Consider the following 141,042-nt stretch of genomic DNA (forward strand, 5'->3'; position numbering starts at 1 on the left):
AAAAGGCTGAGCAGCAATGAGGCACCAACTAGACTGGTTCTCCAGGAAGACTGATATGCAATCTCTGGAGGCTCATTGCTGGGCTCGTTTTCACTTCTGTTGTCTCCTAGTTTCAGGTGACTCCCAAACCCATGCTGTACTTTTTTTGAGATGTATAAGTTTTTAATCCCACAACACTGGAGAATATTTTGGACTTAAAACTAGAATCCAGAGCACAATAACCATCAGTGCTGGTGGGATGTAGCCCGTATCTCCTTAAGCTCATATCCTTTTATTACAAGTGAGTCAGTTTGGTCTAATTTTGTTCTTACTTTTATAAAGCAGAGCTCTGGGTGACTACCTACCCCAACTACTTAACAAGGGCGCCCTCTAGTGGGCCGTGGAAAGCAGGTAATCACCTATGGGTGCCTTCAGAGTCCTTTCCTCAGTTACCGCCCAGCCTGAATGAATAAAGGGCCTAAGCTGGCAGCCTGGAATATGCCAGGCCAAGAGGATAGCGAGCTTGGGTGGGGCACAGGCTCCACTCTTACGCATTCCTTTCTCCCAGCAGGTATACAGCCTAGAAATGTTCTCAAGAATGATGGGAAAGCCAGCCTCCTCCACTTACAACAGAGAATACTGCTATCTGCAAATTCCTCAACATAGGTGCCACGTGGGATAAAACAAAAGTGAAATAAGCTATTGGCTAGTGTTATAAAGAAACATGCTATTTCATTTTTTTTAAAAAAGCCAAGTTGTATTTAAAAATAAACTATCAACTGCAGTGATCAAAGTGTAGGAGTGGCAGCCCTACAATCCTAGCACTCAGGAGGCTGAGGCAGAGAATCGCTGTGCCTTCAAGGCCAGCCTGAACTGCACAGTGAGCCCTGTGACCCAAGTAGAGTAGCAGATCCCCAGCTAGGAGGAAGTTGTGTCTGAGTCCTCCTTCGACTGTATCCAGCTATTACCCAGAGGACAAGAACAGAAACCAACATTAATACATTGGAAATATTAAGAAAAAGGTTCACCAGACACGCAAAATAAGAAACACTTGCATGTATAGTGCCTTTAAAAACATCTTTCCTGGAACCTAAGTGAGGGCACCATTCCTAAACAGTCGGCAGGAATACAAGGTACAGGAATGCCAGCACTCCTCAGTGAACACCTCAGTATCTTGTATTCACCTGTAACCCCATGTGTCACTGCTTTAATTAGGAAAGAAAAACAGCTGTTTCCCATTTTTCTCACTTTGCTTTTGTCGAATTTATCAGAGCACCCAAAAGTACAATGGGCCCTATTACCAGAGCAGCTCAGCTTCTCACAAACTGCCCTGGAAGCCAGGGCAGGGGCAGGCAGTCCAGGGTGGGACTCTGGCATCTGTCACTCCAAGGACCGCGCTCGTACGGGGAATGAGACTCAGCCAGGCAGAGGCTGCGGGTAGCTTTATTCTCCCACGTGACTGCTGGGGTAGCTTCACCAACTGTTTCCTCTGTGTCACATCTGCGCCTTGGAGGAGGAGGTGTGGAGACCATCTCGAGGTCAGGGATGCCACATTCTCCACCAGGGGGGCCTCACAGGGATTACATGCCTGTAATCCCAGCACTCGGGAGGCTGAGGCAGGAGGATCTTGGCAAGTTTGAGACCAGCAGGGGCTGCAAAGTGAGCTCAAGGTCAGCCTGAACCACATATGAGACCCTGTCTCAAAAAGACCAAAAAAAAAAAAAAAAAAAAAATCCCTAAATCTGTCTTTAGCCTGGCATGGTGGCTCAGACCTGTAATCCCAGTGCTCAGGAGGCTGAGGCAGCGGGATTGCTATGAGTTTGAGGCCAGCCTGGGCTACAAAGTGAGCTCAAGGCCAGCCTGGACTACATAGTGAGACTCTTGTCTCAAAAAGACAAAAAAAAAAAAAAAAAGTTAGGAGTGGAGGGAAGACAACGATGCTCTGCATTGTTCCAGGAGAGGAAGCCATTGGCTGGGACACCTTGCATGCATCATGAGACCTGAGATCACCTTTTTCTGCTAGGGCCTGCCAGGCCTCAGGGGCCAGAGCACTGCTCACCCCAGGGTCCAGCAATGGGAGAAAGCAGGCCCAGCTGGAGCTGGGGGCTGGGGCCAGTCGCTCCACCTCAAACAGCGAGTCACGAGTCCGTCGGATCCTGCCTGGGCTGCAGGGGACCCTCCACTTCCCAGACCCACTCCAGTGAGGCACACAGTCCCCTCGAAGAGGCCTCTCCTCATCCCTCCTGCTCTAAAAGCCTCTGGCGAGTTTCCAGCACAATCTCCTCCATGACTTCTGGCTTTAGGATATCTTTGATCTGAAAAAGAAGGGAGATAAGGTTTGTGTTCATCAAGAAACCAGCCAGAAAGGAGCAGCAGAGCTAACATGAAGCCATGCGTGGTTAGTGGACACCTTCGATGCTGTTCTCTTAGAGGAGTGGAACTGGCAGGGTGCAGTCTACCAGAACCACCGGAGGCATCGGCAGGGCTCCCCAGGATGCAGCCCACAAGAACAAGGGTGTTATTCTGATATTCATGGAAAGATGGCTGGAATTTGGGACAGGGAAGACGAGGTCAAGAAGGCTGCTGTCACAAAAGAGTCTCCCTGGTACCCCAGCCATATCCGGCATCCTTAGCCTGACACTAGACAGTGAGACCACAAGTTCCTGGGAACAGACCTGCCAGACACTGAGACCCAGTAACAGTGTTTGGGACACATGACTGGGGACCTAAAGAAAGCCACGGCTCAGCAAGAGGAAGGGAGGTGGCACCTGGTGTGGAAGGGATGCCTCATAGCAGTACAGAATGCTGGTGTCGTACAGCATCATCCTCTGAGTGACCAAGGAGACGACACAGTTCCGGAGTCGAGAAATCACCTCTCGATCGGCCAATGACACAGGCTGTAGGGACAGGAAGGAAGGGACAGCACCAAAGTAAGAAGTGCCCCCGGTTACCACAAGAAAGACCTCTTGTAGCATGGACATCATCGCTCAGATGCCACGCAAGCAGACAGCCACCATGGGCAGACAGCACAGCATAGCTTCCTCGGGGACTGTCCAGCTATCGCCCTGCATGGCATCCCAAACAACGACCTCTGCCAGCAAAGGATCAGCCCATGCCCGTCTCTTCCTGAGAAGGCAGTCCAGCTACCATAACCCTGCCTGACGGAAACCTAAGCTCACCTGGGCTATAGCAGTGACACATAGTCACACGCTGCACAGCGACACTCACACAGACAATGCTGCAATTAAGCCACCTGGCCATGCTGTAGCTTAATTCGTAAGTACTCTCTCTAAGGAATGACAAAATTACTTAACACTGACATCTCCGCACATGGCCCTAACGTTAAATGACACAATGCTGCATTTAAAAAGCGGCAGATTCCAAGCGGCATGTGGTGGTACCTGCCTGTCACCCCAGCTACTCAGGAGCTGAGGAAGAGGGTCATAAGTTAAAGGCCAGCTGGGGCAATTCAGATAGACCCCTTCTCAAAATTCAATTGGGAGGCCGGGCGTGGTGGCTCATGCCTGTAATCCCAACACTGAGGAGGCTGAGGCAGGAGGATTGTTTCGAGTTCGAGACCAGCCTAGGCTACAAAGTGAGCTCAAGGCCAGCCTGAACTACACGTCGAGACCTTGTCTCAAAAAGACAAAAAAAAAAAAAAAATGCAATTGGGAGGCAGGTATAGTGGTGCACACCTATAATCCCAGCACTTGGGAGGCTGAGGCAGGAGGATCGTTACAAGCTTGAGATCAGCCTGGGCTACAAAGTGAGTTCAACCCCAGCCCAAATGGCATAGCCAGACCCTGTCTCAAAAAAGACAAAAAAAAAAAAAAAAAAAAAATTTAAATTGGCCGGGCACCAGCTCAGTGCAAAGATGGGTTCTATTCCTAGTACCAGAAAGAAAGGAAGAAAGCCGGTCCCACCTGCCCCCAACGCTCGGCGGCGGCACCTCCTCACCTCCAGATCCGCGATGAAGCCCCCCGCATCCTCATCTTTGTGCTCTGGGGTCGGGTAGATCCAGATGAAGCCATTGTTACCCAGGATCACGGAGGCACCACAGGGCAGGTCGTGGAAGTGGGTCTTCTGCCGCTTCACCAGGGAGGGGGAGACCTGCACCAACACACCCTGGCCGAGCTGCAGAGGGCATCACTGTGAGTGCGCCTTGAGGGTGACAGCAGCTTCCAGACCACACAGCCCACACCCAGGCTGCAACCAGGTCAGCGCGCTTCCTGTTTATCAGCACCATCCCCTCACGTGCACCTGAGCTCCTGTGTGTTTATGCAGAAAACACTTCCGCATCCCCAGGCTGTTGGCACATCTCAAAGGTGACTGTGGTGCCCTGGTCACTGCCCTTTGTAGGCACCAGTGTGGGCTAACCTAGAGAGCGGTCAGGGAAGCTCCAGACTCGGGGTCCTGCCCTGTAAGCTGAGCTTGTCCCTCACCCCAAACACCCATATGGGCAAGAGTGGGGTGAGCCAGGTCCACGTCCTGCTGGGGAGGGGACTGCCAGCCCCAGGTCAGCAGGCTCAGTATGGTACATCTACTCCCAGTGCGACACCGTGGGTGGCAGCTGATCCTCCCCAAGGGCAGGGGTTTCTTACAGAGCCAGGAAACTAGAAACCCGCACCACCGAGCTGCCTCCATCTGCCTCCATCTGGTACCTCACACAGAGCAGAACTGCGCTCAGAGGCTCAGGCAACAACCTTGCCTGTGCTGACAACGAGACTCAATTTACTGAGCTGAACACTGACTGGGGACAAAGGGTTGAGACTCCTGCCCTGTCTCAACCTCCCTGCCTGGCCCCTGCATGCCCTACACGGAACGGGAGGACACAGAACTCATGGCCCCAGCTGAGGGGCATTTCTGCCACCCCAGAAGGGATAAAGATGTCAGCACTTGGGTGTCAGGGGTCTTCGGGCTGGCATGGCAGGGGCTACAGGAAGGCGGAAGTGGACTGGAAGCCTTGGTCAGCAAACAGCAACAGCAAGAGCACGACTTACTTTTCCGTATCTCAGGCTCCTCGTGTGCAGAGAGACAGCTCCGTCGGAGAACACTGCCTGGACCTCCGCCTGGCCGGGCGGTAAAGGAGCAAACGGCAGGCGGGGCACCCATTTACCTGTCTCTGTTCCCTGTCCTCCCGCCCCAGCCGTCACCAGCCGTCCACCCTACCTCTTACATGGCCTAAGAGGACATCAACGTGACCCCGCCTCTCCCCCTGGGCGATATGGACACCTTGATATAAGCAATACCTTTTCTGTTTCCTGGGATAAAGTTTAACACTGAGAACACATCAGTCTGGATTACCACACGGGCTCCCGGAAGCTGTGACCCAGGGAAGGAAATGTCTACAGCAGTGCCCGGGTCACAGGACCAGGACTCAGGTCTTCTGTCGCAGACACGTGTAGGCCCCGGGAAAGTACGTGACTCGGACCAGCAAGAGGATACGCTGATGAGGTCCCCTTCTTGCAGGAAGCCACGCATGGCCAGCTCGTCCTCTGCGGATCTTCTCCTCTGAGACAGAAACCATGTGCTCAGGCCGAGGCCCCAGGCTTCCCCACTCCCTCTCCTCCACTTCTTCAGATCCGTGAGCCAACCATGACATGCAGACCCTGAGCACTGTGCTGAGAGGAGGTGACCCGAGGTCCCGGAGGGAAAAGGCAGGCACCACGTCTGCCACCTGGAAGAGCCCTCTCCCTGCTTCCTCTCCAATTCCCTCCATCCCTCAGCCACCTCTTGTCCCTTTTCAAGGGACACCCACTGTGCAGAGCTGACACACCCAGAAAAGGAGACTCAGCAGCAGTAACATCTGAGTAGGCCTCTCCCCAGCTGTGCCGAGACTCCGTTCACGGCTGCTCCCAATCTTAGCACACACCAGGGGCTGCGTTGAGACCCGGGCCAGTGGAACATGCAGGCAGCAGCCTCCACCACCAAGTTAGGCATAGGCTCACCAGCGGGCAGAGTTCTCCGGTGCCGCAAGGGCGCCAACTGTTCTTGCAGGCCAGTAGGACCCTTACCAGCTCTCCTCCTGGGAGGTTCATGGATGAGAGGAGCAAGACTGAATCCAGCCTGGAGTTGGTATCCACCTTCCACCGCTTCTGCTGAACCTGCAAACGAAAAGCTGCACCCTAGAAGCGCTCATGTCACAAGACACCAACAACCAGTTGTGGTGGCACACGCGCATTATCCCAGCACTGGGGGAGGCTGAGGCAGGAGGATCACCATGAGTTTGAGACCAGTCTAGGATACATGAGACCCAGTCTTCAGGGGAAAAAAAAAAAGAGGGGGATGATCAGTAACCCCAAATATAACGAGCTGGCACTCATACCACAGCTCCATGTCATGAATGCCTTTTTACAATAACTACATGCAGACCACCCGCCCCAGGCCCCAAGTCACCAGGCAGCCTTTACTTTACACAAACTGATCTGACACCAACTTTACCTCTGTGATTCTCCCCACTACAATGTCTCCTACTTCACCATTGTACCTGGAAGAGAAAACGGAAGGTCAGCCTCAGTGGACAGGCCTTTCACAGACAGAGCGCCCTTGGAGATTTCGGTTAAACAGGATGAGAGATCGAGTAAGCTCCATGCCTAGCAAACTCACAACTATGTTGCTTGGACTTGGCGTGGCCCGCACAGTCTCCCTTAACTAGCCTACACCAATCAATGTGGCAAGTAGTTGCCCTGGTCAAAGGAGCTTATTCCGTGGAATTCATGGCAGGAGAAAGCCTGGGCGTTTCCTTGCTGGGATGGATGCACAGCTGGCGGTCACCTCGGAGCCCACAGCTGAGCTGAGTCCGTGTGGTGCTGGGTGTGGAAGGCCCACCTAAGGATCGTTTCCAACAGCCTAAAAGGAGACCTGGAGAGGCGAGTGGTGCTGCTGATTCTCCTGGAGAAGCTCCTCGGGCTGGCATCCTGATATGAACTCAGCTGTTCTCATCATTGGAGGAGCTCTGGTCTGTACTTTGAGCATCACCTTCCTGGCTCCAGTGCAGACCCCTCAGCTGCTGGCACAGCTCCTTCACCCCGCTGGTGCAGACTTTTAAGCTTCTGCCACTGGCCTTTGGGCCTTCCCAGGGCAGATCCTTGATACAGACTTGCCTGACACATTGTTGTGGGCTCTAGGCCTCCAGCTGGACTTGTGGAGGACATTGCCATGGGCTCTAGGTCTTCAGCCAGACTTGTGCAGGACATTGCCCTGGGACCCAAGCCCTCAGCTGGATTCTCTGGGTCTCTGGTATGTGGACAGACCTCCTGCACTCTTTTGCATGTGATTCTCTGGGTGAATATTACAGTGTTATAAAGGATGTGTCCTGTATCAAATCCTTTTCCTGTAAACTCTGACAGCACTTGTGGAATATGGATGGGTTCCGCGCTAGCCAGGCCAGAAGAGAGGTTGAACAGGACACTAAGCCACTCTGCAAAGGGACCCGCTGCTCACTGCCTGGCTCCCGATTTCTTATTCTTTCTTTTTGGCTCTTGTGCACCCTGTAATAGTTCCCAATTCAGCCACTTAGATGCCTTGGGGGCTTTTTCAAATGCAAGCCCAAAACAAAGCTTTCCGTATGGGCAACTCTTTTCAAGCTAGCAAAAGGCATAATGGTAATCATTTTTGATCAACTGGTATTCTATTTTTGCATCATATACTATGTCCATCCTTCTGTTCTGATTCTGTTTTGTTTTGTCACATTTGGTTTTATTATCTTCAAAAAAAAGTAGTAAGAACTATGGGAGTAATAAAACCCAAGAAGTGTAATTGTTATTGTAAAAAAGAGAGGACAAGAAAGTGGCCTAAAGGATATAACTGCATGTATATTTAATTGTGTAGGATAGAAAACCATATTACTGAGTTTTTGTTGGATCATTGAACAGAACTGTCTGCAATCTCACTGTATGAATGTCCACTTTGTATGCTTTAATTTTGTAATTTGGACAACTGTTTCTAAGATGACAATATGTAATCTATTAACTAGTGATTTCTTACTGTTTATTGCTTTTCTTGAACTTCTGTACTACTTGTACCCTTTTACTGCTTTTTTTTTCTCTTAAAAAAAAAAAAAAAAAAAAAAAAAACCGCTTTCCAGCAGCCCCTATGTCATCCCCAGCTCAGGAAGTGATGACTCTTTCCCCCAGGGTACTCAGATCAACAACCTTGGGGAGTCACCCTTGATTCCTGTCTCAGGCTCTGGGCCATGTCTAGCAGCAAATCCTGTGGGCTCTCCCCTGAAAACATACACAGGAAACAAAAGGCATCCAAAACAGAAAGGAAGAAGTAAAACCATCTCTTCTCATGGAGGAGAGGACACACGGTCCTGTTTATAGAAAATCTCAGATGGGCATGGTGGTGCATGCGTATGATCCCAGCCATTCAGGAGACTGAGGCAGGAGGATCACCAAGAGTTTGAGGCCAGCCTCAGCTACATATGAGTTCAAGGCCAGCCTGAACAATACAGCAAAACCCTACCTCAAAAAATACACAAAAATCCAAAGGATACAAAATCCAATACCCTTTCATGATTAAAAACAAAAAGACTTATTCAAGGTGCCATTACTCCAGATGGTGAATATGGCTGCCTGTTCCTTCCTACTCCCCACAGCAGCCAGAATGAATTAAAACCTGAGTCAAGCTAGGCACATGTGCTTACAGTTCCAGCTACTCGGGAGGCTGAGGCAGGAGGAATCACTTGGACCCATGAGTTCCAGATCAGCCTAGGCAACATAACAAGCCCCTGTCTCAAAAACAAAAAAACTCAAGTCAGATCATGGCCCTTCTGTGCTCCATTCCTTCCAGTGACCCCAGATCACTCAAAGAGGAGCTGCTCATGCTCACCATGGGCAGACTACCAGGCTACCTTGGCTACCAGGCAGGCGACCGTCATCCCCGCGCTTCCCTCAGCCACTCTGTCCCAAGCATGCGTTCCATTCCGGGAACTATGTAACTTCCGTATCCTTGGTTAAATACCTCACAAGTACCACCTGGCTGAATTCTAACAGATACCCTGCAAGGCAGGTCGTGCTGTTATCCTCACACTGTGGAGGTGGCAACCAAGTCTCAGAGCACGCAAACGACACAAGGAAACTCTGAAGCTGGCACTGATTTCTCCCACCCTTCCCAGGATCAAGTTCCCAACCCCAGATCTAGAGCAGGTCAGGGCAAGTGGGCAGGGTGTATAGGGTAAGGAGAGGCAGAAAAAAAACCTAGCTAGACCCAGAGAATACACGCCTTCCGCTCTCACCTGGTTTTCAAGGCTTTCACACAGATCAGCTTGTTTACTCTCTCCACTGAGCCAGCCACAGATGCAATGAGCTTCTCTTCCCCCATGTACGTCCCATGGCCCCTGCAGCAAGACAAGGATGTAGCCCTTTTTATTTTCAGATCGAGTCTTGCTAAGTCGGTTGCTAAGTTGCCCTGGCTGAGCCTGAACTTGGGATCCTCTTGCCTCAGCCTCCTAGAGAGCTCAGATTTTAAGTGTGCACTACTATGCTCAGCTGACAAATGAATCCTAAGATTTCTTAGCATCCAACAACCTTAAGCTTCACTGGCAATGCTATAAATGCTGTACTCTTCTTTTTATGTTTATGGGAAGGCGATGAACCACTGCCAGAAAAGTTCACACGGTGACATACTCATGGGTTTTGCTTTTCTAACGTTTTTCTTTTTAACCCTCTCTACCCTACCAGATAGTTACTGTTATTACCAGTCTTACCGGTGGGGAACTGAGCATGGAGGGGTAGAATCTAGAAATATGGCAAAGCAACAGGCCCATACTCAGCTGCCTGGCCCCAAAGACTGCCCTCTTAACTAATGCACCCTTCCTCCCTTCCAGCCTGAGACACAAAATTGGGTACAGTGGGGGTGCCTGTAGCACCGTGTGTGTTTGCTCTAAGGCCAAACAATTACTGCTCCTAAAACTGAGCCTCAGGCTCCGACAATGAGGGAGGTTCTTGCTAAGACCAAAACAAGGACGCCTCTGTCCCATCGGACGGCCGAAAACCGTGAGGGCCCCTCCCCCGTGCTAGCCCTGCGAGCAAAGCTCAAAGAGCTGGACTTCAGAACCAGGAGTGGTGGCCCCAGTTCGAGTCCAGCCTGGTCTATATAAGAGTTCAAGGCCAACCGGGACGACCTAGTGAGCCCCTGTACTCCGCCCCCAAATTTAGTCTTACGGCACAGTATACAAAATAAAGCCGGCAAAAATTAGGAGGGTTCGGGGCCAAGACGAATCCGCAAGACACAGGGCCCACCAGGCACCCGGCGAGTGGGATGCTCAGGAGATGCGCCAGGTCCCGCGGGGACTCAACGCGCAAGGGGACCAGAGGCCGGGGTTTCCCCACATGCAGAGCCCCCAGTCGCTCCTTGAGGCCTCGGGCCCCCCAAATTCCCACGTACCGCATGAAGCCCGTGTCTGTAGTGATCGTGTCCCCCGGCACCACCAGGTGTTTCTTAGTATCGCGGCCCAGGGCTTCACTGAGCGGTTTACGAGCCACAGGAAGTCTCATCTCCATCGCCATCTTGGCGCCAATAGCTCGCGCAGGCGCAGCTCGCCCGCCCCGCCCACGGACGCTAAAAGGAGGCAGGACTTCGGAGCAGCCACCAATGGGAACTCACAGAATGGCGACCACGTTGACTATTGGCAACCACGACGTTTACCTAGAGGGAAAGGAGCTGAATTGCCATATTTATTATGGGCAAGGAGCACTTGTGGAATACACAGCATCATTATTGTGGCATAAGAGAATCTCAAGTTGCAACGTATTTGGCTTTTTACCCAAACTGCCTCGTACTGGAAGCTCTGAATTTCCGTACAACTCTAAGTCTCTGTGATCTGATTATTTTGTGTAAAAGCGCTCAGGAGGATGGAAGTGGGGGATCTCCAGATAACACTGAATGATCCCAAAGAAGAGTCCTCTGCGTACCGTTCCTAGTGGTGGCCCCAGGAGTCTGCATTTAGCCATCAAGCTCCACTTTCCACATAGTGCTCCCGATGTCTTTCTCTTTCCTGCGTGGTTTACAACAACAAATTTCAACCCCGGAGAATTGGAGAACCTATTTCTCTGGTCCCAGGGACTCTATAAAGAGGAGTAAGTAAACTAACGTGCATTGGCCACACCTGCTACGGCTGTGTCATCAGGTACATCAAGTCCGGAGCCTCCTGAAGACCATCAGGCCATCGTTTTACAGATCTCCAGAATGACAGCCTTTCCTTCACCTAAGCAAGTCTCGCGTCTGCACTGCCAAGAAAGCCAGCCCTGCCAGGCAGTTGGTGACAGAAACGCTAGTGTCCAAGGAAAGGGTCCCGGAGTAAGAGAGCGCCCGACCTCGCCTCCTCCCTACCTGGAGCCCAGAGAGTGAGGGAATCGCCCGTCTGCTGAGTCGGGCTGTGGTCACAAGAGGGCGACCGTGTCCTTTGAGCTAGCATGGTGTAGGCAGGCAGCTAAGAAGCCAGGCCTCAGGAGTGTCCTTGACCCACGTGAGGGTCTTAATAATGCTGAGGTGTTTATACAGGAGGAAATCGAGGTGCCCAAAGGACCAGCATTCACATAAGCACATGGAGGCTGCTTCCGCCTGCATCAGCTTTGCCCCGGAGCCTGTGCTGCTCACCAAACACTGCCGCGTACTTTACTGGTCCTTGCTAGGTGCTTTACAAGCATCTTGTTATTTATTCAGCACAGTGGGCCCATTCAGGACGTGGGGCTGGGGGCTCCTGATGGTGAGCACTAAGGGCCACAGAGCCCTCAAAACAGACCCACGCTGGGGCTGGGACCCAAGACCCAGCCCATGGACAGGAGTGGGCACAGGAAGCAGCTGTCTGTTCCAGGGGACTGGCACGCATGGATTTCTGAACCCAGGAGCAGGCTTTGCTGCAGAGGTTGAATCTTGGAGCTGCGATTCGTGGCCTAACTCACTGTGTGATAGCAATGCCTGGCCAGTTCTTTCCACCAGCCACCACTTCAGCCCGATCAATGTTATTTATCACTGGGGCAACTATAATAACGTCTGGCACGTCGCCCCAGCCCGTTACACATCCCATCCAAATTCCATAGAGCAGAGAGGCCAGAGGAGCTCTCTGAAACAGATCAAATGAAATCAGATCTGTGCCTAAAACGCTTCTGGCACCTCTCCTTACGCTAAGAATAAATCCACACTCCTCATCACGGCCCCTGCCTGTCTCAGCCTCACCTGCTGTTATAACTCAGCGGCAGCAGCCAAACCCCCCCCCCCCCCCCCCGCCGCCCTTTGGTGTTTCCCGCACCGCACTCCCCTCGGCCTTGCTTTGGGCTCTTCCTGTCTGCAGTCTCCTCTCCAGGACTTTGTGTGGCCAGTGCCTTCTCCTGCTCACATCTTGTTCAAATAGCCTCTTCCCAGAGCGGCCCCCTGGACCTCATCTAGAATAACTGTCCCATCCTTTTCCTGCCACTTAATCCTGTTTTATTACTTTTTTTCCTTGTGTTTCTTAAATTTTACTGATACTTTTTTTTTGAGTCAGGGTCTCACTGTGCAGTTCAGGCTGGTCTTATCTCTTGATCTAAGTTTGTAGCCCAGGCTGGTGCTCTCCAACTTGGAACAATCCTCCTGCCTCAGCCTCCTGAATGCTGGGATTACAGATGTGAACCACCATGCCCGGCTTATTGGTACATTTTAATATACGCATTAATCACATTTATCATAAGGAATTTATTCCTGTACATGACATATCTTCCTTCTTTTTTTCCCATTCTGCCCCCTCCCTTCAGCCCCTCTTCCCCTCCTTTTTAACAAAAGCTTTGTTTCTATTTTGTTCTTTCTTTTCTCTTTTTTTGGGGGTAGGGGTAAGAAGAGCCAATATAATGAAAATGGCCATATGCCCAAAACTGTTATGCAGATTTAGTGCAATCCTAAAATTTTTGCTAAACCCTTCTTTCCTTCCCTTCTCCTTCGCCTTCTCATGCTATTTCCCGATGTCTGTTCCACCTTTTGGTCTTTATTTTTTTTTTAAATTTTATTTAAGGAGAAAAAAGAAAAAAAAAACAGAAAAAGGGTACAAGTTATACAGACTTTCAGAAAAAATAAACAGTAGGAAATCACTAGTTAATTACATATTGTCATCTTAGAAATAATTGTTGAAGTTACAAAATTAAAGCATATAGAGGGGACTTTCAAACAGTGAGACTGCAAACAGTTTTGTTCACTGATCCAACAAAACTCAGTAATATGGTTATCCATCTTATACACTTAAATATATATGCAGTTATATCTTTTAGAGAACTTTCTTTTCCTTTCTTTTGTACAATGACAATTACACATTTTGGGTTTTATTACTCCCACAGTTCTTATTACTTTTTTTTTTTTGAAGAAAGTAAAAATGTGACATACCAGGACAGAGTCAGTCAAATCAAAAGGATGGACATAATACATAATGTAAAAACAAAATACAAGGTAATCAACAATGGTTACCATACTGCCTCTTGCTATCTTAAAAAGAATTACCTAAATCATCAGTTATAATAAAATTGAACAAAACAGTAAAGAATAAGACCAATAAAACCAAAACATTGGAGACATCAGAGGACTTCAAAAGAAGATAATAGTCAACCAGAATGGGCAACACAATGAATCTTATTGTCTTCATAGTGTTGCCTATACTTTCAAACTTGGTACTATCAAGCATAACAGAATACAGGAAAATCAGTCAAAACAAGATGGTGAGAGCAATACAGAGTTTCAAATCAAGTTAATAGGAAATCAAAGTGGGTTACTATAATATATCCTGCTATTTTTTATTTATTTTTCCCTTAATTAAAAGGATAAAAATGAAAAAGTAGATAATAAAAAGGAGATTGAGATAAAAAAAAAAGGGGGGGGCATAACAACAAAACAGCGCAGGTCAAAAATAGCCATTTAAGCAAAATAGTGTTTCACCACAAGTTAATCTTGACATAATAGTAGTTACCATTGTGTCTCTTCCCTTAAAATCTTTGGGTGTAACTTCATATACTGTAGCATCAAACGTATCAAGACAATGTAAAATCGTTCAAGAGAATGACAGTATTACAGGGTATTTAGAATCAACTAACACAAAATGAACAATGGTTTCTGTATAATCTCCTTGTCTATAAAAGTTTTTGTTTATATTATCACATATAATAAAATTCAATAAGATACAACACGTTAAAACCGATGGAGACAGAAGAACAAAAGCTTGATGGGACTTCAAAACAAGAGGATATTAAATCAGCACTACCTATTATGATGTCTTGTTCTTTTGGTCTTTATTTATACTTCCGGTTTCTCACACCAGAGAAACAGCATGATCTGTTTAGTTAGAAACTTTTCAAATTTATCTTTCTTTATGGAAAAGCAGTACTCCATTGTATTAAAAAAAATGTCTTCTTTATCCATTCGCCAGTTGGGCTTTGGGGCTGTTTGCAAGGTTTAGCTACTACAGACTGTGCTGCTATAAACATGGGTGTGCATTCATTGCTGAGGTATGATGCTTTCCTTTGGGGAAGATACCAAGAAGAGGACTCTCCGGGTCAAATGGAAACGCTAGCTTGAGTTTTTTGAGAAATCGCCACACTGATTTCCACAGTGGTTTCCAGCGTCCACACTCCCACCGAGTGGAGAAGAAGGGGTCCTTTTCCCCCACAGCCCCACCAGCATTTGTAATCGATTGATTTCTTGACAATTGCCCTTCCTCTGGAGGGAGACGGACTCCTGGTGTTGTTTTAATTTGCATCTCTCAAATGACCAGGGATGTCAGACATTTTTCATATGTTTATTTGCCATTTCTAAGTCTTTATCGGAGAAGTGTCTATTCATTTCAGATGCCCATTTTTGGACTGAGTCTTTAAATTTTGAGGGATGTGATAATTTTTTAGTCATTCACATATTCTAGATTTTTTTCCTGAGGAACAGCTAAAAAAAAATTTTCCTACTCCATGAGTTGTCTCTTTACCTGTGATGGTTTCTTTTGCTGTGCAAAAGCTTTTTAATAAGATGAGATCCAGTTATTGATTCTTCGTGATATTTCCTGTGCAATCAAGGTTTTGTTCATAAATACTTTGACTATACCAATATCTTCAAGAGTTCTACCTATTCTCTCTCCCAGCAGATTTAGTGTTTCTATACAAACATTTAGACCTTTGATGTGTTTAGATTTTAGTATATAGTACATGTGACAGACCAGGGTTTAGTTTTAACTGTCAGCACGTGGAGAGCCAGTTTTCCCAGCACCATTTATTAACAAAGTTGTCTGCCTTCCGTTGGAGGTTTTGGCTCATTTGTTAAAGATAAGGTGGCTGAACGTGTCTGGAGCTGTATCCATACCTTCTAATCTGTTCTGTGGACCCTCAGGTCTGCTTTTTGGCCAGTAGTATCATCTCAAGTCTAGGATTGTGATGCTTGTTCCTTACTTTTGTTGCCCAGAATTACTTTGCTATTCTATCTAGGTTTCCTCCAGTTCCAAATGAATTTTAGGATTGTTTTAACTAATTCTGTGAGCTTTGCTATTGGTATTTTGATCAAGGTTGCACTAAATCTGTATAACAACTTTGGACATATGGCCATTTCGACTGTATTGGTTCTTCCTACCCAAGAATAAGGTATATCTTTCCACGTTCTGATATCTGCTTCAGTTTCCTTTTTTAGAGTACCGAAGTTTTTAGTGTAAAGGTCTTTTACTTCCTTAATTAGATTGGATGCTATTGTGAAGGGTGTGGTTTCCCTAATTTTTCTCTCAGTGAGTTTGTTGTTTGTGTACAGGAAGGCTATTGACTTTAGAGTAGTGATTTTGTATCCAGCTATGCTCCTGAAATTTGTTATTAAATCTAAAAGTCTTTTGGTGGAGTTTTTGGGGTCGTCTATGTACAATATCATGACATCCACAAATAATGATAATTTAACTTCTCCCTTTCCTGTCCTTATTTCTTTTATTTCATTCTCTTGTCTAATTGCTTTGGCTAACAGTTTTAGAACTATACTGAATAAGAAAAGGTTTAAATCCCAGCAGTCCCTTACAGTGGACATTCTTTGTAATTTTGGTGTGAAATTGTTCAGTTTTTGTCCATTCAGTGTGCTATTGGCTGTTAGTTGGTCATAGATGGCCTTTTTCAGATTGAGGTAAAGACCATCTATGCCAGTTTTCTTTTGGGTTTATCACGAATGTCTGTTGGACTTAATCAAATGTTTTTCCTGCTTCTATTGAGACAATTATATATGGTTTTTGTCCTTGGCTCTATTAACATGACGTATTACATTTATTGATTTGCCTATGTTGAACCGTCCCTGAATCCCTGGGATGATCCTACCTGGTCATGTGTACAATCTTCTTGATGATCTGCTGCATTCTGCGTGTCAGTATCTTACTGAGGGTTTTTTTTTTTTTTTTCCTATGTTAACAAGGGAGACTGGGCCGTAATTCTCTTTTTCTGGTTGGATTCTTCTCTGCTTTTGGTAGCACGGTAATGCTTGCTTCCAGGAATGAATCTGGGAATACTGCTTGCTTTCAATTTCATAAAAGAGTTTGAGAAGTAGTAGATTAGATTGTCCCTAAACTTCTTGTAGAATTCAGCAATGTGTGCTAGGCCTAGTGGCTCATGCCTGTAATCCCAGCACTCGGGAGGCTGAGGCAGGAGGATCACTGTGAGTTCGAGACCAGCCTGGGTACAAAGTGAGGTCAAGGCCAGCCTGAATTGCAGAGAGATCCTGTCTCAAAAAGAAAAAAAAATCAGCAGTGAATTCTGGGCTTTTCTTTATTGGTAGATTTTAAACTATACCTTCAATTTTATTGGCCAACATTGGTTTGTTAGGATTTTTATGTCTCCTTGATTGAGCTTTGGTAATTCACATGTATCCAGGAATCTGCTCATTTCTTCTGTGTTTTCCATCTTACAAGACACAAATTCTCCAAGCAAGTATTGATGGTCTTTTGCATTTCTGCAGGATCCACTGTGATTTCAATGCTTTCATTACTAATTGCATGGATTTGAGTCTTTTCTTTCCTTCTTTTGATAAAATTGGCTAAGAGTTTGTCAATTTTATTCAATCTTGAAGAACCAACTCTGATTCCTTGATTCCTTACACTATTCTCTTACTCTCCATTGCATTAATTTCCGCTCTGATCTTTATAATTTCTCCCCTGTATGAGCTTTGGGCTTGATTTAATCTTTTTCTAGAAGCTTCAGGTTCAACATTAGGTTGCTTATTTGATTGTTTTTTTGGACGTGGAAATTCACCACTATAAATTTCCCTCACCGGACTGCTTTCATTGCATCCTGTAAGTTCTGGAATGTTGTATCAGTGTTATCATTTAATTGTTGAAACTGTCTAATTTCTTAATTTCATCTACGAGCCACTGGTTGTTATTGATTTCCATGCGTTTATGAAGTTCTCGCAGTTTCTTTGGCCATTGGTTTCCAATTTCATTGCCCTGTGGTCTGACAGTACACACGGTCATTTCCACTCTCTCACACTTACTTAAGCTTGTTCTATGAGATAGAATGTGGTCTTTTTTGGAGACTGTTTCACTTACAATTACTAAAAATGTGCATTCTGATGTTGTGGGATGGAACACTCAGTAAACATTACTGAGCTCATTGGTTCAAAATTTGGTTCGGTTATGATATCTCCTTGTTGATTTTTGTGTGTGGTTGATATATTTTTGGCAGTGGGGTTTTGAGGTCCCTGATTACAATTGTATTAGTGCTAATTTGATTTTTCATGTCCATTAATATTGTGTTATATAGTTAGGTGGGCAGTACTTGGTGCATATATGTTTGTGACTGTTATTTCTTCTTCTTGGAATGTTCCCTTTCCAAGTATCTAGTGACCTTCTTTGTCTCTTTTAATCAGTCTTGGCTTGAAGCCCACTTTAGTCTGCAAATAGCATAGCTACCCTTGCTGTTTTCTGGGTTTCTATTGCACGTAGTATTGTTTTTCATCCACTGATGTTCAGTCTTTGAACTTTCATTTGAGTTAAATGTGTTTCTTGATGCAACACATTGTTAGATCTTGCATCATTTTAAAAAAAAATATTTTAGGGACTGGGGATTTAGCTCAGCGGCATAAGCGCCTGCCTGGCAAAGTGAGTTCGATCCCTGGTACCAAAAAAAACAAAACAAACAAACAAAAAAAAAAAAACCAAACAACCTTATTTTAAGGATAATAAAGCAAAACAAAATAATGAAATGAAACAAAACAATAAGAATGATCTTGGATGTCAAAAACAAGACATTAGGAAATCAGCAATGTACTATTTTGTATATTGTTACCCTCAGACTGCCGGATACAGGTGTGCAAAGTTAATCAAACAGCACAAGCCCTAAGTTGTTTCTCTTCTCTTGTTGCCGTCTTTTCTGAAATCTCAGGTTGTGGTTTCCACTTTCTTTTGTGTCTGTGTTCCTGGACTTGCTCTGGGTGGGTGGGGGCCGTGACTGCACCTGGCTCTTTGTCTTGACACTTTCCTGTACCCCCCAAATCAGCCGGCTGCTGAGTTCTGGGTGCCTGCCCACCCCTGGCTGCCCACCCTACGGGGCAGAGGATTGGGCCGGGCACCTGGGTTCCTCTGATCTGAGGCTCCCTGGGTGGCATCGAGGCATGGGGTAGTGGCCCATCACTCCCAGGTGATGTGACCGTCTCTCCTTCGGGCCCACTGCAGTGGACTCACTGGGGAGTGTGGCTTCTCCCTGTGGCAACTGGCTCACTGAGAATTGTGGCTTCTCCTCTAGGCCTTCGGCAGGTGGCTCACTGGGAAATGTGACCTTGTCTCTTTTGGGCCCACAGCAGGAGACTCAATGCAAGGCATGGCTTGTCTTCTGGGCCTGGAGCATCAGACTCACTGGGGGATGTGGCCTCCGCTCCTCCAGGCCCACTGTAGGGGGCTCACCAATGGGCACAGCTTCCTGCCCTCAGCCCACAGCGGCAGGCCCGTTTTTTGGATTTTTTTTTTTTTTGTATCAGTCATCAAACTCATGGCTCATACTTGCCAGGCAGGCACTTACACTGCTGAGCTAAGTCCCCAGTCCCTTGTCCGAAGTGACGCTGTGTGACTTCCAGGGCTGAGTGAGCACAGACCACGAGACTACCAGCTGCTTCCCTGGGGACGCCTGCCCCTGGGCTGTCATTAAGAAGCTGGCTTCCCCAGCTGTCCTAGAGCCTGCAAGGGTCGGGCACTGAGGCTCCCCAGCCATGCCTAAGATGCTTCACCCACCCAAGGATGCACATCCCAGCAGCCAGCTCGGAGGGAGGAAGATAAGCAAGGACTACGGGCGAGTGGAGGGTGCAGCAGCCCCTCAGACACTCCTGTAAGTGACCCGGAGGTGAGGCTGGCAGCAGGAGCCACATCCCTCCTCACCAGTCACAGGCAAGCTTGTCTTAGCAAAGCTGCCCTTTATTGAGCACTTACTAAGTACTTTACCTGTTTAACAATCCCATTTGGTCTTCATGAGCAGCTTCTGGCGTCAGACACCAGGGCTGGAACCCTGTTCTGCCACACACGGGGCAAGTGACTCATTCCTGCTCTACGCCTCAGGGTCCTCGTAATTCAGAAGGAGCATCAGGAAAAGGGGAGACACAGCATCAGCTATGCAAGCATGGCGCATTCCCGGAATTTGTGTGTTTAAATCCCCAAGGGCAGGGCTGGCACACAGCAATCACTGCAAAGCATGGCACACCGTTGTGTCCTCGAGAAAGCAGTCCAGGGCTCCCGCCACAGATGGCCGGAAGTAAGAGGGTAGGAAGAGGGGAGTCATCTGGCTCACGGTGTAGGAGGACTCAGTCCCTGGTCAGCTGGCTGCAGGGCAGAAATATCATGGGAGGCCTGGCAGAGGTCAATGCACAGCAGCGGAGAAGCTGCAGAGCAGGGATCAGCGCCAGAGGGACGGGGCGAAGGATCAGACATACCCAGACCACACCGCGTGTTCTCTGGGCGCCTTGTCAGGGCCTGACACTGGAGACTGCGCACTTCCTCCAGCCTGCAAGGTGTAAGCGGCACAATTGCAACCTCCGGCTGCAATTACCACGCACCGCCACCAGGCGGGTTCTGGAGCCCGGCTGGAGCCCTGCGATCTGTTAGCTGGGACTTCACAGAACTGAATCACCAAGGCAGCGTCCCAGGGCCAACGGGGCATGGAAGGGGAGCGAGGCTGGGGAGAGAGGGAGAGTCCCAAGGAGCGAACGCTGGATGGGACCTGCAAGTGAATGCACCCTGGTGGGCTTTCCTGCCTCGGGCCGAGCGCCAGGCGCGGATGATCTTCAGAGAGAGCCGTGGGTCCGTGCACCAGGGCGCGCTCCCGAGGTTTGCGGGTGTGCGCAAGTGCGCGGCCCGATGAGGACTCAGAGATGCCCGGGAGCGAGTCCCTCGAGGGGCGGGGGATGGCATAGTCCAGGCTGGAAAATGCCCAGCACTGGTGTGACTCTCGCTCTGCGACTCGTATGAGGCCTCCTGGCCGGGAGGTCTGGAAGAGGGGAGAGCTGGGCCGCCAATGCCTGTATGCTCCTTCGTCCTCTTCAGCAGCATCTGGGACTGATCCTCAGGCATGGGGGGGGGGGCTGGGGGTCACCTTGGCCCAGCCCAGTGTTTCTTTGAGCCCTTTAAAATGGCGTGAAAACGAAAAATTAGGTAAATGGCCAGATGTGTGTGGCTGTGCAAGTTTATAATCCCAGCACTTGCTCGGGAGGCTGAGGCAGGAGGGGCGCCACAAGCTTGAGGCCCGCCTGGGCTAGGACTGTGGCCTCCTCTTTGAGCTCTGGCCCGAACTGTGACAAGTCGTTCCCCTGCACAAGGCACCGCGGTGAATTTCAGCACCAGCAAGTGGGACAATCGTCCTCATCCCTTTCCAGCCTCAGAGATTTCCTAATTTCCTTCTCCCGCCCCCACGCGGCCGCGTGCTCACACGCCAAGGGAGAAATGTTCCAAGTTATTTTTATTTTAGAATACAAGAGGTACAAATGTATTTACAGGTGTACATATACAATCAATATATATCACAGTTTTGTAAATATTTAGATAATTATGTACAAAGGTAAAGTGACCATTTTCTGGAAGTAGAACACAGTTTCTGGAAAACTCTATACACTTTATACTTTTAATTAATATTATAGTTTCTTTTTACAAAACGCGCGATGGGAATTGGGCTTAGTGGCTGGGGGCCGGAGGACGACGCCAGAGGGCGCCCGCGGCCGGAGCTGGGGACACACGGGTAGGGGCGAGGGCACGTGGGCGCGGGGACCGGAGACCCGTCGCGCTCTGACAGGTTCCAGGCCCCTGCTGGCTGCTCCTGGATCCCCACGGATCCCGGCGCTCAAGGCTCTCCTTGGGCCTCGTCTCTCCTGGCAGGCACCCCCAAAACGCAGAGACGCCCCCCCCCCCCCCCCCGCCGCCAGTCCCTGGGCGAACGGGCACCAGGAGGGAGGTCGCTCTGCCTCGGTTCCCAAACACGGAGTTCTCTAAGGGCGAAGGCGGGGATGCCCCTTAACCCGCCGAGGGCCCTTGGAGACCTTGGGTCCCTTCCCCTGGCACCCTCGAGTGGGACGACCCCCAGGAAGAGGGAGATCGGGGGTGCAGCCGGTGGTGGGGGCCCCTGTCCCCCCAAAAGAGGAGACAGCTGAACAACCACAGCAGCTGGTAGGCGGAGGCGCGCCCCAGCGTGGGGCTCCTCCCGGGCGCCCCGCGGGCCCCGCGCGCCGCTCACAGCACCATGGCCGGCAGGTGGTGCGCGGCGGCGGCGGCGGCGGCGGCGGCGGCGGCGAGCGCGGGCGCGTGCGCGTGCGGCGCGGGGAGCGCGGGCGAGTGCGGCTGCAGCGCGGCGCTGGGCGGCCGGTGGCGCGCGCTCTTCTGGTGGGCGCGCAGGCCGGCCAGCTGCGAGTAGGCGCTCTGGCACACCTGGCACTTGTAGGGGCGCTCGCCCGTGTGCAGGCGCACGTGGTTGCGCAGCGTGGACGACTGGCTGAAGCGGCGGTTGCAGAAGCGGCACACGAAGGGCTTGTCCAGCGTGTGGATGCGCATGTGCGAGCGCAGGTTGCTGCGCGAGTTGAAGCCGCGATGGCAGATGACGCAGCGCATGCGGCCCGCCGTGCCCGCAGCCGCATCCCCGGGGTGGAAGTCCTCTGGGGGTGGAGGGGAGAACAGGTTAGAGCGACAGGACACGCGCGCCACGCACGCCACTCCGCGCCCCGCGCCACCTGCGCCCCAGCCTGGCTGGGGAGCTGAACCTTGCAGACCTTCGGGCTGGGGTCAGTTAGGAATTGGGTTCCCCATCCCGCTGGGAGCCCAGGCAGTCTTAGGGACTCGGCCTCCCTAGCCTCAGCTTGCTGTTGGTCATGTGAGAATCTGGAGTTGGGAATGGTGGCGCATGCCTGTGTTCTCAGCATCGCGGGAGGCTGAGGCAGGAGGATTGCAAGGCGGAGCCCAGTCTGGCTTATTTGGCGATTTAGTAACACTCTGTCAAAAATAAAGTACAAAAAGGCGGGGGATGTATGAAAGCCCAGAATTCAGCTGCCGGTATGGGGAAAAAGAAAAAAAGAACAAAAAAGGAACCTAGTCAATACCACCACTGTGTGATTCATCTCCCAAATATCCATCAGCCTTCCGCTCTGCAGAGACCGCGAGTCGGGTTCTCATGCCTGGAAGGCACTGACTCCGCAAGTAAAGATCAGAAGTTAATGGCCTCAGGTTTGTCCTCTAAAAATAAGGATAATCATTTTTTTTTTTTTTGGTACCAAGAATCGAACTTAATAAATTAAGAGTTTTGAGTAAGGTTTTCAATATTCATCAAAGAGTTTCTTCCATTTCTTACCCAGGAAACAAAGGATAGCCCACACTTGGCAAACTGTAAGTATTTTGTTCCGTTGGTTTGGGTTTGGTTTTTGCTGCTTTCCCGGGCACTGAGAAGTAAACCGGAGGTGTTTGTAGTGAAGCCCTTTTTAAATTAATTAATTTATTTATTTGTACCGGGAATCGAACTCAGGACTTTCCACTTGCCAGGCAGACATTCTGCTGCTGAGCTAAGTCCCCAGTCCTCTTTTATTTTTTGCTAAATTTTCTTGCTAAATTTTCCGGGCAGTGTTCAAACTTGAGATCCTCCTGCCTCAGCCTGCTGGGGTCACAGGCATCACTGCCATGCCAGGCCTATGGCATAGGTAGTCTCTATGTCGGGGAGCAGTGTCCCTGGATACACACAGGCTCATGGTGCCCTACTTTATACTTAATACCTAAATAGACTTAAACACTTCTTCCAAGGATGGAGACAGGGACAGGGCAGGGACAGGATGTGTATGGGCTGGAAGGAGCATGAAGGAAACTGAGGCTCAGAGTGGCCCCCAAGACTGCACAGTAAGTCAGCACCCGATGCCGACCCCTGCTGTTTTGCTATCTTTCCTCCTGCCACCCCCCCCCACTAGACCCAGGGTCCCCGGAAGCCAGGATGTCCCTCCCCGTCCCTTCAGGACCCCGTCCCTACCGTGTTTGTTCTTCTTCTGCTCGTCCTCCAGCCCCGGCACCCCAGGGATGCCCAGGAAGGTGTTGTGGGAGTTCCCGTACCACACCAGCAGCTCCTGGTCGGGGGGGATCATCTGCAGGGACAGAGGCCAGATGAGGTCAGGGAGGCCACCAGGCCACGGGGACATCACACCCCTCTGCCCCCGCTCCCTGGGGCTTCTTGTCATCTCTGTCCAAGCCCAGGTCACAGGACAGGAGGCTGGCAGGGCGGGGCCAGACGTTCCCACGGAGCGAGGGAGGTAGGCTCCTGGGCACTTGGCTGCACCCTGCCTGAGAATGTTCTGGAAACAGCTTTGTCCAGACACACAGCAGCAGTGAGTCCACGGGGCTTTCTGCCCCCTACAGCTCTGAGCACCCCCATGTCAGGAGCTGCCCGGGTGTGCAGCCATACAGAGATGGTGACAAGAGCCTACAACCAACCGATGCTGGGGTCCGGCTGTACCGCTATCACGGTGGTCCAGAGGGGATACAAGGGACCCCTGGCCTTGATAAAAGTCAGTCACTTCTCCCAGGTGGGAACACAGAGGCCTGCTGGGTAGGGCAGATGAGAAAAGGGACAGCTGTCATCATCGGGAGGCCTGGTGCCCAGAGGGCTACCCATGACACCTGCCGTGGGTCACAGAGGGAAGGCCCCTCTGCCTAAGTGTGGCCTGCCACACCCAGAATCCTCAGTCACCACATCCTCCGGGGTGTCGGAGCCCGGAACACCCCCGGTCCCCGGCATCGACCCTAGGGCGGGTGTCACGGCCAGCTCTCTGGGGACCACAGTCATGGTGGCTGTCCAGGAGGCCAGTGGGAAGGGGCAGAGGAGAGGAGGGAGGCTTTGTGAGCCACTGGGAGAGGCAGGTGGAAGGCAATCAGAGTGAGGGAGGCGGGAAGGGAGGAGGAGGAAAAGGAAGGAGACCAAGAAAGGAAAAAGGAAGGGAGACGGGGGAGACTGTTTCACCCCAAGTGGACGCTGGGCCTCAGATATCTTCAAATGAATTGATTGCAGAGGAAGCTGCTCTACGAGATGGCACAGATGGGCCCCATGTCACCGGGTCCCTCCTGACCTTACACAAGTCACTTCGCCCCTTTCCATTCACATTCTCACACGAGGGTGTCGGGAGACACGATCCCCGAGGTCCCACCCTGCAACCCAAAGTGAGTGACCTCCAGCCCTGTCCCTAGCCCAGCTTTGGGTCTCAAGTAGCCACTGCACCTGTCCCCTCGGAGGCCCCACTGCACGGGGCTCCGGCCGGCAGCCCCCTCCTGCTGTAGAGCAGGGACCGTCGCATCGCCCTGGCTTGCTGCTCTCAGACGCATCGTCTGCTCTGGAAGCCACTCTGCCTGGTGTGCTTCGCTGCTCAGACCTTTACTCAGCAATTTCCCAAGCGTCCCCGAGCGCCCAGCCTGGCTGGGAGACTCTAGAGAGCAGGTAGCCTTAAAAGCTGCTGCACCAGGAAGGAGGCTTGGACCAAGAAGACTCGGAACTGGGGGGCTGTCCTCCTCGGCCACCACCTCTCTTCACGGGCTGGCAGGGGCCTGGGGACATTGAGCCCTCTAAGCCCTGCAAGTGGCAGAGAGCCCTGGCACAGTGAAGCCCAGCATGGTGGAGCTTTGCCTTTGAGGCCAGGCGGAGCACAGGCTGGGGCAGGGCACACGTTGGACACCAGCCCACGCCCGTGCCACCTTCTCCAGTGCTGCGTGTTCCCCAAGAGAAGCCATCACTCTGTGAAGCTGCAGACAGAGGCCCAGGAAGCTTCAGGGGTGGTGCAGGGACTGCAGTGCTCAGAAGGGCCAGCAGTGCCCGAGTCTGGGAACAGGACCAAGGTGACGCTGGCATTCCACTCCGAGTGAAAATGACAGCTGTCATTCAATGCGAGGTAAACACAATAATCGGGGTGTGGTGGCCCACAGCTGTTGTCCCAGCACATAGGAGGCTGAGGCAGGTAGAGTACCACAAGCCGGAGGCCAGCCTGGGCTGCATAGCGAGACCCGGTCTCACAAAACAAAACAAATAAATACGATAATGAGGCTGATGGGTGGGAACCCAGTCCCCCGCATCGGGGATTGTGTGGACCAGGAATGTGTTTTCTGAATCAGGAATATGATTATTTGGGGCTGGGTGCTGCTCCATCGTAGCGCACTCAGTGAGCATCCCCAGCACTGAGGAAAGAGAGAAAAGAAGAAAAGGGAGGAGAAAATGATCATTTGGGACACTGGTCTTGTTTTGTTTGTTTGTTTGTTCGCAGCACTGGGGGTGGAACCCAGGTCTTCACAAAAAGCCACATCCTCAACCTTTTTTAAAATTTATTTTTTATTTTGAGACAGGGCCTCCCTGAGTCACTTAAGCCGAGTGCTCTGGGCTTGAGCTTTCGATGCTCCTGCCTCAGCCTCCCAGAGTGCTGGGACCACAGGTGTGCACCACCACATCCGGCTCCTGGGATGCTGTTCTTAAAATAACCACATCAGGGTGCCTGGCATAGTGTAAGGGTGAATCATTGATGTACTAGCATATTTTTTTAAAGTACTAAAATTAATTTTACTCAGTTTAAAAATCGAAACACACAGGCATAAGTGGATACAAGTGTGGAGGAGTAAACCGTGAAACCTTTTGCTCTGGGGGCCCAGCGGCTGCTCCCTCTCTCTGAACGTCTTTCCCCGAAAAAGCTCGGCGCTCTGAGCCATTCAGAAAAGTGCTGATTAAAGGTCTGGGCAGAGAAGCACGCTATGCAGAGTGGCTTCCAGGTTAGGTGATGCCTCTGGCTTTTTAGAAAACAATGAAAGAAAGGAAAAGAAAAAAAAAAAAAAGGAGCGTGCTGGGCACGGTGGTGCACACCTGTGATGCCAGCATTCTCGGAGGCTGAGGCAGGAGCATCAGGAGTGCAAGCCCAGTCCAGGCAGTGGATCAAGACTGTTGCCAAAAATAAAAATAGCGATGGCTAGGGATGTAGCTCGATGCAGAAGAGGTCCTGTACCAAAGCAACACCCAAAATAAACAACCTCCCCCCAAATTACATCTACACACGCGCGCACACACACACACATACACACCATTAAAATTATTTTCAGAGTTTAGGACTTTTAATTTGTCCTAAGAAATCACTGAAGCAAGAATCATGGTAAAGCATTCTACTTTTCCTGACAAGCCTTACACACACACTCACGTACACATGCACATGCCTGTGTTTGTAGGGAAAAAATGGTACTATACATGGAAAAATATATTTTTTAAAAAAGCAAGCAAATCTAAAGCCCGGTGTGATTGCACATACTTATAATTCCAGCACTCGGGAGGCTGAGGCAGGAGAATGGATGTGAGTCTGAGACCAGCCTGGGCTATACAGTGAGTACAAGGGCCGCCTGAACTCCTTACATAGCACGATCCTATCTAAAAAAAAAACACCACCAGTAACAGAAAGTCTACTGAGAAGACCTGAGGAAAGGAGGGAACTGGACACGGTCAGCTCACGGGCACAGAGCAGGGGAGTAGGACCTTGGTCCTGCCCCTGCCAGTTGTAGCCAGGAGGTGTCCCAGAGCCCCTCTGACCCTGAAGCTGCTGTTGCCCCCTGAGATCTTCCCAGGGTCCCTCTCTACTTCCTAGGGCCGAGCACAGCCACAGCCAGGGACCCTGCCAGTGTGGCTACCACAGTCACTCACCGGCCAGCAGCCGGGCCAGGCTCTCTGCTGGCACAGGGATCCAACTGCCTGAGTCTGCGTCAGTGGCTCCCAGCTCAAGGGAGCAGAGCTCCCCCGCACCATCAAATCCACACCGCCAAACCTGGGGCAAGAGCCAGCCCAGTCTCCCAGCTCAGCCTCCTCCACACGCCCGCCGTGAAGTCCTCTCCTGTTTCTCTTCTCGATGTTTATTCCACATTGGAAATCACGCGCTTCAGGGTTTGTTTCCCAAAGCGAATTCACCCCACACCACGGAGCAGGCTCCCCGGAGGCCGCCCCATACGGGACCCGCGTGGGAAGGATCGAGGTGTCATCCGAGCGAGCATCAATTCCCATCATGCACAGACGTCCTGACACGCCAATTAATAGAGCCCTGCAAACAGCCACCGACCGACTGGGGAGACCACACACAGGGTGGTCAGGCGCGGGCACTGCAGCAGCCTGACAGCTCAGTGACCTCCCAAGGTCTCCAGAGCCTTCATTTTATCATTAAAATTGGGAGGGGGGCTGGAGTGTAAATCCTGGGGTCCCCCCAACACCACAGATACACAGGCAAATACATAAATAAATAGGCCAGGAACAGCCGTAGAGGGCGTCTCACAGGGCTGAACAAATTCTAGGCTTGGCTTGTGGTTTTCTGAGACAGGGTCTTACTCTGTAGTACAGCCTGGACTGGAATTCGCTATGTAGCCCAGGCTGGCTTCAGAGTCATGGTGATCATCCCGCCTCAGCTTCCTAAGTGCTGAGATGACAGGTGTGTGCCACCGTGCCCAGCCGAATTCTATTTTTAGTAAGTGTGGCTGGAGCCAGGTGTGAACTATAGAGCAAGACCCTGTCTTAAAAAAGGAAAGAAAGAAAAAGAAAACGAAGAAAGTGTGCGGCTGGGAAAGTAGCTTGGTGATAGAGTACCTGCCTGGGTAGCAAGCATGGGGTCCTAGCTTCACTCCCCAGTATCCAAAAAAGGAAGTTGTAAGACCTTGTGAAAAGCGTGTCAGCGCAGTACCGCGTGGTAAATGCCGTGCAGTGGCAACACTGATGCCCATTTTTAACAGAGCAACTTAAATGTGCCCACCCGTGAGCAAGGTCACAAGAGCAAGCCTGCTTGTCCTCGTAGTGAAGAGAAGAGTCAGGCACCAGGGTGTAATCCCAGCCACTCAGGAGGCTGAGGCAGGAAGGTTCCGTGTCTGAGGCCAAGCTGCGACCCTGTGTCAGCAAGGGTCAGCAAGACCCTGTATCAAAATACACATTTGCAAAAGAGCTGGCTGCAGCTCAGTGCCAGAGCCTGCCTCGCCTGTATGTACCAGGCTCCGGGTTCAATCTCTAGGACCGACAACAAACAAACAAAAACAAGAAACTAAGTGAGGAAGGAGATGGGGATGTAGGAGGAAAGAAAGTATCAGTTACCTGAAATAAGCAGGAAAAGGGCAGGAGAGAAAAACTGTATTTTAGGAACCAAACAGTTGCCAAAAACTGGGAAGGAAGAGGCTGAGCGTTTTCCGCCCAGGACCAAAACCCAAACGGTCATAACTTATTCCTCCTCACTGCTCTCCTCCGTATGCCGGCTTTTAAAATAAGGCAGAAGTCTCGCGGCCTGGGGCAGCCTGTTTCATCTGTGGAAGGTCGGGTCCCCATGGCCACCGCCTGCCCCCTGGCCCTGGCCTACAGGATGACTGCTTGCTTGAGCCATGACCTGACCCACCCGGGAGTGCCAGGCACTGTCTGGAAATGGGCCCTGAGGTCCCAGGGTTGCAGTGAGTGTCCACAGCCCAAGGGGGATCCCCGGGAGGAGACTTGGCATGCACCAGCCTCGCCTTAGCTCCTCCGTGGCCGCCTGCGCTCGGACGCCCACGGCCTTCATCTGTGTTGGGGAAGCCACGCAGCAGCTGCGGTCGGTGCTGCCCATTGAATAAAGACGTCCTGCCCGTTTCTAGCAAATAACGGGTTCTTCTTACAAAATATGGGGGTGGCGGAGCGATTAAGAAAACAGATCACCGCCCAGGCCCCTCTCCCTGGCCACTGTGACCCAGAGAACAACAGTGGATTCATACTGGTGACACCAGGCACAAGAGAGCGGTGCGGGCCTGGTGGTGCTCAGGGACAGCCGGCCACACCAGTCACCCAGCCAGCAGTGCGGCCAGACCGTAGGGCTGGGGAGAAACCAGCCCAACGTCTGTATGAAAAGGATCTGGGGGTGCGTGATGTCCCCGGCCCTTGCACAGGCAGAGCCTTTGCAGGGGACTCTCCTGACTCAGAAGGCGTGGTGGGCCAGGCCGGAGGTTCCTCTGAGCCACCTACGTCCTGTGTTCAGCAGCGCAGTTTACACACCGCAACAGTGTTGCCTTTGATTTTATAAACTTAAATTCCCAATCAAATGCAGGTGAAATTTTTTCTCTAATTCTATAAATTTGAGTCCCTCCCTGGAACTATTTCTTAGTCACTTTTCCCTCTGATCCTGCAATTTTTTTTCTTTTCTCTTTTTTGCTTTGATTTGGTTGTTTCTTTTCTTGTCTAGTTTTGTTTTGTTTTTTTTGAAACTGGGTCTTGCTAGGTAGTCCAGGCTGGGCTGGAACCCCCGGCGACCCTCCTGTCTCAGTCCCTGAGTGCTGGGATGACAGGCGTGGGCTACCATGCCTAGTGGATTCTGCATTTCTGCATAAACGTCTGCGCACATGTCCTGACCCTGTAGGGCTTTCTTTTTTTTAATTTTTTTTTTTTGTCTTTTTTGTTTTTATTGGTACCAGGGATCAAACTCACGACTGCCTGCTTTCAATGCAGGTGCTTATGCCGCTGAGCTAAATCCCCAGCCCCCGACCCTGTAGGGCTTTCTACAGGTGGTATGTATAGGGAGGCACAAGGCTGCATGTACGCAGGTGTCTGGCCTGTCTCCTGTGTGCATGTGTGCATGTACACGCACACATCTGTGTGGAGGGGGGATGAACATCATGGCAGGAGGGAGTGCTCAAATGTGACCCTGTGCGCGTGTGCCTGCGTGTGCCTGTGTGTGCCTGTGTGTGCCTGAGTGTGCATGTGTGTATGCATGCGTGTGCAGGTGGACCCAAGAGGTACATCCTGCTAAATGTGGTTTCAGTTGCACTGGAGGCCACTTCTAGGAGGTGGTGGCTCAGCCCAAGGGTCATAGGAGCCCCTCTGTCCTACCTGGCCATTCTTGGGCTCCAGGGAGAGACAACTAACTGCTTGCTCCTCCTCCACCAACCTCCTTGTCCCCCAGGGCTGCTTCTCAGCTGGGACACAGTCCCTTGCCATAGGTCAGGCCAAGGCCCTCCTCCCTGGTGGGGCCCTGAGGCCTGGCTAGTTAAGGACAATAAGACCCCAGTGCCCAAAACTGCTAGGCCTGGCCCTGGAGCCACTTCTTCCCGTGTGGGAGCAGGCACTGAGGTCCAAATAGCTGCAGTGGGACAGCTGTCACGCTCCTCGACACTCACACCCCCAGGCCAGCAAGAACCAAAGCTCCTAGCAAGGGACCCTGTCCAGGTGCGGTCCCCATGATGTGGGCACCTCGGCTACCACGGCTCTTCTTGCTGTGCAATATCACCCACCCAGCCCCTCCGCCTCAGCTTCCCTGCCTCTACCCAGGGACCCCCGCTACCAGGAGCACCTCCCTTCTGAGCCCTGGCTCAGCCCGAGCACCCTCAAATACCACTGGGAGGGGCATCTACCCTCTGCCACTGCACCCTGCCTCTGCCTCGCATCTCTGAGAAGCCTCACAGCACAGATACCCACACTAACACCCCCATCGGCCTGGTAGAAGCCCTGCACTCTGCCTGCTACTGAGGGAGACCCCGTTTCTGCAGCCGTGAATTGCAATCCTCCCAGGATCCTCCTTGTGGTATCTCTTGGGGTGCATACCAGGCATCCGCAGGAAGCCTGGCACCCATCACTGAGACCAGTCCTCTCTCCCACCCAGACACATCCCTGGCCTGCCTTCTGCTCCTCATCATGCTCTCTGAGACATCTCTGACCTCCGAATCACAGCACACCGTCTGCCAATCCCCAGGAAGTCACTACAGCGGTTCTTAAGATTCTCACACGGCATCAAATGAAAAGCACCGATCTTTCCCATCAAGCTCCGGAGACCACAAAGCAGGAGCCCCAGCCCTGCAGTCCAGGCAGGGACAGCTGAGCCGGCGTCAGTGTCCCTGCACTCTCTGTGGTCCCCCACTGGACCCTACACAGCAGCACACACACACACACATGCACGCACACAGGCACACATGCACGGACGGACCTCGATGGCCTTGTAGAAGATGCTGGTGCCGATCTGGACCACCTCCAGGTTCTGCTCCTGCTCATTCCGGGCACACTTGATGTAGGTCATCCAGCTGCGGTGGTCCTCCTGGCTGGCATCGATGAAGTACCGCACCGTACCGTCTTCATTGAACACCTGGGCATAGGTGGGAGGAGCCCAGGTGAGGCAGGGCTGTGCCACGTGTGTGGGTGGGGGCCAGGTCAGACTTCACGCCAGCCACATCCGTACATGCTGTCCATGCCCGAGCAGCCCGGGGAGTGGGTAAGCTACCGCCAGGGGTGTCTGCCCCAGTAGTTTCTTGCCTGAGGCTTATAGTGAGAAGGCACCAAAGGGGCATTAGTGTCCAGGGCTCCTCCTGCTAGGGTCTCCTGACTCCCAGAAGAAAGTGAGCTTGGAGGGATCCCTGCCCACACAAAGCAGCCCCAGCAGGCTCTCCTGGAGGTGCAGAAGCACCCCCAGAATTGGCCAGGACCTCAGAGGGAAACACAAGGCTGGAGAGGGACGGCCGTTCACTGTGGCACCCTGGCCTGGCCTGAGCTGCTTTGCGGGAACTGCCAAGGGCAGGCAGAGGTCCAGTGACACCTTCATTTATAACCTGGCGACAACTAGAAAAGAGCTCAGGTGAGGCCTCAGGTGGGTCCCTGGACCCTGTTCCCTGGCTTCTGCTCCTATGACCAGCTGCAGGATTGTTACTCTGGGCTCCCAGGGTCTGCCAGGTTGGGGGGGCAGAGGGAAGGAATGACATTAGGAAGGATGCCATCTGGCCCCAGTGGGCTTCTGTTCTGCAGGGCAAGTGAACCAGGAGGAGGAATGGCTGCTGGAGTGGCTTTGCCCTCAGGGTGGCCTTGCTGGCATCTGGCACTGTGGGGCAGGGGAGGGTCAGCAGGCCAGGGGGGAGGATGCTGAAGTTTTCTTCTGTAACATGGGGTTGCTGGGGTAACCCCGGGGCTCCAGCTGGGGACCCGGCTGACTTAACACTGAGACACAGAGACCAGACTGACAACCACTTCACAGGCCAAGTCCCCAGAAACACCCGGTGGGCGGTGGCCGGCAGTCTCCACTGCAGCCACACCTCACCCCCAAGTGGGGTTGGCCTTGGGGGAGGGTCCCTGGTTGCTTCTGTGGCCAGGAGTAAAGTGCAGGTGTTTGGAGGTCGCCCGCAGCTAGGGTTCCCAGCACACCCTGAGCCTCTCGCTCTGTGCAGTGCAGACGGTGACACTGCTGGAGGATTGGCCTGAGTGGGCAGGAGAGCCAGGCTTTTTCCTGTGAGGGACCCAGCAGTCTGGAGGACTCTCCAGGGAACAAAGCTCCATGCCTGGGCTATGCTGGTCGTCTTAAGGTCCCGATCCACCCGCATTCAGGTGGAGAGCATCCACAGCTGCCCCAGGCCACCAGCAGCCTCGAGCCTCACGCCCCTCATGGTGGTGGCCCAGCGTCCCTACCTCCCACATCAAGTTGTTGTTCTTGCAGATGTCCACGTGTTCAGGGGCAATGACGCGGCCGGTGAAGGGGCCCATCTCGGTGCCCGCCTTGATCCACGTTTTGGAGAAGATGCCGAGGCCCTCGCCAGGGATCGAGCTCTGGGCGATGATCACCTCCACCGGCAGCACCAAGCTGGACAGCTTCTGCACCTCTGCAGTGGGGCCGGAGCCGGGTCAGCACCCGAATCAGTCCGCAGAGAGGCGCTGCCCTTCCCTCCCCCGTGCAGGACCTCACCCATTCTCCCCAACCTGGTCAGCCCAAGCCGTCCCGACCTGACCCGGAGAAGACTCCCCGATGACCAGGAAGTGGCCCTGTGCACAGCTTGGTCACTGGAGTCCCCTCTGCTGAAGCCCGGGACCCTCCCAGCTCTCGACAGCCAGCAGCGCTCTGGGGTCTGGGGCTCATTTCTAAGGCGGCATTTTTTAGTGCCTCCCCAGATCCTCAAAGCTCCACCAACCCCCTCTGCCTTCCATCCGGGAAAAGTGTGAGAACCCACTGCCTGCCGGATGTTTACAGACAGGGAAACTGAGGCCAACCCAGGACTCTGGCCCAGTTCTGTTGGGATCCTTTTGTCAGCCGGCCGGTCACTTGGCAACCCCCGTGCACCGTGGCAGGTGTGGGCATGGCACTGTCGGAGAAGCCCCGCCGCTGCCCGCTGCCTGCCTCGGAGGTCAACACTGGGGACTGATCTAGGGATGGAGGGCAGCAAGGGCTGGGCTGCGCAAAGTGACTCCAGGGAACCCCGGGACCCTCTGTGCTCCAGGCAAGCTCGGAAGCTTGAAAGTCTCCTCTCCGACTGGTGAAAGCCAGTGGCCCCCAGCTCCCCCTCCTAGTTCCCTTGCCGGCCCCGAGGCCAGGGTGGGAGCAGCCGGGCGCACAGGGGCGGCCCCCTTGTCTTACAAGGTTCCCCTCTAAGCTACCTGGGAAAATACCCGGCGAGTGGGCCGGTTGAAAGGGGGCGTTAAACGGTGTCCATTGCAGCGCGGCCCGGCAATTTGTCACACTGTTAAAGTGAACGCATTCACCGGGCTCCATTGGAAAGAAATTGCTAATTCTAAATTCATTAGCCCTGGAAGGATGCTGTCCTGGTAAATTGCAGCTCAATGCGGAGGGAACTTGTTTAAAGGGGGCCGAGGAATTCCCCTTACAAAAAGCAGGGATTAGATGGTTGACATAGCGTGAATGCAAGTGGAATTAGTCTTCACGGTAAATTAAGAGAGGAACAGAAATCGTAAAGGGGGAAGAGAGGGCGCCGCACAGAGATGCCAGCGCCGGGGAAAGATATTGTTTGCGGGTTGATGAATGAGGAATAAGAACTTGAGACGTCTTAAAGAAAAGAAACTTTTCTTTCGCCCCCCACCCCACCCCAGCCCAACCCCGGCTTTTTCTCCTGGCCCCCGCAACCCTCCGCCCTTCCCCGGCCCCTGCCGCCTTTTTAAAGTTCTTGGTTTAAGTGGGAACTTTCGAGGGTCAAGCCCAAGTTAACCAAATGAATTTAAAAGCCCTTCTTTTTGAGTCAACTGCTATTACACGCCTAGTAAGGCGTTCAAAGCCGGGAACCTGCCGGCCTGGCGAGGGTGGGGTGGGAAGCGGTTGGGAGGGGGGCGCCCGCCTGGAGCTGCGGGCTCCGTTGTCGCTGCCACTGTCAGGGTCGCTGGGATGTGATCAGCGCTGCCCACCTCCGGGTTCCGCCCCATGTGGATAATCAGAGCCTCCCACCCCACCCCGGCCCGTGGGACCCACAGGGGATCCTGAAGCGCCACAGGCCATACAAGGGCAGAGTGGGCTCCGGCAGCCGCCAAGCCTTGCGCACCACAGAGGCCCTCGAGGGTCGGGGTGGCCAGGAGTGGGGATGGGATGAGCCTCGATGGCGAGGTGAGAGGAGGCGAGGTGAGGGGACACTCACCACCCGAGAAAGACTGTGCCAGGACCTCGGCGGTGAAGGCCGTCTTGGGGCTGGCGTGGTGGCTCTTGTCTTCCAGGAGCTGCTCGCCCAGCACGTTGCGCCATCGGCCGTAGAGGAAGCTATGTAGGATATCGGAGGTGATGACCTCTGCCAGCGCCAGCCCTGGAGCCTTCAGCCCTGTCTTGAGGACCAGGGCCTCAGCCGGGAGCACGGAGCCCATCATGGGCGGCCCAGGGCTCGCCGGCGGGCGGCGCTGGGAGAGATGGCTGGGCTGGACCAAGAGGGGAGCGAGGAGGACGGGAGAGGGCTGCGCTGGAGGAAGAGAAGGAAGAGGTGCAGGGGAGGAGGAGGAGGAGGACGGCGAGGAGGAGGAGGAGGAGGAGGGGGAGGAGGGGGAGGCAGCGGCAGCCGCGGGTGGCTGGGAGGGAGGAAAGTGAACCAGGGGGGACGGCGGAGAGGAAGGGAGATGCGATCTGCAGAGATGGCAGCAGACGAGGCGCAGAGGCGCGGGTGGAGACGGAGGCGGGAACGGGGGTGCGGGTGGGGGGAGGCGGCGGCTGCCTGAGACTCTGCGAGGCGCTCTCTCCCGGACAAGCGCCTGCCTGTCGAAACCCAGCCGGACCGTCTTCCCCTTGGCAAAATCTCAGCGCCTTTATAGGAGCCGCAGTGACCCTCCTAATTGGTTATTAATGACCCCCTGACGTCGGAGGACAGACTCGCTGGGCCCGGCCAGGCTCAGAGGAGCCTTGGATGAGAGCGTGGGGGGCGGGGGGCGGGGGCGCGGTCGGCTGACACTGCCCGCTCGCACCTCCCTCCCTCCCCACTCCCGGCCCTTCCTCCCCCTCCTCTTCCTCCTCCTCGCCCGTGGGAAGCGCTAGGCAGGGAGGGGATGTCGCCAGGCTCGCTCTCGCCTGGACCCCAGGGACAGGTCCAGGCAGCCTCGGGCCCCCAAAGACACCACCCATCCCAGGTGAAGTGCACACTTGGCACCTGCCTGGCCTGACCGGGCCTTCACCTGCACCTCCTGACGCTCTGGCTCCCTGGCCCTGTGCTCTCCTGGTCCTCGATCCACGAGGCCAGCGTCGCCCAGAGCCCAAAGCTCCAGCCCTGCCGGGCTGAACTGTCCAAGCCGCCTTTCCCTTCAAACAGGCCTTGCTCTTGGCTGGGCGCGCTGGGTGTACCAGGGTCCCCAGGACTCAGAGCTGCAGGGCGGGGCCAGGGCCGCCATCCAGGCTTGACCCGGTCCTGGGAGGCTTCGTGGGTGACCACATCCCGGTCCTGGGCTGCTAGGTTGAGAGTCCAGAAATGCGGACTGAAACTCAAACTGCGTGGCCAGCTCCTCAGAAAAGGCTCTCTTGTAGGATCCGGAAACCACGGAGGGCTCCCTGGACGAGCCTGGGTGGAGGCCACTGTGCCCCAGGGCGAGCGCACCCAAAACCTTGGGCAGCAGCGCCTGGCCTCCGAGGCACTCGGCCCGGGAGCTGTGCTCCCAGGAACCCCTGCCCGCCGTCTTCCCCCATGCCCGCAGCCTTTCCTTGCTTCTCTCCTCGTCGCTCCTCTCCTTTCTGCCTTCTCCCACCTCGATCCCTCAGGCGTCTTTCCGCGCTACCACCTCAGGTCCAAAGCCCCTGCTAATGCACCAGCGCCACTGTCCCTCTACGGAACCCAGGCGGGAAGGCTGTCGCTCTGCTCAGGCTCGGCCGCCTCCCAGGTCAGCCTCGTGCCCCTTGATCCCATCCAGCTCTGCACGGGGGAGGCAGGGACCGGGGTACCTCCCCAAGCAGCCAGCGTCCTTACCGGCCCCAGTGTCAGATGCCACCTGGAAGGTGCTCTGCACGCCCTCCCTCAGGGTGGCTCTGGCTCACAGGGCTCCCCTGCACAGTGGACTCCATGAGCTTCTCTGCCGGTAGGGGTCACGCGGAGGGACGGGGACTTGGCTTCCACGGGTGACACCTTATCCTAACGACCCTTGGAACAGAACCTCTTCCAGTGCCAGTCAGGGGCGTTGGCAGGTGGACACAACCCCAAGCTCTGAGCCCTCAGTTTTGTCCCGGGGTCGCTGGTGTCCCCTGTCCAGCGTGGGAACGTGGAGGGAGGAAGAGATGAGCGCAGTGGGCTTCGGGCTGGGGCTGGCCCGTCCAGCGGAGCGCGGCACCAGCAGAGGGAGCGCTGCGGAGGAGCCAGCGCGGCGCAGGTCGAGGCCCCAGCACCCTCACTCCCTTCCAGAGGCTCGGAGCCGGAGCGCACGCACTGACCGACCGAGGTGGCTGTTGGCCGGGGAATCAGGGCGGCATCTGAGCCTTGGCTTCTGCCGACACTGAGGGTTGGGAGGTGAGGCCAGGCAGAGGAGACTCCGTTGGGGAGCAGCCCCAGAACCGTACACTCTGCTCCTAAGTCTGAAAACCGTGCCTGGGGAGGCCAGAGGGGAGAGGGGCCACTGTGTGTCCTTGGGTGCCCACCCTTCCCTTCTTGCCTCAGTGTCCCTGTCCATGCAGTGACTTGGGTGGCACTTTGTGAACTGAGTTTCCTCCCACCAAGTCTGTCTTTGGCACAGGTCAGCCCCAACCTCAAGGCCCCTGGGATTTTGCCAGTTCCGGACGCTGAGAAAAGCCTGCCGATGCACGTATCCTCCGGCCTGGGGCGCAGCCTTTTGGGTTCCCCAGGTTCTTGAGGTCGGAAGGCTCTGGTCTCGGCAGGGGAACCATATTGGTTTCCTCGGGATCCCCAAAACCTGGGGGAGCCCGGCAGGGCGCAGGGCACAGTATAGAAGCATCGCCCGGAAGAGACTGGCAGCCAGTGGGTGCTGGCTGGGGATCTCTGGCCTGGCAGGACAGGTACCTAGACGTGCCCGGGGGACAGAGGAGGCTAAAGGGGAGCACCGGGCCCCGGACCCTTGGAATTGGGGAGCAAGGCCCGGGCCCGCCCAGCCCGGGGTGGAGATTTCAAGGGGGAAGCGCGGCTGGCTCCGGAGCTCTAGCCTTCTAAGGTGGCCCGGCCGGGCGCCGCGTGTGCCCAAGCAGAGCGAGCGCCCTCCCCTTGCCGCTGGCCGAGCCCGCAGGCAGGCACCGGCCCCTCCCCGCGCCCTGGGCCACAGTTCCTGGATCTCTTTAATATTCATGGGCGTTAATAGAGAGGCCCCCAGTATATCGCCCCATTGTGGGCGGCTGGTAGGGCTTGAATAGGCCTCGGCCCCCTTTCTTCAGCGCGGCTTCCCGAGGGGCCGGGCCAGGAGTGAATGGCCCCGCTTCCCGCGCGGCGCCCCTCCCCCGGCGGCCGGGACATCTTTATCCCCGAGCCGCCCGGGCCCCTATTCAAGCGGCCCGGCTCCGGCGGAACGAATCAATCGGCTGTGGCTCTTCGGAGGTCACCCTGCCGCCCGAGGAGTGGGAGAAGGAGGCCATGGCGGGCCGACGGACCCACGGGTGGGGACCCCAGGGTGCAACATGACGGAGGGGCACCCGGGCCTGGGCGCGAGGAACCTCCCTGTCCACGCTGCGTGTGGGGTGCGCGGGGCACTGGGGCTGAGACGGGGCCACGTCCTGTCCCCCTAGAAGGCCGCAGCATGCATCCCTCCTGGCCACAGCCCACGCCTGCCGGCCGGCCGCACAACGTGGGGAGCAGCCCAGGACCCCAGGTTTCGCCCCCCGAGCTGCACGGTGCTCTCGTTCACGCCCCAGTCCGCGCCTCGTTTCCCTTTGTGCGTGTCGACGGGGACGAAGCACAGGGTCCACCCCTCCCGCCCGCCTCCACCCTCCGAGGCACAGACAGGAGCCCATTGTCCTTCAGAAGTACAGTTTTGGGGGCCTAGAGAAAGCCTGTCTTTCTTTTGAACTTTAGAAGGAAGTCCCGGCTCTCGCCCTCCTCGGAGGCACAGATTTGTCTCCCTCCTCTCTCGGGGCCTCGCGCTCCGTCTCCTCCCGAAACATCTGCCGGGGGACAAATCCACCCTGGAGGGCAGATCGCGCCGGCGCTAAGCCCCGAGAACTCATTAAAAAGATATTAGCGGCGGGGGCGCCTGCACAGGTATCGATCGCCCGGGATGAGCCCGAGGAAGAAAGGCCAGGAATGTGGCTGTGCCCGGGGCCCACCGCCCCCCAAGCCCGCGCCCAGCCCGGAGCCTCCCCATCCCACAGTCCCACATCCATCCGTCCTTCCGTCCCCCTGTCCATCCCCCTTCTCCGTTCGCGGTTCCTGTTCCCCCCTCTCGCACTCTCCGCAGCTGTAGCTCCTGCGCGCTCCCGTGTGCTCCTGGTTCGGTCTTTCTGGTCTTCATCCCCAAGTGGTCTAGGAAATTCTCAGCTTGAAGGGGTCATTTGTCTCCCCATTCCTGCCGCGATTCCGCCACCAGGCTCGGGGTACTGGGGCACCTCCACTCAAAAGGGCAGAGGCCACTCTGGTGCAGAGCAAGGTGGGGGCACGGCCTACACGGGAGTGGGGGCAGCTGGTCCCCGCCCCGCCCCTCACCCTAATTAGCCTTGGAGCCCCTAAGAAACAAAGGCACACCCCGGGACGCCCACATCCAGCTTCCAGCAGATAGCCCTGAGTCAGTGCCTGGGCCAGCAGGTGACAGCACCTCAGGCACCCAGGGCCTCTCTGCCCACCCACCCCCTCACTTCCTCAGCACCAGGCCCACCAACCCTGCCCTGCAACAGCAGCACCACAGCTCCCTGGGATTCGTGGGGGGATATCAGAAGGGGGGGTCAGAGGGCACCCAGAGGCTGGGGGTTCTGGAGGAGGTGGAGGCAGTGGGAAACCGAGATAGAGAGAGGTTGGAGGAGATCAAGTCAAAATTTGCTAAGTGGAAACACCAAGAAACGGAGGCAGAGAAAGACCCCAGAGCTTGAGAGGCCCTTGAGAGGTCAGAGAGAAGTGGACAGGACAGAGGCAGACATGGAGGCTGGGGCGTGGGTGGGGAGGGCTCCTGGGAAAAGCAGGGACCTCCGGCCTCACCCTGGGCTTTCCACTTGGTCTTCTGTCCCTAAGTACTTACCAAGCACCCACTGTGCGCTTAGCTCTTCCTGACCCTGGGGCGCCCTGGTGGCCAGGGTGTCCCCACCCTGATTTCATAGCCTGGCTTCCCCTCTGGTGGTTCGAGGGGAGACAACCTATCCTAGGCCACCGTGTTCCTCTCCCCAGAGCCAGTCCCAAGCCCTGGTTCCCAGCGAGGGGTCCACCAGTGACCACTGGTGGCCTAGGCTCTGTGGCCTGAGCATGAGGGCTTCCTGGGCCCCTCCCGTGTGCAAAGGAGAATCCAGCCTGCCAGCAGCCACCGCAGGGTAGGCACCTCTGCCCCTCTCTAAGCCTCAGTTTCTGCAAAACGGGGCTTTTCTGGGAGGGGGAGGATTTGAACCCAAAGCCCTAGAACTGAGCTGCACCCACCCTTTCAAAAACAACAACAACAACAACAACGAAAGATTTTTTTGTGAGACAAGATCTTGCCAAGTCACTAAGTTGTCCAGACTCAGCCTCCAAGAGTGCTGTGACTGCAGGTGAGTGTCACCCCCTGCCCATGGAAGAGCCTCTCTGAATGATGGAAGACAGCACATGAAAGGCTCACAGGAGGGGATGCACTTGAAAATACTGGCAATTGGGTGACACTTAAGGAGGGCTGGGGCTATAGCACAGTGGCACAGCGCCTGCCTGGCAAATGCAAGGTCCTCAATTCAACTCCCGGTACAAAACAAAACAACACACTGAGCTGTGGGGTGGCACTCCACTTCCACCACAGCAGGCTGGGAGTCTGAGGCAGGAGGACTGCAAATTGGAGCCCAGCCTGGGTACTGAGTGATTCAGCAAGAACTTGTCTCAAAATAACAAATAACAACGTTTGGGGATGGAGCTCAGCCCTGGGTTCAATCCCTAGTACCAAAAAAAAAAAAAAAAGTGACGGTTGGAATTTTGGGGAATATGGAAGTAGAAAAGTGGATACCACATACCGAGCTGGTTCCAACAAGAACACTTCTAACTCTGAGCAGAGCAATGGTGACCCTGACCTCCGGCTGATGTGAGAAACAGGTTTATCTTCCTGCGTCACAGAATGTGGAGAAAGGTGGGGCTCTGTAGGATGCCTCTGTCCTCATGGTCACAGGATGGCTGCTGCAGTCCTGCTGTCATACTGAAGCAGGAGGGAGAAAGCAGGCAGAGTGTTCCTGGCATGCACAGGTCAGACACAGTGAGCAGGGAGCAGCATGGAGACTGGAATCCTGTCAGCCTAGAGGCCAGAGCTGCTCAAGCCAGAGGACCTGTGACTCAGGGCAGTGAGACTGGAAAGGAGCTGCTAACCCCAGGCGGCTGCTCTGGGCATGAGGGATGCAGAGGAGCTCGCCACTGAGGGCACCTCGAGGCTGGCACTGAGCCTGGCACAGGGCTGAGTGCTTGGGCAGTGAATGGGTAGCTGGGCAGGTGGAGGCAAGAGCGGGCTCTGGAGTGGGAGGGAGGCTCTGGCTGCAGCCTCCTCCCCTGTTCCCTGCACGGGCATACACTGCTGGTGGATCAGGCAGCCCAGATACTCAGAATCAGGCCCAGCAGGGCATTGGGTGCTGAGCTCAGTCCTTCCTGCTGCTGACTGAGCTGCCCCAGTGGGGGGGGGGGCACTCTTAAGGCCCTGCTTTCCCTCCCTGTCCTCAGTCAGGGCCTTGGATGTCCCCAGGCCTCTGCCTATCTACACTGCACTGTGGATGCCCCTTCTAGGAGACCCTGACCAACAGAGCTCACTGTCCTGGGAGGACTGCACAGCACCCAGAAGAACTGTACACAGCACCTAGCAGCACTGCATGCAGCACCCAGCAGAACTGGGTGGGACACTAAGCACCCAGTGCGACACTGAGCACCAGGGCACTACTGTGTACATAAGGCTCTGCACAGCAATCCAAGGCTGGCACCCACTGTAGAGGGGAAACTGAGGTACATCCAGGGTAGTGTATGCACCCCGTCCTGCACTGCCCTTGGTCCTCACTCACTCTGCTCTGGTGACAAATTTATGTCACTGTGCATCATGCAAGTGCAGCACCCTTGGCTACTGAGGTGCCATAAAGCGTGTGTCAGTCAGGAGAGGTGGCGTGCAGCTGCCATCCCAGCACTCAGGAGGCTGAGCCAGGAGGATTTCCGTGAATTGGAGGCTGCCCTGAGCCAGAGTGGGACAGTTTCTCAGACAACAACAACAACACAAACCAACCCACAAGAAAAGAAAAAAGACCTGTGTCAGCGGCTTGAAGTGCAGCAGGACCACCTGGAGCTGGGTGGAGAGGACACGCCCTAGTGCTCTGAGAGGCTGTTCACCCTAGTGTCAGCTGGAGGAGTTTAGGAATTTAACTGAGTGGCTCAGCAGGGAGCCAGGGTCCTCCCTTTGTAAACACCCAGAACTGTGAGCAGGCAGGGAGCTGGTGTGAGCTACACAGCCCGAGGGCGAGGGCGAGGGCGTGGCCTGCTTACAGCAAAACAGGAGCAGAGGCGCCATCTCTCCTTTTTTTTGCTTTTGTTGCTTTGCTGTCTTCCACCACCATGAACTACTGCCCCTCTGCCCCTCCACCCTGCCTTGGAAACCTCCACAAACTATGAGCTAAATAAACCTTTTTTTTTTTTTTTCTTTTTCGTTTTTATCGGTACCAGGGATCGAACTCATGACCGCCTGCTTGCAAGGCAGGCAGGCGCTTATGCCACTGAGCTAAATCCCCAGCGCCCTGCCCCCCCTTTTTTTTTTACTGCAACAAAACACTGGATTTTTTATTTTTATTTATTTATTTTGTCTTTTTGAGACAAGGTCTCGCTATGCAGTTCAGGCTGGCCTTGAGCTCACTTTGTAGCCCAGGCTGGTCTTGAACTTGAAACGATCCTCTTGCCTCAGCCTCCCGAGTGCTGGGATTACAGGCATGAGCCACCATGCCCAGCAATAAACCCTTTTTTTCCTTAACTTTGGGAGCCAGGTATTTTGTCCCAGCAATAAGAGAAAAGTAGCTAAGACAAGCCTTGCATGGTGTGCGCTCTGTACCCAGATGGCACCTCTAGCCACAGCCCTCCCCTTTTGTCTGACCCAGCCCTGGGTACTCAGGGAGGAGGGCTGTCCAGCAATCCTGTCTGTTCCTTACGCTCTGGACTCCAGACTCTTAGTCCACCACTTGTTCTTTGGAAGCCCCCAAACAGTTCACGCATGCCCGCAATGTGCCAGGCTGGCCTGGAACGTGGGGAGTTGTGGAAAGGACAAGGTGGTCCTGGCCACACTGACCCAGCTGGGGCAGCTTTGGCCCCTGGAGATTTTCATGAGAGACGAATCAGCTCAGCCAGCGCTTCTGTGCAGGCCCTGTCACTGCAGGAGAGGCCAGAGAAGACCTGGCTGGCCGCTCTGGAAGGTGCTGATGTCCCATGAGCAAGTGGACCTGCTCAGGGACGTTATCTGGGGTGCAGTTACTGCAGGATTCACTCGATTGGCCTCGGGCCCGCCTGGGCGGTTGGGGGAACATGCTTCTGGGTGTGTGGGTGGCTGGCTCATGGAGGCTTGGCCTCACGTACTCTTCCAGTCCTCATCCTTTCTCTCTGGCATTGTTTTGCTTCTCTGCTTTCTGACCAGAACGAGCCAGCAGCTTCACTCTGCCACACTTTTGTGCCGAGCTGACCCCTGCATGGACCGAGTCCCCTCCCCTTTAAATCGTGGGTGTACCGCTACACAGAGCTCTGAGAGTTTCCCAGAGAAAGGAGCCACTGACTCCCCCTGGTGCTCCCCCTGGAAGGGCCCTTCTTGTCCCTCTGCACCCGCCGTATCCCACCGTGGAGTGGGGACCTACACCGGGCACAGCAGGGGCTGAGGGGCGCAGTGTGACCCTGGGAAGTCTTGGAAAGGAAATGGCCTGGGAAAAGGACTAAATTTCCCATGTCAGCTGCAACCTGGGAGGAACGGGAGGTTGTCCCTGTTACTACAAGGGAAAGCTGATCAGCTCTGGGGACTGAGAACCAGCCGCCGAGTTTGCAGAGGCAGTTGAGACCTCCGGAGACAGGCGGAGGGGGAAACAGGTGAAGTGGAGAACGGAGAATCACAGGACCCTGGAGTGGGACTGAGCAGAGCTGCAGGCTGGTGGGGACGCTCGAAGGGCGATTTTCACAAAGCGTGGAGGTTGACAGTGGGCTGGTGTCAGAGGGAGACAGCACCGGGGACCAGAGCCACCTCGGGGACCCGCCAGGTCCAGGCTTCGAGGCCCCTGCAGCTGCAGGATGAGGGAAATGACTCAGGCGTTGGAGGCTGAGGCAGGGGACATAGGGGCCTGGCCATGAAAGCAGAAAGCAGAGCGGGCAGCCTGCCCAGTGGCCCAACCGGAGTGGCGGGGGCAAAATGTGAGGCGCTGGAGGCGGAAAGCTCCGTGGTAGTGGAGTGGAGTGGCCCTGGTGAGCAGCGGGGAGAGGGGATCTGCAGGCTGGGCTCCCAAAGCTCATAGGAGCTTCCCAAACTGGGACAGGACAGGATGTCTGAGGAGAATGGGGTGACTTCAGAAGGGGCGGAGTCTGCAGGGTTGGGGTAGCCAAAAGGGGCAAAAGAGAGACAGAGCCAAAGTGGGTAAAAAGCGCCAGCTGCTTGTGGTAACACATACTTGCAATCCCAGCACTCAGGAGGCTGAGGCAGGAGGATCACTGGTTCAGGGCCAGCCTGGACTTTGTAGTGTGACCCTCACCCCCAAAAGCTGGTGCTCGCTCTCCCCCTCCCTCCCTGTCTCTCACAGTCACACACCCTATCACCAAGCTTTACATTTAAGTAGCAATTGATTTACAAGTTGAATTACAGATTCAGACCCAGCCCATCAGGATGCAGAAGCCTGGTGTGGTCCGATGCCGGTAAGGGAAGCAGAGGTCAGGAGCCCGCCAGGCCACACAGCCAGTTCACTGTGCTACCGGGAATGAAAGCCAGGTCCCTGGGCTCCCCTCCACTAAATCAATCAATCATCAATCCATCAATCACTGAACCCTTCCTTCTTTTTGGCATTACTTGAGGTTGAACCTGCTAACCTCCATCTCTGCCCCCCAGTCTACGTTTCTGAGTCAGGGTCTTGCTAAGCTGCTAAATTGCCTGTGCTGGGTCTCAACTTTTGATCCTCCTGCCTCAGCCTCCCCGAGTGTTGGGGTCATGGGCCTGTGCCACCACCACACTTGGCTTGCGTCTTTCAGCTGTACTGCTGCGCAATGCAGGAGGCCTGCAGGCTGGAGGATTTCTGGGGCTTGCTGTGACCTTGGTGGCAGAGCTGTTGGTGACATCTGCACCCTGTTTCTCAGGGAAATCAAGGCTGGAGGATCTGACGTAGGCGGGAGCGACCTCGGGAGCTTATCGTGTGTCTTCGAAGCGTAGGACGCAGGGTTTCCTGTGGGCCAGGGCTGAGAAGCCTTCACCACTCAGCCCCTTGCCACATGGGTGTCACCCACGGCTGTCACATGGGGTAGGTGGGGTGGTTGCGACTCCTGTCAGGTGCCGCAGTGGCCACTGGGAGATTGTGCTTTCCCAGGAGCTCAGCTGCCGTGGCTGAGGGGTCACTGCGCAGTGTCAGGGGCTGCGATGTCCTCTTTGCCCAGCACAATTCCGCTGCCAGGCCGGTTGCCCCTGTGGGGTGCTCAGAGTGGGGCAGAAAAAGCCAGCACAGCAGCCTGAGGTCTTGACTCATTCAGTGCTGTGTAGCTGTCATCTTTTCTTTTTTCCATTTTTTTTTTGAGACAGGAAGTCACTGTGTTGACCTGAGGGGTTTTGAACTTGTAGCGATCCTCCTGCCTCAGCCTCCTGAGGGCTGGAATGATGAGTGTGTGCCACAAGGCCCCACGCTGGGTGCTGTCCCTGGAGCCCAGGCACCAGCTGCTTCCCATGTGAGCCCCTGACATGGTCTTCAGCTCCAGGAGCAGAGGCTGTTGTCCCTTCCATGGCCCCTGAAGAAACTGACCCTGGGAGCCACAGAGTCATAAATCACTGGCTGTGGGTCACACAGAGGCCGATGGGGGTCTCCCTGCCATACTGTGTCACATGCATCACCCTACGCTCTGCCACCCCAGGGGGCTGAGTGCCCAAGGGGACCACAGCAGCTGTCCCTCTCACACGCGCCTTTTCTGTCCATGCCTGCACCCCGGCTCGAAGCACTTGCCCTGGCAGGACTGGCCGGGACCCAGGCAGTGGCTTCTCCATCTCCACCGGGCTTCTGGCAAAGCAAGGTCAGACATGGTAGATTTTTCTCCTCGTCTATGTCTTCGCCAGTGAGGTTGGATAGTCTCCCCGGTGGCACACACTGGGGACCTCTGCTGCTAGACTGGTGTCCTCATGGGTTTGTGTGGCTGCGAGGAGGCCTGGGAGAGAGAGTGCACAGGGTACTGTGGTGCGGGCCTGTCCTTCCAGCATGCTGGAGGCTGAGGCAAGAGGATTGCAAATTGGAGTCCTGCATGAGCCATCAGGGATGCAGCAAAGATCTGGCCTCAAAATAAAAACATAAAACGAGGTCACGGAAAAGGCCCCAGGTTCAATCTCCAGCACAAGGAGAGGGAAGGAAGGAACACTGGCTCTGGACAGCATTCATCCCTCTCCAAGACCTGTCAGCTCCTAACAATCCTATTTCCACATGAGCCGGTGGGCCACAGCAGGCAGGGATGTGGCCACACGCACTCCTTAAAGACCGCTGGCTTACTGCAAAGATGTGTGTGCCTGCGCTCCTCTCTAGCTGGAGTCTGTTCATTTACATTAAGCTCATGGCCGCCCGGCCTCCCTGGAAGGCAGGCAGTCTTCTTGCGCCTTCGGGGGTTGGGCGGCAGCGTCACTGGTACCAGGCGGCCCTGGTGGGTGTTGAGAGCACAGGAGCTGCAGTGGGACGGCAGGGGTCCCCGCGCTGCCCCCCAGCTCAGCAGGAACTTGATTCTGGTCACAAAAGGCATGGCAGTGTCTGAGCAGAGGCCTTGAGGTGGTATACACATTTTAGGTGGATTTGCAAACAAGGTCTGGGGGGTGCTTGTCACTGGCTTCCCCCCCGGGGTGTAGCCTGCTGACTTGAGGGGCTGCTTCTCCACCCCAGCACCCCCTCTCTCGGGGACACCAAGAAGCCCAGATGAAAGGCTGTGCACAGAAGGGCCCCAAGCCTCTGGACCCCGGAGAGCCCTCACCTGAGGAAGGGGACAACAGCCCTCTCTTCTCCAGTGCAGTTCTAGAACTTTCCTGGTAGATTAAGCTAGAAAAGGCTCTTAGGACAAAGCACAGCAAAGTGACTGCTGTGTCCAGCCCGAGGTGGACCGGATTCCGCTTGCCCCCTTCCATAGTGCACCATACGGGGACCCGGGCGGGGGCCAGCAGCCCCCTGAGGAATCGTCAGGCCACTCTCTGGCCATTAATTTCTAAGAGTCCATGAGGACCATTTGCATTATCTATCTTCAAAACTCCAGCTGGGCCCCTAAGGGCCAGAAGCGGGGCTGGGAAAGCCAGGTGCTGTAGCCAGCTGGAAGTGAAGCCCCAGGGTGCCTGGTGCCCTCTCCAATGGGACACTTCAAGATGCCACCTGTGCCCCCAACACCTTATGGATGGTTGCCACTGCGGGGGGCACTGGAAAGACATGAGGCCAGGCTGGGAGTACAGGAGCTGGGGAACCCTGAGGACTTCTGGGTGGCTTTAGGCCCAGCCGGGTGGTGGTGGTGGGGGGGGCCCTTGAGGAGCCTTGCAGACAGGCCGGCCCCGCCCCGGCTCCCCAAGCCCAGGCCACCCTCATGATGACCACGCAGCTTTCTTAATGGAACACGATCGCCGGACTCGCGCGCTGGAAGCACTTTAGCCTCCAGGGCAGCAGACTGCTGACGGCTGATGGAACCCGGGTCCGTGGGCGGGTGGCAGGCGCCACGTCAACGCCAGGCCAAACTTCCTAGGCTTGCAAAAGGCCCCCCACCGCCTCCCGATGGCCGGCGTCCCCCTCCCCCATCAAAGATTGCATCAGAGAGAAAGGGAGAGAGATTTCCATAATTTATAGCATGGGCATTTCACTGGGGACAGGCCCTAATCTGTACTTACAGATACATTTAAGAAAATGCATCCTCCCACAAGCCTGCGTCATTTACGACTCCTGGCACAACCGCAATGCTCAGTCTTCAATTAAGGGACACCTTAGGGTTCATTATCACACAGGCGCTCCCTGTGAACAGTGCCAAATGCTGTTTTGGCACGGAGCTCGGAAGATGAATTAGAAGCAGCTCCGGTAATGCCCTCTCCCAGTCCCATTACCGCCGCACGGCCCCTCCCGCCCGCGAAGGCAGCTTTTACCATTCAATTCCTCAGCGTCAAGCTGGATTCTCCAGGGGTGCAGTGCGAGGTGCGTCTTGTCTCCCCCATCTTCCGGCTCTGGCGGGAGCTCCCCACCCCCTTTTGGGCTGCAGGAGCCACCACAGATGTCTCTGCCTGCAGCGGGGCCAGGCTGGGCAGGGTCCGCCCACGTGCACACACAGGAGCCAGAGGGGGCTCCGACTGGGACCCTGAGGACCCGTGTCTGACTGAGGTCCAGCGGCTGCATGGACACCTGAACGCGAAGCCGGTGTCGGGCTGGCAGGAGGATGGGACGAGGGCAGAGGCTGAGGTCCTACGGCCCAGGTCCAGCTAAGAGGACGTGTCCTCCTCTCCCTCCATGAAAACAGCAGAAAACACGTGCACCTGTGGCTCCCAGCAGCTCCCGGGGGTGGGATGGGGTGGCTTGACACAGGGGTGCACAGGCCGCAGGGCTCAGGTGAGCAGGACAGGGCAGGGGCACAGGTCAGCCGCCCAGCTTTCACTGCAGGCCTTAGGGTTGCAGGCAAGGTGTCCCGGCCAGGAGCTCCCAAATTCCCCATGTCACTAGCTCCAATGTGACAGGGACAAGGCAGGGTGAAGCTGGTGCAGCCACAGCTCTCAGGCCAAAGCCTCCCGCTGCTGCGCCCAATGGGAGGTGCATGGGACAAGGTGGCGGTGATGGAAGGAACACACGGACAGACAGACAGACACTGCATCCACAAGCCCGCGGCTGTGGGATTTTATTATACAGAGTGTAAAATGAATTGTCAGTCAGATAAAAAGAACACCTTTTAAAATAACATGCATAACATTCTCCAATTCCTTTTTAATAGTTAGACATTTCAAGCATTGTAAGGAAAATAACAAGGAAAAATCAGACACTAACTTCAGTACATTTAAACGGAATGTCCCTCAGGTCAATTAAAAACGCGAGAAAAATAGCTTCGATTCCGTTTTTCTCCTTTAAAAATACATGTTATCTGTACAAGATACACTACGGTAAACACTGGAAATCATATCCCTTTATTAAATCACAATTATTTAATTCATACTGTGGTTAATACTAGGTTTATTAATTCATCTAGTTAATCTGACAAATATTAAGAAAATATTTAAAAGAAATAAGCAAAAAACACCTTGGAATTAAAAAATAGTTACTACATTTTTATATGGTTTAATGTTCCACAGTGTTTGTTAAAAGTTATATTGAATTTCTTTTTAATATTAAAAATAACAGTATATTTATTTCTGAGAATAAAGGATTTTTGTTTTGTTCTTAAAACCAGCTTGGAGGTCTTAGATACACAATTGCAGCCAGTAATGAGACATGAAGAGAAGGCTACTACATACCCACACACCTTTATATTACCCCTACAACTCTAGAAATCACAGAAACTCTACACAATGTCCCCCAGCTCTGGTGGACAGCAATATAATTACCTGTCTCAATTCAGAATTCATATAATTAATTACAATACATAATAGTTCAGGTTTTTAAAAAATGCAATAAAATCAGACAGCCAAGATACAAGAAATTAGAAATAAAACACAATGAATTTACACATTTAAGAATATTTAAATACTGTTTAAAAATTTTCAAAAAGAATTTGTTACATACTACCTAAGACTTCCAAGCCACTTTCTGTTGTGACAAAAAAAAAAAAAAAAAAAAAAAATCAAAATAAAAAATCCTGTAAATAAAAAGACAAAAACGAAACAAACCCAAACCGCCATGCTGAAATGTCACTACTCTGGGGCACACCCTGGCACTTGGGCTTGCAGGGACTGCTCTGGAAAGACCCCAGAGCGTACAGGTTTGAAATCACAAACAAAAATAACAAAACAAAATTATCAGCAATTTTAGTAACTAATTTTCCCAGATTTTAGAAACAGTCTGTTAATGTAAATAGTGTTTCACAGAACAAAACAAAGGTTCTTCATCAAAAGGTCCGCGAATCTGAAACCTCTGTCACCAACAGGGTTCTTCACACTGATCGGAGGGGATCGGGGCGCGGCGACTACTGCTCCTGCGGGGAGGGGAGGCACAGCGGTCAGGCAGGGGCCTCCGGGAGAGGGAGAGGCAGCCTGGGGCTCTCTGCTGTAGGGTCCCGGCACTAAGGTGCAGGGGACCAGCGCAGGCCCAGGGTGCTGTCCCCGGAAACGTCCCTGCAGGCCCTGACCTCGCCCTGCTGTAGGGAAACCCAGCTCCGGCTCTGCCGGGCCCGCGTGTGGCTGCTGTCCCCAGTCTCTGAGGGCAGCTGGCACCCACAGAGGCAGGGTGAGGAGGACCCATGCATGGGCCTTGAACAGCCTGAGGCTCCCGGCCCCTCCGGTGACCCCCACGACACAGTGGGCTGCAGTGGGGCTCTCAGGGGTACCCAGGCCCACTCTGGCAAAGGGTGTGCCTGGGCTGGCTACAGACCTGGCTGTGCTGTGCCTGCCCCAGCGTCTGCCCATAGAAGGCGACCTGCTGCCGGTAGTACTCTGCCCAGGCCATCGTGTAGTCTGGTGGCGAGCTGGCCTGAGGAGTGGCGCTGGGCGCGTGACCCGGGTGACCTGGGTGGTGGGGGAGGAAGAGCTGTCATGGGGGAATGGACACAGGGGCCCTGCTGCAAAGCTGCCTTACCCCCCACCCACCTGAACCTCTGGGAGGAAGTACACGGGGTGCTCAGCAGTGGGGGGGTCACTCAGCAGGCCCAAAGCCCACCAGGAGCTGGCGAATCTGGGGAACAGGAACAAGCATGGAACTCCCACCAGGTGCCTTGCCAAGGAGCACTCTAACACCTGCTGGCTGCAGGAAGGCCTAGGCACCAGTGTGAGGACAGTAACCCAGGGTGCGCACGGGCCGGGAGTGGGACATGTGGGGTGCAGCAAGCCTGTCCAGCATGGCCAAGCCCTCAGATACCCAGTTCCCAGCCGTTGCCTGCCTGTGGGGTGCCTTTGCCACGCTCTGCCCAAAGTGGCCCGACACAGACAGGCGAGGCATCAACACAGGTCGCCTGCACCAGGCCTGGCAGTGCCCGTGGACATGGCGACAGGCAAGGCCCAGCAGACGCAGCCCCGGGCACTCACTCTGTTTCTTGTAGTAGTCCTCCCAGGCCTTGCCATAGTCGGGCTGGCTGCTCTGCGGCTGGCTCTGCGGGCCTGTGCAGAGAGAAGCTTGTCACTGCCCCGCTCCTTGCGGGGCAGAAGCCGCACGGGTCCCATGCCCATGAAGCTGTTGGGTGGTGGGGAGAGGGGACAGGGCATGTGGTGTCACTTTCCTCCCTGCTGTGTGGCGCTGATGACTGAAAGGACCTCAACCTTGGTGCTGGACCGCATGGGAGGGGTCGCAACCAAGGGCAGGGCAGGGCGGGGCTGGCTCGAGCACCCGCCCACTGAGGCCTCCTCTGAGAGGGGCCTCGTCCACTGCCTGCCAGTGCCAGCGTGGCAGCCTGCGGCAGGAAGCCCACGGAGTGAGACGACAGACGCCTCCCTCCTTTCTAAGGAGAAGGCGTTGGAGAGAGGCAGGCAGACACGGAGTGTGGCCAGAGACTCCGCCCAGTCCTGCTGCTTCCACATCTGAGGCAGCTACTCACACGGCAGCCACCTGCAGCCTCGGAGGTCACTTCCAGAGGATGCTCAGTGCTCCCCTGGGTGCCCCAAACCTAGGGCTTCTCACAGGTCCTACAAGCAACAGCTATGGAGCCAGTGTAGCAGGAGGCTGAGATGAGCGAGTGGAGGGCAGCGGGCCTGGGTGCTGCAAGCCTGGGCATGGTTGGCTGGGTCTCGGGGCTCAGGCGCTCCCAGCACAGCTCAGGCCAGACCCAGTGTTGCCCGGAGAGGAAAGGCTGCAGCCAGAGCTCCAGGACTCACACCCCTGACCTCAAGAGACACATGGAGCTGGCGGGGCCCTCTGGTTTTGCTACGGCCAGGGGTACAGGGATGCGTCAGCCACACCCAGCAAGGTTTTGCAGATGGGCTCCTGGTATCCAGGACGGGATGGGACGGAGCACGGGGCCGAGCGACTCTACCCCCCCAGCACCCTCTTCCAGCTGACTCTGGGAGATGCGGAGACCTGGTAAGGCAGCACCAGAGCAGCAGTGTGAGCCAGGTCGCTGGCTGCTGAGTGGCTGCTAACAGCTGGCTTGAGACCCCAGCCCCCGTGTCCAGGCTAACCGTGCTGTTGGCTCTTCATGCTGAGTGGGCCCTGGGTGCAGGTCGGGCACTTGACTCTGACAGGTTCGAGGCTGCTATACTAGAGGGATGGCAGCATAGGCCACTTCGAGGGGCGGAAGGACAGCGGCAGGTGCCCTACAGGGCTGAGGACCTAGGACAGGAGAGGCCCGGGCTGGCCCAGGCCTGGGGAGCAGAAACAACAAACCCATCTCCCCGCCCCCGCCCTGCGCATGCCTGCCCCACTCCAGCCACTTACTTGGGACCTGCTGCGTGGGCTGCTGCCATGCTTGGTACGTGCTGCCCCAGCCCTGGGTCAGGAAGGCGGGAGGGCCGCTGTGGATGACAGGAGGGTCACTTACAACTGCGTGTGTCACGCCCACCGGCCCTCTTCAGGCTCACCTCCCTTGCCCGCTACCTACCTCACGGGGGTGCTGTGGGGGTTTCCATTCACCTTGGCGGCGAGGCTGGGGAAGCATCCTGAGCCCCTCGGGGGAAAGGTGCTGCGAGTGGGGACAGCAGGAGAGCCCCGCTGAGCGCCAGGTACAGAGGGCCTCCTCCTGCCCGCCCGCCCGCCCCCAGGGAGGGCTCCCCAGGAGCAGTGGACGCAGGGACCCTGCCCCATCACCACTGAGCATATAGCTGTCCATCGAGAGACACTGCCAATATGGGGACACTGGGCTGCTCATGCCCAGAATGGGGTGGGGTTGAGGGAGAGGCGGCAGGGCCAGCGTCCGGGCAGCGGGTCCAGAGACTCACTTCTGGTGTGGGGTGGCCGGCGGCTGGCTGAAGGGGCTCTGTCCGAAGGCTCCGGTGGCCCCAAGGCTGGGTCCCTGTGGGGCACAGAGCATGCTCACCTGGGGCAGTGCCTCGCCCTCCACCCAGGCCCCGGCGAGGGCGCCGACAGGGAGACGCCCCTGCACTCACACTAGCCTTCCTTCCACAGCGGTGCTGCCCGCAGTGACCAGCACCACACACAGCCAATCCTGGCGCCACCGCGAGTGCCCTGGCGTGTGACCCTGGGGGAGGACCAACCTGCTTGACTCTCCCGTCAACTTAGGCTGGCCCAGGGCTCTTTCTGCCATCTACGTGCCCATTGAGGTGAGCAGTGGCCCATCTGTCCTCCATCAACTCTCCCTTTCTTTATCTGCTTTGAGGCGCCTGAAACTAAAGCCAGAGTCAATGACAGCTGTGGCCCTAGGGCCAGGGCAGGCGCTCGGCTGCCGCTCACCTAAGCCTGCGCAGACTCACCCCACGGCCCTGCAGGGAGCTGGCCTTCCCTGGGCTCTGACCTGCCCTTGCAAGTGGTGGGGCACCCGAGACGCCTCCGAGACTCAGGGAGACGCAAGACGGAAGGCGCAGGAGATGCGCAGTTCCAAGGACGGACTGCGGCGACCCTGCTGGAGCGCCGGCGGGGAGGGCGGGTACGTACGCCAACTTTCTCATCAATGAGGTGTCGGGCCACCTCAATCTGCTGCGGGACGCCCCTGATGGTGAACAGGCGCAGGCCGGGGTCGGTGCTGGGCGGCGGGTTCCGCTGCAGCTCTACGTGCGCACCCGATTGCTGGTTGATGCTCTTGATGTTCTCGCCCCCTGCAGGTGGAAGCAGGTGGTGAGGAGGGCGCCTGGCCTCACAGAGGGGCACTGGCTGCTGCGGAAGGCCAGCTCAGCCTAGCACAGCGATGCCCAGCCTGGCCTGGAGGCAGCCACTGAGCTCCCACCACAGGCAAGGCGCAGGGAGGCACCAGGGACCCACAGCCCCGTGCACAAAGGGCCTGCAGCCCACTGGGGCCTCGGACGCCCACCCTGTACCTCTGCAGGTCCCTGGCGCTGCTGTGGGGGTGGGACAGCCAGGACTCAGCCCCAGGCTAATGAAAATATAGTCGGACTCTCAAAAACCTGGAGAGTCCCAGTCTCTTCCTGCAATCTGCGTAACAAAAGCCCAGCAGGGTAACAATGGTCCCCTTCTCCTGAGACCTCAGAACTCAGACTGGCTCCTGGAGTGAGGGGCTGGGAGCAGCTCCAACACACAGTGAAGTCAGAGCTCGGTTTCTGCAAAGCTGGCGAGGGATACAACATTCACAGCCCGGTAGAGGGAAGCAAGGGCGACAGACAGCAGAGCAAGCCCGCCTGAGGTAACACGGATGGCTCCTCTAAGGCTTGCGGGCTGAGAGCACCCCAGCCTTCCCTCTGGCTGCAGGGCAAGCCAGGGGGAAAGAGAGGAGGGGGCACACTGTGTCATCCTGAGGGGAGACGGGACTCCACTGGGGCCAAGGACAGTCAATGGCGGCTCATGTGAGTCATGTGCATTAGTTCAGGGCCATTCTAAACTTAAAGGCAAACAAACACACAACTTCCCCCACCCCCGAAGTCCCGGGCTCATAAAAGAACTGCTGGGATTTTTTGTCCCCTGGCTTGGGGCCTTCTGGGGCCCTGTCAGCCAACAGCTCCTCCAGGCAGTGTGAGCCCTGAGCCCTGGGCCCTGTCACAGGTTTTATCTCCTCCACTCCAGGAAAAGTGAGCACCTCTGCCCCAAGGCAAACATTTCGAGGGCACTATGAAGAACAAAGAGGTGGAAGCCATTTCCGAAGCCCCCAGTCTGGATTTGCAGGCCTGCCTAGTGCCGGGCAGTGCACAGAGGCAGCGCAGGGCCTGGGGCCCCGCAGCCTCAGCCTTGGCCGCCTTAGGAGCGCCTCGAGGCTGCGCGGGGCGGGAAGGAGTTAATTTAACTTCATCTTCCTTCAACATGAGGTCACCAGCTTGGCACACGGTGGCTATCTATTGACTCATTCAGCAGCTTGCTCCATTCTTCCACCTGATGGGGGACAGAAGCGACCCACCAGCGGCCCCCGGCTGGACGTGAAATCGTAAAGCAATTAATCAACACAGCTAAAAGGCCTGGCTGACAGGAGCAGGGCTGGCCACGCTATCTGTCAATGTTGCCGTGTTTATCATGGAAATCCGGCAGGGCCGGGGAGGCGTGCGTCTGTCCAAAGGCTGGAGCACAGGATGGCGCCCGCTGCTGCAGCTCCTGCTCCCGCACCGGCGCTTAGCACCTCAGTGTGGCTGGCATGGTGCCTGCCGGACTTCCTGTGACTGCTGCCACCGAAGGGCACAGAGACTGGGCAGCCAGTACAGCTCTGCTTGGCGTCTCCATTCTCGGTGTCTGCTGGGGTGGTTTTGTAGCTGGCGACATCCAAGCACACACGGGCTACCCTGTGGCCCTGATGGCTCCCTGCTGCAGGCAGCGGGGCCAGCTCCGGTTGTCGACCCACAGGTACCCAGAGACTCCAACTGCCTGGCAGTGACCAGGGTCTGGGTGGCACATGTACACATGCAGCACAGCAGTGCAGCACCAGCAGCGATGACTGGCACGTGTCAGCGGCAGCACCAGAAGTCACCACCTGCACCGTCCCCATGGCAGAGTGGCCTAGTCTCAAAGATGAGGTCCATGATGGAGATGAGGCCAAGGGAGCAGGAACACGCACACACACACGGTACCCGGCAGACTGAGCAGACCTTGGCCAAGGGGTGCAGAGCGCCCCACCCATGCCGAGTTCCACTGCTGTCACATTCCCTGCAACAGGAGCACCCTGAAACAGCTGAAAGGGATTTGGAGATGGAAGAATCTGAGCAACCCTGGGGAGAAGGCAGCATTTACCGCCTCCATGTGCGAAGGCGATGGGGAGTCCAGCCTCAGATGTGCACTCCACCGTGGCAGCGAGGCCCGCTTCACCCACATTTCCCAAGAGGCCTACAGGGGCAGGGGTCCCCAGAGGTGCAGCCCTTTCCGGGGCGCTGCCACCCTCCTAAGCAGCTCTCACCCAGGCTCCCTGTTAGCAGGGATGAGGTGTGGACATGGCCCATCTGCCTGTACACCCCTCCACGGAGGCCTGTTCCTCCAAGCATGGCGTCTGGAGCACAAAGCCCATCTGCTCATTTTTCTTTTTGTTTTTTTTTTTTTTTTGGTCTTTGTCCTTTTTATCGGTACCAGGGATCGAACTGCCTGCTTCCAAGGCAGGCGCTTATGCCGCTGAGCTAAATCCCCAGCCCCTATCTGCTCATTTTTCAACAGTAAAGATGAAAGAAAGCTCGAATCCTGTGAGTGACACCTGTGCCTGAAACCTCCCCCACACAAGTGCAACCATGCTGTGACAGCCCAGCCAAGTTCCCCACCGTAGGCCCGCAGGTCTGCTCACACTCGAAGCCCTGCCCATCGTGATGGGCCGAGTCGGACCCTGGACAGGGCTCCTACAGAATGCAGCATGCCACAGACCAGATGTCACAGCCCGCAGGATCTGGGTCCCCTCAGAGCAGCAGGCAGCAGAGAGAACCTGCATCGCTATGCACTCACCTTTGCCTATAACGAGGCCACACTTGTCCGCCGGCACGGTGTACGTGATCTCCTGGACGCCACCAGGGGCCCCCACGTTCCAGTCACCTCGGCCTCGGCCTCTACCTCGGGCTACTGCCAGGCTGCCAAAGCCGTCTCTTTCCTAAAAAGGACATGGGCTTGGTGACACATGTGCACTGCCACCAGCACCACCTCTCACCCTCCCCGGGAAGGAGGCTCGGTTGACGGTGTAACAAGGTAGTCCGCCCTAACTAAGCTAGCACCTTCCACCCCGGACCCACAGGTGTTGCAGGCCCACGCAAGGGGACAGTGCCCAGGGCCATGTGTGGCTGCGGGGTGGCCTGGACTCTGTGCCTGGGCCCATGGCCACGGGTTCTGAGCACAGCACCTGCACCTGCTGGCATTGGGACCCAAGCATTTCCCTCCCAGTTGCCACTGCTCTGCTCTGTGGCTGAGGCAGACACCAGAAGCTGGGGAGCTCTGGGCACCCCAAATGGACGCGTGGGGCAGGAGGGACAAGACAGTCCCCGGTGCCCTGTCAGGACGCCTGCACCAGTGAACATACAAAACAACTTCAGGAACCAGCCTGTCTCCTCCCGGAAAGCAGAAGGCTGCTGAGAGCAGCCGCGCAGGGTGGCTGAGGGAGCTTGGCTGCTGTGCTGCTCTGGGGCCCCGAGATGCCAAACCTGCCACACATGGCGCGTACACCTGGCCACGCCACAGGCTCCTTCATGCTAAGGGATGCGGGTGCGTGGCTCCCGCAGTGAGGAGATGCCTGGCAGAGTCCAGCATGCTGGGACAGGCAAACTGAACGCCACCCAGTCAGAGCCAGCAGGAGCAGACGCCAGAGCACTTTCCCTGAGCTCCGCTTTCACGCGAGACAACAGACAAGTAAAGCAGGCACCGGAGGGGTGGGGCTGAAGCTCGCACGCTGGGGACCGGCACACATAGCCAGCCCTCTCCCACTCAGCAGTGGCGGCACTCTGCAAAGGGTGCCACCCAAGCCCCTACACCACCGCTCAGCTCCCTCAGGACACCCTCCCTGCAGCTCTGACAAGGATCTCGGGGCCTTGCAGGGACACTCGGCAGCACGGGTCCCAAGGCGAGGCTGAGTCTGCCGCCAACCTAATGAGTCTTGTCTGTGCTAGCGCCAGGTGCTCCCGAGACAGCATCCCCTCCCCAGCCAGCACCGCAGCCCCAGCACGGCACGGTGGGGAGGGGAGTCACCCCAGCTGTGTGGCCCGAAGACAGACCGCACAGGGTGCCTGAGGAGGCGCCAGGGCTCTGGAGGGTCCCAGAGCTGTCCCTGGTTCCACAAAGGCCGGTAGGCAGGTGACTGCTGCCTGGCACGCTGGTCTACAGGGGACAGGCAGACCACAGCTGTGGACCCACCTGGGCCGTGAGGATCAGCTCGTTGATGATGTGCGCTGCGTGCTGACACCGGTCCGGGGGGCCCATGACCTGCGCTGCTCGCTCCGGACTCACCCCGTCATCTGCAGAGCAGGGAGAGAAGTAGGATTAAGGAAGCCCAGGGCGCGGAGGGGCCGAGGCTGACGGAGCGCCCAGCACTGAGGCCGGACCTGCGTGTGGAGCAGGGGGAAGGCAGGACGGCGCGATCACGTCTTTCTTTTCCCTATTTCAGGTCAGCACTCAGTGCTTATGCAAGGCCAGGTACAGCTATTTTAAGAAGACAGCCACAGAGAACGCAAGACTCAACACAGGCGGCCAAGGGAAAGTGAATGGAGGTAAGGCAGGCAGCTCTAAAGAGTCCTCCTCGCAGATTCTCTCTCTTTGGGGGATGAAGACAATATACACAATGAGGAAATTTCTCCCACAGAAGGAAGTTTATAAAATTTAAAGAAAAAAATATAAACATATGAGAGACTTACACTAATTTTTATTAATTCACTGAAAAGGTTTGTGCTTATATTGTTCGATCCATTTTTCACCTCTGCATCTACTAATCTAAGCAACTGTTTCAAAGTAACACTAACTGTATAATGCACTAACCATTGTTACTCTTCTATTGTCTTTTTTTTTTTCTGCTTGCAAGGCAGGCGCTTATGCCACTTTAAATCCCCAGCCCTATTCTATTGTCTTGATGTGAAATTTTGTATCAGTTTTTTTTTTCCTCTTAAAAAATTAGATATAGGGGCTAGGGATTTAGCTCAGCGGCATAACTGGCATAAGCGCTTGTGCTCATGAGTTTGATCCCCAGTACAAAAAAAAGAGAGATAATTTAAAGAACTAGGCATTGTGGTGTTTGCTTATAATCCCAGCACTGTGGGAGGCTGAGGCAAGAGGATCCCAAGCTTGAGCCCAGTCTAGGTAACTAGGCAAGACGGTCTAAAAGGGGAAAGAAAGAGACAGATGTGGGGCATGGGGGTGGGAAATACAGATCAGTGCAAAAGTCCAGGGTTCAATTCCCCAGTACCACAAAACACAAACAAACCTCCTCTAGGATGTTTATCCTTTCTTAGGGTTAAATTATCTCTGTATAAAATCAAACCAATACACGATTTTTAAAAAAACATCTTTGTTTAGGAAAACCACAAACTGGAGGCGCTATACTGTCCATGAGGGAAAAGCAGAAGAGCCTTCGCTGGAGGGCAGTGGTGCCTTGGTTTACAAACTCGTCTTTCCACATTCTGCTGGCAGAATTCGTTCCATCAAACCACAGCCCTTCCTCTATCCCTACCCCTACGCTCCGCCTTTGGCTGCAACCAGAATCTTGGGCTGAATTTGGTTCGCAATTTGGATGCTAAGTGCTGGATCCTGCAGCCAGAACCGCGGAGCGAATTTGGTTTGTGAACTGAGGCACCACTGGATGCGGGTGCAAGATGACAGGGCCAGTGCGTCCAGCCAAGAAGAGAAGAAACCCCGGTGACAGAAGGCTGTAACGGGAGGGAGACAGGACACAGCAGGGCACACAGGCTTCTAACAAAGCCCTCGGTTCCTTCCACTATGGCACTTCGAGAATCACCAACACCAACCTGGTTTAAACTGAATCCTCACACCAGCATCATTCTGGATCTTTTTGATCATTTCCCCATTTCTTCCTATTACGATCCCGACAGCGAACCTAGGCACGGACACCTAAGTACAGAGAAACAAAACCTCATCAGAGCATTCTTAAATCTGTCATTTTTTAAAAGGACATTTAAAAAAAAAGATAATTTGGTTTTCACAACAGTACAATTCTTTTTTTTTTTTTTTTTGTCTTTTTCCTTTTTATCGGTACCGAGGATCGAACTCATGACTACCTGCTTACAAGGCAGGCGCTTATGCCGCTGAGCTAAATCCCCCGCCCACAACAGTACAATTCTATAAACATAATAAAGGTGTTTTCCCAAGGAACAATACTGGTAATGACTGTGTTCTTGACAATGAAATATTCATCAAGTAAGTCTAAGCTTTGATCAAAAGTTATAAAATGAAGTCCAATTACACCACACACACTGATATATCAACGATCCCTCCTGCTTTCTTCATCTTTTGCACTGTAGTAAAAAACAGTACAACACCACCTGTCACCCGGCCATGAGTCCGCCAGGGACAACTGGTAACTGTGCTGGCACCGAACACCTTCCCAGGGCCGGAAACCACTGGGCTCTACACCAAATGTCTCCATTACCTGGCTCTGACCACCCCACAGGAACGCTCCCTCCCCAGCCCTGTCCCGTCTGCCTGGTCCAGATGTCTCTGTGGCCGGCTCACTGCTCTTGGGCCCTGTTTGCAAGGCCACCTGCGATGTGGCGTGCATCAGATGAAGGACACCTCCTCTGCGAAGTGGGCCTCCAGGCACTGTGATAGCAGATCACTTCGGAAAGCTAGACTCTGGTCTTCCCCCGAAGCAGCAAGCCTGCCTTCAGATCCGAACCCCACAGGCAGGGGAAGGGACCGTGTCCTTCATGCAGCGGGCTGTGCGGAGTTTCCCAGACTCGAGGATAGCCAGCTAACCCGCTCAGGGTCAGGACACTCCGAGAAGGGTGACCCAAAACTGCACAGGACTCGAGCGTACCTCTATGCTGCCTCCTGCCAGCCGGGAGCTGAAGTCGCCACGCACGCCCCGGAAGTCAGCCTGCTCTTTCTCTCGGACGATCTCTAGGACCATTTCTCTTGCTTGCTGTGTAAACACAAACACGAGCCATCAAGGGTCTCACTGCACCAGGTGGAGCTTGAGCTACAACCCTCCCAAAGCGGGCTTCAGACTCAGAGGGCACCCAGCTGGGGGGAGCTAAGTCAGCACAGTGCTTATGACCAGTGAGGGCTGCAGATGCCAGATCCTGGACAACGAGCTCTTCAGGTGGCCCAGAGGCCCATGCAGTCAGAGCCCAGCTCTCAAGTCACGATGCGCCAGCACAGCTGCCTGTGGTCAAATAAGGTTGCTGTGCCACAAGTCCCCTTCTGGAGGAGGTGGCTGAGGGCAGCGAGGTGACAAGACCCCAGGAGCGGCCTCACAGAGGCCATGCGTCAGTACAACTGGCTGGGGACAGAAGCAGGCTGCCAATGCTGGCAAGACTGCCTGCCTCCAGGATCTGATACATTTGAGGCAGCGTCTCCATCCTGTCCCCCTACCACGACTGCCGCACTTGGGGTCTAAAGCCAGGCGTGCAGTGTACAGTGCCACAGGCAGCACGGGAGCTGGGGCCGAGCGATGGCTCTGCAAAAAAACCAGCAACCGACCTGAACAGCAGCCAGAGCCCAAGGACAGGTAGAGAACGGAGCATGGACTGGACATGGGCTGATGACAGGGAGGCACTGCTCTTTCCCAGGCCTGGCACTGGGGATTGGGTCTGGATCTTCCTAGAGCTTGGAGTGAAATGTTACAGTGTCTGCTTATGATAAACGGTAGAGGAAAACTCTCTCAGCAGGGCGCCGAGCAGCTGAGGGCACGCGGTGGTTCACTGTACTGTCTACACAGCCTAAGTTCTTCCTAAAAGCTGGGGAGAGAAAAACAACCTCAACGTGGGAAATTACTTCTGCCAAATAAAGTGAATATGCAGTTTTGAAATTAAAAAATGCTGAAAAATCTTGGGCTATTGTTATTTTACGCAGTCCCAAGTGTCCAGAGGACACTTTTGCTCGGCACTTTCCCTGCAGGACACGAGCCCAAGTTGTGTTGGAGAGGGCTGCAGGGCAGACACCACAGGCCTCTCCTATGCTCCGCAGGGGCTCCAGGGCCTGACAATAGTGGGGCCCACGAGCTGTAATGGGGAGCAGCCAGCTGGACTCAGCGCAGCCTGACAACCTGACCTTTTAAAACTCCGGCCGTCCTGGGGGCTGGATCCAGAGCCTTTACGCTACTGCACCTACGCCCTTTTGTTAAATTTTGAGACAGGGTCTTGCTAGTTCCCCAGGCAGGACTGGAATTTATGATCTTTCTGCCTTAGCTTCCCAGAGTGGGTGTGCAGGGGTGTGTCACCATGCCCTGCTCTGCAATCTAATTTCCTAAAAGCACCCCTACCCCATTTAAATGTGACGATGGGGAGGAAGGAGAGGAGTCACATCTCTAAGGCCCGAGGAAGCCCACTCACCAGCGCCCTCAGTCCTACACTCATGAGTGGATCACAACCAGCTCAGCAGACCAAGGAGGCCAAGAAGCCCCAGGGCTCCAAAGCCACCGGCTGGTGGATATTGGCCAGCTCTCCAAGCTCGCACTGTGGAGCGGCTCTGATGCAGCCAGGGGAGGTGGGCGGCAGGCGGAGCCCTCGCCTTCCACGAGGATAGGTGTAGCCCATCCGCACTCCGGATGGCAGGGGGAGGGTGGATGGGTGAAGGCCAAGGCCTCAGGCACAGAGGCTTGTGTGAGGCCACAGCGTGCTCACATAGCTCTGGCCTGTGTCCACCTTGCACTGCCTCAGATGGGCCGGGGTGGGCTGAGAGGGACCAGATCAGAAACCCAAGGCAGTGCTACAGCAGACGACCTGGGGCCAACCTGACCGGCGCCGGTGACCATAGCCAGTGCCCTTACGGACACAACCTGGAGGTCCACCTACTCATGCCACGACTGAGCATGGGACACATGCCCAGTGGAGACAAAGGACCGAGCTCTTCTCCAATCTGAGTGTGGCTCCAAGCCAGGGAGCAGTGTTCCCGGCATCACCAGGCCTGCTGAGGGGGAGCACACGTCTCAGGATGTGAGATGCAAGCCCAGACCAGCACCAGGGGACAGCCCCACACCCAGGACCCACTGCCCCAGCATCTTCCCTACCTGCACTTTAAAGGGGTCCCCAGTGATGCGGAGAGGCTTGTCTGTGCCTGTGGGCAGCGGGCCATCCTGGATCATGACCATCTTCACCCCTGCACGCTCCTGTGGGGACCAGCATAGCCCTTACTGTCAGGGACGTGGGATGGCTGGGCCCCGTCCCTCATGCACCGGGGCCCCACCCATCACAGCCACTGTGGCTGTGCCACCTGGCCTGTGGAGCTGGCTTCTGGGAACCACACGATAGGTTGGCGAGACAATAGCCAAACGGAACTCAAAATGGTTTTCCAAAAACAGTTCTCCCTCCTCTGGGTCCAGTGCCCAGAATACCCAGCATCAGTGAGCCCCATTCAGCCTACACGATGTGGAGTGCTTTCTTCCCCACAAGCCCACTGTGGGGGCAGGCCGCCACACTGCAGCACAAGGGGCTCCTGGGCAGGCTGCCACAGCGCCAGGGCCTACTGGCAGGAGGCTGAAACTCACTTCCGGACCCCAAGTCCTCAGTGCTGGGGTCCCCAAGGAGACCGTCTTCTATGGTCCAGGACTGGGCTTCCAATCGCGTCCCACAGCCAGACTCACCACTCCCCTGCACCCGCAGTGCCCCAAAGCTCAGAAGTCCAGACGTGTGCCCAGCTAATGTGGCAGCGCTAGAAACAACTCACAGACACCTGTTTCCAGCCACTCTGTCACCAAGTGTGGTCACTCATGTGGCCCAGACCTTGTCAGGGATATTAAGCTCGGAAATGTGCCTGGACCCTGGTGCCCTAGCTGAGGCATCCTGGAGCACACACCGAGCAACAGCAGTGAAACCTTGGGTGTCACACCAGCTCTGCCAGAGGCAGGCGTCCTCTCCAAGACCAGCGCAAGGTGATGAGGGGCGTGGCGGGCCAAGCACCCTACTCCAGCACTGCCCCCATAGTGATGATGTCACTTGGGGTGCAGCGTGCCAAGCAGAGCCTGGTGCTGAGAGCTCACAGGGTCCGAGTGGGATGGAGTACGGGAGCTCAGTTAGACCACTGCTTGGGGCTGTGGGGCTGGCGTACCTGCAGCTGCTTGATGGTCTCTCCTCCTTTCCCGATGACCAGGCCCACTTTAGACGCAGGGATGAGAATCTCCTGAACCGTGCTGTTGCCTTCTGCGTCACTGTGAAAGCCAGGGCCATTCCGGCAGCGGTCCACGATCTGGCCCAGGAGCCGCTTGGCTTGTCTTTGGGAGGGAGAAGAACCACAGCAGGGTTAGCACTGAACACCTTGGTCCACGGGAGGAGTGCAGGAGGCGTCAGGGCGTGCTCCAGCCAGTTCCAGCTCTGCCCAAAAGCCCGGAGCCTCTCTGCCGTGTGCCACTCCCCGAGCTGCAAGTCGGAAGCCGCTGCTCTGCGGAGCCTCACCTGTGCCCGCTCACATCCCCCAAAGAGTGGCTGCCTCCGGCTAAATGCTGGCTGCTCTGGTGACAGGGACATCATCCTCTTTCCCTGCTTCTTCCCCAACCCGGTTAACTCTCGCAGAATCAGCACACCCCATGCGTTTGTTTAGAAAGGCAGGTGAGAGAGCAGTGAGAGGCGGAAGGAAGAAAGCCAGGGTTAGTAGTCACTGTCGGACCCCACTCCCCATGAGACTGCCCTGACGTCCACACCAGGGTGGCCAGCCCACTTGGCGCCCACTCACGGACACCTGCTCCGTGCAGCCCAGCAGGATCCTGAGCCTCCCATGCCAGTGTCAGGAGAGAAACCGTCCAGCGGCCACAGTGTGCCCAGCCCACCCATGTCATCTGTTGGGCCAGTTTCTTCCCTTTTCTGCACCAGAATCTTTCCTGGCTGTTATTTGCAAAATTTCTCCTTTAAATCACTGTATGTCATCTATATTTTGATGCCTTTGACAGAGAAAAACTCAGTCCTTCAATGGGCTGCTACACACTCCCTGGAGAAAACAGTGTCTCCCCCCAAGTTGTGATCCCATCGCCCGCTGCCTGGGTTGGTGTGAAGCAGGAATGTTAGCAGAGCTAGAAGAGAGGAGGGAGAGACAGGACACAGATGCTGCCTTTGTAGTCTCTGCGCAGGGAATCACTCCACGTAGCTTGTCAGATACAGAGGCTTTTTAATATTTTGCTAGCACACTAGATTAACCTGTGCTGGAAGAAAGAAACGCCTGGACTCCAGCAAAACCATCCCGTTTGCCCTCTCACGCACACCTGCTAGCAGTATTTATTCTGGTTCACCACTTGCAATGCTGCAGCAGAACAAGAGAATTTAAACTCATCTAGACTTCCTGAGAAACAGAAACAATAAAACAACCGTACCTAGTGAGCCAGACATAATATTAGCGCCCTGTCCCATACGTAGTGCCATTCAAGGGATGAGAGGAGGACGGGGGTGGGGTGGGTGGGGATGTGATTAGAGTCGGAACAGCCCTTCTCGGGAGGCTCCGGGGTCAGAGCACCTGCATCCGGCACGCAGCTCTACGCGCGTGGCACCCAGAGGGGCAATGCCCATTTTAGGACCAGCACGAGGGCCCTGAGGTCAAGAGCCCTTTGGGGGGTCCATGAAGCCCTCTGAGCAGAGCAAGACCACGCACGAAGGATTTATTGGGTTGGCTAATGTCCGGAGGATAACAGGCTCAGCCCCAACAGGACACCTGGGCCAGGCCTCTGCAGCCCTCTTGAGCCTGCCCAGGAAAGGGGTGCTAACAGGAAGGAGGAAGCCAGTCAGCACCCTCGGGTGGGCAGACATCTATGCCCAAGCAGACCCTGCCTCGCTTGCGGGGGAGATGTTAGGACAGCTGAGAGGCGCTCCACAGGGTGAGGGAGAGAGGCAACACCTCAGGAAGGTGACAGAAAAGTTCCCCTGGTGTGGCGACCTCCCAGCCTTTTCCTACAGGAGCCTTTGCTGGGCGGCCAGGCTGCAGCACAGACCGCTGAGGGTTTGGTCACCATTCTGCCCTTCCACATCTCCCCACTTGGGGAAGGAGGAAGAAGAGTGAAAGGAAAAAGTAAATAAAACAAACTTACTCAATACTTTCTGGGGTTCCGGTAAGTACACAGGGCCTCTCTGGAATCCCAGAACTCTCTACAAGAAGAACCAAGAAGATGAGGTGTTGTTGGTGGGCATCAGGCAGTGGGGCTCTGCCTGGCACAGACTGGCTCTCCGGGCCCGGTCCCCCAAAGACAGCTCGCCTCGCCGGGGACAGAACTCAAGCTGTTCTCAGAGGAGAAACGAGTTGCTGGGGAGTCAGGAGGACGCAGCAGAGGGCTGTGGCTGGTCCTAAGCCCTGGCCCCGGCCTCAGTACCCCCAGGGCCACCAATGGTGCTGGCCCCTGGCTTCTCTGCTACAGACCACTCTGAGGCACACCAGTAAGGAGCCGGGGGCAGCACGTCAGAGCCGATCCCTGGTGGCCACACGCCTGTCCCCCGAGCCCAGCCACACTGTCTGTGACTGGCCCTGGCCGTCTGACAGAGATGCAAACCTTCCTTCCCCACAGCATGCGGGATGCTCTCGGTTCCAAAAGGCTGCTTTTCAAAAACCTTTCCTCAGAAAAGAGAAACAACTAGTAGCAGTTACTGCCTTAGAGACACTCTAGTGAATATTTTGTAAAATGACAAACATGTTTCTAACCAAGTATTCCCAGGCCCCTTCCTTCCCACTGCAAAAATGTGAAACTCAAGTAAGATGATAAAAGTGCAAATAAAATAAAAACTGCTCTTCAATCTGTCTCTCTGTACCACACAGGCCACGCTGGCCCTGCTAGAAGTGTGTCTGACAGCCTGGTCTGGCCAGAACCCGAAGCTGTCCTCTCTCCACAAAGGGGTGGGTGGGATGGTCTCATCCAGGGGAGCCAGTGTGCAGTCCCCAAGAGTGACCCCAAAGCCAGGGGACTCCCAAGGCCCCACTCTGCCTGGCGTAACATTCTGGTGCAGAAAACGCAGCCCTAGGCAGCAGCCTGTCACGGCTTTGCTCCAGTGCCCCTGCGGGAGCCAACTCCAGAAGCACAAAGAACTGGCAGCGCCCCGATACTCACCTACACCCCAGACCTCGGAGGACGAGCGAGAGTACTGAGGCTGGAAACATTTGCAAAATATGGCTTTCTACTGAACTGAGATCTGTGAGAAAGAAATCTTACCTGAAGCAATTTGAATTTTGCAACCAGATTCTGCTTGAATCCGTGAAATCTGCTCACCTCCCCTGCCAATAACTGAAACAAATTGAACAGGATCAGAACACAGCTCCGGCTTACACTAAACCACGCACATATAGCTTAATGAATTCAGCAAACATTACACATGGCTCGCAGCTCACAACAAGTCAAGCTGGTCTCTGCAAGCCCACACGCACTCCCCACAGGCACCCGTGAAACACAGTGGACAGACAGAGGCCAGCGAGGAAGGAAAGGATGGGGTGCGCATCCTTGCCCTGCACTCAGGGCTCTCCTGTGGCCAGAGAGACCTGCAGCACTCAGGGCTGTGCAAATGCATGCGAGAAGTTTCCGACTATGGCTATGGCTATGGCTAAGGCTTACGTGAGAGAGATCAGAGCAAACAGGACAGACAGCAGCGAGGGAAAGTGAGGGTAAGGCAGATACTTACTGAACCCAACCATTTTATCCGGCACTTTGAATTCTTCCGTTATGACCGCCCTAAAAACAAAAACATTTTGGAAAAATTGTAGAATAAAAAATTCCACAGCTATTTTAGATTCTCAAATTTCTCGTGCTGGTGATGTTGTCAGACTTGAAATAAGTGATGCTGGCAGACCAATAAACTGCCAACCTTGGTAATGTTAGCTAATGAAGCCCCTGGCAATTGCTCCTTGAAAAGAGCAAGCCTCCATCTTCTCCCATCAGAGGAGGAAACTGCTGGGTTTTCTGAATCATTACCTCCCCTAGGAGCTGCCGCTGCCTCGCACAGCTGCTCCCGGCTGCCTGGTTTACCCCTCACTAGGTCCTCCCTGGCACCTGAGCCATCATCCACAGGACCTTAAAGGTCCTCTGGAGTCCGAGGAGTCCTCTCCAGAGGATGGCTTCCCTCCCGGCCTCCCCGCAATTTATCTGCATCTTGTAGGTGAGGTGCTTCTGAGGGAACGAGCACCCAACAGGGGCCTACTCGGTGTGAGCAGGAGGGGGGACACCTCCCTCACCTGTGAACCAGTCCACTAACCACCAGCTTGTCCATTCTGTGTCTTTGCTTTCTTTTAAACTACTGCACTGGCTCTTTCAAGCAAACCTTCAAATTTGCCATACACTGTACTCTGGACAATATCCAATTTGCCCAACACCCCAGAAAGCAATTAAATCTAAACATTTAACTTGGGAGGAAGCTAAATGCAAGTAGTTTTTTTTTAAAAAAAAGCAAGCATTTTTAAACATCTCTCACACAGCTGGATTTTTACCCATCATGAGGACTGAATAAAGTGCACAGTTTTCGGGAAAGTGCGGCACTTAGAAACAATGCAGCCCTGTAAACAGCATTTGCCACTCCGTCACTGTGACGGGATCAAACAGTCTCCCTCGTGCAGTTCACGTACCCAGCCCGTGTGCAACAGGGCTGGCTCTGCTGGCTCTCTGGGGACGCACGCCCTCGCCCCAAGTCAGCCCTGCGGCCTGACACCTCGCAGCAGACATCAGGGGCTGTCAGCCTGTGTGCCTTGGCTGCCCTGCAGGTGACAGCAGCCTGGTGTGGAGGCCCGGCTGCCGCTCCCATTGTGTGTCACACGAGCTGTCTCCTCTCAGAAGACGGCACTTAGGGACTGACCACAGGCCTTCCAGGCACCGCACTGGGCAGTTTCCAGGCCTCTGGGACCCTAAGCAGGCTCTCTGGGAAAAGGACATCCCGAGGTGACTGCTGTGGGCTTCCTGGAAGGAAGGGCCCTTTTTAAAGGGGAGGCTGAGGCTGTCTAAGGCACCAAGCACTGTCACCAGGGAAGTTAATGCCCTGCTATGGTGTGACAGGAAATCCAGGGCCTGATGCTAGCAGCCTCATTTACATTATTTTAATTAATTAATTAAGCCTGGGATAAATGTTTTGGTTAGCTGATGTCTGGTTATTAAACTCTGCCAGAATTCACGTAGAATGCAGAGGACAGAGCTGTGACCTCATGAGAAAGAAACCAGCACAGAGCCCCATCCCCCTTTTAAGGACGATACTGTGACAACAACTAGCCTGTGTCACAGGCTGGCTTTTTAACCGCTCAGTCATCTTTATGCACAGTCAGTGGAAGGCTGTGAGGGGAGACAGAGGCGGAGGACCACGGTGCCGGCTGAGGCGCTGCATGTCCCAGTGGCCAGGGAGCTGGCATTCAGCACCTGGAGTGCTCTGTGATTCCAGGGCCTCACGCTCTGGATGGAAGGTGTTCAAGGCTCGTAAGCCACGGGCAAAACCCTGACACTGGATGGACAATGTTTCCCTCTCTCCTTTAAAATTAACTGTGTGTCACCAGAAGCCTAAGCGGCTCAGCACTCAGGGTGCTGGGAACCGCTGCACCCCGGGCCGTTCCCAAGGTCTCTTCCTTCTCCCGCCCCCTTCCTGGGCTCGCATGTCTCGGAAAGGCTCAGAGAAACGGAGCCCGTGGTTTCTCACACTCCCAACCTCTGACTTCCTAACACTCCAGTACAGATGGCCGATCAATAAACAATTAGAAATGATCAATAAATAATAAAACATAACCCACTGCTTACCTTTGATGTACCAAGGCCCCTAACTGGTTACCTACTGTGGCAAAGAGAAAAGAGAAAAGAAAAATCAAAGCATTAGCACGGATAAACTAACTTCATCCTTACACGAGTTCTTACCATTTCAGGGGGAGAAGAGCTAGGCAGGAAGAAAGCAAACAGTAATTTAGGCTCAGTGGCTGCAATGAATGCGTTACATGATATGAAACCGGAGGGGAGGTCGCCATCAACACAGCCTATAGTCCAGCGTCCAGCTGAACGCAGGATAAGAAATCGATCCGGGTGTCCACATGCTGAGCAGCCTGGGAGAAAATCCTGCCTGCCAAATCCCTCCACTTCCTGCCTCCCTCCTGCCTGGGACCCCAACTCAATGGAGAGCCGGAGGACAGGGCTTCTTCACTCGCTTTTAAAAACAAATGAGAAGATTTAACCTCCTCGGAAGCATTGTTAGAGGCTGCTCCGCGGCAGCTGTAGTTCCTAAGAACATGCACATATGTTCCTGGTGGCCGGGGGAGAAGCCCCCACCGCCTCCTCCCCAGCCGGGCCCACGGCTCCGATCTGCACGCAGTGGACGTTAAGAACGCACAGCCGCCTCTCAAGCCCATTTCACAGAGACAACAGCGCCAAGCAGGTTCTCATTATTAAAACGGACTCTGTAATCACATTCCCACAAAACCACTTTAGCTACGCTTTTTGTTCCAGTTTCTCCTCTTTCAGCTATTGATGAGTGTCTCCTTCACCAGCCACCAGCAAAAATGATTCTGTGGCATTTCTCTTTTGAAACACACAGCTCAGGAAATATAGTCAACCGACAATAAATAAGTACAAACCCCAAACATACTGCAAAGAACTGAATGCACCTTTCAAGATGCTAAAAAGAGCATTCGAATACACAGTTCTGAAGAAAATTATTAAAGAACAAACAAGAGGTAAGCTGGAAAGGACCCATCGCATCAACTTCAGGACAGAGAGCAGAGGTCTGACACAGGAAATACACAGCTCCCCTGCTCTTCCTGTTCAGACACAGTCCTGTCATTCAGCCTGGACAGCAGCAGATCAGAGACAAAAGCACAGACGCAGATCATGACATTCTGAGAGATGAAAAAGCACACAGAAACAATACTAGCAAAAGTAAGCAGAGCTACTAAGCTTGCTGAAATTATACCTGCGTACTCCTTCTGGATCAATAGCAAGATAATGGTCTACAGTCAAAATATTGACACTATATACGTTAATCTGCTTATCTCAGGGATAAGGGAATTGTTTTCTGACTTTTAAAATGTTCTTCTTGCATACCTACTTTGAATATAACAAATGCTCTTGCTTGGGATAGAGTGTGCTCAAGATTTCCATTTCACTCCAAAACTGAACTCTCTCCAGCTTAGGACAGGCCACGCCTCACCCAGAGGAGGACGGTCTACCACTGAGGGCATAGGAAAGAAGCCCAACACACAGAGATACCGAGGCAGCTCACCTGTGGGTCAAACGCAACCCCCCGCCTGCCTCAGGACTCATCCTCCAGAGGTAAAAGATCCACTGACGACCCTGGCGCTGGACGTCCAGGACCAGGAAGCCAAAGCAGAGCCGCCCACCAACCAGGCCCCTGGCCACCGCTGGCTAGGTCAGAGCCAGTAAACAGCCCGCAACCTTCAGATTCGGCAGTCTCAGCAGAGTTGCAGGAACAGAGCGGAGGGCAGTGCCCCCATGAGACTCAGGGGGACAAGCAAGGACCTCTGCTCAGAAGGCATTTGCAATTTTGCACTCACCATCAACATGCAAATTCCTTCCCACTGACAAAGCATACACTGTAACAATACCATTTCTACACTCCGCTCTTCGAAGGCAAGGGCCAGGTGCACAGGGAGATGGGCAGTAAAACTGTGCACAGAGAGGGACTGCAGAGGGCCATGCCACCCAGGAGAGAAATCAAACCAGGTGCACGCTGTGCCCCAAGGCTTAAGTCCCCTCCCCTAGGACAGGTGACATTTGGTGCCAAAACCTGAAAATCAGCACAGCCATGAGAGACCCCAGCTCACACGGCAAAGGCGTGTCCAGCTCCTGGAGCAGGACCTCTCCTCCATCCTCCTGGGGGATGGGTGAGGCAGGAGGCCCCAGGAAAACCCAGCAAGTTCAGTTTCATGGTAAGTGCAGTCATTTTACTGCAAAGGAGGAAAATGCTGAATAAAATCAGCCCTGCTAACCTCCTGCTAACTGTGCGAGCTGGCCACCAAGGCCTCATCCTCTTCCCAAGTCCCTTAGCTCAATTCTAGCACAGCCACGGCACGGGGCGGGTGCCTTTATCCTGCATGCAACATAATGAGAGGCTGCCTGCGCTGCGCTGCGCCTGCAAAATGGTTCTCACAGAGAACGAGTCACCCCACAACATACCAAATCTTTCCCAAAGAGTACTCCTTTGCCAATTTCAATAATGCTCAAAAAAAAAAAAAAAAAAAGAAAAAAAAAAGAAAAAACCCCCAAACCAGTCAGTGCCCAGAGATATGAGGGAAGAAGGAAAACGCCTTTCCTTTTTCTTCTCCCGAAGTTATTACTGGGCAACAAGGCCAGCTTTCCAATAGGGGCTAACCCTAAGGGTCACCCACTGGCCCCACACTCCCTGGTCGGGTCAGCACAGGTGAGCAGCCCAGCGAGGGGTGGCACTCTCTGTAGCTGCCAAACCTACACCAAAGGAGTCCCGTGGCCTCTGATTACTGCAATGGATGACACTTTCCCAGGCCCTGTCGGAGGTGGTGACACCCAGCGAGCTGGGGTGACACAAAGGCTTCCTATGTCTTGCTGCTTCCCAGAGTTCAGCCTGAAGGCCCTTGGCAAGTAGCCTGTTACTAATTTTGCAAATTATTTATTTTTCAAAAGCAAGAGAAAATTCAAGTTTATCTCAACATTGTGGCTCCTCCTGGCAGTCAGGTGCCCCCGCAGCCCCATCAGGTGCCCAAGGCCACCGCCACCTGCTCTCTTCAGCAGCATCAACTTGCCCTCTGATCTGCAGGTGTCAAGCACCGGGCCAGGCCTGGGGATGCAATCGTGGAGGAGCCACTCTGTGCCCGCCAGAAGCTGAGACCCAAAGGAGGCCGAGCTGGGATGCAGAAGCCCAGAAGAGTGCAGGGCCGAGGCCTTGCCCCAGGAGCAGCCAGCCACAGGACACTAACTCCAGCTAGTGAGAGGACACTGACCCCACAGCGTCTATTGCAGCAATGGGCTCACTTTGATGTGAGCCGGTAAAACCAAGACAGGGAGTCAGAAGGCGCTTTGGAAATGACAGAAAACCATGCAACACGAGAGGGGCGTGGACTCCACACACCTTGCGGTCACCTGTGCTTTAATATGCGTATACCAACGGGCTGGGATGGAAAGTCACTCACGTACTCAGACTGCCAGTGACTCTTGCTTACAGGTGAGGAACAGGCTCGGAGACAGTAAGCCACCTCCTCAGAATCGCACAGCTGACGACTGGCAGAGTTGGGGTTGCCCCCAGCTCTGCTGTAATCTGGCTGTGACTGGGCATCCCTTCCAGGCGGCAGCACACAGCTCCCACTGCGCTGTGCTCTTCCTCCCCCCTGCAGACCCCCTTCAGGGCTCCACCCCAGTCCCTGCTGTCTCTCACCTACTGTGCACCCCAAGGTGCTGGCCGGCCTTTGTATGCGGTGGACTTCCTGGAGCTGTGTCCAGGCTGCTACTGCATTGCCAGTTCCTTTTTCCTGCTCAGTAATATTCCACGGCACAGCTGACAGGGCCATTTGGCCCTTTTTCCGCTGAAGGACATGCATCCTGGGGAGGGGTTGCTATGAACACAGCTGCCACAGGTTTGTGAGAGGATTTTATGTGGACATCATGTTTTCATTTCCCAGGGATGAATACTCAGGAGTGTAACTGGGGGCCGTATGGGAGGTATGTGTGTAGCTGTGTAGGACTGCAAAACCCTTTTCTGGAGAGCCCATGCTGTCAAGGGCAGTTTTAGAGAGCTGCTTGGGTGACTCATGTCCAGCTAGGTGGAAAGCTGCTCTGGCTAACCTACTCCCTAAGAGCTCTGAAAACATAGAGATCCCCGTGAACCCCTCGCCCCCATTGGGCCGAGAGGCCAAGCCCACGCCGGTGCTGGCTATGAGCTGGGGTCACACTCTGACCAGGCACTGTGCATGGGATTCCCACAGGAAACATCCACTACTCCGCACATCGGCCAAGCACCACCACCACTCAGCTCCCGAGTCAGCAGCAAAGAGTCACTGAGTCCCCATCTGAGGACCTCGAACCTGCTCAAGAAGGGCGAGGAGCCAGCAGACACAGAGGCCTCCCGCAGCAGCCTGAGGGCGAGTGCTCGGGCATGAACTCGCCTCTCCTGCCCGGATCGGGCTCCACCACTGCTCTGCACCCTCCAGTAGCCACCCGACAGGAGAGAACTGGCAGCGCAGATTTCCACTGCCCCTCCCCAAGGCCAACCACTGGAGAGTGTGGGCCCAGGCCAGGCAGCAGCAGCCATCCTGGTCCTGGTTGCTGCCAGCTCTCCTCATCTCCTGCTTTTTTAGTTTTATTTTGGGACAGAATCTCACCTCACTTACCAGGTTCCCCTCAAACCTGAGCCCTTCCTGCCTCAGCCCAAGAAGCTGGGATCACTCGTGTGTGCAACAGCTGGCTCTCACCCCTCTTATCAACCTTTCTGCTAGGCACAGAGGCACATGCCTGTAATGCCAGCCTTTGAAGGCAGAGGCAGGAGGATCTTGAGTTCAAGGCCGGTATAAACTATACAATGAGTATCTGTCTCAAAAGCAAGGAATAGAAGCGAAAGGGCTGGGGGCATGGCTCAGTGTTCAGGGTCTAGGCTCACCCACAGCACAGAAAAACAAACAAAACAGTCCACTCCCCAAAAATCAACAGACAAAAACATTTCCTTTTCACTCCGCTTTTTCCTTCTCTTTGCCCTATGCCACGAGGGCTGAAACAAGACCTGAGAAGATTATAAAACTGTTTTCTTCTAATCTTCCTATAAGCATTTCATTTGATAGTACACCCAAAAAAAATCTTCCTTCACCTCGGAAAACACTGTTAAACAAAGTGAAGCCACTGGTGTGTCAGCACTTAGAGGACTGAGACAGGAGGATCTCAAAGAGCTCAAGACCAGCCTGGCCTGCAGAGACCCTGTTTCAATGAGCCAAATCCTCGGCAATGCGGTGCCACACCAAAGAGCACCAAAGCCATCCTTGGGGGGGAGGCAGGTCTGCGTCACAGTCACCTGGCGGGGGAAAGCCCCACTCACCCCCGGACTGTCCTAGGCAGAAACCCCAGAGGCTGCACGCCCTGTGAGGAATGCTGAGGGGACATGGTGGCCTCTCCAGTGTCCCTCAGCTCTAGAGTGAACACGAGGTCACCTGGCTTCTGAGGGCCAAGGACAGCAAGGCGAGAAACCCTGCCATGCTACAGGAGACTGGTCAGGCACAGCAGTGTCTCTTCCCTAACCGAGGCTGAGCAAGTGTGAGGACCCCGAGAAAGCGCACACAAGCCTGAGGGCAGCTGCCCACGGACACTGAGCCTGGCCACGCTGGCTCACCTGTGTGGGTGGCATTCCTGTAGCCCCAACTACCTGCTGCCCAGGGCTTTAGGGAACCGCATGCCCACCGTGGTGAATCTGCGGCAGCCAACGTGGAGCTGACCTGTCCTCTCCATCTAGTGCCCGCTCCTTAGAGGTGAGCACCAATGCCAGCCACAGTGAGAAGGCAGGCAGGGCCGCTCCTCCTTGCACTCCCTGTGCTCAGGAACGGGGGTCCCTGCCACAGAGACTCCAGTCCCCGCACAACAGAGGAGGGGACAAATGGGCCACTGTGCAACCAGACAGCCTGTGACTGAGTGCTCCCAGGTGAAGTGGGTGGGAGGCTCACAGAGAGGGGAGGGCTGGAAGGGAAGGGGAAGCAGCAGCTGTGCCCAGCCAGGAGCCCCGAGCTCTGCAGGAGGAAGCTGCAGCCGCCCCACCAGGCAGAAGGCGGCCAGGGCGAAAAGATCTACACCGCTCCGGCAGCTGGAGCTCACATCGCCCTATGAGAGGACGCAAACAGGTCAGACTGGCTCCAGTGCAGCAGGCAGATGGTGGCAGATGGGAGCACGCGCCAGCGAGAGCAGGGCAGGATTCCCAAGTGGGGGCAGTGCCAGGGGCACACTCCAGACTGTTAGAAGTGTAGGTGTCAACATTGCAGATGCTGATAGTAAAAGCGACTCAACTGGAAGCTGGGTGGCAGCAGAAGGGCTGTCCTTGCCAGGAAGACATGCAGCAGGCCCTGGGCCAGGTTCTGGGCTCCACATGGGCCCTAGCAGGCAGCTCTGAATTGCACTCCGCAGGTCCCCTCTACAGCACAACAAATCCACGTGCTCGATACTCCGATGCAGGCCCCCGCCTGCAAACCTCACCGCCCCAAATAAACCCTGCTTTCAGGTGCCTTCTGGTTACCCCCAAAGCCGATGTTTTTAGCAGGCCTGGATAACACCTTCAGCAGTGAGGGCACTGGACCTTGCCCTCGGAAAGGTTAAAGAACTCTGCTCACAGCAGAGTGGGAAAGGTCACATTGCTAACAACTCAATCCGGGAGCGTCTGTCCCAAACCACCCAGCCAAGCCAAACAAAGCCCCGCTGCCACAGTGAGGGGAGCGCTGGGACCTGTGTGTCCTGTGTCCTGCTCCACCTCTAGGCTTTTCCAGACTCTGCTCACATGAGAGCCCCGGACTGTGAGGCACGCAGTGGCCAGGACCTCAGGCACCGGCTCCAGCACAACCTGCTGCTCACACGTCCGCTCTGTCCTCACTGACTCTAGACGACAATGAACATAGCCGGGCTGCGGCAGCCCACACGGGTCCCTGGGCTCCTGCTGAGCGGCAAGCCTGATTTTACCCACAGAGGAAAACTTTTCCTTACAGTACTCCACAGGAGGGGAGTAACGGTTGGGCATGGTATGCACGCCAGCGATCCCCTAATCCCAGCACTCTGAAGGCCGAGGCAGGAGCACTGCTGGGAGTTTGAAACCAGCCTGGGCTACATACCAAGTTCAAAACACAAAACAAAACGAAACAAGAATGACTTTATCAGACTATTATGAAGAGTATCAAAGGCCTGAGGGAAGGTCCTGCTCTTCAGAGGCCGGGCATCCAGTGAAGCCTGTACATCTGCTCTGCCTTCTTCCTGGAGGAGGCTGGCTGTGCCAGGGGCAGGGGTAGCCACGTGTGCTTCCCGTTTGGAGAATTTGCTCTCCAAAGGCAGCACGAAGTGCCAGGAGTGCACACACAGGAAAGCGGCGGCGCACAGAGCGGTTATGGGTTCTGGCGTGTCAGCCCTGGGCTGCTGCCTGCTGCTCAGTACGGATGAACGCCGGTCCCTTCAAATGGGTTCGCAAAGCACAGATCAGAGTCGCACATCTGTACCGGCCAGCGCACTCCACGTGCGAGCAGTAGGTGCGCCCTGTTTGCCGCCCACCTAAGGGTCAGCTCTGTGACGCAGAGAAGGAAGGCCAAGCGAGGTGTGAACATGCTGAACTTGAGTTCTGGAAGCACCGGACAGAGACGCTGCTCACCAGGGAGACCTGCGCTTGGGAGCAGACCGTGGTTTTACTGTTACACTGACCCCATGCTGGAGGAGGCAAAGCACCACTGCCCTCCCTGTGCAAGGTGCCAAGGCCACCGTGTGCTGCAGGTGCCACTGGGCCGGAACACAGACACCTCCAGCCCCAGGTGAGCAGAAGACGCTCGCAGGTGCTGAGCAGCAGCCCCAAGTCTCCCCGCTTCAATGCCTCTGGAGGGCGGCATGCACATCACCACTGACAGACAGGAGCTGCCTCATTCGAGAGAGCACTTCACCCAGCAAGGGTCAACAACTATCTAACAAAGTTCCTCCGCCTCCAACAGTGGCATCTGCTCCCTCAGAAGTCCCAGGGACTGGAGGACGTGGCCACAGTAAGTTACATTCTGCTCACTTGTCTTGGAAAAGGCAGTTACACGGCACCCCCTGCTCTGTACCCGGATCCTTTTGCTGGATCCAGCACAGAAGCAAGCACACAACTGAGCGTGTGGGACAGAAAGAACAACAGAGAAGATGCACGCACAGCCCGAGGCACGCTACTCCCAGAGAGCAGCCCCAGACAGACAGGCCAAAGGGAGCCCCGTGCAGGGCGGAAACACACGCACGAACTCCGCTAAGGCACTGCTGCTGCACGCTGCTAAGTGGAGTGGGCTCGAGTCCTGCTGGCAGGGAGCAGAGATCACGAACCAACCAGCAACACAATGAATGAATGAACAGAGTGAGCCTGTCATAAACAGAGAGGGTGACAACCCCACAGTGAGGCTTCGGAAAGGTCACTGCTTCTCCTCCCTTTCCTGGATACAGCCACTGCCTCAGCCACACACCAAATCTCAGCTTCCCAGGAGAAAGAGGGGGCTTAGTCCCCACCCGTGCACTGGAAGAGCGGGCTGAAACCCAACAAAGCTCCCAAGTGGGCCATGCCTTTGCCCCGTGGCGTAGCTGGAAGGGTCCTTTGCTATCAGGGCCACAAGGAACTTAGTTAGAGGCTGGTAGGCTGCGGGGGGGGGGGGGGAATCACCCTGAATGCCTCCCCTCTACCCTTCCTCTGGGGGGTGCACAGCTGACAGAGGGAAGCCAACCTGGTGGGTCCACTGCCAGCTCGAAAGGCAAGGTATTGGTGGCAACTTACCTCCGTCATCCAAGGGCCGCTTCTGCACTCCGTATCCATACACTGAAGGGTCCACTAGAGGTGTGGAATTATTCAAGTGAGGAATGGAATCAATTTTAGCAGCAATCTAGAGAGAATCAGATTTAAACACTCAGTACAATGCACAGAGCACAGCTGTAGCACAGGGGAGAGAGCAGAGGCCTCTGCTGAGGGCCGCCACCAGTCTCCTCCCCTACCTGGAGTAACGTGCCGCGGCCGTGACGGGACACACACCTTCCCGTTTACTGAACTTTCTTGTGGTCTTAATGATGTGTCTCTTGAAATAAAATACTTCCCCAAATGTGTTTTTTACAAGCTAAGTGTTCTCAAGCAGCCATTAAACAGAACAGGTATGCTACATTTTAAGGGGGAGGGGAGCAGGGAAACTATACAGAATTCTTTGCTGGAAAGGTTTTACAGCTGGATTCTTTCCCTGGCCACACAGTACCCAAGAATGTCAAACAGGAAGCCGGGCATGGTGGCACTCAGCTGAAGTCCCAGCACTCAGGGAGGCTGAGGCAGGAGGATCACCAAGTTCCAGCCCAGCTTGGGTGACTCAGTGACTCAGACTCTGTCTCAAAATAAACAAAAGAAAACACACACACACACACACACACACACACACACAGAGGAGAGGCTTGGGATGTAGCTCAGTGCAAAGGCCCTGGGCTCAACTCCCAGTAACCCGTACCCAGTTTGCTCAAAAGTGACAACTCTTCACATGTGTCACCCTAAGAACGTCCAGGTCTCTCAAGCGAGGGTGTAAGCGACAGACACACAAAGGTCCTTCTGAACAACGTGTCCGGGCCATGTCCGGATTCCTGCATCTGACAGCAGGAGGCCACGTCTGCGAGCTTGTCTGTGAAGGAACAAGACCCAGCTGCCGCCATTTCCCTACAGACGCACACGGGAGACAGAACGCACTCATCTATCTTGTTCGAAGCGGGAAATTAAACGCCATCTTCACGATCTGCCAGCTGCCCTCAAGCACAGGAGGATTCAGAGCCACCGCTCTGGGTGCGACCCTCAGCAGCGCCCACCGCACTCGGTGGGTTGAAAAGCAGCTGGAGCAGCACTTCAGGGTGCTCCAACGTCCCTACCGGCTGTGCTGAGCTGGTCCCCAAGTGCCCAGCAGTCTGAGACTGCCTGGGACCGACATGAAGATAAAAATCTTGCATCAAATAACCAAAGACAACCGTGATACTTAAAACCAAGGACGGCGCTCAAGACGCCCTGCCCCCTGGGTCTGGGGCCCTCCAGCCGTCACAGGCCCAGAGACACCCACCAGCCTCTCTTCCCAATGCACGAGACCCCAGCATGACATCATTCACTCAGTTTCTCAAAGGACAGCAAAAGTCCTTGAACGAAGGGCAGTCTGGTCATTAGAAATGCTTCACACAAGCAAATCCTCAACCCACTGCAGTCCTGGGAGGCTGTGGGCATGTCCCTGTGCAACCTGAAGAGTGACCAAGAGCTGGCCACAGGAGGAGAAAAGGAAGGAGTCCCAGGCACAGTTCACGACTCATACAAAGGCCTGAGGCCAAAGCAAGTGTGCACAGAGCAAAGGCGCCATGCAGGAGGGGCAGGCGGCTCACACAGGGCCACCGAGAGGAGCTCGGGCTTGACAGGCTGCCACAGGCCTCACTGGGGAGACACACGCGCAGTCCTGGACAGGCGCTTGCGTTTAGGTATTTAATGGGGCTCCCTGACTGCTACAGAGCAGACTGCAAGGGATGAAGACAGCAATGCAGGGAGAGGCCCTGCTGCAGTCCAGGCCCAGAGTCAGTCACCATGGGTGTGCAATCACCTGTCTCCAGTAAGTTTCGGTAAGCGGGAAGAGTGGTGCACACCCGTAACCTCAGCACACCGGGGGCGGAGGCAGCTCGGCCACGCAGCAGCAACTTAGTACCAGCCTGTCTCACCTAGAATCACAATGGCAATCCTGGGCCACAAAGACAAGGCAGGGACGCCACAATCCTACTACAAAGCTACCATAATAAAACCAGCATGGTATCAGACTCAAGAGTCAACGGAGCAGATTAGGAGATGCAGAACAACTTCAGACATACTCAGCCACCTCATCTTTTACAAAGGTACAAACATAGTCTCTGAACAAAGATGGCCTCTTTAATAAATGGTGCTGGAAAAACCGGCTTTCCACATCCTGAAGATTAAAGTTAGATCTGTCTCTTTCACCATGCACTGAACTAAAATCAAAATGGATCAAAGAGCCAAATATTAAAATAAAAACATTAAATCTGCTGGAAGGGAAAATAGTTGGCACTCTTGAAGACACTGGTCAAAAACTTTATGAACAAAATCCCAACTGCACAGGAACTATCACAAAAAACAATCAACAACTGATATCAGCTTATTAAAAAGCCTTTGCACAGCAAGATAAATCACAGAGTGAAGAGACAACCTGTGGAGTGGGAAAAACTGTTTCCAGCTGTTCCTCAGACAAAGGATACCAACTAGAATATATAAAGAGCTAAAAAAAAAAAAAAACAGAACAAAAAGGCCACCTCAAATTTAAAGACCTAGTCCAAAAATGGGAATCTGAAATGAATACATTTCTCAGATGAAGAAATACAAACAGCAAATATATGAAAAAATGTTCAGCATCCCTATCATCTGAGAGATGCAAACCAAAACAACACTGAGATTCCGTCTCATTCCAGAAAGGACAGTTGTTACCAAGAAATAAACCAACAACAAATCCTGGAGGGGCTGTGGGGAAAGGAACCCTCTCCACTGTCAGTGGGAGTGCAGACTGGTGCAACCACTGTGGAAATCAGTGTGGAGAGTCCTCAAAAAACTTGGACTAGAGGTCAACCAGCTATTCCTCTTCTTGTATCTTCCCAAAAGAATTAAAAGCACTGCAGTGACACACGCACACCCACAGCGGTACAGTTTGTAGCCACCAAATCTTGGAAATAGCCCAAATGCCCATCAACCAGTGAATGGATGAAGATGTGGTTTTTTAATACAACAGAGTACTACTCTGCCACAAAGAAGGATACGCTTAAGACATTTCTAGGTAAATGGACACGGCTTGAGACCATATTCTCAGGTGGCGCAAGTCAGACACTTGCATAAACACTACATTGTTTCTCTGGTGTGAAAAATTGAAATTATAAATTAGGGCCAAAATGTATTATTACAGGTGTTATGAAACAGGAAGAAAATGTTGAAATGGGGGCGAGGGAGGAAAGAGGGAAAAGTTTAAAAAAAGACTGAGAAAAGGAAAAAATGGAAACAAAGCTTTTGTACATGGGGAGGAGAGAGAAATGGGGAAAGAAAAAAACGAACCCAGTTGTATCAGGTACAGGTAGATCCTCGATGATGAATGTGATCGTTAGGAGTATCTAAAATGCACCAATAAAATCTCATTTAAAAAAAAAAGAGCCTGGCTCAAAATAAAAAAAACCAAACCAAACAAGGGCCGGGGACACAGATCTACGCACAGCCCCAGAGTTAACTTCTAGTTAACTCTGAGGCTCAGACCTAGCTGGGTCCCCAGAGCCTCCTGTGCTCACAGGTGGGGCTCTGGGCAGGTAACTGATTCATGGGGTGCATGTCTCAAGGGTGATGCTAGCAGGCGGGGCTGTCACCTGGCGGGTTGCTCTCCCTCCCCGTGCTCTTGCCCTCTGAGCAGCTCTCCTCCACCCAGGTCTCCCCTCGCCACCAGAGACTGGAACAGAGGCCGGAATGAACCTCTTCTTCCTGCTGCTGGCCCTGGGGACGGTGTCCCAGCCATGAGCTATGTGACTGAGAAGCAAGCACCACGCCCACCAGTTTCTGTAGGGCCTGTGGCTGCCTCTGCACCATGGCAGTGGTGCCCAGGGCTGCAGGGCTCACAAGGGCACAAAGCCAGCATGCAGCGTGTGCTACATGGACCCTGGGGGCAGCTGGCTCACCCCACCCAGGCCATAGAGGATGGACGCCTGCATGAGCACTTGTGGACGACACACAGCCAATTCTCGGGGTGGGGTGCCTGCTCCAGAACAGGATACAGGAAACCCTGTGTCACTGCACTCTGGCCCTGCCTGCAAGCTCCCCTCCAGGTGGGTTTTGCACGAGCTTGAACTGGCTGGCACCAAGGACTCAGCAGTAAGGCAGATGGATTAAAGACATAGGAAGGCTGCAGCAGCTGCTACTCCACTGAGGCCCTCTCATGATCACTAAAGTCACAGCAGGTAAGGTTGTCAGGATTACTAGTCCTGCCCCATGTGGGGTGGCTCACACCTGTAACCCCAGCACTCTGGGAGGCTAAGAAGGACTGAGAGTTTGAGCTCACCCTGGGCAGCGTTGGTGACTTACTCAGATCTTGTCTCAAAATAAAAAATAAACTAAGAAATGGGCCAGAGCTGTAGCTCGGTGCAAAGCCCATGGGTTCAATGCCCAGAACTGCAAACACAAACACACAGCAGAGGATGCAGTTCAGAGCAGAGGCCCGGTTCAATCTCCAGCATTGACAAATACAAAACAGGCCCCAAACATTCCCAGCAGACAGTGAATCTAGGACAGCACAGAACAGGGAAAGGGACATGCTTCTTGGTAGGAGTCCTGAAAAGTACACAGTGCTGTGTATCGGATCACAGTCCCAGATGGGACAACCCCAACACACAGGCCACACTATCCCCACTTCTTTCTGAGGATGCGTCCTGGCTTCCAACTCTTTGCCCTTCTTGCTAAGGGAGGGAATGTGAGCTGGGCACAGTGGCACACACCTGTAATCCCAGATGATCCAGCGGCTGTCACAGAAGGATCACACATTTGAGGTCAGCCTGGGCAATTTAAAGACCCTGTCTCAAAATAAAATAAAAGAATTAAAAAGGGCTGGGGACACAGCTCATGCAGGTTGGGGTAGAGCAGTGCCTAGCTTGCACGAGGCCTGGGCTCGATTCCTAGTGTCATAAAAAGGAAGCAAGGAAGGAAATGGAATGTATCCCTGAACCCTCAGGCACCCTTCTAAGTTATACAGTAGTTGTCGGGCTTCTTGATATCATTTTCCCAAAAGCTGATATTTTAGAAGTTTTATACTAATCCCCTATTTCTAATTTTGATTAAATCGATGAGTATTCTTCTAAAGTATGTCTAAGGCTTTGTTTCAGTCATCCGTAACTTGGGAAATTTCCACTGTGGGAGAGCAGCTCTGAATTCAGTAGACTCACAGATGTCAGACTCAAGCTCCACATGAAATATGTAATCATGCTGTAACTCACATTTATATTACACTGCACATTATATTCCAATTCCATTAGCCAACAGTGTTTCCCTATTATGTCTGAGACAAGAAAAACAGATTCAGAGAAATAGAGTCATCAGCCCAAAGCCATCTAACATCTTAGAAGAGGCAGACACAGTATCAAAACCTGGGCCCTCTGACTCTATAGGGCAGTGTCGGCGAACCTTTTAATAACAAATGGCTGGCTGCGGCACGCATACCGGAGGCTTGCCACCACCGCTCGACAGTCTAGGCTCCCTGACCACTAGGCTACCGCTCTGCCCTCCGCCTACCACTGCCCTAAACACCCCAATTCCTGAGGACACCCAGCGGCTGGAGCTCACGCGCAGCCTCCTGGCCCAATTGAGGTTTGAAGAAGGAGCTACTCCTGCCTTCAGTTCAGAACAAGCACCTTCCGCCAGAAGATGAGCCACTGCAGCAAGGCCACTGGGTCCCTCTGTCAGCGTGACCTTGAGGGGACTCTCCTATCACACGAGGCACTTCCCCATCGTGTGCATGGGGGAGACAAATGGGTTATCTCACTCCCTGTGCTGTTTTCAGCACCATGACAGATAAAAAGTAAACAGCACCACAGACATTGGGCCCCTGTTGCCACTACTTGGCAGCGACGTGGGGATAGGGCACTGTCCTGGGAGCAGGAGCCCCAGCTCTCCTGCTTGCAGTTCCAACACGTGACCTTGGCTCAGCCCTTCAGGGACCCTGCCACACAGGGCCGACCGAGCCCATCGCCCAGAGACACACACAGGTGGTTCTGGGAGGTGCGCAGATCAGTGTTTGAAAACGTCACCCCTCGTTTTAGTAACTTTTTTTTTTTTTTTTGTCTGAGACAGGGTCTCACTATGCAGTTCAGGCTGGCCTTGAGCTCAGAGGGACCCCCCTGCCCTAGTCTCCCAAGTGCTGGGATGACAGGTGTGCACCACCGAGTTTTCCACTGTTAAAGTAACTATGTACAACAATGTTTCCTACTTATGATAATGACTTACTTTGCTCTTAAAAAATATTTTAAACAAATCTAAGTTTAAAAAAAAACCATGAAGTTAATAGTACACTGAGAGTATATTGATATGGCAAAACTCCAGAATTTTTTAAAAAATCCTGAATTACGGATTTCATAAAGTGGCTCATCTTACAGATTATAAAGGGAAGCTATGATGACCTCCACAACTTGTATTCTTAGGACTTCAACATTAAATAAAGCTACAGTTGATTCCCAGGGACCCAGCAAACAGAGGGTCACGCTACCATCAGGGCATGGAAGCCCACCCTGCATCCTTGCGACCTGGGCTCTGTGGCCACCAGAGCCACCTTGCCTGGGAGAACGCAAATGTGCAGGTTGGACCAGGCAGCCCCTGCTCCCTGTGGTTGGAGAAAATGGTATGCACCAGGGCAGAAGTGAGTCCCAGAGAGGGCCAGAGTCAGGTGTAGGAGCCGGGAGCCACCCTCGTTAGTGCCACAGAAGACAGCAGACCCGATTGCTGAGCACCCTGCATTTTTCAGTGACCCCACCAAGTAGCAACTCTCTCATCATTCTCTGGACTCTGAAGCCAGGCCCAGCGCACTGCATCCGTGCAGATACAAGGTAACAAGCCTGAAGCACCCAGAGCTACCCTGGACAGGAAGTAAAGAAACTTGAAGGCCTGCAGATGTAACCTTTCCCTGGAGGGCAACAATGACACAGGAGGGCTCACGCACCTTAGATTTACAGCTCCCTGTATCTTCATGAAGTAAAATGCCTACCAGCTGGCAGCCAGGCTGAAAAACGGAACATCCGGATGGGGTATCTCAGGGGAGGCCCTGGGTTCCGGCCCAGCATGGGGGAGGGAAGGAGACAGGAGGTGACCCGTGTGCCAGAGGCTTGCCTCAGGCTCCCTTTGGTAGGCACTCCCCACAGCAACCCCCAACTAGGGCAGACCCCTAAGATTGGCTACTGTTACTTACTTATGAACACTCTCACTAAATCGCCCAGGCTGCCTCCAACCAAGACCCTCCTGCCTCGGCCTCTTGAGGGCTGGGATTACAGGTGTGAACCACCACACGTGGCCTGATTTCCATCCTAAGGATAAGAAAACTGAAGCTCAAAGAACTTAAGTGATGTGTCCAAGTCACCATGCTAAGTGGCAGAATAGAGCTCAACTAGCTTCAAAGTCAGCCACTTCCCCCATATTGCTGCTCCCTGCAGAAGAGCACAGGCCTAAGAGCCCTCGCCTGGCACCCAGCACAGCACAGGCATCCTGGATGGCAGCCACTGTCATCGGGGCCCGAGCCCCCCATCCTGTCCTCTACTGCCACAAATCAGAACAAGGGACCCCACGATGATAGAGACCCGACTAATGCAGCAAGGAAGGTGTGACCCAGGAGCCACTGCACGCACAGAACAAACTGCCTGTGCCTTTGTGAGAAAACTGTGTTGTTTCCCCTGTCAAGTTATTTTCAGATATGAAGTGAGAAGCACGGCCTTGCTCGGGTGGCTGAAGGTGACTCTAACTCCACAGAGAGATGACACAGCTCCAAAGCTGTGCAAGCCTTCCCACTGGCCTGGCACCTAAACAGAGGACAGGGGTCTACCCCGCACTACCACTTCCACCAGCACCCCTAGGCCTCGCCTGTGATCTGTCACAATCCATTACTGGAACGAAAGTACGGTTCACAACTTCAAAACTGGTAACAGCTATTATTCCCAACTGTCATAATAAAATTCCTAAACACTTTCAGCTGGCATGTTCCTAAGCTAAAGCAATAAATAATAGGATTGCACAGAACACAGGATAAAGGGTGTTTCAACACGTTATGCATATAACAGGAGGAGGCAAAAGGACCACAATATTGTGGTCAAAGTTTTTTTTACTTCCAGCTATAAACTCTGAATGCTCATGGATTTGGGGCTGCTGGGAGTGTCTAACACATTCCTTAAAGTGCAGCCTCTGTGTGTGTGTGCGCGTGTGTGCATGTATGTTACTACAACTGGGCCCAGGGCCTTATGTATGGTAAGTGTTCTACCGCCTGGCTACATCCCCAGCCTGCATACTCCGAAGTCTGGGTCACAGATGACCTGGTTCCATGAAGAGAGAGCACAGTGTCACCTAACTTCAGCATATTTACAATACACACCTTGCAACCATGCTGGACTTAATGCACATAACCTATTAAACATGCTGAGGCACTGCAGTGAAGAAGCTAATTCCACTTTACCTCATGTCCTCATTTTTCTCTTAGTTCTTTTGGGGGGTGCGGGGGGTACCAGGGATCGAACTCACTACCTTGCACTTTCCATGCAGGAACTTACACCACTGAACTAAATTCCCGGCCCTATTTTTCTCTTGTTGAGACAAAATACCTGATGCCCAAAGTGAAGCAAGGGAAGATTTATTTCTTACAGTTTTGGGGGTTTCAGTCCATACTCAGCTGGCTCCAAGGCAGGATGGCACGGCTGGGCAGCTGTTCATGGCCACCACAAACAGCAAGAACAGAGTAAAAAGAGGAAAGACATGCCTTCTTTCCGCCCTTACACTGTGTGCCAACTCCACCCCTGGGCGGGTGCAGCACTCACACCACCAATCCCAGCACCAGACAACAAACCAACTCAGCTGCATCCATGATTGCATAAGGCTTGGGGGGCCATGTGGACACAAACCATAACAGCCTTGTATGTCCTAAACTTATTTGCCCACTAACGCGTCCATGGATGATCTAGTATTAACAGTCTGTACTCAAACCCTATATGGACAACCTAGCTCAAGGTCCTGCAATGACTTATAAGATTCAGACGCTAACTAAGCATCCACCCAGAGGTTTTTTTCCACAAGAAATTTCAAGGGAAAAGCAGACGGTGGGCTCGCAATCTGGAAAGGGCTTGGCAGTCAATCAGGAATCTCAATAGGTGTGAAAGAGTAGCAAAACCCAGGAGTGAGGGCAACTCAGCTAAAGCCCATGGGAAGCAGCAGTGGCTACTCAACGCCTCTGATGACCACCACACAGGACACGAGAGCAAAGTGGTCAGATCTTTTCTAGAGAAGCTAAAATCTCAATTTTTATGCCAAATCACTTATTTATTGATACTGGCATTGTGTGGGTTAAGCTAAGCAAGACTCCAATGTTAATCTTCTCTACCCACGGACCAGTGGTGGGAGAACCATGATGGAGCTATCTACGAGATAACTGAAGCTTAGAAGAAAGCCAAGTCTGCGAGGACACACAACCTGGAATGTCGGGTTGAGTGAAGTCTCAGCTGAACACAAGACAAGTCTCCAGGAGCACCCGGTATGCGCAGTCCATTTACCATCTACTTCTCAATACCGGTAAGAAGCTCTGCACCTCCCTTACCACACACTGACACAGCCAGGCTCCACGAAGTAACCCCCACCCTTCAAGAAGGACTCGCTCTTTGCAAGGTACCTTACTGGGGCCCCTCAAAGCAGAGTTAGAGGAGTGGTGCCTGGATTGCGTGAAGACACTGGTTTCCTGAGAGAGCCGATGGGCACACAGGGAGTAGTGTTAAGAGCCCTGTAAAACGCCTACAGTCTCAATGGCACACAACTGAAACCTCTTGAGCGCCCTGCACACCTGGGTTGTGCCGAGTTAAAACCATGCACACATTAAGTGGGCAAAGGCAAAATCTCTCAAGGTGTAGCCAACGGCTGATTAATGGAGCTTGTTTTCCTAATGGTAGGTGCAGGCTGGTTGCTTAAAGGAAATTTAATGCTGGTAGAAGAGTCTGCATCTTAAAATACTAACTAGCCCAAGATATAGGGACATGTTCCAATTATTCACCGCTCAGGCTCAAAGACAGCATGGGGACACACTTCCATAGGACTTCCAGAGGACTGCGAATTTCTGAGGCATCACAACCTTCAATGTTTCCCCCAAAAGTATGAGCAAAAACTAAGTTCTAAGCCTAAAAAGCCAACAAAATGTTACTTCTGTTGGTTTTACAATGGTTTGGTCACAGTCATTTGGGTGCACGGTCACCTTGATACACACAACAGAATACTCTGGTTGCGCCATGCAGAGGGGCACTGTCTGGGTCCAGACCACCCAGGAGCGTAAAGTCCTTAAAGAGGATTAGCAGAGCCAGGCATGACTCTAGCAGACTGAGGCAGGTGGACGGCCAGTTCAAGCTCAGCCTGGGCAACTTTGTGACTTCGGGAGACCCTGACTCAAAAATAAACAAGCAAATAAATAAATGGGGCTCGGGAATGTGGTTCAGGGTGAAGGCTCTGGGTTCCATCTCCAGTACCTCCCCACCCACACACACGTAGTAGCAGCATCTGGCCAGAGAATCTCTTGTCTTGATGACACCTGACAGACAGCTGGTCTAGCCCGTGGAGAGTTCCCAGGACTCTATTACACTACTCTATTAACATCTGTTTGGTTGACTCAGTGACAGGTGCTACTAAACTATTGGTCGACTTCCTTGGGAAACTGAAAAAAATAAAAGTCTTGTATCTGCTGGCCCATAATCTTAGTGAGGTCCCTTGTAACTTAACATAACAGGACACAGGCACTCAGCATGGCCAAGAACAAGACATGGGACCTTAGCTGTGAGCCCACACTCCACCTCATCAGGACCCTGCCTTCTCTAAACTAGTTGACAACACATCTTATTTGCACTAACCAATGAGTCAGACGAACTAGGGGCGATGTTTCTAAATACCCAGGTTTGGATCTTCATTGAAAGGACCGGAATCGGATCAGATCTTTAAAATTTATGTAAATTACCTGTATGTGTCAAACACTGTTAATTCACAGGACCTCTCCTTACTGGGGGAAAAAAATCTAAATTTCATATGACATCTTCAAAGACTCTCTTCTGATCTAAGAATACAATGCCCATATAAACTACCAGCGACAACTAGTTTGTGTTATTAGGAAGAGTCCAAAGGATACACAAGGTGGCTTTGAGATGCCAGAAAGGACGCCTGGTGGATTAGATGCCAGACTCTTCATAGCAGACTTAAAACTATAAATGCAAAGTCCAGCAGGACCAACCCACTCTATTTCGATACGCTAGAAAAACAGTACAAGACAGCTCACAAACAAACTCTCCAACAAACTTCCCAAGGTGCTGTTTACAGACTGTCACTCATATTTATGAGTACAGATAAGTGAAAGTAAGGATGCTCTGCAGTAATTTTTATCTGTTTGTTTTTGGTACCAGCAATCAAACTCAGGCCCTTGCTTGCCAGGCAGGCGCTTATGCTGCGGAGTTGTAGGCATTTAAGTAAGGAAACATACTGTCTTATTTTCATTTACTAAGGGGGGGGGGAACCACACAACTCTGCAGCATGCTGTGTATTCAATGGCGAAGGAAAACCACAATCATCCAGGTACCCAAATAATACGAGAGCCTGTAAGGTAAGTTTAACTACAAACACATATTACACATTTCTAACATGCAACCCCTGCCCAATATGAATCTACAAAGTAAACCTAAAATTACCCACAAACCTGTTTCTCCTTTAGTTTTTAAATGCCATCAAATCCTTGGAGATAGTAAGGACCTTCAGCTGTTAAATTCAGAAGGCACAGCTTTAGTCCTGGCTCCAGCGGGCTCATGACTGCTCCAGGCAGTGGTGCACCTCACAGATGAGAACAAATCCAATGATGTTTTCACCACTAGCGGTAAACACCACTGCTCCAACAGTCCACATTAGATCAGCATTTAACAGAGGTCTCCCTGTTGAGCAGGCTGTCCAAAATTAGAAGTTCAACTACTGGCTCAAGAAAAGCACAAAGTCTTCGCCACAGTTCAGAATTCGTTAAATGTTCAAAACTACAAGCCTCCTGCCAACTGAGAGTCTGAGCTCTTTTTAAGATAGCGACTCTAATTCTTCCTGGACACAGAAGGCCAACAAGGTGACTGTCACACATCACAGAGTGAAAGTCATTACATTATTAGTAGCCAGTGAGAAACAAGGTTCAGGGTCCTGCACTGTGGAGGACAGCACAGAAAAGTTCCAGGAAGCAGAATGGTGGAAAGGGAGCTGGCTGGCACATTCATCCGTTACCGCCAAGCTGGTTGCTCTGAAGTCTAAGAAAGATGGATACTCACTACCATGTTCGTTGACACCTATGCAATAAGTAACAATTCATCAGACAAAATTTTAGGTAGAAACAGATTTGGAAAGTTCTGGGATCCAGTGTAATGTTTACAGGAGCATCAGTATTAACATGCAAAGGCAGTATCTGGGAGGCAAGTGGAATTCCCTCTCCCGGCATTCTGGAAAAAGATGGAAAGACCACATCTTCGAGCGCCCAAGTGGAGACCTTCTTCTACTACAATGAGTCCTGTGGCTTTCTGTTAGGAACCAAGTAGTCATTAGTTACAACATCGGTGCTTATGCTTATTTAGGAGGAGATGATGAAGACACTCAAGAGGAGGCCGTTTTAAGGTCTAGGGCTAACTTGTAGGTTTCAGACACAACACATGGTTGTTCTAAGCATCATGCCAGAAACCGGAGAGGTCTTTGGCAGGCGCTATATTCATTCTCCAGGGAAGCTTGTAACCTCTTAAGAACCAGTTTACATCTGACAAAAGTGCACGACATTGTCAGACCTGAGGTTTTGCTGTCTGCATGAGTCCATATCACATCCTCTCTAGTACAGGAGAACTCCTGCCATGAACGAACTTCTACTTCTTAGAGACCATCCCCTAAACACAACCCTCTAAAGAGTACCCTCAAAAATAACATATTCTAGAGTTTCTTCCATTCCATCCTTGAAATAAACAAAGTCCAAAGGAGTTTGTTTTCTAAGGTTTAGCAAGCTCCTTGCCGGGAGTGAGACAGCTGCCTTATGTCCACACCCGGCTGCTCACCAGGAGCTCCCTAAGGCCCTCGAGAACTCCTGAAATCCGCGCTAGTTGCCCCGTGTCTCGGTCTAGCCTGGGCACGGGTCACCATGGGGCAAGCGCCGTGGGCAAACTCTCTCCCGGCGACTTCACGCACCTGGGGACACTCGCCCGACCGGCTGGCCCTGGACCTGGGCCTCGCGACGCCGCTGCTGCAGCCCCGCAGACACCGGGCTCGCTCAGGCGTCGGCTCTGACGGCCTCCAGCCCCCAGGCCCGACCCCTCCTCCGGGCCCGGCTCCGCCTCGGCCCCTGGCGCTCCCGCCAGCCGGCTGCGGCCGTACCTGCCGGGCCCGGTGCAGAGCGTCCACAAAACCTTCGGCTTTCATGCCCACCGGAGCGCTCTGCCCCTGTACCAGCTCCGCCATTACCACCTCTACCACCACCGCCGCCGCCGCTGCTGCCGCCGCCGCTCGGCTCCCGGGTCCGGCCTCCCGCTCCGCTTGGGGACCCGTAGCCGGAAAGGGAAAGTCCCCCCACTTCCGGCGGAAGGGACGCTGGGACGCTCACCGCGAGGAGAGCCGCGTCTGCAGGGCGGGGGCGGGGCAAGCGGCCTAGGTCCGACCGGAAGTAGGGGCGGGGCTACAACTCAAGGGGCGGGGCTACAGCGCGAGGGGCGGGCCCTGGACCCTGGGCTCTGGTAGGTGTTGAGGGTGAGACCCAAACTTGGCGGAGGGCGCTGGTGCGGGTCGCTCTGTGAGGTCGTTCCTGGCGCTTGATGGGTACCCGACTGTCCAAGTTTGGGACTTAAATGGAGAGACGTGGCTTTTCTAGGACAGCCCCCCCACCGACTGTCAGGGTTGTATGAAAGCCTGACGTCCTGAGCCCCGCCCAGGGATAACCGCTGGGCTCCAGTATTGGTACCAAGCGCCTTGAAATGGCACCGTGAGGACCAGAGTGCGACTTACAGGGCCCGGAGCAGCACCAAAGAATGTTAATGCAGGCAGTCCAGGGGTCCAGGCCAGGTAATCTGTTTGCAGGAGGACGGGCAACACCATTTCTGGCTGGGAGTTGCTTGGTGACATCGCTGGGGAAAGACCAGCATGGTGCCTGCTTACACATTCTTTCAGAACTCTGGGCCTTGGGAGTGGGGACAGGAAATACTACAGGACCATCGTTGCTTCCATGCTTGCAGTGAGTCCAAAGCTATTGCAAGAGAGCTTTTTGGAATACTTAAGACATTTCAGACATTTTTAATAGTAATGACCAGGTACAGATTTTCCAAAGCAAGGAGAGAATCAGTACTGGAAGATGCATGAGCCCACGGGACACACCATCTTATAAATGAGCAAACAAATCCCCCCTCCCCAAATTAGCAAGGCTTAGTGGTTTCGACACACATCTTGTTAGTGGCTCCAAGTTGGGCTGTCTCTGTTTGGAATACCACAGTTGTCCTGCTACTTAATATCCCCCAAGCCCTGTGGTACAGAGAAGTTGGATTTAATGGAGAACCATGCCTCCAGCCGTAGACCCATCTCGAGTTACTCCGAAGTAAGAAGAAAAGGAAGTAAATAAAACCCAACACGACTTCACTTAATAATGCTTCTTTGCTTCACCGTGCCCATGTGCCGGGAAATCTTTGTGTTTTAGAGGAAAATACGTCTGAGCAATCGGCAAGGCATTGATTGAGATAATTTGTTAGTGATTTCACTGCTAGGCTCTGAAGTCCTTTGGAGCAAAGACTGATTTTTAGAGTTTGCCACACAGTAGGTGCTTAGGAAACTTCTTTTGAATTGAGTAATGTGAGATTGAAGTAATTCCTGGATTAGTGCAAAATAAAAGGATCTGGTGAAATTGTAGCGTCAGAGATGATCACTTTCCAACAAAATGTTGCAGCCCGAACAGGACAGCATGTAGTGGGTAGTGTGGTGGTTGTTGCTGAGTGGTGCTGTCTTGCTGCCCAGCCTGGAGTGTGTGGAGTGTTTTCCCTTTGCTATGCTTGTAAGAATGAAGAATTTGACATCAGCCTTCATGAACAGAGTTGATTCTCCTGACCCAGCATCACTGAGAATTCTGTCTTGAATTTTTAAAAAAAATATCTGTGAGGGGAGCAGGTTGCCTCATTCCTATCCCCTCTGGCTCCCCCTTTGAGTTATGTCCCAAATGTAAGACACAGTCCAAGGTTTGGTCCAAAGATCACAGAATGCCTACATAGGAAGACGAGGTTCTGGTTCCCCTTCATTTTTCCTTTCAGTAATTTAGGTCACCTCTCTTGTGACACAGAGGAGTATGATGCTCCAGACCTGTCAGCACTGCATCATTTTAGCTCCTACCACAACTGCTTTTGCATCTTTGTTGTAATTACTTGCTTCCTGACTCCCTTCACTAGAATAAAACCTCCACTAAAACAGACTGTGTTTGCCTCATTTGTTCATCTCCCTGGCGCTCAGCACCACACCTGGCATTCAATCGGCTCTCAATACTTGAAAAGTGAATGCCTGAGAACAATTTATGTATTTATTGTCTTTTTGAGAAGTTCAGGCTGGCCTTGAACTCACAGCAATCGTCCTGTCTCATCCCCCGAGTGCTGGGATTACAGGTGTGTGCCGCCATGCCTGGCTGCACGAAAATAATTTGGCCGAAGAAGACAAGGAAAGATTCTCAGAGTTAAATCCATATACTGTGGTCATGACTAGATTTACATGTGAAATTGTCAGTTAAATAAAACATCCCTCCCTGAGATTTGGAGGTATGTTACTGGTGACACTGAAATACTGCGTTCTTAGATAGCACCAACTAAAAATCACCCTGCATGAAACTGCATCCAGGAGAGGGTCTAGATTATGCTACAAGTAATCAACCTTGAAATCAGAGGGTTACAATATATTTAATTTCTCATTCCCGATGCATAACTGGGGGAAAGGGTGTATCCTGTTACTTATGGTCTTTGAAGGGCCTGTCCTATCACATGTGACTGTGGGGCAGCCTCTGGAACTAAGCTTCATCAAAGCAGAGAGAGAAGAGAACAGCAAAGCACAAACTGCCTTTTACAGGTTTTGCTCTAAATGGTGGGCACTAATTTTACCCAGATTTCACTGGCCAAAAAAAATCACATGGCCAAACTTGATGTCAACTGGATGCAGAAGGCTAAAGACCAGAGTGGCTTTTAAAGCTTTTGCGTAGAAGTGACATACGGTCCTTCAGCTCGCATTTAATCGGCTAATAATACAAGAGAATTTCAGATGAAAAGCCCAATTTACCTTTTTCTTCCCTGGATTGCACTTTCAGTGTTTACCTAGGAAGAGAAGTGGCTAGCTCAAGGTCACAGGGCTTTTCTGCTGTGGTTTGTACTAGACGTTTTATGGCTGTAGGATTTACATTTATGTCTAGGATCCATTTTGAGTTCATTTTCACACAATATGTGAGGTATGGGTCAAGACTTGTTTGGTTTTTGTAAGACTGTCCAATTGTTTCTATTCCGGTTGGAAAGGGACTAGCCATCCGCCATTGAAATGCCTTTGTGTCTTTTTGTAAACAAAACAAAAACAAAAGCCCAACAATGAACCGTATAAATGCAGACCTTGTTTCTGAACTCTGTTGACAGATGTGCCTGTTTTTATCCACACCTCACTGTCTTGATAAAATCACTACTATAAAACCACCTGTGGCTTTACACTAAATCTTAAAATCCAATAATATTAAGTCCTTCAGCTTTGCTCTTTTTCAAAAATCTTTGTGGCTATTTAAGTTTCCTTGTCCTAGCGTATACATTGTAGAATCAGCTTGTTAGGATGTATAAAAAATTCCCGGGGATTTTCGTCTGGGATTGTGTGTAACCTACAGATCCACTTGGGGAAAATGGACATCTTGATCCTAGACATCTTCTAGCTCATTAGCAGTGGGTGTTGCTAGGTGTAATTTTAAAAAGTAGGGCGAATGTTTAATTTTTAAAATTATTATACTAAGAGACACATGGCCGTGAATCCCACTCAGAGTCACTCATCCCTATTCCTGAAGTTCTAGATGTCTTCCTTCCTAGTGTCCACAGTGGCTCTGCTGTGGCCGCCTTCATCCTGAATTGATTCAAAATATTGACTTTCCCTGGTCATTTTGGCTTTGGGGAAGAGCCAGAAGCCACCCATGCCAAACCCAGGGAATAAGGTGGATGTGACACAAGGTAATGTTTTCATTCAGAACTGCCTTTCTGTTAGAGAGTGCTGGGCAGCAGCTTTCTCTGGATTTTTTTTTTTAAATCGTATCTCATTAAGACATAAAATTCTCATAAATGAGAATTTCCAGAACTGCTTTAAAAGGGGGCAAGAATGATTCAATGTGCTCTATGCAAGGGAGGATCTTAGGGGATTAATGGAATGTTTTTGTTTTTGTCTTTTGTCTTTTTGAGACAGGATATCTTTTATGTAGTTCAGGCTGGCCTTGAGCTCACTTTGTACCTTAGGCTGGTCTCAGACTCGACAGGCTCCTCCTGTCTCAGCCTCCCAAGTGCTGGGATTACAGGTGTGAGCCACCATGCCCCGTTCATGGAATGTATCTTTACTGTAATAAAACAAAAAAAAAATTCACCATATATTTTGATCACACCATGAGTCTGTATTTATTTTGATTTTAATTTTTTGTGCAATGTTTAGCATATAAACCTGGTACATAATTTAAATTACGCCCAAATATTTCATGCTGTTAGTGCTACTGTAAATGATACTTTAAATTTTTCTATTTGTAATTGTTCAATACTGTTAAATAGAAATCAATTTTTGTTTATATTGAAGCCCGTAAGCCCTGCTAAACTTATGTATCAGTTCTGCTGGCTTTGAAGGAGGGGCAGATTTCCTGAGATTCTGGGGGAGGTTTTTGGTACTGGGAATCAAACTCAGAACTTTATGCTTGCCAGGCAGGTGCTTGTGCTGCTGAGCTAAATCCTGGGCCCTTTTCTGAGATTCTGTACACGGACAATCACATTTTCTGTAAACTGAAGCATGTTGTTTCCTCTTAATACATATTTCTTTTATTTTTCTTCCTTGTCTATGGCACTAGCCAGTACCTTCAAAATAATATCAGATAAACTGATGAACGCAGACAGCCTTGAAATATTCCCGATCTCAGGGAGAAGTATGCAATCTTTTGTTGCTCTGTAGGATGTTAGCTGTGGGGTTTTGTGGATGTAGCTTATCACATTAAGGATGTTCTCCTTATGTTGAAATGATGACATGGATTTTATCCCTGATCTGGTTACTTGGTGAATTACAGTACCTGGTCCTCTTTTCCTTGATACTTTCTTTTCCATGATAAACCCTGCTGTCCATGACCACCATCCTTTTTTACCCCCTTTTTGGTATCTTGGGACAGGATCTGCTTAGGTAACTCAGGCTGGCATCAAACTCGGAATCCTCCTGCCTCAGCCTCCTGAGTGCTGAGATTACAGGCTTGTGCTACCAGACCACTGTCCTTTCTAGCAGATTTGGTTTGCTAATATCTTGCTGAGTATTTTTTTGTATTCATTAGGGATATTTATCTGTGGTTTTTTTTTTTATGTCTTTGGTTTGGTATCAGGATACTGCTGACTTCGTACTACAAACTGGGAGATAGTACCTGCTCTTCTATTTTCTAGGAGAGTGCAGAATTGGTCTTATTTCTGTCCTAAATGGTTTTACGAAATTTCCCAGTGAAATTAACTGGCCTTACTGAATTTTTGGTTGTTTTGTTGTTCACATTGCTAGAAGATTTTGAACTACGAATTCCATTTCTTCAGTAAGTATTGATGTTTCGTAAATGTACACAGAATTTGCCTTAATCATGCGTGGGTATACAGGCAGACACAAAGATTTGTTATGAGGAAGAAACGTATATTCACAGCTCCCTAGAAATGAGAGACACAGCATGTTCCCGTGGGCCACACGCAGAAGGCAGGTTAGTCAGGAGGTAAGAAACAAGAAGGGGTGGCTAGGTCCCCTTCCTTAGTTGGTCCTCTTACTATTTTATAATGTCTTTGTTCATCTCCAATAACAATATTTTGAAAGCTACTGATATTAATGTATAATATAATAATGTATGACACTAATGAATGTAATTCTGACTTTTAAGTTTTTTTATATATCGTTTTTCATCTTTTGACTTTTAACTGATCTGTATCAATATTGAAATCTTGTGGGACTTTTTGTTTACTTTGGCTTACAGAAATCATGCTTCTTATAGGAAGCTTCTTATAAGCAGAACTCTTAAAGGAATCCAATCCAACTATACCTTTTTTATTTATTTTTATTTGTTTTTCTGAGACAGGGTCTTGCTTTGAAGTGCAGGCTAGCCTTAAACTCACTATGTAGCTCAAGTTATCCTCAAACTTGTGGTAATCCTCCTGCCTCAGCCTCCTGAGTGCTGGGATTACAGGCCTGCACCACCACATCTGGCTCAATCTCTGTCTTTTAACTGGTATATTTATACCATTTGCCTTTGTTGTAATCACTGACTTTGTTTGATTTAGGGCTACCAATTTATTGTTTGTATTTTATTTGTCCCCTCTGTCTTTTTGTTCATCTGTTCCGTCTTTCTGTCACCCTCTGAATTATTTGAATATTTTGTAGTATTTCACTTTAAGTTATCTATTGGGTTTTTTAGCATATTATTTTTTTTTAATTTTTTTTTTTTTGGTCTTTTTCCTTTTTATAGGTACCGGGGATTGAACTCACGACTGTCTGCTTGCAAGGCAGGTGCTTATGCCGCTGAGCTAAATCCCCAGCCCCTGAGTATATTATTTTAATACAGCTTTTTGGTAGTTGTTCGGGTATTAAAATTTGCATACCTAACTTTTCTAAGTCTACTTAAAATGGGTGTTTTACAACTTTGGCTAAAATCTAGGTAACTTAAAATCTTCTCAAAATCTCAGAAGATGACATTATAATTTTAAAACTTAAACCATACATATTTTAAAGAATGCTATAAGAATATATTTGTATATATGTTTTCCATTTCACTTGGCTTTTTTTTGTAATGTAAGTTTTAGTTTTACATTTGGTATTATTTTTCTTCAAGAGCTCCTCTCTTTCTGTTTCTTCTTTTTCTTTTGAGCCAGCGTCTTGCTGTGCAGTTCAGGCTGATCTGGACTCACTATGCAGCCTCAGGTAGCCTTGAACTCACCATGTAGGCCAGGCTGGCCTCACATTCATGGTGACCCTCCTGTCTCAGCCTGCTGAGTGCTGGGATGACAGGCCTGTGCCACCACGTCTGGCAAGTTTCTTTTAGGTTTTAGAGCAGGTCTCCTGGTGATGAATTCTCTTATTTTATTTATCATCTTACTTCCTAAAGGAAGGATGCATTTGCTTATTGTGCAATTCTCACTTGACAGGGTGTTTGGCTCTCTACACATGTTATTCTCCTCTTTTCTAGACTCCAAGGTCTCTGAAGAATGAACTTTTATATTGCAAATTGTTTTCTTTCAGGATTTTTCTTTATCTTTTATTTCTAGCAATCCAGTTATGATGTTTCTAGATATGATTTTCTTTGAGTTTATCCTGGTCCGGGCTCACAGAGCTTCTTGAATGCATAAATTTAGTTTTCCTCCACATCTGGTAAGGTTCTGGCCAGTATGTCTTCAAATACTTTCTTCTGTAATTTCTCTTGCTGCTACTTCAATGACACACATTGGACATTTGATGCTGTCATGGAGACCCTCAGACTAAGTTCTTGTTTTTTCATCTTTTCCCACCTCTCTATTTTCAGGCTGCATTATTTTTGTTTATTTGTTTCTTTGCTTTCTGAGTCAGGGTCTTGCTATGGAGCCAAGGCTGGTCCTGAATGTCAGTTGTCTCTCTACCTGAGGTTCCCGAGAGCTGCGACTACAGGTGTGCACCAGCATCCCAGGTGTCTATTCAGTGCCAGTGTATCCACTTGTGGTAATACTGCTACAGCACACAGAAACACCAAAACCACACCCAGGATTTGGAGGCAGATTTTTATTTATGTTGACAGACACTAACCTCTAAAAAATGTCAGACCCCAACAGCTCAGAGAGGAAGTTTCTATGGAGTTTGCAGGCAAGAGGGGAGAGTGCTTCACTGTCTTTGATTGGTTCTTAGAGTATGCATCATAGCAACCAGTTGTTTCTAAGAAACACAAACAATAGGAACTGTAACAGGAACTGTTACCCTGGCAACTAACAGAAACTGACATATGCTATCTGGGTGGTGGGCAACATTTTTGCTACGTTTCCCCCCTCTTTTAGTTTCCTGGCAAATTTTTTCTTCTTCTTCTTTTTGAGACAGAGTTCTGCTATGTAATTTAGGCTGGCCTTGAGCTCACTTTGTAGCCCAGGCTGGTCTTGAATTTGCAACAGCCCTCCTGCTTCAGCCTCCCAAGTGCTGGGATGACAGGTGTACACCACCACACCCAGCTGAGTTTCCTGGCAAATCTTTGCTGGGCATGTTATAGGTGATCTTTTAAGATGAACTGAGAAAGCCAATTAATTACACAAGGCCCAACTAGAAGTAACATTAGGGCTGTCAGTGGTCCTAGAATGGCCCCTGACCAACGTTCCCAAGATTGGAAAGTTTTCCACCGGGAGTTTGTGATTTGTTTCCCCTTGCCCATGTTGCTTTTAGGAGGAGATGTGTTTCCCCCCTAGTGGCCACGATTTACTATTGCTCTGCAAGGGAGTGAGGAAGTTAATCTGATCTAGGAGAGTGCCCCAGGTGCTTTTAATGTTCAGACTAATAGAATAAAGGAAACAGCTTTACTGATTGTTCTCTATTCTCTTGGGACAACCATCCATAAAGCTAAGACAAAAGCCACAGCTAGCAGGAGAGGGGGGACAATGCAAAATAAGCCAAGGAAAGCACTGGGGCAAACAGCATAAAAAGGCACAAAAATCAAGGAGGATAATTGATTGAGGTGAATCCTGTGAACAGTGTCCTCAAGCTTTAGCCATGAGTGAACTGGTCAGTGCTCGGAGTGACCAGAGCAGGGCTTTGACTGTGTCTTCTCTTTAGAATGAGCTTCAGGGGCTGGGGATTTAGCTCAGCGGCATAAGCACCTGCCTTTCAAGCAGGCGGTCGTGAGTTCGATCCTTGGTACCGATAAAAATGAAAAAGACAAAAAAAAAAAAAAAAAAATAGAATGAGCTTCGGAGGAGATGTCTGTCCAGGTAAACTCTCCAATGGTCGTCTGGATGGGCTGTTTTAACTTTGGAATGGTGAATCTAAGGCTGGATTTCTCATATTTGTAGAGGTAGTTAATACGCACTTGGGTTATATGTGTGTGCAGGCATGAGTTTAAGCATAGCTGGTCTTTCAGCTAAACTTTTGTAGCACTAGTTATAAGTTGTTTCTGTAAGGTTATGTTTTACTTTATTTTTTAAAGTTTTGTGGCCTGTAGGTTATACAGTTTTGCCAGTTTTGAGTTATCTCTGTTATAAATGCAGGCCTACCATCACTGCTGGTGGGCAAGGGCAGGCCATATTTGATATGTTATCGCAGGACCTTACAAACTTCCATTGTCTCAGTGTGGGTAGGGAAAGTCTTGGGCCAGCCTGAGTAGATGCATATAATCACTAATGGATATCAATGGCCCTTAGAGGGCTTTACCTCAGTGTTTTTAAAAGGGTGAAGTTCAGGGGCTGGGGATTTAGCTCAGCGGCATAAGCACCTGCCTTGCAAGCAGGCGGTCATGAGTTTGATCCCCAATACCGATAAAAATGAAAAATACAAAAAAAGGGGTGAAGTTCAGCCAGTGGGACCCCCAGGGGGGTTGGGTCTCTAGACTGGGTCTTGTTGAGTGCAGGTTTGGAGTCACTGGCAGACAATGGAGCAGATGCTGGCCAGACATGGGATGCTATGGCTTCTTCCTTCATGGCTCAGGCTGTTGTAGTGTTGTGGTGGGTTTCCAAATGGCAGCAGGAGGAAGTGGGTCCCTTTGTTTTCAGATCAGTCGAGGGCCTATGAAGGCCGGTACTTTAGCTTGTGGTACAGTCCATCCCTGCAGGACGTCAGAATAGCTTTGTCCAAGGTGACTGGGCATATTTAACCTTGCCAAACTCTATGCCTAATAGAGCCACAACTATAAACAAGGTGGTCTCAGCATCTGTCAGGGGGTTCACTTTTAACTCTGGTCAGCTAGGAAAAAGTTCATCTGTTAGTGCTGGGCAGTTTTGGTCTGGTGGGTCCAGCCTGGTGAGCAGGTAAGTGGCAGGGCTGCCCTCATAACCTGCATATTGGTCTTTGGCCAGTGGGTATGGTCATCTACAGACTGGATTTTCTTTTGAATATCAGGTGCAGTGAAGGCTGAATTTATCATCCATAGATTTTTGGGGCCTTCGGGGCAAAGGGGTGTACACTCTGTAGCCTTTTAGAGTCTCTCATAAAAATCTGAAGGCCCTTACCCAGATAACAGTAGTAACTTTAACATCTCGATGAGCGCTTTGCCTCCCTTTGATGCCTTCAAGAAGTGCTTGCCTGGGTTGCTTTGTTTCTTCCCGCTGGCTGGAGAATTGGCCCAGTGAGAGCTACAGTGGTGTCTTCCAAGGAGAATTCTCACTTCTTTCTCAGGCTCAGAGAGCAGTAGTTTGACTTTATCTTAATCTCATAATCACGAGAAAGCTCTTTACAAAATATTTTTTGTTGTTGCCAGCAGTCAAGGACTAATTAGTTCCCATTTCTGACTATGTGTGTGTTATGTACCCTTAAATGATGGCACAACAATGGATGGGTGCCCCTCAGAGAGAGAGGACATTCAGATGCCCTCCTGGCCATTTGCAGCTTGGCAACATTGGGACCATCCAGACGAAGGAGAACCATTGGTAGGGTCTCTATTTTGTAGTCATTAAACGTCCACATGACCGCAGGTGGGGGCCCAAATTCTGTAGCCCAGTGCTAACATCTCACTGTGGAGCACAGACGGAATGGCCTGTTGCTCTCACCATTCATTACAAACACACATTCAGCAGACACTCAGAGGTTAAGCGATCCAACTCCCTTTCCTTGAGGGTGGCCCTGGCTAGTGAGAGTTGATCAAGCTCTCTGTCTGCTTGAGTTGAGCAGGACTGACAGACAGACCTAACTGGGGTGCCCTTGGGGATCTTACTGGAATCAGGCAGGCAGCTCTAATGTGAGCCACTCAAATGGGGAACCAGGTCTCTTCCTCTAGCCCTCCTAGGGGACTTGAGAAATGTTGAAGTCGTGCCCTTCCATCGGGACCTAGAGAGGTCCTTGCTCCATCAGTGAGGGTCATACTGGTGACTAAGGAGATCAGCATGATTGGTCCTCCTAGCCAATGCACCAGATATTATGGCAAACAGAAACACTGAAATGATACCCAGGATTTGAAAGCAGATTTACTTACATTGACGGGCACTGACCTCTAAAAATTGGTGAGGCCCTAAAGGCTCAAGGAGGAGGCTTTTATGGGGTTTGCAAGCAAGAAGGCAGAATATTTCACTGTCTTTCACTGAGTCTTTAAGATACGCATTATAATGCATATTTTGATATGCCTCAATGACCAGCCATTTCTAGTAAACAGAACAGGAACTATAACTGTTACCCAGGCAACTAACAGAAACTGAAGTATGCTGACTGTTAGCAGGGAGGAGCATTTTCCACTACAGTACAAACTTGAAGAGTGGGAAAAGTAAGAAAAGTCTCTTGGAGTGGTTCTAGGGAAGGTTGTGCAACGTGTGATCCAGAAGGGTGGGGTGGTATGCCAGTTTGTGTCTAGAGGTCCCCAAAGCCTCATGTGGTCATAAGACTTCTTGAAGCTAGTGTGTGCAGTGCTAGGGTGGACGGTGCTGGGGTGAATGGTGTGTGATTGCTGTACTAGTCCACTGATGGATTGGCACCGCCCTAATCCCACAAGTCTGGATAAGATAACAGGGGCAGGAAGAGTCCTTTCTTCCCTTTATTCTCTTGTTGTTTTTGCTATCTTTCCACAGCCATGAGTTGTTGCCCTCCGCCACATGCCACCCTGCCTTGGAGCTGATGATTAGGACAGAAACCTCCACAAACTGTGAGCTACATAAACCCTTTTCCCTTTAATTTTGGGTGTCTGGTATTTTGTGTTAGTGATGAGAAAAGTGACCAAAATAGCTGGTGATGGAGAAACTCTGGCCAAGTAGGAAGGGCTCCCTCTACATCGCTCACCTTGGAAACTCTTGTGTCTTTTTTGGCTTCATTCTTCTTTCTTGTGGTCACCTGCTGGCTCTGCCCCTCCAGTTAGATGATGGGATATGGCCTCCCCGGGGTCATTCAAACTTGTGGTTTCACTTTCAGCCACTTGGTGAGAAACTGACTTTGCCAACTCAGTTCCAGAATCCCAGAGGAAACATTTGAATTGGCTCAGAAAAATCAGAAACCAGCCCTAAATCAACTGAGCAAGCCTGCAGCCAGGAAGTGGGAACTGAGGGAGGGCACCGCTCTCTCCAGAAGAGACCGTGTCCACTATGGAGGTACACAGAGAAAAAATGAACTGGACTCACGTTATCTACGCTTTTCCTTTGGAAGCTGAAAATAATCTACTCTTTTTTCTTCATCCTTGTCATCGCCTCTGCGAGGCAAAGCAGAAGACCATCGGATTCACTGCGTCAGGCTGGAATGCAGCTCAGAGGTAGAGCACCTGCCTGCTGAAGTTCCACCTCAGCAGGTCCTGCAAACACGACAGCAAATGACACACAAATCTACTTTTTTAGTGGAGAAACTGAGTCGTTGTTAATTCAATGATGCATCCAGAACTGAAGAGGAAATTAGCTGGTATATCTGGCAGTGTTCCCATACCAGACACCTGGCCCACAAGTGCACAGAAATCAAATGAGTCGTTACAGCCATCAGATGCCAGGAGCTTATCAATTAGCGTCTCCTCAGATGGTCTCCAGAACCGAAATGATAGCTTTGCTTCCTTCAGTTCTTCCATTCCTTACTGACAAAACAAAACCACACTTAGCTGATTGTTCGGTCCCTGTTGATCAACACTTAAACGGGGCGTAGAGTATTGGACTGGAATAATAATTTCCAAGCCACTGTCATTTCTCATTGTCTCCTAGCAGCCATGGCTGCTGTTAAGGAGCCTGCGCTCCTCTGATGTGTGGTCCTTCATGCATTAGTGCTGCTTCCTCCAGAACTTTAGAATCATCTTCCTTTTCCTTGGATGCTCTTAACTCCCACGATGGCGTATCTTGGCGTGAGTCTTTTTCCCAGCCATCACACTGACCACTCTGCCATCTGTAGGACATAGCTCTGAATGGCCTTGGTGCTGGGACATTGTCTCCAGTCACTGATTGAGGGTTTCACCTCCCTCAGGCACTTGCTAGATTCATCATTCCAGCATTTCTGTTTTTGGGCACTGGGCCTCATCTACCAGCTCTCACACGGTCCTACCTTTGCTGTTTCTATTCTGGTTTCTCTTTCTGCGGGGTGTTCCCTCAATCAATCTTCTATCTCTTCTGTAGTTTTTAAAATTGTTTGTTTGTTTATGCTGTCAATTTTTTAGCCAGGAAAATTTCCCCTCTAAATATTTTTTTTAAAAAGAGATAACGGGGCTGGGGATTTAGCTCAGTGGCATTAGCGCCTGCCTGGCAAGTGGGAGGTCATGAGTTTGATCCCCAGCACACGCACACACACAAAGATAACATTGTGTTCTTGTTTTGTGGATGCAGTAACAGTAACTCTATCTTTCTGATACTAGTAGTGATAGTTTTTAAAAATTTGCTTTCCCTGGATCATTTATGTTGTCTTCAGAGAACTTTCCTCAGTTTTCATTTTATTTAGTTCTAATGTACGTGTACGCAGGTTGGGCTTCATGGCTCTATCTTCAATGTTATGGATGTGATGTTCCTTGGGAGACTGAGGATCTTTAATGTTTTGGGCATGCATTTGTCAGCTTTTTCAGGGTTGGAACATCTACCTGACACTCACAATTTCAGAAAGGAGAGGCTTAACCTGGCTCACGGTTTCAGGGCACGCAGTCCACTGTCAGCTGGCTCTAAGCAGGAACATCATGGCGGAAGGGCGTAGGCGAACAAAGCTGCTCAGTTCATGGCATCTGGGAAGCAAAGCAGGGAACAGAGCCACAGAGGAAAGGGCGAGAGACCAGACTTGAGCCTAAGACTGTCTGTGTGACCCACCCACGTACCCAGAACGCACTGCACAGACTCCAAACCAAATCAGATCCCCTAATCACCAGAGGGTGGGAGATTGACAGCTGAATGGAGACTGTCAATTTGGGATGGTCAAGCTGGACTGCATGCTAGGCATCTTCTGGTGTCTCTATTTCTAAGTTGTTCTTGGTGGGCAAGGTACATTTTCCACAAGAAACTCCGCCAATCTCTTGCTCAGAAACCAGCACCTATTTCATTTAACTTACACATGCATCATTCAGTTATTTGCCCCGTAAGCCATGGTGGCTGCTGATGCTCCTTGTGGTTGCATCAGAGATGGAGCCCAGGATCTTGCATGTGTTGCACCACACTCTACACTGAGCTGCACCCCGGCCCTGTCCACAGGCTTGTGAGGCAGCAGTTATGTCTTCTGCATGCTGTGTGCTCAGGGAAACAGTAAATTAATGAACGAGCTCTTTCAGCAGTGTCACATTGTATCATTTCAATCCCTGTTTATTACTGTTTACTAAAAAATATGTCAAACACACAAAGATCGAATACAGTACAATGCACCAGCAACGCACCTCATACCCAGCATGGGAAATAAACACTGTCTTGCTGCTGAAGAGCCCTGCGAGACTGTCCTGTCCCTTCCCTCTGTCAGGGAGGGACTTGACCAGGAAGGTCAGGAAGGACTTGACCTTCGTGAACTTAGCGTTCTTCATTTCCATGAATGTTGTAGTCCCTGTGTGCACATATATGTGCTATTAAATATATGGTATCCCTGTAATCCCAGAACTTAGAGGGCTGAAGCAGGAGGATCACAGATTCTTCAAGGCCTCCCTGGGCTGCATAGTGAATCTAAAACCAGCCTGGAATAGGTAGCAAAACCCTGTCTCAAAAACCCCAAAATAGGCCTTCCAGGAAGATGGCAGCGAGGTAAGCAGCAGAGCAAACATCCTCTCTGAGAGTCACCGTCCAGATGCTTGAATACAGCATGGTGAGGAAGACAGAAGGAAGGAAGTGGGTGCCCTGCAAACTGAAGCCCACACAGAGAGTGAAGAGAAAACTTCAAGGAAGAAGAAGGCGGTAGCTGGTGGTGCCTTCACCCTGAGGAGGGACTCACTGTGAGAGAGGAGCTGCTGGAACCTGGGGATGCAGGGTCATGGTGACTGCCGGTGACCTCGCCGGCCTCTGCAAAGAGACAGGGCAGTGGATGGCAGAGGTGGATGTGGAGGAGTGCACTGGCTGGCGGTGAGTGCAGAGGACTGAGTCCCCCAGAAGGGAGAGAGCGATCGGCTGGGAGCCATTTCAGAGATGGGCAGGTAAGCCAAGACCCCAGAGCTGCTGCCAGCTTCCTGTAGCAGCTCCCAGCTGGGCACAGATCCATGGAAACTGCTTGGACTGCAGCAGACCCAATGAGTCTAGTCTCAGAGCAGGATGCTGAGATTATCCACCACTCCCCCATAAAGCAACCGCTGGCTTGCTGGGAAAGATCAGCAGGATTCTGGACTCTGTCTCCACAGAGTGTCTACTAACCCAGAAGGAATCCCGGAGGTGGGCTGTTTGTTTTTCTTTTACAGTTTTTTCTGTTTCTCCTTCATTGTGTTTGTATGAATGTGAAAGTGGTTCCTAACCTCTTTGTGGCTGTGATTGCCTTCTTCCTTTTATCTCTTCTTCTCTCTTTTCTTTAGTCTTCTACACCAGTTTCTCCAAGCTGGTGTGGTTCCCCTTTGTTCTCCAACCTTACTTCTAATTTCTTTGTCTTCTTCCCCTTCTCTATTTTCTTCTTAATCCATTTTAAGTTTGAGCTATTGAGGGCAAAATCAACACATTAAAGATTTATGTTGCATATATCTGGTTTGTTTTACATTTTGATACATGATCATAAATCTAGTTCAGACAGTTAAAAGTTGCAAATTAAGAGTTAGCTTACTTTTTTTGTTTTCAAGGTTGTGTTTGATGCTATTGGTAACACCATAGCCAAAATTCACATTATTGTTCTAAATAGCTATTGGTCCTGGTATTCCACCACTGAGATTAACTAAGGGTCACAGAAAATGTGGTGGCACCGTGCCAAAGAACCAGGGACTAAACCAAACAAGCAACAGCTTTTCAACTCCAACAAACTGAAGATCTTCCAACTACCTCAAAACCCAAAAACCAGCTACACCTGAAGGATACGTCAGAGCAGTAATCATCACCTTAGAGTCCTAAATACTACCAATAAAGCAACGCACCACACAAGCATCACCCTAGGAATTAAACTAAAAAAAGAGAGAAAGTAAAATGAGAAGACACTCTAGCAAAATTCAACCCCAGACATCCAGTTCACCAAAGGCAAACCCAGCGGGCAATGAGGTGGGACGATCCAAAACCCCTCCACCAGGTCTCTCTGAAGTGGAAACAACAAAACAATTGAATGAGGATCTGGAAAAACTGAAATCAGAAATGACCTCTCAGATAGCGAGGGAGATTACCAAATAGGCACCATGCTTAGTGACACTATAGCAGATACAGTCAAAAAACCAGATGAGCTTAAGAAAGTTATGGAAGATGAGCACAGGAGAAAAATGGAATCCATGAAGCAGATTCAAGTAGACATCCAGGAGAATAAAAACCCCACTGAAAGTATTTGAAGCAGATTAGGCCAATGTGAGGACAGGATCTCAGATACTGAAGACAGACTTGCAGTTAGCAACTAGGAAAAAAAATGTTCACAGACATCATGACAGTAAACTTTCCTGATCGAGAATAAGAATTTGACATACAGATAAATGAGGCAAAGAAGACTCCAACTAGCAATGGTCAAAACAAAATCTATAGCCAGGCATATTATAGTTAATATTCCAGGAATTTAACACCAGAATCCTAACAGGAGGGCATCATGGCACACACCTATAATCCCAGCAATCAAGAGGTTGAGGCAGGAGGGTCATTGTGAGTCTGAGACCAGCCTGGGCTACAAAGTGAGCTCAAGACCAACCTGAACTGCATAGTGAGACCCTGTCTCAAAAAGACAAATAAATTCCTAAAATCTGTTAGAGAAAAGACACAAATTATAACTAACTTCTTGGCACTAACTTTCAAGTCATAGAGAGCTTGGAGTGAAGAACTCCAAATTCTAAAGGAAAACAACTTTCAACCAGATTGATGTACCCCACAACACTATCTTTCAAAATTGATGGAGAAATAAGATATTTCCATGACAACATCTGAGGGAATTTATGACCACCAAACCAGCACTCCAAAATGTTCTAAAGGGATTCTAGAAAGAGACAATAAGGGTTAGGAATAACAGAAGGAATCTGCCAGGGAAGGCAAATGATTAGAGGAAGGGCGGGGAGGAGAGGCCCAAGAAAAGTCAATACATTTCAGTTATAAACATTAATATTAATGGTGTCAATTCACCAATCAAAAGACACAGACTAGCAGAATGGATCAAGAAGCAAGGTCCAACAATATGCTGCATAGAAGAAACACATTTAATTCATAGACTGAAAATCAAAGGATGGAAAAAATACTCCATGCAATAGGAACTCAGAAAAAAGCAGGGGTAGATATTCTCTTTGCCAACAAAGTGAATTTTAAACCAAGACTGATTAAGACAGATAAAGAAGATCACTACATCCTCATAAAGGGAACAATCCAAGAAGAAGAGACAACAGTCATAAAAGTATATGCAACGGACTGCAGCCCTTCCAGGGGGAGAACCAGCAGTGTCTCCTGAGATCCGCACCATGTTGGAACTTAGGACTCTGGGAAGCCAAGCAAGCACCTCCCCTCCCTGGTAAGCGGAGGCAGGGTGGCAGACTGCAGCCCTTCCAGGGGGAGACCCAGCAGTGTCTCCTGAGATCCACGCCATGTCGGAACTTAGGACACTGTGAAAACAAATGACCATCCTGCCTCCCTGCTTAGCAATAGTGAACCTACTGCTACATAGCCTAGAGTCAAATATCCCACTTCCCCTATCCTCCTTCTCCTCCCTGCCCCCTGCCCATTGGCAAATGGGAACCAGAAATCTGAGCATCTCCTGGCAGGTTGACCATAGCAAATAAGGGGGAGTTCCTTCTACCATTTCTTTGAAGGCAAATATTTTTATTACTGTTTTGCTCTTTTCTAATTAATGGTACTGCTCTATTCAATATTCTGTTTTGATAAGTTCAAAAAAAAGTATATGCAACGAATACAGGTGTACCCAATTATATAAAACAATAAAACTAACAGACATGAAAAATCAAATAAGCCCTAATACAATTGTATTGGGAGATTTCAATACCCCACTGTCACAAAAGACAGATTGACTAGAGAAAAAATCAATAATGAAACATTAAAAATAAATCAAACTTTTGAACAAATGGATTTAGTTGATGTCTATAGAGTGTTCCACCCCACAACATCAGAATATACATTCTTCTCAGCTGCATCCTGGACATCTCAAAAATAGATGATATACCAACTCATAGAACATGGTTAAGTGTATATAAAGGAATTGAAATTACTCCATGCATACTGTTAAACCACAGTGCAATGAAATTGGAAATCCATGCCAAGGGAAAACACAAGAACTTCATAAATGCTTGGAAATTAAATATCCCCCTACTAAACAAACAGCGGGTTACAGGTGGAATTAAAGAAGAAATTAGACTGTTTTTAGAGTTGAAAGATAACAAGGATACAATGTACCAGAACTTGTGGGACACAATGAAAGCAGTCTTAAGAGGGAAATTTATAGCAGTAAATACTCATATCAGGAAAACAGAGCAAATGCACATAGAAACAATTTAATGTTGAGCCTCAAGCTTGTATAAAAAGAAGAGCAGGCTCATCCAAAAGCTTGTACAAGGGAAGAAATTATAAAGATCAAAGCAGAACTTAACACACTGGAGACTAAAAAAGCAATACAGAGAATCAGTGAATTGAAGACTCGGTTCTTTGAAAGATTAAATAAAATTGACAAACCCTTAGCCAACTTTATAAAAAAAAAGGAAAGAAAACACTCAAATCCATGCAATTAGGAATGAAAAAGGTGAAATCACAACAGATCCTAGAGAAATCCTGAAAATCATCTGTATCTACTTTGAAGACTTTTATTTTATTTTTTTATATTTTTATTTTAAAGAGGAAAAAGCCAAGGAAAACAAAACAATTAAATCAATCAAAATAAACCAGAATAAAACAAAACAAAACAAAACAAACAAAAAAATAAACCAGAATAAGTGATAGAGTAACTTCCAAACCTTATGAAATCAACAATAGTTACCACAATGCTTTGTTGTCTTCAAAACAGCTGCAGATAACACCTTAGATATGTTAAAATGGAACAGAACAGGAAAGAACAGAAACAGTAAAAACAAAACAATGAATGTAATAAAGGGCCTCAAAACAAGCCAGCAGTAAATCCATAATGGCTTCCATAACATGTCTTGCTGCCTTTCAAATAGCTGCTCATGCCATCAAAGTTAACATAAACAAAACGAAACAAAACTGAATAAAAACCCAACCCAACAAAACAATGAAAATGATGTGGTTTCTGGGCGGGCACCTCCCTCTGGGGCCTGGTCTCTCCCTCCACAGTCCGTGAATGGCGCTGACTCCCGGAGAGAGGCTTGGGGCTGGCTCTCCCCAAGCCGGTGGTGGCCCGCGCATGACGCTGGTAGCCGGGTGGGCATCTCCTCCCACAGGACCTGGTTCTCTCCCTCCGCAGTCTGAAAAACTTGTATTTTAATAAGATGGAAAATACAGAAGAAATGGACAGATTCCTAGATACATATGAAAGCTGAATCAAGAAGATACAAAAATCCTAAGTAACACAATATTGATATATGAAATCTAAGATGTAATTGAAAACTTATCCATGAAGAAAAGCCCAGGCCCTGATGCATTCACTACTGAATTCTACAAGAAACTGAGAGAAGACCGAACGCCACCACTTCTCAACCTCTTCAGTGAAATTGAAAGGGAAGCAATACTTCCAAATTCATTCCTGGAAGCAAGCATTACCCGGATACCAAAACCAGAGAAGGACCCAGCTAAGAAAGAGAATTACAGGCCAATCTCTGCAGTCTACAACTGACACAAAACTCTTCAATAAGATACTGGCAAACAGACTGCAGCAAATCATCAAGAAGATTGTACATTACAATCAAGTGGGATTCACCCCAGGGATGCAGGGTGGTTCAACCTATGTAAATCCTTAAATGTGATCCACCACATTAACAGAGCCAAGGACAAAATCACTTGATCATCTCAATAGATGCAGAAAAGCTTTTGACAAAGTCCAGCACCCATTCATGATAAAAATCCTACAGAAAATTGGAATAGATGGTCTTTATCTCAATATGATAAAAGCCATCTGCAACAAACCAACAGCCAACATCATACTAAATGGACAAAAACTGAAAGCTTTCTCCCTAAAATCAGGAACAATGCAAGGATGTCCACTCTCTCCACTCTTACTCAATGTAGGCCTGGAAACTTTAGCTAGAGCAATCAGACCAGAGAAAGAAATAAAAGGAATAAAGATAGAAAAGAAAGAAGTTAAACTATCGTCATTTGCAGATGATATTATATTCTACTTAGAAGAACCCAAAAACTCCACCAAAAGACTTCTAGATTTAATAGTCAAATTCAGTAATGCAGCTGGTTACAAAGTCAACACTCAAAAATCAATAGCTCCTGTGCACGAACAACCACTCACTGGGTTAAAAGTCAAGGATACAATACCTTTTACAATAGAATAAAAAAAGAAAGACCTAGGAATCAATCTAACAAAGGAAGTAAAAACCTCTACATTGAAAATTACATTACTCTGAAAAAAGAGAGCAAAGAGAACTTCAGAAAATGGAAAGATATTCCTTGTCATGGATAAGAAGAACCAACATAGTGAAACTGGCCATACTCCCAAAACTGTTACACAGATTTAATGCCATCCCAATAAAAATACCATTAGCATACCTCACAGAACTAAAGGAAACACTGCTAAAATTCATTGGCAAACAGAAGAGACCTAGAATAGCAAAGGCAATCCTGGGCAACAAAGGCAAGGCAGGAGGCATCACAATCCCTGACTTGAAATTATATTATAAAGCTACTGTGATAAAATCAGCATGTTACTGGCAAACAAAAAAAAAGACCTTCGGTCCAGTGTAATGGATTATAAGATGCAGACAGAGCTACAAACACACTCAGCCACCTTATCTTTGACAAAGAGACTAAGCATGTTCACTGGAAGAGAAATAGCCTCTTTAATAAATGGTGCTGGAAAATGGTGCTGGCTCTCTACATGCCAAAGATTAAAACCAGACCCATGTCTATCACCATGCACTAAACAAAAGTCAAAATGATCAAAGATATTAAAGCATAAATACTAAATCTACTGGAATACAAAGTAGATATAAATCTTGAATATGTAGGGCAAAACAGAGAGTTCATGAACAAAAATCAAACTGCATGGAAAATACTTCAAAGAATCAACAACTGGAATCTCATCTTATTAAAAAGTTTTTGCACATCAAAAGAAATCACCAACAGAATGAAAAGAAAACTCACAAATTGGGAAAAAGTTTTAGCCAACTGTCCCTCATCAAAGGACTCCTATCTAGAACATATAAAGAATTTTAAAAAAATCAGACCCCCCAAATTCAAAGACTCAATCCAAATATGGGCATCTGAGATAAATAGATAGTTCTCAAATGAAGAAATACAAATGGCAAATAAATATATGAAAAATTGGTCAACATCATTGGTCATTCAAGAAATGCAAATTTTTAAAAAAATTTTATTTAAAGAAAGACTAAACAAAACAGAAAATAAGTAAAAATAATACATGCGTTCAGAGACAAAAATAAATAATAAGAAATCACTAGTTGATGTTTACATATTGTCGTTTTACAAAGTTGTTCAAGATACAAAAATGGAACATGTAAAGTGGGAATTCAAACAGCGAGACTGCAAACAGTTCTGTTCAACTGTCCAACAAAAACTTAATAACATGGTTGTCAATCCTATACACTTAAACATACATGCAGTTATCCATATCTTCAATTATGTTGAGATTAAACAACTGAAAGCAGGTTAAAATCATTCTGAACAAAGAATAATAGTATTGCTGAATTTCACATCATGACACTCTGTGATCAGCCCTGAGTACTGCAGTGTCTTTTTTAAAAATTTTATTTAAAGAAAGACTAAACAAAACAGAAAACGGGTAGAAATAATACATAATTTCAAAGAAAAAATAAACAGTAAGAAATCACTAGTTGATGATTACAGATTTCTTACAAATAGTTATTCAAGATACTAAAGTAGAGTATATAAAGTGGGGATTGAAACAGTGAGATTGCAACCAGTTCTGTTCAACTATCCAACAAAAACTTAGAAATATGGTTATCAATCCTAGACACTTAACATACATGCAGTTATCCATATCTTCAATTATGTTCAGATTGAATAAACCCAAGCAGGCTAATATCACTCTGAACAAGGAATAATACTATTGCTGGGTTTCACATTATGAGACTCCAGGATCAGCACTGGGTATTTTAGTGTCTCTTTTTCTTCAGAGTATCTGTTCATTTCATCATGTGTCATAAGATCAGTTCTCATAAACTGTTTATAGATTCTACACATGCATGAGTCTTAACATGTATTTCTAACCTTTCTATATTAGAGGGAGAATCAAAACAAAGCAAGGCAAAACAAAATATATTCCTATAAACACATGAAACAAAATAAACATATAAGACCATTGTACAAAGAATTCTACCATTGTTCCTGTGTTGTCTCTTGTTATCTTCAACAGAATTGGTTATATCATCAGACATAGTATAATTGAACATATCAGTATATAACAGTATTAATAAAAACACAACTTTATATATAGTATAGAACTTCAAAAACTGGTAGTTATCAAACCAGAATGTGTATCGTAGCATCTTGTCATCTTCACTGTAGTTGCCTACACTCTCCAACTTGATACTATCAATCATATCAGTTTTGAATAAAATCTTCTCTGCCTCATTTCTGTTATGCTCTTGTTTGCCATCAGTTGTCTGCTTATCTTCTTCATTCTGTTTTCAGCTCCATTCATTGAGGCCTCTCTGCCACTGTTCCTGGAATCCTAGTACTTTTCTCTCTCTCTAGAATGCTCTGCAGTATTCTCTGTAGAATTGGATTGGTGGTTGCGAATTTCCCAAGTTCCTATTTGTCTTGGAATCATCTTGTTTCTCTGTTAATTTCTAGAGACAGTTTAGCGGGGTATATCAATCTGGATTTGAGGTTATTTTCTTTCAGGGCTTGGAATATTTCACTCCAGGCTCTTCTTGACTTGATGGTTTGTTTTGAGAAGTCTGCCATTATTCTGATGGGCCTTCCTCTGTAGGTTATCTGTTTCTTGTCTCTAAAAGCTTTTAATATTCTGTTCTTATATTGAATTTCTGAGATCTTGATTATTATATGCCTGGGTGTAGCTCTGTTTTGGTTGTAGGTGGTTGGAGCTCTATATGCCTCATATATCAGAATATCATTTCCTTTTCCTATGTTTGGGAAGTTTTCCTTAATTATTTCTGTGACTAACCTTTGTAGTTCCTTTGTTTGTACCCCAGCTTCTTCATTGACATTCTTTATTCTCAAGTTATAGATCCTTTTGTCATCTTCTAGCCTTTGTATTGTTACTGCTTGTTTCCTTGTTATTTTTAAAAAGTTTTCCCTTTCATACTCCCACATTGCAAAATTGTCCTCCGGTTTGGATAATCTATCCTTAGTTTCTTTCAAGCTGATTTGCCATCTTTCCATAGAGATTTTAATTTCCTGGTGGTCTATTTGAATCTGCTTCATGTATTCTATATATTTTTTTATATTCTTCATCAAATGGTTCTCTCCTTTGTTTGAGTTCTTCCCTTCTTCCATCTGTGTCTGCTTGAGGGGTGCTTAGTATCTCTTTAATTAATTTTCTTATATATTGCTTTATTTGGCTAAATATTTCCCTTTTGAACTCATCTATGAGGTCCGGAATATATCTCTTTATGTCTGTGCTGTGTCTGATATTGCATGTTTGTTGTTCTCATTCTCCTTTGTATTTATTTGTCCTGGGTCAGTGTTCTCAGTGTTGGGACCTGGGGACTTTTTGGTGTTGCTTCCTCTTCCCATCTTTTTTGCTTCTTCCAGGAGGCCCCAGTTTTTTTCTTTGTTAGTTACAATTCTTCTGAAGTGTGCTGGCTAGATGACCCTTCCCACTGCTGTGTGCTAGTGAGTTGCAGACAGGGACAGTGTATGCTGGCCCCTCCCCCCCTGGATCACTCAAACTTTTGAGGCTTCACTGGGTTAGTGTAAGAAATGCAAATTAAAATAATACTGAGATTCCATCTCACTCCAGAAAGAAAGGCCAATATCAATAAATCAGTCAATAACAAATGCTGGAGGGGCTGTGGGGAGAAAGGAAGCCTTCTCCACTGTTGGTGGGAGTGCAGACTGGTGCAACCACTGTGGAAATCAGTGTGGAGATTCCTCAAAAACTAGGATTAGAGGTCCCATTTAATCCAGCTCTACCCCTCCTAGGTCTCTCCCCAGACAAATTAAAAGCATCATACCGCAGTGATGTATGTGCACCCATGTTTGTAACAGCACAATTTGCAACAGCCAGATCTTAGAAACAACCTAAATGCCCATCAAATGAGGAATGGATAAAAAGAGGGGGTACTTTTATATAATGGAATATTACTCAGCCATAAAAAGGACTAACTTGAGGCTTTCATAGGTCAATGGAATAGTGAATAAACCAAATCCCGTGTGTAAGCATTGTCTGGTCTCCCTCATATAAGAAACTAAAAGAGTAAGCAAGGCACAAAATCTGCATAGATGCTGAGAAAGGGAAAGAAACTGCTCACAGGGAAAGCACAACTGAGATGAGACAAAGGAGAAAAGAAGGAAGGGAAAAGAAAACAAACACAAATATACAAGACAGCTACCATGACTGTGCTACTAGTTTCTTTCAGTTCATTGAAGGGATCAGTTGGTGCTTATGTTGCCTGATTAATTTTTTTTATTGATGCTGGGGATCAAACTCATGACCACACACTTACAAGGCAGGTGCTTATGCTGCTGAGCTAAATCTCCAGCCCCTGCCTGATTAATTTTGCATGCCTACATCTTGTAATCTGAGCAACTACTTTGAAGACAATGATATGCAATATGTTAATCATTGTTACTTTCTTATTATCCTGTATTATTGTTTTCATTATTGTTTACTTTTATGTCTTTAATATAAAAAAAGAAATTCTAGCCAACCCCACTATTTCCCTTTGAAGTATTTTCCTGGGAGAGTTAAAGGCCCCAGGTGAGTCGTGCATACCTAGAGTTACAGCAACTCAATCTGTAACAGTTAAACACTGAAAGTGGCTGATCCATTTATCCACAATTTATGGATAAATAAAATGTGACATGTATACATAAAAAATAGAAGGAAGGTTATTCGCAGTGTCATAATATCCAATCATAAATAACACCTGAACTGGGCGTGGTGGTGCACACCTGTGATCCCAGCACTCTGGGAGGCTGAAGCACGAGGATCACAAGGTTAAGCCCAGCCTGGTAACTCAGTGATTTAGTGAAACCCTGTCTCAAAATCCAGAAACAAACAAAAAAGGGCTGGGGATGTAGCTCAGTGTGAAAGTCTTGGATTCAATCCCAGTTCCACCCCACACACACGTTTGTCACTCAGGAGATAAGGTCTCTTCAGAAGTAGAGAAGAGCCGGTGGAGAAGGTGCCCCAGGATGGCCATGTGTACACTGGTGGACACAGCGGCAGGTGCTTAGTGAGGGGTCAGCAAGAGCAAGGGCTTGAAGGCACAGGATTTCTGGAGACCTTCAAAATCTCGTCCTTTTTGGTCCCCAGAGAGGCAGGCAGGCGTCCCCTTGGTCACGGAGGGATAGGGTAAGCCCTGTCCTAGGGACGCGCTTCTGCAGTGCACAGGGCCCTGGAGCCCAGCATGAGAAGCAGTGACGGCCTCATGGGGCCAAGCTGCCCCCAGGCAGCAGACCCCAGCCCAGGTGGCGGCAGGAGGTGGGACAGCCGCACCACTGGCCACTCCTGCTTCCAGCCACCTCAGGTCCAGCTCAAAAAAACAGAACCTCTAGGGGCCATGTCTGTGTGCAGGCCACCAGGACAGTGCCTGACTCACAGGCGACCTTGGTCAAGCCGCATGGGCGTCCCCTGGTTCAAGGTGGCCCGAGCCTTTAGGGATTTTCTTGTGATCATCACAGGGCCCAGGACTCACGAAAAGTGGCCTTGACTGTGCTCTGCCTGTGCAGCTCAGAGCAGCTTCCCAAATCTCACCAACAGGAGCAAGACGCAAGTCCCAGAAAGTGCCCTGCCCGCAGGCCAGGGTAGAGGAACGGTCAGCCTGGGCTGCAGAGGAAGACCCTGCTTTAAAAACAGACAGACAGGGGGCTGGGGATTTAGCTCAGCGGCATAAGCGCCTGCCTTGCAAGCAGGCAGTCGTGAGTTCAATCCCTGGTACCGATAAAAAGGAAAAGGACAAAAAAAAAAAAAAAAAAAAAAAAACCAAAAAACCAGACAGAGAGACAAATTTCCCTCTCCAGCTAGCCTGCCATAGAATGTTCCCTCTGTCCCTTGCTCTGGTCACCCCATGGGATAAACATGTTAGCTCCTACTGCTTTGTGTCTTCTGAGGGCTCTGCTGAGTGTCCCCAGCTTGGGGCCCTCATGAGCAGATGAGGGTCACAGCTGGATGGGGTGTGTCTAGGACTGCGGTGGAAGGCTGAAGTCTCCCCTCATGGAGCTGCGTGTCCTTTTCTCCATGGCCTACCAGGGCTACATTGGGCTTCCTCACTACACAGCTGCCCCAGGGCATTTGCACTACTCTTGTGGAGGCTGAAGGTAACAGGTGAGTCAGGTGGACTGCTCACCTTGGCGACCTTGGCTTAGGAAGTCACCTCTGCCTTCCTTGGTTCATGGCAATTGCATAAAAGCCCACTCAGATCGGGAGTGCATGGTCATCACTTTGCAATGAGTGAGGTGTCCAGATCACCCCAGGGGACAGTGCACCCCTGCTCCTGTAATTTGAAAAATGCCATTGTTCGTATCCTGCTGAATTCCTGAGCAAACACTTCCGTTAGCCCTTGTCCCCAGAGGTGGCCACCTGTTACTATCCCTGAGGGGCTGAGCACACTGGCCAGGGGACCAGGAAGGCCGGTGGGACACCATGGATGTCCTCTGAGCAGGCTGACAGAGACCAGGGCCAGGGTTGGCTGCAGTCACAGGAAGCAGGCATGGAACAGTTCACCGTGGCTGGGCTGCAGCTCAGGGCTGGGGGCCTCGGTCAGGCCTGCCAGGTGCTGGGTTCGACCCCCACGCTGGGCAGAGAAAACAGTTAACCCGTGAGGGGTTCCTCCCTGGCAGCTGCCCGCCCCTCACCATCCCCTTCAGGCTGCACAGTGGGAGTGAACTGTTGGACCAACACTTTCCTTCTCCTTTTCTTTCTTTCATTTTTGTTTTTTGTTTTTGAGATAGAGCCTCACTATGTAGCCCAGGCTGGCCTTGAACTTGCAGCGATCCTCCTGTCTCAGCCTCCCAAGTGCTGGAATGACAGGCATGCACCACCATGACCAGCAGCAATTTTCTTTTTCGGGACTAGGTATTGAACCCAAGCAGCACTGAGCTACATTTCCAGCCCTACTTCTCTGTTTATTTATTTGTTCTGTTGAAACTAGGTCTTGGCATAAGTTACTCAGGCTGGCCTTGAACCTGTGACTCTTCTGCCTCAGCACCACCCCAGCTGGCTGATGTCACCATTTTACAGACAGGGAAACCGAGGCTGGAAGAACATAGGGACTTACATGGTGGTCAGCTGAGATCTCGAAACAGACAAAAGGAGACCTTGAGCTGGGGGAGGCGGGGTGGGATGGGGCAGCGGAACCGGAAGAGAGCAGAATGGGCAGCAGGTCCTCTGCTGCAGCTGAGAGGGGATTTTTTTTTAAAGCCACAAATTCCCACCACGACATGGGTTTGTGTTTCCTTCCCTCCAGTCTTGGTGGTTTGTGATTATTTTAGCCAACACAGCAAGGCCGAAGGGACAGTATGTTGACTTCCAACCCAGATGAGGGCATAAAAGTCAGTGCAACTCAGGAGGCTGAGGCAGGAGGATTTCAGAGAGTTCGAGGCCAGTCTGGGCTACATAGTAGGTTCAAGGTCAGCCTAACTATGCAGAGAAGACACTGTCTCAAAAAAAAAAAAAAACCCACCAGTGTGGGCATAAATAAATGCAGGCCTGTCCGAGCTGGGGCAGCCCCATGACTGCTTCCTTGTCTCTGGAGGGCTGCTTATAAAATGGCTGCCCTAGCAGCGGTGGTGTGCAGACTGCAGCCCCTCCAGGGGGAGAACCACCAGCAGCTCCTGAGATCTGTGCCATGTTGGAACTGAGGACGCTGGGAAACCAAGCGGGGAGCTCCCCTCCTTGGTAAGCAGCTTCAGTGTGGCAGACTGTGGCCCCTCCAGGGGGAGAACCACCAGTGTCTTCTAAGATCCACACCATGTTGGAACTCACAAAGCTGAAAAACCAAGCAACCAGCCTGCCTCCCTGCTAAGCAACAGTGAGCCTGCTGGTGCACGGGCTGAGAGTCCCCCTTCCCCTACCCTCCATCTCCTGTCCTCCCGGTTAGCAAATGGGAACCAGAAATCTGAGCATCTCCTGGGAGGTTGACCATAGCAAATAAGGGGGGTTTCCTTCTAGCATCTCTTTGAAGGCAAATATTTTTATTACTGTTTTGCTCAATTCTGAATAATGGTACTGCTCTATTCAATATTCTGTTTTGATAAGTTCTATAATCTTCTGTATTTCATTTTATTTTGATATACATGATTGAAAGAACAACTATTGTAAAGATAACAAAATATACTGTGATAACTATTACTGTTATCCCAGTAACCTGCTGTGAAGTTCTGTACCAATTTCACTGTACGATCTTCGTTGGCTTTATTCTGTCTTGTTCTGTTGTATTTTACCACTTTCAAAATAAAATTTTAAAAAAATGGCTGTACTACAAACCCATGTCCAGTTTATTTCCAAGGACCTCAGCACAGGAAGCAGGCACGGAGTAAGATGAATTCTCACAGAAACGCACGGCTTGCAGTATTGGCTCCTGTTTTATTAAATTGTCTTGACATAGGTCTGGCCATGTGTCCCAGGCTGGTCTTGAACACCTGGGCTCAAGAGCTCCTCCTGTCTCAGCCTCTGGGGAGCTGGGACTGCAGCAATTTGCATTTTATAACTTTTGTTTTTGTACCGGGGATTGAACTCACAACCTCGCACTTGCCAGGTAAGCGCTTAAGCCATTGAGCTAAATCCTTAACCCTGCATTTTGTATCTTTCCAGTATCTTCTATAGGAGCATGCTGAGATATGATCTTGCATTTTTCAATATGAATTCCTGATAGCTGGAATTATGGAAAATCGTAAGGAGGGGGTGGCTAACTCTGGTTTCATGAAAACAATCTATGGGTGGTTTAAAATCACATGAATTTAACTCATGGTTTTTGCATCTTTTTTCTGAGACAGAGAGAAAGGCAGAGAGACAGAGACAGACAGAGCCAGAGCCAGAGACAGACAGAGACAGAGCCAGAGACAGAGACAGACAGAGACAGAGACAGAGACAGAGACAGAGACAGAGACAGACAGAACCAGAGACAAAGACAGGGACAGAGACAGACAGAGACAGAGACAGAGACAGAGACAGAGACAGAGACAGAGACAGACAGAACCAGAGACAAAGACAGGGACAGAGACAGACAGAGACAGAGACAGAGACAGACAGATAGAGACAGACAGATACAGAGACAAAGACAAACAGAGACAGACAGAGACAGAGACAAAGACAGACAGAGACAGAGACAGACAGAGACAAAGACAGACAGAGACAGAGACAGACTGGTGGTTTTCTTTTTCTGCACTGCCTAGGTTGTGATTCAGCCTCGAGGTGGCGCGAGGCTTATAAAATAAACATTTCTCAAGTGGAAGAAGTCTCAGCTCAAACCTGCTCTGTGACCGCCGGAATGACTCCAGGGTACTTTCTTTGCTGGGGAATTTGTTCGGAAACTGTCTTCCATACCTTCAGTTTTCTATTTTTTAAAGTCAATTCTGATAACTTTATAATGTCTTGGAAATTGTAAACATTTCACCCAGATTTACAAAATGTTGTCAGCGGAGACCTACCCTTCGACCCTTCTAACTTTCTTCCCAGTACTGGGGATGGACCCCACGGCCGTCCTGACTCCAGGGAACGTTCCAGCCCTGAGCTACACCCCTCGCACTTTCTGTTTTGAGACAGGGTGTAAGTGGCCTAAGCTGACCTTGAACCTGCAATCTCTGGCCTCAGCCTTCTGGGGCTTGCAGGACAGGACACTATCACCTACTAATTTTTTAAATCACCTGCCTGGCAGTGTCTCTTAGTTCTTTGTGGTGAATATTTGATGTTCTTTTAGTTTCTTCTTTATAGATTAACTTCTGGGAAAATGATTTTTTATTCATATAAAAGCATTTAAATTGTGGTAACACGCGCATAACACATTTTTTTGGCCTTACGGGGAACTGAACCCCAGCCTCCTTTGCACTGGGTCTGGACCTGTCATCTCCAGCTGTTTTTATTTTTTAGATTGAGTCAGGGTCTCCCTAAATCGCTAAATTATCCAAAGTGAACTCCCATCCTCCTGCCTCAGCCTCCCAGAGTACCGGCATGATGGGCACATCCCACCAGTCTAACTAAACGGTGTCACCTTAGCCATTTTACAATATCCAATGATTGACAAGGGCGTGTGGCCACCAATGCCATTCATCCCTAGGGCCTCGTTCGTCTTGTGAAATGGAGATATTAACCCTCCAGAGCACTCTCCTTCCGTGACAACTCCGGAGATGTCTCAGACTGGAATCCTACAGTGTTTGTCCTCTGCGTTGGCTTCTTGTGCTATTGTCAAGGTTCCCACATCTGAGTTCCTTCCTTCCTGTCCAGGGTGAACCACAGTCCCATTGTGGACCACATCTTGCTCATCCTGGCTGGTGGCTCCCCTTTGTCACCATCACCAAAGCTGGTGATGGACAGGAACAAACCAAGAGCTCCCACCACCAGCTTCCAGCCACAGACAAGGCTGGGGAAGCATGGGGCGGGGGACAGAGACCTTATCATCTCTCCCATCTCTGAGGAAATGAGACTCAGAGAGACATCAGCACCCCTGACGCCACAGGACCACACAGGAAGTGGGGAGGTCAGGATCTGAACCTGGGTCTGCTCCGAGGCTCCGCTGCCCAGCTGTTCCATGCCTGTCCCTTTCAGGCAGCGACCCAGAGCCATCCCAGAGGCGCCAGCTCCTCGGTGCGCAGTGGGGTGGCTGTCTGTGGGCGCCTGAGACCCGTGCTGTTCATTATGAATGAAGAGCAGATGTGATCTTAAATGTCTGGGCAGAGCAAGGCCTGCGAGCAGTGACACCGGATAAAACGTGTGATTTAGGAGTGATTGCAAGGCAGACAAGCTGAAAGCGTTGTGCACGGAAGGCTGCCGCAATTTGCTCGTGAGCGTGGAAATCACTTTCTCCCGGCTCATATGTGGATTCACATTTAAGGCAATTTTGCTCACGGCAGCTCAACTGCAAGAGTCGCTTGGGCTTGGGGACATGCAATTTCCCAGCTGAATGACTTCCGGCCTCAGAGCAGAGCGTGTGGAGTCGGCTCCTCCGGATCTGTCCCCAGCCTGCCCATGAGATGTCTTCTAAGAAGCCTCTCAGGACTCAGGAGAGAGGCGGGCAGAGCCCTGGCCCAGCGTGCTGGCTGACCACCTGCTGTGTGTGTCACAATCAGAAGCCCAGGCCCAGGAGTGAAGGAGCAGGAAACAGGCAGACAGAGACAAAGCGGTGGGTCCAAAGCCACACAGCTCTTCCCTTAGGATGGTCGCACTCTGCAAAGCTTCCCCAAGTCTCATGTGTGCAGAGGGGGCACCTCTGAAGGAGACCCGGTCACTGGGATGCTACACTCATCCGTGGATTGATGAGCTCATGGCAGAATGTGCTGTTGGACTGGTGGCAGGTGGGTCTCTAGGGGACTGGCCTGGAAGGGTGCCTTCTGGTCCCTGGCTCCTTCCTTCTCCCTCTCCTTCTTGCTGTCACGGCGTAAGCATTTCTCTGCTGTGGCCTTCACACACTGTTCCTGCCTTGCAGTCAGTCAGCCGCTAACTGAATCCTCTGAAATCGTGAGCCAAATTAAACTCATTTTCCTTTGAATTCTCGTGTCAGGTATTGTGTCCTAGTGACAAGAAAGCAGTCGAGGGGCTGGAGGGTTAGCTCAGCGGCATAAGCGCCTGCCTTGCAGGCAGGCAGTCATGAGTTCAATCCCCAGTACCGATAAAAAGGAAAAAGACAAAAAAAAGAAAGCAGTCGAATTCACCCCAAGGCACTCCTCAGTGGCAGGAAGGTGTGGCCCTGCAGCAGTCACATGGAAATGTAAAGGAGAAGGTAATATAGTGAATCAGGGGCTGAGGCAAGGTCAGAAGAGGGGTCCACATGGTGCCTGAGTGTCTTTTCATGACTCAGTGGGAGGCAGGACTGAGCCTGTAGTCATAGAGGGAAAAAAGTGGCAGAGGTGAGATATATCAGCCAGGTAGCCCCAAAAAGAGAATGACAAGGATCCTCAGCCTGAACTTTGGAGGATGGAGGGGACATGGGCCCAATGCCAGACACAGGGCACTCAGCATCGATGTCTTGAGGACTCAGGTGGTGCCAGGCCTGGGCAGGGCTCTGCTCCAAGAGGAGGGAGCTGAGGAGCAGTAATGGCAAACCATTAGCCAGGGCTCTCTAAGCACTGAAAGCCATGCTGAACCCTCTGGGTAGATTCTCCCATCAATTTGCATAAAAGTTGATCAGTAGTGTGGCCATCCGCAGAGGCTGACAATGCAATGGGAGGCAGCAGTCCACTGGTTTCCATGGGCCTAGGTGCCAGGGCATGAACAATGGTGCAGGAAGTTTTAGGAACCAAACCTAGAAATGGTGATGTCACTTCCTCCTTAGATTCCATTGGCCAGACATAGTCACATGGCTCTACCTGCCTGCAAGGAATCTTGGGAAATGTAGTCCAGCAATGCCTGCAAAGCCAAGTGAGACTTGGGAACCGCATTCTATGTCTGCCACAGGTAGAAACCATTCATCTGTTCTTCCTTTTTTTCTTTCTTCCTTCCTTTTCTAGTCCTTTTTTTAGTACTATTAAAAACCTGAAGATGGAACCCACAGCCATTGCACTGAGATGCATGCCCCAGCCCATATTTTTATGTTGAGACAGATTCTTACTAAGTCACAACTTAGTAAAACTTGTGACCCTCCTGCCTCAGTCTCCCTGAGTGCTGGGATGACAAGCATGTGCCACCCTGCCTGGCTTCGTGTCCCAGTTTTGCAGGTGAGGAAATGCTTGGCAGTGTCCAGGGGCCCAGCTTGGGGTGGAGAGAGCTAGAGTTCATGACTCCATAGAGCACCACCGCTGTGGCAGGCAGTGTGGTGCAGGACCCGCTGGTAAGAACTCAGGTTCCAAGCTTCCTGGGTTCAGCTCCTGGCTCTGACCCTTACCAGCAGGATGACTTTTATGAGGTGAAGTAGCTGCTCTGTGCCTCAGTTTCTCCTATAAAATGATAATATTAGTACCTGCCATGTAGGGCTCCCATGAGAATCCTGTGAGTTAATTCAGGTGGACTGCTGGGGACAGAGCCTGCAGATGGCAAGTGAGTCTCTCAGCTCTGTGGGATTTGAGACCAGAAGCCAGGACCACACCGGTGACTCGGGCTGCAGCAGCCTGCGTAGAAAGAGACTCTCGTGATTCAAGTGTGGTTCCTACTCAGTTTATCACCCCCCCCCCGTAATGCTACTACCCAGCCCCCACCCCGTCCCTCTCCTCTTTTTTCCTTTTTTTTTTGAGACCATCCCTTATGCCTTCTGTCACCTGCCCTGGGGCTCTGTCCCCTGGGTGCCTGCCAGGGGAGAAGGGGGAAGCTCCCAGCTGGCTGGTCTATTGCTTCACCTAATAAATCCTATGCAGAGGGGGAAGGGGAAGAGGACAGGAGAAAAAAGGTGACTCTGTGGCCGAGGGTGCACTTAGCCGGGCCATCACCATCCTGTGCTCTCCCACCCCCAAGCCTGGATGTCCTCTCTGCAGGTCCCCCTACCCCCATTCTGCAGGAAGCGTCACGTGCCCACCTCACTGTATTACATGTGCGTGCTGTGCCGGGTTTCACCCCCCAAGGACCGAAGTTAGAAAGTCGGCAGTGAGAGCTGGGTGTGGTGGTGCCTGCTGTCTGGGAGGCTGAGGCAGGAGGCTCACCAGTTCATGCCCAGCCTCGGCAACTTAGGGATTTAGTGAGAACCTGTCTCAGAAATAAAAAATTAAATTAAATTAAAGAGAGGTAATTGGGTCATGGGGTTCCACACTTACAAAGGGATGAAGGTGGCTCCCTGGGGGCCAGTTGCTCCAAAGCCAGCCTGGCAGCAGCCCGGGCTCTCAGGCCCTCGCTGCCCTTTCCTGCCCATGCCCACCTGCTCTTCTGTTTCCCCCATGAGCTGAACTTTGCTGAGCCCTCCCTGGGAGCTGGGCACGTACTTGGACCTTCAGAGCTTTGAGCCACTGTGAATCTCTCATCTTCATGAATCACCAAGTCTGTGGTGTCCAGTTACAGCGTCAGACAGCAGCCAGGCACAGCCACATTTTGAGGTTCTGGGCTTAGGCCTTCACGTGAATTTGGGGCACCCGAGCCAGCTCTGGATGCCACGATCTGCCCCTTCCTCCACCCACTGGACAGGTTCGCCCCAAGTCATCTAGCCAACATGCAACCATGGCTTCTGGACATTACTGTTCGGTGACTACTTGTCTCAGTCTCTTTGTGCTGGTATCACAAAGTATCCCAGGCCAGGGAAGTTTACCCAGAACCCAGGGAATCCAAGTTCAAAGTGCTGGCCACTAGCAAGGGCTTTCTTGCTGTGTCCTAGCGTGGCAGAAAGTGGTTTCTCCCTGGAGGTAGACATCTGGTTGCCAGGTGCAGTGGCACGCACCTGCAATCCTAGCTACTCTGGAGGCTGAGGCAGGAGAATCACAAGTTTAGGCCCAGTGTGGGCAACTCAGAGGCTATCTTGAAATTTTAAAAATTAAATAAAAAGGGCTGGGGCTGTAGCTCCATGGTAGAGCACTTGCTTGGTATGCAGGAGGCCCCAGGTCCTCTCCCAGCACCACCCAAAAGACGCCTGACCCCAGGGAGGGACGCTCGGGGCCTACTCCTCAGGGCCTCACTTCCGGAAACCATCACGTGGGTAACGCCTGCATCCTAGAGGTTCAGACGCCAGCAGACCTCCCAGAGCTGACAAGGGACTGGTCTTTCTGCGTCCCACTGTCCCTGCATAGCCACCAGACAGCATAAACCCTCGTCCTTTTGTCTCCCAGACCCCCCCCCACAGGTTGCCACACTCACAGGGCCTGGACTGTGCCTGCAGCACCCCGGCAGGCAGAACCCCGGAAGTGGCCTGGGTTCGCGCCACACAAGGAGAAGGGAAGAGATGTGAAAGGTGGCACCTTGCTTGTTTCCTGTTGCACCCGAGGCCGGGGGATAGACAAAGCTCAGCTGGAGGCTGGCGGGTCCGAGAGGTGGCCCCGGCCCCTCAGAGGCTCTGCTGAAGGCCACCACACAGGCACCTCGGGTCGCCTCACCTTCTGACAAAGCCACTGTGAGCCATGGTGGCGCCACACCCTTGCGACCAGGTCTGGTCCTAGTGACTGTGCACCTGTAAACATAGAGCACCAGTGAACGAGCAAATTTGGGGAGCAGGTTTCCAACACATGAGCCCCAGAGACACACTTGCAAATCACAGCACACTTGGACAGTGAGAGAATGGAGGGCAGGGCCAGCCCATGACATGTGTCCCCACCCCGGGACTGTCCCCACCACCTTCAGGGACCTCCGCTGCCCATGGTTGCCGGGGCCCTAACAGAACCCCAGGACTTGAGCTCAGGTCGGAGTCTGGGTTCCCTGGGCAGGCAGTCAGCAGGGGCTGGCAGCTGGGGACCAGGACGAGCCAAGCGGGAGTCTCGGGGCTCAGGGTGGCAGAGGTGAGGGTGCCCCGTGGGGGGTGCTGGGGAGGGGGCAAGAAGCCGAGTGGGCCAGACCTGGCCCTCCACAGGAGCGACCCGCCGTCCTTAAACACTCCCCAAACAAATTTATGATGTAAATCTGGTTTTGAAATAATAACAATAATGAGAAATCAGGAGAGTGAGGCCGCATGGGGAGGCAGGGGGGGCCCAGCCAGGCCCCTCCCCAAGGGGAGCACTGGGGAAAATTGAAATTAGTTGTGACAGCTGAAATTCTCTGCTCTGCAGACGACATTTGACAGGGTACTTAAAAAAAATAATAAGAAAAGGGAAAGTGGTTTGGGTCGCCGGCGTGAGGGGGAGGATGGGGGGATTTCAAGTGACACAAGACGCATAATTCAAGCTTCTTAGATTGCAAAAGCGCTTCTTACCTAAGGGGCCCGCTGCCTTTATTTTTATCCAAATGGCTCAATTACCGAAAAGCCCCACAGAGAAAATTACGGATGTTTGCCTCTATTTTTCTCCTCTTGTCTCGACAACTGTAGATATTTTGTTTTCCTTCTTTCTCTCTCCCTCTCTTTTTTTTTTTTTTTTTTTTTTTTTGGTGGTGGTGGGCTGAGCAGAGAAAGGGGTGTTCGAGGGCCCGAGGGGAAGCAGGCTTTGAACTGCTCCCCCAAACCCGCGTGGCACCGGCACGCACAGACCACACACGCCAGCCACGGCTCGGCCACGCAGCACGGTGTGTGTCCACCCGACGTGTGTCCCCCCGCCCTCCCCCTCGCCGCAGTGCCCGGCCTCCCCGCTCCTGACCCCAGCCCTCTGCAGCCCGCTCCGCGCTCGCGCTCCCCTCCGCTGTCCCCTCCGCTGTCCCCAGCCCGCGGAAGACGCGGGAGGCGCCGAGGTGCCCATTTTCCAACCTTCCTATCTGGGCTCCATTTGTCATTTTCGGAATTGGCACTCCGGGGAGCCTGGGCTGGCGAGGCGGGGCGGCTCTCACGCCTGCCCACTCTGCCTGGCGGGCCAGGCGCCCAGGTGCGCCGCTGCAGCAGGCTCCGGAAAGGGGTGGAACCAGGAGTTTCAGCCGGGAAGCGGTGCCAGCCTAGGCCCTGGAATCCTGCATCGTCGCGGGAGCGCGGGGAGGCGCTCTTCTCTCCCACACCTATGGGTTGTAGTCCTGTGTCCGCCCTCTTCCCAGCTCAGCCTCCACCACTTCACCCGGCTCGGCCCAGGTGATGCACAGCCTCCATGCCCACCCGTCCTCCCTCCATCCCCCTCCAGCCTCCCTTCCCGACCACACCCTTCCAGGCTGTATTCACTTACGGTTATTGTTTGTGTTTTGAGACCCTAATCCGACTGAATTTGAACTCACTATGTAGTGCAGGCTGGTCTGGAACTCTCAGCCACCTTCCTGCCTCAGCTTCCCAAGTACAGGAATTACAGGTGACATCACCAGGCTGGGCAAAACCCTAGTCTGCTTGTTTGTTTGGCAGTGCTGGGGACCAAATCCTGGGCCTCATGCACTCTAAGCAAGTGTTCTGTGACAGCAGCTCTTCAGTTCCCCCCCCCCGGGGTGTGGACCCCGAAGCTCACTGACCTTGGGACACAACCCGCAGGGGCCACTTCTTCCGGGTCCTCACAGCTCTCCGCCTGGCTTCATCATCAATTCTGTGGCCAGTTTCTTCCTGCTCTGGGCGGTGGATCGCAAGGCACCCCCACCCCAGCCAGCTCCCACTCCTCATCCCTTCTCTCCATCCACCCCAAGTCCCTCAGCCTTGGGGATCCCTGAACTGCCACCTTCTCTGGGAGCCATCTTGACCTTAGCCCAGGCAGCCCGGGCTCCTGTGTGCACAGCTGGGGAGGGATGCAGTCCCTGAGACTTCCCAGCCCTGTCCCCAGCCTGCCCACCTTGAGGGGGTCTCACTGTGGTGTCCATCACCTCCACTGGCCTGGATGCCCCACCTGGCCTCGAGGCTGGGTCTGCAGGGGGCCCATAGGTGCTCAGTAAACAGCAGTGTGGCTAGGGTGGAGTTCAGGGGGAACCCTCGGCTCAAACCCGGTACCACAAGGGAAAAAAAGCTGTCCCTGGACCCAATGGCGACTGGGACCAGGGAATGCCCTGCCTGCCAGTTTCCATTCTCATTGGTGATTTTTTGGCAGCTTCTGGCTGAGAGAGAAAACCAGGAGGGCCCTGACCAGGAAGGCCCAAACACCCAGCAGCACCGCTTTGCTTTGAAAGCCCAGCATCAAGGGGCCTGGATGCAGGTTCCAGGCTCAGTGCCCTCCTGCTAGCTGACCCTGAGCCATAGGGCCGTTGCCTGGATGGGAGAGAAAGGCTGGGATGATGTGAGCCAGTCAGTCAGTGGCCGAGGTAGGGCGATTCTTGAGCTGCTGTTTTTATTACCTGTGTGTCTGTGTGCCCACTGCCCCCAGCCATGCGGCAACGGCTTCTCCATTAACAGAGACCTTCGAAGACTTCTCCCCTCCTTCTTTAGGGTGGGTATGGGAACTGGAACCCAGAGCTCTCACACTGAGCTACCTCCCCAGCCCTTTTCTCTTATTTTTCATTTTGAGACAGAGTTGCAATAAATGGCCAAGTTGCCCAGACTGAGCTGGAAGGGGCCATCCTCCTGCCTCAGCCTCCCAAAGTGTTGGAATTACAGGTATGCACCACCGTACCCTGGAAATCCTTTTCCTGTTTAAAAAACAAGATGTGTAGCCTGGTGTGGTGGTGCACACCTGTAACCCCAGCACTTGGGAGGCTGAGGCAGGAGGATCACTGTGAGTTCCAGGCCAGCCTGGGCTACAGAGTGAGTTCAAGGCCAGCCTGCACTGCGTAGCGAGAGCCTGTCTCAAAAAGACTAAAAACAAAAACCAATAAAACAAAACAAGATGTGAATGATTTACACAACGTAGATGGGCCCTCCATGCAGAAAGAGCACCCCATGCCAGCACCCTGAGCTGCGCACCTCCAGAGCAAGGCAGAGCTGGGAGCCAACTTGCTCCCCTGGGGGACGGTGCACCCTTGATCATGCCATCCATGGGGCTACAGCTCAGTTCATTCAATACATCATCATGGTTGCAAGGTAATGGCACAGTCTTGTGAGGTGTGCCACCAGGGTACTGTGATGCTTAGGAACAAAACAGTGCCACGGGTTCACACTCCTGGTCTGGGATGTCTCCCCAAAGGCTCACGGGTAGGCAGGTGTTTGGATTGTGATGGATTGTGGGGTGCTCTGATCATCCATGGATTTGTCATTGATGAGTTCATGGCTAAATGAACTGTTAGGAGGTGGAGCCTGGTTGGAGGTGGTCACCTGGGCTGTGACCTGGTCCTTCTTGTCCCTGGCTCCTCCCTTTCTACTCTGCTTTCCTTCCCACACCCTTCTGCCACGCTGTTCCTGGCTTGGAGCTGGCTAGCGATGGACTGCGTGCCCTGACCAGGACCAGAGGAAGAGCTGCCTCATAGAGCTATCGGGGCGCACATCAGCCTGCTGGAGAAGTGGGAAGTCTGCCTGAGGAGGGCGGAGCAGAGGGCCAGGAGGCTGAGGGCCCTGGGATGGGGGAGCAGCGACTTCCGTGGGACCCCAAGGCCAGCCATCTCTAGGAAACTCCTCAAAGCACACAGTGCCAGCACGATCTTGGGTGGCCAGGAAAAGGACCTCCGCTGGCCCTGCCAGCGTCTCTGGGGAAGGTGGCCCCAGAGACGGACAAAGGGGCAGGGAGGAAAGAAGACCTTATGACCCCCAACACGCCTGGACGGCCTCCAGGGCCCATCCCTAGGACTGGGACCACTGCCCACAGCCAGGGAAGGGGGGCTGTGAGGCCCCTGTAACACATCATCAGAGCTGGAGTCCCAGGTAGAGATGGAGGAATGGCAAAGGCACCCCACTGTGGAGCCCCCATGTCAGGCTCACAGACACAGGGAGATGGGGGAAAGCCAGAACAGGGCAGATCCCAGATCAGGAGCAGCTCAGCCTCTCCAGGGGTCTTGGGGTACAGCTCCTGGGCCCCTTCTGCAAGGTCAGGAAAGAGCCTGAACAGGGGACCAAGGCAGGAGGGGCCCCCACTCTGTGCTGCTCCCATGGTGGCTGATACCTGCCCCTCCTCTCCCTCCAGCATACCCATTCCCTCCCTTCCCAGGGTGCCACTATGGCCCAGCAGGGAGCCTATGGCGAGGCATCGGGAAGAGAGAGAAGAGCTGGGCAGGTGATCTGGGCTGCATTCCACCTGGGAGGCTCTGTCTAGTGGCCTGGCCCCCTCAGAGGCCAGATCTGCCCTGAGGAGAGCTGCCAGGGTGCTGGTTTGTGTCTGGTCTGTGACCAAGGCCAGAGTCCCAAGACCCAGAGATGGGGAGGCAGGGGCCCTGTGGAGCACCGGGCAGGGATAAACACAGACCCCAAGGAGGAAACAACTGACCGCACCCTCCCAGGGGGGCCCCAGCCAGAGCAGGATAAGAAGCAGTCTGGCACTGCTGTTCCCAGTGTGCAGGGGCAGCCCCTGCAGAAGCCGCAGCGAATTTCAAAAGGAAGCACAGCTCCCTGGGCCGTGGGCGGACACCTGGCCTCCCTCTGTGTCTCCAGCCAGGGTATTGAGTGCCCAAGGCACCCAGAACTCCGGTTCTGATGCCTAACCTGATGGGAGAGAGCATGGCTCTCCTCTCGGGCTCTCCTCTCATCCTGTCCCTGGATGCTGCTACTCAGAGTGGCCAGTGACGCCACTGTCCCAGCCGACACCTCTGTGGCCCACGCAGGGGCTATTTTCTCCTCTTCCAATGCTTCCTGTGTCGGCCCGCTGGGCTGACTCCTACACATCCTTCAAAACATGATCAAGCATTACCACCGCCAGGGAGTCTTCCCACATCCCAGGATGCCTCTGTCTTTCCTGTCCTGGGCACGCTCACATCAGGACCTTTATCTCCTCACTAAGTAGTGCAAGGAAGCAATGTGGAGTGGGAGCCCAGAGCTCAGGCCTCAGCCGAGAGACTCGGGTTCAAATTCCACCTCTCCGCTCACCTGCCATGCTTTCTCAGGCATGCTCGTGTGGACTCAGTTTCCTGGTCTGTAAAGCCTTGATAGAGGTCAGATCGGAGGTGCAAAAGGCTTGGCATGGTGCCCAGCACACAGGTTCTCCCCACGTGTCCCTGGGAGGTCCCCCTGGAGGGCATAGGTGCTAGGATGGGGTCACAAGAGACCGCTGTGGATCTCTCTGCAAGGACCTGACCCTCACAAGGCAGAAAAATAAGGCGGAACCAATCAGAGGCAGACAGGAGGGGTGGGTCCTGGAGGCTGCAGCCTGTGCCTGACCCAAAGTAGCTGCTCAGTAAACATTTGTCCAAATGAAGGGGAGATTGCTCTGGACCTCAGATCTCCGGGGACCCCTATGGGGAGCAGGAACTGAGCTGGATTTTAAGGTGTAAAGGAAGGGGCACCCCCGTTTCAGGAAGAGGGGACCTCACTATCCCATTTCTGCTCTAAACCACTTGAGGCTGCTAAAACCCATCTTGTTTTTCTTCTTTTCTACCTCTGCGTTGTCTGAGCGTTTTTCATAATGAGCATGTATTACTCTGAAAATCAGAAAGAGCAATTAAGTTATTTTCATTTTGCAAGATTAAAAAAAAAATCACACACACAAAAGACATTTGAAGTTTACAGAGGAGGCACCAGAAGGGTAAGAATAACACAAGGCCAGGCATGGTGGCACACACCTGTAATCCCAGCTTTCGGGAAACCGAGGCAGGAGGATTACTGCAAATTTGAGGCCATCCTGAGCTGCAACGTGAGCTCAAGTCCAGCCTGAACTGCACAGCAAGACCTGGTTTTTTTTGTTTTTTTTTTAAAAAGCAACCCAGGCCTGGCAGTGGAGGAGGCAGTGGCCAGGCATCGGGCAGCAGCACCAGTGTGCAGGGCACTCAGCCCCGCCAGGTCCTCCTGGGGAGGCCCGTCCCTGTCCTCATGTGCTGGGGGAGAAGGCAGTGAGGTCTTGGGGTTCCTGTCTGAGTCTGGAGCCTAGAAGTGGGAAGCCTGCAGGGTGCCAGTGGCTCGATGGCCTCTGACCAAGAGGCAGCTCTGTCCCATGACAGCAGCAGGGCTCAGGACTCGCTGCCCTCAGACACCAGCCCAACCTTTGTGACGGCTGCCTTTGGGGTCTCTTTAATGGAGTCCTGCCGCAGGGTATGGAGGTGACAGTTGAGCCCACAGATAGCAGGTTCGAGGTGGTGCCCCGTGACAGAGGAACAGGCACCGAAAGCCTGTAATCCTCTGATTTCTTGGAGGCTGTGACACTTAACCCCTGCCTCTCTTGGCTGGACAGCAGTTATATTGCTGGGGATGCTGGGGCCAGCACACAGGGCCTTCTGAGAGACTGGAGCAGGAGTCACTGCCCCACTGGATGGATCTTTGGAAAGAAAAATCTAGCAAGGGTCTCAGGCTCCCACTGCCTGCAGGATAAAGCAAGATTCTTATGGAGGCCTGCAGGGGTTCCTGACCTGGCCCCTGCTACTTCTCCAGCTACTTTATTTGGACTGCTTTCAAGGTGACCCCTAGGGTCTTCCAATTTGTCCTGCCCAAGGGCCTTTGCATACACTACAGCTCACTGTGATCAGCCTGGGCGGTACCTAGCCTAGGTTGCCTAGGTTGCCATCTTTCTAGACTCTGCTGAATCCACCCCAGTTCCTAAGATTGGGTCAGGGTCTCCTGCCCAGGTCACACCCTTCAGAGTATGAACCCCTAAAAGCTGTGTTTGGGAGTTCTGAGATGCCCTGGTGATTTCTCATGCACTGACCAAGGCAGCTGCGTTTTTATCCCATTTTCTGAAGGAGGAAACTGACCTCAGAGAGGCTGAGGCTTCAGGTCCCAGCCTGGCTTTGGACTCCCTCTGTCCTGATAGTCCGTAGCCGGCTGGAGGAGGACTCGGAAGCCACCGTCCACGGGGTCACGCCGGGCCTGTGCACATCCCCGGCACAGGGGCAGAGGTGGCCACAGTGCCCGGGCTGGAGCGCCCACTGCAGATGCCCCGCTCTGCTGGGGAGCAGACGGCGGTGAGCTCGTGCCCCTCCCCGCCCCCGGGCAGCTGCTTAGCACAATTAGCCAACAAGTGGCTGTTGTGTCCTCGCCGCTGATGGCTCTGAAGTGGCTTTCTGAGCGGGAAGCGGGGCCGAGAGGCGGAGGACAAAGCGCAGCCGGTGCATTAGGCCGCGCGGCCGCCCCCGCGCACCCCGACTCCGTCTTGCGCGCAAGCCCCGCTCGGCCCGCGGAGGACAAAGAGCCGGGCGCACGCGCCGCGCAGCCCCGGGCGGGCATAATGGCCGAGATAGGGGCGCAAACCGTGCGACAGATGGGGCCCCGCGCGCCGAGGAACCGGCAGCGCCCAGGCTTCAGGTGCTGCTCGGCTGAGAGCCCCCCATTGTGCCGAGAGGGGAGCGAGCGCCCCTCCTGATGGCCGCCCCGCGGCTGAGGACGAACCACTTCTGAGCACGAGGATCGCCAAGGACAAAAGTCATCCGGAGAGATGGAGGGGAGCGAACGGGGAGCAAGCCCCGCCCAGGGCACCAGCCTCGGGGTCACAGCAGTGGGCAGAGGGTGGGGGAAGGGAGAGGGCCCGGGGGAGGGGAGGGATGGAGACCCGGTGACAGGAGGGCAGGGCGGACGACAGCCCGAGGTAACCGGCTGTCCTCAGCCTCCAGTCAGGGCAGGTCTCTTTCTGCTTCCTTAAAAGGAAGGGATCTGATTTAAAGGCAGCCCATCTGTCCATCCATCCATCCATCTATCCACTCATCGACCCATCCATCCACCCACTCACATCCACCCATCTACCCAGCCACCGTCCACCCCGTCACTATCCACTCACTCGCCGTCCATCCATCTACCAGTCCAGCCATCCAAACATTCATCCACCATCCACCCACCCATCCCTCTATCAGTTCATCCGTCCATTCCTCCAACCACCGTCTGTTTCATCCCCCTATTTCTCTATCCACACATCCATCTATCCATCCACTCTCCTTCCTCCACCTACTTATCCACTCATTGAGCCATCCAAATATTCATTTAATAAGTTTTTTTAAAAAGCAAAATACAAAACCAGGCATGGTGGTGCATGCCTACAATCCCAATACTCAGGAGGCTGAGGCAGGAGGATCACTGCAAATTCAAAAACATCCTGGGCTACACAGTGAAATCCTGCCTCAAAAAACAAAACAAACAAACAAAAGAATAAAGCAAAAAAGGGGGAGAAAGGTGCCAGACAAAGCAAAATCAAAACCAAACTCCGCTTCTCTGCTCCCTGCTCCGCAGCCCAGAGGTTGCCGCGCATCCTCCCTTCTCTGGTTGGCAGTGAGCTGCCTCCTGGCTCCTGCTCCCTTTTTTCCACCTTTACTCATCTCCGTGAGATTTATAGTCCTGATTTACAGGTCTTTGATCCAGTGGACCTTCCGAGCAGCCATCCCGGGCCAGGGTTCTGCTGTAGGATCCCGGAGGAAAGGAAGGGACACCGGGCTCCAGGGGAGCAGAGCAGGACCCCAACTCCCGGAAAGAGCCGCTCACCAAGGCCTGCAAGGATGCCGGGGCTGCGGCTGGGCCAGGAGCCCTGGGGATTGAGCCCAAATGGGACGGAGCTCAGCTGGGCACGGGCTGGGGCGGGGGGAGCCCCCTGAGAGAAGCCTCAGCCTGCGGGCCGCTTCCCCTAAGTCGGATCCGAAGCACTGGCAGCCAGAGGCGAGGGAGGAAGATGGGAAAGTCAGCCCTTCACCAGGGCTGCTGGGGGGGGGGGGGCGCCTGCTGTTTTCCCAAAACCAAGGACATTGGATGGTTTTTTGTTTTGATTTGCTCTGTTTTTGTAGTGAGGATTACACCAAGGGGCGCTCTACCACTGAGCTCCGTCCCCAGAACTTTTTATATTTTATTTTGAGACAAGGTCACTAAATTGCCCAGGACAAGCTCAAACTTAGGATCCTCCTGCCTCAGCCTCCCGAGTGCCAGGATTACCTGTGCAGGCCGCCACTCCTGGCTCCCGTGGACCCTCACTCCTCCCTGCGCCCTCTGCCTCTGCCTGACCCTTGCTCAGGATGGGGTGAGGGGTGCTCAAACCCCAGCTCACAGGGGCTCCCCCTGCCCCCCCCCCCATGGCTGCTTGCAGCCCGACCACACTCTCACCCCAGGTCTCTTTCTCTCAGGCTTCTGGGCTTAGGCTGCTGCCACCCACTGTGTGTCCCGCTCAGGGGGTGCTTTGGGTGACAGCCAGTGACCCATCCATTTCTCTACCAGAGCCTGTAGTTGATACATATGAGCAGCAGCTTTATATATCAGTGAAGATTTTATTCTGGAGTAATTTTTGGTCTAGAGAAAAGTTCCAAAGACAGCAGCGCTCTGCCACACACAACTGGTCTCTTTTTCCTGCTCTTAATCTTGCCTGGTTCCTCCCCACCCACCTTGTAGCTCCTCCCACTGGCCCAACAGTGTTCTACCGCAGGGCCTTTGCGCATGCCATTTCCCCTGGCTAGAGTGCAAATTCTCCAGCTCTTTTTCATCTGCTACCTTCTCAGTCTTCAGAGCTCAGCTCATCAAAATAGACAGTATTTAAAATTTTTAAACTGATTACAATAAAAGACACTTTGCCATTGATAGTACCCCCCTCACTTTGAACACGCTTATCCCATTATCTTTGCTAGTTTCTGAAGTGGTTCTGGAAATCTTCCCTGAGCATCTTTATGAGGTGAGATAAAAAATGTGGTGAATACCACCTGTGGGTGCTACCCCATAGAAAACCAGGGCTGTAAAGCCTAATGTTGTGTCCTCCCCCACCCTGTTCACTGGGTCTAGCTTTGTGCTATTTCATGTTCTTCCCAAAGTCAAAGTGACTGTGAAAAGGAAACGTTTGGAATCCATCTGGGACATCAAGGCAGCCAGGACAGCACAATGAAAGACCCTCAGGAAAGAGGCCACCGGAGCTGCCGCAGGAAGCGGCTGGACGGTGGGACGAGCGTGCCTGGCCTCACCGGGAAGGGTTTTGCGGGGGATTCCTGGCACTGTGTCTTTCACCCGGACAGTGTTTAAGCCGCCTCGTCCACCGCAGCCTTGGATCACAGCCCGGCTCTCTGCCCCGCGAGGCCCCGGCCCCCCGTCCTGGTCCGCTTCCCAGAGCTTTTCATGATGTGTGACCGCTTCGCTGTTTGTCTGCCTGTGACTCTTTCGTCTGTCAGTTTGACTTCTGTATCCTCCCCTTGAGCAGTTTCGGACGGTATAAATATGACCCGAGCCCCATCTGTAATTTAAATGTTCTCATGCCCATATTTAAAACGTGAAAGAAGGTCAGACCGAGGGGTTCCCGCATCCTGTGGAGCTCTCTAAACCGCAGCGGAGCCTTGCAGCTGACCGTCAGTGGCTCTGAGACGGAGACAGATCCGGGGCTTCAGTGTGCATGAAGCCTTGGAGACCCAGGGTCCACGTGGCACTCTCGGTCCATCTCCACCAGGACTGGCCACGGCCCAGTGCTCACCGGCCACACGTGGCTGGTGGCAGCTACAGTGCTGGGGCTCTGGGATCGAAGTGCTGTCTGTGTCGTGACTGCTCTGCCCTCAACATTGACCGGAAGAGGCTTTTGGTGGAGCCACAGGAGAAGCCAGTGACCCCGCCAGGTGGGGCGAGCTGGACCCTCGGTCACCAGGGAGCATCCCAGCTCTCTCCATGCCCAGCGCATGCCGGATGCTACCTCACTGGCCCCTGCTTCTCCATCATTAGCTCCCCATGTGCTCCCATTTTATAGATGGGAACACAGAGGCTCTGCAGCATTAAAGGATTTGCCTGAAGTTATGGTGCAAGAAAGACACAGACCCAGAGTGTGATTTTGGCTCTTGCAGTGCTGGTGATTGGACCCACGGCCTTCACACTAAGCAACACCCCCCGCCCTTTTAAAAGATGTATTTTGAGACAGGGTCTCACTAAGTCACTAAGTTGCCCACACCGGGCTTGAACTTTTCATCCTTCTGCCTCAGCCTCCTGCAGGGCTGGGATCCCAGGTGTGTGCTGCACCCCGTGGGCTCTTCATGCAGGTCGCCATGTGCTTTTCCGAAGTTAGGCGGGGACTTGGCCTCTTTCTTTCTTCTCTGTCTCTGGCTCACCTGCGCCAGCTCTAGAATGGAATCTCTTAATGGAGCAGGATCCAGTTAAAACTAGCCTGAGATTAGCCGGTGGGGGTGAGGGTGGAGATCTGCCTCTCCAGGACGCTCTGAGGACCCCCCTTCAGGCCTGAGGCGGTGGGTGGCACCACCTGTTCTTCCTGCTGGACAGAAGGGGGGGACACCGCTGCTTTTCCTTAGCCTCCCTCCTCAGTAAAGGCTATGGGTGCCTCAGTTTCTCCTTGTACTCCCAGCTCTGGCAGGCTGTGCGTATGCTTGGGTGGGACAGGGGAGGGGGCCACAGCGTCCAGAGCCCATGGGGGTGGGCGGGGGCTCTGGCAGAGGGTGTCCGGGCCACAGTGGCCGCCAGCCCTCCAGGGGCTCTTTCTCCCACCGCAGCTAAACCAGCGAGATGCATTACACCTCCCGGAGGTCAGGGGTCCCCAGCCCAGCTGGTAAATTGCCCCAGGGCCATGTTTTAAAGCCTGGCCCGTGTTTTGGCTCCTTTGGCTGGGCAGGAGCGGCTGAAGTTTGATACGGCTCCAGGGGCCGGCGGGGGCAAAGGCCTCCAGCCCAGGGAGGGACAAATAGATCGATGGGAAACCCCAGAGACGCTGCAAACCATGTTCCTAACAAGGCCTCGTAAACTGGGGTGGATCTTCCTCCCTTGGGGACGGTGGTGACAGAGGCAGGGGAGGCCCCAGGAATGGTGGCTGCAGCCCAGCTGGGTCTGGACCTCTCTGGGACCGGAGTCATGTGGTCCCACACTCCACAGGGTACCCCTCGAGCTCCCTGCCTATCCTTGCCGGGTGGCCAGGCCTGCAGGGGGCAGCTGTGGAGGGGTGCGAATGCATCCGTCTAGCTGGGGACAGAATCCACCGGTCAGAGGTGGATGAGGCCTTCCAGAGCCGCAAGTGGTCAGACCGGAGGGGAAGAGGAAGGGGAAAACCTGGGCTGCAGAGCCCTCACCCCGGCTTTATTATGGGGCTCAAGGGGTGCTGACTTGACGGTAAGAAGGGGCTTGAGCGGCTTCCCAGCTCGACTCCCTGGACCCCACTGTCTCCCGGGGAAATTGCCCTGCTGCAAGCCTGGAGTCTAGAGACCTGAGTTCAAATCCCAACTTTGCCCTTGACCCACTGAGTTCCTCATCCCTGCCTGGGCCGCTCTCAGCAGGGAAGGTTTGACTGCGATGCACCCACGGCACCTGGGGTGGAAGCACCTGCGTGGCTCTGTTCCCACCCCTGACCCCATCTCCCCAAGACCCACAGCTGTCCTCGGAAGGGGCAGAGTGGGGCCAGTGCTCCTGCTGGTCCCTGCTGTGCCCCCCGTGGGTGCCGAGTGGACAGAGCAGGCACTGGTCATGTTCTCCTCAGCCGTTGCCCTCTCTTCCAGGGTAGCAGCAAGCCCAAGAGGGACCCTTCTGTCCTGCTGGACCCAGCACAGCCCACTGGGGCCGACCTAGGGCTCAGCCTGGTTTTGCTCTGGTTGTCCTGGGCGGGCTGTGTCCTTCTCTCCTGATCTCAGTTTCCCCATTTGCACAAGGACTGGCTTTTCCCCACTGCAACAGGCACACCTGGTGGCTGGGCCTGCCAGGGGACAGGATTCCCACTGGGCCCTGTGGTGACAGACAGACCCTTTGCATTTTCTCCTACTTCTTTTTCAGGGCTGGGTGTCAGTTTGCTAAGCTCCTAGACGACTCTGTCGTACACTCAGTTTTCAGCCCAGAGGAAGCAGAATCCTTTAATGGAAAACAGTTAAGCGGGCCTGCTCCGGAGCAGATCCCTTGCAGGTGGCAGGAGAGGACGTGTCCTCGCATCCTTACATCCCAGATGGCACAGCCAGGACGGAGCCATGGTGGACAGACAGGGCCTGGGCTCAGGTCCTACATTGGCTCTCACCAGCTGGGCGGCTTCGTGCAGGTGCCCTAACCTCTCTGGGCCTCCGTGTCTACACCTGGGAGTGGACACAGAGGGTCTTACAGAGGCTCAAGGACACTAACCAGGGCTGGGCGGGCGTGGTCCCACAGGTGCCCAGTGAGCATGAGCCCCATCTCTCCTCAGGCCCCCCAGGTCCCTCTTGCAGGGTTGGGAAGCTCCTTCGAATGAGAAATGCCCCCTCTGGACAAACCGCCCCACCCCCACGCTTCCCAGGACAGGCAGGGCGCCTGGGAGATCCTCTTACAGCCCTGACCTTACCTGCCTGCCTTCTCCCATGGGGCAGGGGCTGCACAAAGGGCCATGTCACTGACCTCTGCGATCCAGTGGGCAGGTTGTGGGGTCGCTTGTGTAGTCCTCTCGTCTTCCTGGGGGGGTGGGCAGGGCCAGGACTGGCTGTTCCCCTGGGGTGCCCCTTTGTCCTGGCCTCTGTCTGTGTTCGCAGCCCCAGGAGCCCTGGCGGTGGCTCTGCCTGGCCCGTGGGCTGCCCCAGCCACTGACTTCCCAGCAGTCTGGCCTGGGACTCATAAAAGCCTCCTTTCAGAACTCTGCACCGGCTGCCGGGGGCCTAGGGAGGACCCCGCAGTTCTTGGGCTGCCAGACAAAGGGGCCTTGTTGGGAGGGGTCGGAGGGAGCAGGGACCCCACTCCCGGGGACAGCCATTC

At 52.1% G+C, this 141,042-nt stretch overlaps 3 protein-coding genes across 9 annotated transcripts; all 3 read right to left on the reverse strand.

The window, feature by feature from the left end:
- Positions 1 to 1,404: 1,404 nt before the first annotated feature.
- On the reverse strand, positions 1,405 to 10,549 carry Exosc2 (exosome component 2). 3 transcript variants are annotated; one of them, XR_010045982.1, is made up of 10 exons: positions 10,369 to 10,549; positions 9,218 to 9,319; positions 6,421 to 6,466; positions 5,994 to 6,083; positions 5,425 to 5,490; positions 4,980 to 5,048; positions 3,937 to 4,113; positions 2,748 to 2,876; positions 2,039 to 2,294; positions 1,405 to 1,631 (listed from the first exon to the last, which is right to left on the reverse strand). XR_010045982.1 is itself a non-coding variant. In XM_003470937.5 (9 exons), exons 1-9 carry the CDS (start codon positions 10,488 to 10,490, stop codon positions 2,214 to 2,216), a joined length of 882 nt encoding a protein of 293 aa, XP_003470985.4. In that variant the 5' UTR covers positions 10,491 to 10,549; the 3' UTR covers positions 1,405 to 2,213. The 3 variants fall into 3 exon arrangements, 1 of the variants encoding a protein (XP_003470985.4); XM_003470937.5 differs by having other exon boundaries at positions 1,405 to 2,294; XR_010045983.1 differs by lacking the exons at positions 1,405 to 1,631; positions 2,039 to 2,294 and having other exon boundaries at positions 5,229 to 5,490.
- A 10,290-nt stretch (positions 10,550 to 20,839) lies between these two features.
- Prdm12 (PR/SET domain 12) lies at positions 20,840 to 35,431 on the reverse strand. The gene is made up of 5 exons (XM_005008485.3): positions 34,769 to 35,431; positions 32,823 to 33,013; positions 31,360 to 31,515; positions 23,415 to 23,526; positions 20,840 to 22,062 (listed from the first exon to the last, which is right to left on the reverse strand). Exons 1-5 carry the CDS (start codon positions 34,989 to 34,991, stop codon positions 21,644 to 21,646), a joined length of 1,101 nt encoding a protein of 366 aa, XP_005008542.2. The 5' UTR covers positions 34,992 to 35,431; the 3' UTR covers positions 20,840 to 21,643.
- Positions 35,432 to 48,720: 13,289 nt separating this feature from the next.
- Fubp3 (far upstream element binding protein 3) lies at positions 48,721 to 91,664 on the reverse strand. 5 transcript variants are annotated; one of them, XM_013153489.2, is made up of 20 exons: positions 91,482 to 91,644; positions 82,835 to 82,909; positions 78,084 to 78,189; positions 69,395 to 69,428; positions 67,308 to 67,357; positions 66,845 to 66,916; positions 65,735 to 65,792; positions 63,775 to 63,937; positions 62,738 to 62,836; positions 60,545 to 60,649; positions 59,517 to 59,619; positions 57,916 to 58,016; positions 56,524 to 56,665; positions 53,602 to 53,762; positions 52,929 to 53,002; positions 52,592 to 52,672; positions 52,429 to 52,505; positions 51,087 to 51,158; positions 50,437 to 50,570; positions 48,721 to 50,041 (listed from the first exon to the last, which is right to left on the reverse strand). In XM_013153489.2, exons 5-20 carry the CDS (start codon positions 67,318 to 67,320, stop codon positions 50,033 to 50,035), a joined length of 1,464 nt encoding a protein of 487 aa, XP_013008943.1. In that variant the 5' UTR covers positions 67,321 to 67,357; positions 69,395 to 69,428; positions 78,084 to 78,189; positions 82,835 to 82,909; positions 91,482 to 91,644; the 3' UTR covers positions 48,721 to 50,032. The 5 variants fall into 5 exon arrangements, with proteins under 5 accessions (XP_013008943.1, XP_063100347.1, XP_013008942.1 ...); XM_063244277.1 differs by lacking the exon at positions 91,482 to 91,644 and adding an exon at positions 89,797 to 90,418; XM_013153488.3 differs by lacking the exon at positions 82,835 to 82,909 and having other exon boundaries at positions 69,395 to 69,425; positions 91,482 to 91,664.
- Positions 91,665 to 141,042: the final 49,378 nt, after the last annotated feature.

Source organism: Cavia porcellus, unplaced genomic scaffold (genome assembly GCF_034190915.1).
Source record: "Cavia porcellus strain 051 isolate PalLab524CR breed Dunkin Hartley unplaced genomic scaffold, mCavPor4.1 scaffold_49, whole genome shotgun sequence".
Taxonomy (NCBI): domain Eukaryota; kingdom Metazoa; phylum Chordata; class Mammalia; order Rodentia; family Caviidae; genus Cavia; species Cavia porcellus.

Excerpts from the sequence above, each read along its gene's own strand:
- Exosc2 (XM_003470937.5), bottom strand. The coding sequence starts at position 10,490 with ATGGCGATGGAGATGAGACTTCCTGTGGCTCGTAAACCGCTCAGTGAA. Across the intron at positions 9,320-10,368 it reads ACAGACACGGGCTTCATGCG|GGGCCATGGGACGTACATGG; the intron begins GTACGTGGGAAT and ends GTCTTGCTGCAG. Across the intron at positions 6,084-6,420 it reads TAGTGGGGAGAATCACAGAG|GTTCAGCAGAAGCGGTGGAA; the intron begins GTAAAGTTGGTG and ends TTTCGTTTGCAG.
- Fubp3 (XM_003470939.5), bottom strand. The coding sequence starts at position 91,565 with ATGGCGGAGCTGGTACAGGGGCAGAGCGCTCCGGTGGGCATGAAAGCC. Across the intron at positions 67,358-69,394 it reads GGGGCCTTGGTACATCAAAG|GGCGGTCATAACGGAAGAAT; the intron begins GTAAGCAGTGGG and ends TTTTGTTTTTAG. Across the intron at positions 52,673-52,928 it reads CCGGCCACCCCACACCAGAA|CACCTTTCCCCCGAGGGGCT; the intron begins GTGAGTCTCTGG and ends CCCCACTCGCAG.
- Prdm12 (XM_005008485.3), bottom strand. The coding sequence starts at position 34,991 with ATGATGGGCTCCGTGCTCCCGGCTGAGGCCCTGGTCCTCAAGACAGGG. Across the intron at positions 31,516-32,822 it reads ACAACAACTTGATGTGGGAG|GTGTTCAATGAAGACGGTAC; the intron begins GTAGGGACGCTG and ends ACCTATGCCCAG. Across the intron at positions 23,527-31,359 it reads TCTTCTACAAGGCCATCGAG|ATGATCCCCCCCGACCAGGA; the intron begins GTCCGTCCGTGC and ends CTGTCCCTGCAG.